This window comes from Netta rufina (assembly GCF_964035555.1).
Source record: "Netta rufina genome assembly, chromosome: 2".
NCBI lineage: Eukaryota > Metazoa > Chordata > Aves > Anseriformes > Anatidae > Netta > Netta rufina.
Window position 1 is genome coordinate 102,567,709 of NC_140124.1, and position 144,179 is coordinate 102,711,887.

The 144,179-nt window shown below is 35.9% G+C and overlaps 1 protein-coding gene across 1 annotated transcript; it reads right to left on the reverse strand.

The window, feature by feature from the left end:
* Positions 1 to 38,223: 38,223 nt before the first annotated feature.
* On the reverse strand, positions 38,224 to 116,921 carry CDH7 (cadherin 7; the record flags this gene model as incomplete). Its single annotated transcript, XM_084306876.1, has 11 exons — positions 38,224 to 38,717; positions 46,250 to 46,501; positions 49,003 to 49,120; positions 50,640 to 50,761; positions 56,702 to 56,838; positions 61,254 to 61,507; positions 71,587 to 71,774; positions 73,357 to 73,524; positions 77,129 to 77,248; positions 84,654 to 84,948; positions 116,712 to 116,921. 11 exons carry the CDS (start codon positions 116,919 to 116,921, stop codon positions 38,224 to 38,226), a joined length of 2,358 nt encoding a protein of 785 aa, XP_084163002.1.
* Between the last annotated feature and the right edge of the window lie 27,258 nt (positions 116,922 to 144,179).

Below are 144,179 nucleotides of genomic sequence, written 5' to 3' on the forward strand. Positions count from 1 at the left end.
AGGACTGGCCCTAAAACGGAGCCTTGGGGGACCCCACTGGTGACCATCCACCAGCCTGATGTGGCCCCATTTACCACAACCCTTTGAGCCCTGCCCATCAGTCATTTGCGCAGCCATTGTGTGATGTTTTTGTTTAGCTGTATGCTGGACATTTTGTCCCATAGGATCATATGGGAAACCATGTAAAAAACTTTACTGAAATCCAAAAAGATCACATCAGCTGGTTTCCCTTGATCAACTAGATGGGTGATCTTATCATAAAAGGAAATCAAATTTATTAATCAGGACCTACCCCTCGTGAACCCATGTTGACTGAGATCAGTGACTGCATTGTCCCCCAGGTGCGCTTCAATAACTTGAAGGATCACCTTCTCCATAATTTTACCCATCACTGATGTGAGACTGACAGGCCAGGGACTGAAATTGCCAGGGTCTTCTTTCTTGCCCTTGAACATTGGTACAGCATTTGCCAGCTTCCAGTCTACTGGGACCTCTCCAGATTTCCAAGACCATTGAAAAATAATTTAGAGAGGTCCCACAATGACATCAGCCAGCCCTTTAAGCACCCTGGGATGAATCCCATCCAGACCCATGGACTTGTTTGGATCCAGGTGGAGCAGCAAATCCCGCAAACATTCAGGGTCAGTTGGGCGTTTATCGTTCCTACTGTCATGGTCCTCCAGCTCAGAGCACCCTGGGTCCTGAAGCCCATCGTCAGTATTGAAGACAGAGGTGAAGAAGGCATTAAACGTCTCTGCTTTGCCTATGTCCTTGTCTGTGAGGTGACCTTCCCCATCAAGTAGTGGACCTAGGTTTTCTTTGGTCCTCCTTTTTCTGTTCACATATCTAAAAAACCCTTTCTATTGTCTCCAACAGACATGGCCAGCTTCAACTCTAATTGAGCTTTGGTCACATGAATTTTCTCCCTACAAATGCAAACAGTGTCCCTGTATTCCTTCCATGTTGCCTGACCCTGCTTCCAGCAGCAGTAGACTTTATTTTTTTACCTAAGCTCCAGTAGAAGATCCCTGGTCAGCCAGACCAGCCTTCTGCCCTGCCTGCTTGACTTCTGATATTTTGGAATTGCCTGATGCTGTGCTTTTAGGAGGCTGTGCGTAAAGACTGTGCTTAAAGACTGACCAGCACTGATGGATGCCAATGCCTTCAAAAGCAGTTTCCCAGAGGACCTCTCTAACTAGTTCCCTGAGCAGCCAGAAGTCTGCTTTCCCCATATCCAGGGCTGAAGTTTTGGTGGCACTTTTACTTCTATCACCAAAAATTTTAAACTCAACCACTTCATGGTCACTATGACTAAGATGGCCGCCAATTGCCACATCCCCCACAAGACCCTCTCAGTTCTCCAGCAACAGATCTAGGAGGGCACCTTTCCTAGTTGGCTCCCTTAGCACCTGCACCAAGAAGTCATCACCTAGGTGCTTTACGAAACTCCTGGACTTGCTCATGTCAGCCGTGTGGTGATCCCAGTTGATGTCTGGCAAGTTGAAGTCCCCCATAAGGAAAAGGGGAGTTGATCTCGAGGCATCTCTTAGTTCCACAAAGAATAATTCATCAGCATTGTCATCTTGTCCGGGTGGTCTGTAATAGATTCCCACAACGACGTCCCCTTTATTTGTTTGTCCCTTAATCCTTACTCAGAGGCTCTCAACTTTGCTACTGTCAACTTGAAGTTCCACACAGTCCAGCCCCTGCATCACATACATCGCCACGCCCCCATCTCGCCTACCCTGCCTGTCCCTCCTGAAGAGTCTGTAACCATCTACTGTGACACACCAGTCACAGGACTCATCCCACCAGGTTTCGCTTATGCTGATGATGTCGTAGCTGTGGGACTGGGCCAGCAATTCTAGCTCATCCATTTTATTCCTCATACTGTGTGCATTTGTGTAGAAGCACTTCAAATGTGCCTCCATACACACAGCACCTTGTAGAGCAGACCAAAGGACCTCACTAGCACACAGTCCCTCTGATTCTAGTATACCATCCCTTAGCTTATCATCGGTGGGCTTGTTTTTATCCCTTTCCCCCTTTGACTCTAGTTTAAAGCCTTATCTATCAGCCCTGCTAACTCCTGAGCAAAAATCCTTTTCCTCCTCTGAGAAAGGCACATCCCATCTGGTGCCAGCAGGCCTGGTGTCGCATAGACCTTCCCATGATCAACAAACCCAAAGTTCTACTGGTTGAACCAGTTCCAAAGCCACATATTAATATGACAAGTCTGCTTATCAGCATCAATCCCCCCAAACACAACCTGTGCCCCTGAACCTTTAACTAGTCACCCCAAAGCCCTAAAGTCCCTTTTGATTGCTCTCAGACTTGCTACTTCATCATTACCAGCCTGAAAAAAACAGTAACGGGTGGGCCGTACCAGGCAAGTGGCTTTCCTAGCAATGTCTTTCACCCGAGCCCCAGGAAGGCAACAGACTTCCCTATGGATTGGGTCCAGCAGACATATTGGGCCCTCTGTCCCTTTCAGAAGGGAGTCCACCATGACGATAAACTTTCTTTCTTGACAGAAGTTGTAGCAATGCAGGGAGTAGGTTGCCTTGCTTTAGGCACCCTCTCCAACTGGGATGGGCTTTCACCTGTGTCGTTATTTTGACTGTCATGTTCTAGAGAGTCATACCTGTTGTATAAGGGTAGATGGGAAGGTGAGGTAGGCAGGGACAGGGCTCACCTACCACCCTGAGCAGGAACCTTCCTCCATTCCCCCCCTTGGCCTAGGTGCCTACTAGGTGTACTGACTCCTACTGCCTGGCGGGATGAGGGAACTTTTGTCTTCTGTGTAGCAGGAGACACTTGTGCTGTGGCAGGATCATGAATCTCTCAGAGAGGGTAGAGCACATCTCCTCCAGTCAATTTCCCTCTCTAACTCCCTGATGTTCCTGAGCCTACTTGCCTTCTCCCAAAGCTCCACTACCTGGCTGAGCAACTCTTCAAACTAGGCACACCTCCCACAGGCATACCCACTGCTGTCGCATACCGACAAAAGACCCGGGCACACCCTGCAGCCCAAGACCTGGACAGCTGCATGTTTCCCCGAGACCTCTGTCTGAGTAGCCACATTGGTGACTGGCTGGAGAGGCCACAAGAGATGCAGAGGCCATGTTTTTCTGGCTGGTGGATACCATGGCTGGGCTCTTCACGAGCAGGTTACAAGTATTGATGGGAAAGACTGCTGCAAAAGAGCAGTGAGGATGCTCCACACACTGCTGCGCCACACCCTCTTTGCCTGTCCTGGTCACCCAGCTCCCTAGGGGCTGCCTTTGAACGGCAGGGGAGGGGGTGCTGTTGGCTCCACCCGCACCTTGTCAGCCTCCCTTGCAAGGTCTGCCGGGTCCTGGAGGCTCCCTTGATTGCCTCAAGTGGCCTCGATGCTGGAAAAAAAGCCCTGCCCACCTTGATCCCCCACTCCGCTGCAGAACGTGTCTGCCCTAGAGCCGATCACCTCAGCTGATTTGAAAAAGCACAATGTAGATATTTTAACTAACCCAAGTTTATGTGAGGCTATTTCAGTAGCTTTTACATGTTGGAATTCACAAAATCTTCCAAGAGTATTATGAGTAAAAAGCAACAATTTTGGATTACACATAACATGAAATCTGAAGATAAGATATAGTGATAAGATTTTTCATACCAAGCCTGAAAAAGTGATGTTGCCAGAATGGTGCTTCATTATATTGTTGCAAATATGGAAAATGTTTACATATTGGTAAGATTGTGAATACATATAGTAAAACATACGTAAAAATAAATAGAAGATGAAGTGTTAAAAAAAGGAAAAATGAACAAACAAAAAACTTTCCTTGAAATAACTTTGGGAAATACTTTCTTATTTATTTTTTTTCAGTAATATTTCAGTAATATTTAGTAGTAATATTTACAATATTTTCCTTAAATGAAAATAGATTTTAAGAGCTTTTTTGTTTTGTTTTGTTTGTTTGTTTGTTTGTTTTCTGGAACTTGCCAACTCCCTCTTTTTACATTCTACTAAGTCTGTTTACTTACTTTTTTCTGTTCCTCCCAAGGTCAGGCATTTATAGAAAAGACAAAAGAGTAAAGATCTATCATAAGACACCTGTGTATCCAGGTGTTGCTATAGCACCAATTTTTATACTTTTTCAGTGGAACTAAATATAAAGAAAATGAGAAAGACAATTAAAATAAAATAAATACTCAATCCTACATGTTATAAAGTAGTTCCTGTAAAAGATTTTAATTATTAAATAGATTATTTATTTTCCAAAAGGTGAACTGTGCTTTCTATCAATATTAAACATTATCTGTCTGAATGCTGAATATAAATATTTTGAAAATAAGTTTGACCATTTTTAATTTTCCTGTGATAGAAATCAATATCCTATTAGAACAAAGATGTCAAACCTGAAGGATAAAATGGCTCTGCCTGACCAGGGACTAGATTACTCACTCATAAACATTATAACATAGAACTACTTTTGCAATACAAGATCTACCATAAATAAATAAACAAAATATGTAAATAAAAATACAGATATCAATATTCAATATTGATTTTCTGAAATCATCCAGACCTACTGTGGTTTCTTCTAAGGATCTCTCTCCCATTTTTCTTTTTTTTTCATGTTCAGTACATTTTATTTTTTATCTTTTTGCAAATATAACAATACAAATAAACGATAGTGTGCAGGAGAGTTTATTCCCAAAGTAAATAATTAATCTTTCCTTCATACAAATATTTGTAAACCAAAGGGAATAAGAAATATCAGGAATATAAAAATGATAACAATGAGAATAGTTTATAATTTTGAATATAGAGATGTTATCATCTGAAAAAAAACATTATAGATTAATAGTCTTCTACAAATTAATATAGAAGTTTCCCACTAAAGAAAGTGGGAAGTTGAATGATTTGACAATTTTAAATTTGCTTTCTCTCTCTCTCTCTCTCTATATATATATATATATATTTTTTTTTTGAGAATTTAATCTGACCAATCTGACTGAGAATTTAATCAAGGCCATACTTTTGTGGGAATGATTTCAATTTTGACAATTCATTTATTGTCAGAAACATTTCAGAGGAAAAATTACAATCAATCACTTCATGGGTTCTCATTAAAATGCTAGCATCTAATTTCCCCATAAAGATTGTGTCCATCAAAAATGTGTCTGGTTTCTCTCTTTAGCTAAAAAAGCAATATTTTTCTTTTTATTTATTTATTTATTTATTTATTTATTTATTTATCTATTTATTTATTTATTTTTATGAAAGTTTCATTAGTAGACATGGTATCTCTAAAAGAAGATAGCTTACTTATTCTTCAAAGCTTACTGACTCCTTCCAAGATTTGCTTTGATGGTTTGCCTAAATGTCAGGAAGCAGCAAGAGCTGGTGACTCCATAAGGGAGGCAATCCAGAAACCAGGAGCAATTAAATGGCTGTCAGAGCAGGAACCTCACGGCTGTGCGATGTTGTCCCACAGATATTTTTTATTCACATAGATCCATTCCATGTCTCTTAGTTATTACTGGCTTTGCCAGAGAACGTATTTCAAAAACACCTTATAGAGAAGCCATAATGACAGCACAGTTATGGGTGACTAGCAATAAGTCTGGGATTTGTTACTGATAGCGTGCTATCTTACTAGTCCCTGTGACAGATTTCCCAAAATTCCCTCTTCAGAAAAATCTGATGTCATTCAATTTTTCCTTCTACATTTGAAAGGAAGTAAAATGTGCAAAAACTTTATGCAAAATTTAAATATTTTCTTTGTTCTGTAATCATTTGAGTAACAGCTAATATTATTATTATTATTTTTTTTTTAATGGATAAACAAATTCAGTGTGAATATTTCTATTCTTCTATAAGCTGATGAAACGGGTACTTGAGAAGGATCATAGCTTCCTTTGTAGCCCTCCTTTGGACACTCTCTAATAGTTTTTAGTCTTTCTAATGCCGTGACACCCCAAACTACACACTACTCAAGGTGAGGTCACACCAGCTCCAAGTAGAGCAGGCACTTCTGTCTGCTGGCTAACGATGACTGGTAACAGTAACTAACAATAACAAATGCTGGCTCCCACGAAGCTGCTCTCCACCCTCCTCATATATCCAGGGTTGCCCTGTCCCAGGTGCAGAGTCCATCATTTGCTGTTGTTCAACTACATGACGTTGGTGATTGCCCAGCCTGCTAATGTGTCGAGATCTCTCTGCAAAGCCTCTCTACCATTGATGGAGTCTCCCAGTTCAATGTTATCTGTAAACTTAATTTGTATTTGAGTCTTGCATTCAGATCATCTATAAAAAACAATCAAGAGAACTGACCCTGGGGAACACCACCAGTGACTGGTTGCTAGCTGAATATAACCACATTTATGATAACCTTTAGAGCCTAACTCATCAGCCAATTGTTCACCCATCGCATTATGTTTTTGTCTAGCTGTATGATGGACTTTTCGTTCAGAAGGATTCTGTGAGAAACAGTATTGAAAATTTTGCTAAAATCCAAAAAGATTACATCAGCTGGCATTCCTTGGTCAACTAGGTGGATGACCTTGTTATAATTGGAAATTAAGTTTGTTAAAGAGGACTTTCTGCTTTCCACATGAACCTGTGTTGATTCTGACCAAGGACTGCATTGTCTTTCAGATCTTTTTCAATAACTCCCAGAATAAGCTCCACAATTTTACAAGACACTGAAGTGAGGCCTGTAATTACCAGGGTCCTGGTTAAGGGGTTCTTACCCCTCTTGACACTTGGAACAACATTTGCCAGCTTCTGGTTGACTGGGACTTCAGATTCCCAAGACAACTGAAAAATAATTGAGATAGGTCTTGCAATGATATCAGCCAGCTCTCTAAGTACCGTGCCAACTCAGGGCACCTTGGGTCCCGGGGCTCATCATTGATGTTGAAGACAGAGGTGAAAACATTAAATATTTCTGCTTTGTCTACATCCTTATTTGTGAGGTGACCACCCTCACCAAGTAATGGACCAATGTTATCTCCTATTTTTGCTGTTAACATACTTAAAGCAGAACTTTTTATTGTCCCCCACAGTACTGTCCAGCTTCAACTCTCATTGAGCCTCACATTTTTTTCCCTACAATGGCAAGGACCAGTTCTGTAGCCCTCCTGAACTTGCTTCCAGAGGCCATACACTTTCTTTTTCTACCTAAGATCTAGAAGATCCCTGCTCAGCCTAACTGAACTTCTGTCACACCTGCTTGATTTCTGACGTTTTTAAATTACTTGTTCCTGTGTTCTTAAGTGGTTCTTAAAAATTGGCCAGCACTGGACCCCCAATGTCTTCAAAAGCAGTTTCTGAGGGTAGCTTACTAAATTGCCCCCTGACAGCCAGAAGTCTGCTCTCCCCATATCCAGGACTGAAGTTTTTCTGGAAGTTTCCATCCTATCACCAAAGATTTTTTTTTTTTTTTTTTTTTTTTCAGCCTAAAGAGGAGTCTACTAAAATATGAAAAGATTTCCTTTATGAGTGCATAAAGGAACAAGAAAGGTTGGTGGAGTTTGCTAATTTTACATGTATGACAGCCATTTTTTCTTTTTATGAAAATGTTTTTATTTCTCTTTTGAAAAACAATTTTCACATGGAGAACATAGGAATCATGGATGACATCTCTGCAGAGATGAAATATATAAATGCAGTTTGTAAGTGTAAATGAAAAAACAAACAAACAAACAAACAAACAAAAAACAGGAAATTATGATAAAGTATTATTATTTCTGGGGTGATTTTTCCTTTCCTAGTATAAGCCTAACTAATAGCAGAATCAGAACACAAAGGTTTACACATAGTCTCTCTTTTTCCCCCCTCTTTCTCTCACATTTTATCACTCATTTTATCTAGTCACTCTGTTTCTCACCATTTAAATGTCAGTGTTTGGTAATATGATACTAACTAGTAGGTAATAACAAACTATGGTATGTTTCCATGATAAGATCTGCTTGCATTTTATAGCTAAACATTATATGAATGTTTTCTGCAGTACAAACATATGATTTTATTTAGCATACTTAAAAATATGGTTTTTATCTCTTTATTTATTTATTAACATCCTCTTTAGCCTACAAGTGTCCCTCAGTCGAAAATACATTTCTTTTGATTGATCACTATTGCAAGGCTGAAATTTATGCTTCGTAATCTGTGTCTGTACTAATCTTTTTTTTATGTATATATATATTCCAGTGAAGTTAAAATTATTAACATGATGCTGGCAGAGATGCTGACATGAGGTGTTGAAAACAAAAGTTTTTGAATTATTAACGAAACTAGAAAGGCAAAATCAGATGATTCAATGGAAATTGAGATCTTGAAAATACCAATAACAGGTACTAAATGTTAATGAACTTCCAAAGTAACACTGAAATGCACCATTTCATTTGCTGTTAACCTCTTTGATATGTTGCTCTTTGGACTTTAACTTCTTTAAGACAGGATGCCTCTTAATGACAACGACAGGTGACCCTTACATTTAAGTTAACATGCTTAACAGGAACATCACAGGTACAGTCAACAGGGGCTAAACATGAAGCAATATAGCACATTGTTGTGGTTAGCTGTAGGCAGCTAAACAGACAGCTGTTTGCACACTCCCCCACAGTGGGATAGGGAATGGGTGAGAGAATGGGGGTAGGATAGACCTAGGGAGGGGGAGGAGAGGAGGGAGGGAGGTGGCTGAAGCAGAACTCGTGGGCTGGGATAAAGACAGTTTAATAGGACAGAAAATGGATGGAAATAATAACAACAACAACACTAATATTAATATATTAGTAATTAATATTAATATTAATATAGAAACCAAGTGTTGCACAATGCAAATGCTCAGCACCCACCAAATGATGCCCAGCCAGTCCTGAGCAGTGCCCTCTCCCCTCCATCCAACTCCTTCCAGATTTTATTGTTCTGTATGCTGCCATATGGTATGGAATATCCCTTTGGACAGTTTGTGTCAGCTGTCCTGGTTCTGTCCCAGCTTCTTGTGCACCCCCAGCCTCCTTGCTGGCAGGGAAGCAAGAGAAACTGAAAAGTCCTTGACTCCATTTAAGCACTTATTGCAACAATTAAAACATCAGTATTTTTCTCCTAAATCCAAAACATGGCACCATACCAGTCCCCATGAAGAAAATTATCTCAACTGAAACCAGGACACGGGTTTAGACAATATCACTAAAGACAGAAAGGTGAAGGAAGAGACATGTAGAAATAGGTAACACTGGCTTTCCTGAAAGAAAACAAATATATATATACATAACACAAGTGAAGTGCTCTCCTACAAACTTGGTTAATTTTTAACAAAGGTATAAGCGTCTTTATGAAGTTTATAATGGCAGTGAAATTACAAAGTTCTTTTCAACAATTGGCATGAAAACAGAGTCCTCACTTCCTGATTTTTTTTTTCTGAAAAACACAACAAAACAAAACAAACCCCTACAGTTTCTACTGCTCCTAAAGAGCTGTTTCATAGTGCACTAGTTTCTATCAGGAAATTTGTTGAGCCTGTGATTTCAGGAACCTTTGGGAAAGGCAATTTTCTTTATGGAAAAGGCAAGAAGGAATCATGACAGGCTAGTGAGATGAAAAGCTTTACCTGAGACTAACCTCTATCCTCCAAAATTTTACATGTTACAGGATAGTTACTGCTTTTCCTCTGAACTGTAGTCATGTATCTGTAATCAGCAGCCCCAGAGGCAGATGCTTTCACTGATTAATCACTGACTTCAAAAACTGCCATATCCTCATGTTGGATTATCTCCAGCCCTTCACAGATGATCATTTGTATTCATTCATGTTTTATCTGGGTCACCAGCTTCCAGACATTTTTATCTGGGGCCTTTGGGAGAAGATTCTAATGTTTACACCATTTTTTGTATTCCCTCTGACAATGTCCTAACAAATGTTATCATTTCTTCTTTATTCTTCATTTTTTTCTCTTGATTCTTCTTTTGTGCATAATTCCTTTCCCCCTTTCATTACTTTTTTTTTTTTTTTTTTTTTTTGCATAATCTGCTAAGGATTTGCGTTCAATTTTTATTATCTATTTATTTATTTATTTTCATTCAATAATTCCAGGTTTTCTGTCTTTGGAGAGTCATAAAGTCTTGATCTATACTGTGTATACACTTCCAAATCTACAGGTTTGGAAATCCTAATTCAAACTCTAACTCAATCTAACTCAAAAGGGACAAATTACATTTTCTACAGCAGATGTAATTAACAAGAATCTCCGTTTTTATGTGGGGATAATTTCTTATATAATATGAATGAGCAGCAATAAGAACAGCTAGTCAAAAAGTCTCTGCTGGAGCTGTGTGCAGTAACTGAAAGACAAATGACTATGAGATTCATTTGGAAACAGAAAGGAGTGAACAAAGTATTTATTTCCTATGGTCTTCTCTCCTTTGTGATTCCTTTTTTTAATAGTTATAGTGCACCTGGAAATGTGAAGTTTCCTGCTTTGTGTTACCATATGTATGGACTAGTTCAAAATTTCCATATAAAGTCAAATAATTATTTAACAAATTATTTTAAAAGTTACTTATCTTTCTAAGAACACAATCAGAACATTTGCACTTTCTGACCAGAAACTACTATAAGTGATACAGGAAGGAATAATGATAATTGAGGAGAGGTTATGAGTCTAGAGGAATAGAGGAGGGATTCAATCACAAATGTGGATTTAACTTGGCTTATAATTATGACCGACTAGGTTCAAAATACATCTTCAAAATGATTTTGAAAATTAATTGGAACAGTTGTTAAGTAGGGGAGATTTAATAGTAAATCTGTAAAATTCTCAGCTCAAGACCTACTTTTAACACTTACAGTATGTATTTTTAATCAATAGACACATACATATCCCTTGTTGGAATTTGTTACAGTACCCAGATAAAGGAAAATTAATTACTGTTTTAAAAGCTGATACTACCTGATAAGAACATTTATCTACTAATCATTTTTACAAGGCATCAATATTTAACTATTTGCATGGTGTTCTTTTTGCTCACGTAAGTCTTACCTAGAAATCCTCCAATTTTGTTCACTGACTATGAACACAGGAGCTGCAGGGAGCTGTTAAGAAAAAATGTAACATTTCTACACCTTTGGAAGAGAACAGTCTTCTAAGATTAGAAATCTAAACAAATGCAGCAATTTTCTCTCTAAAACATGTCTATAGTCAAACACAAGAACCACAAGAACTTATTTATTTATTTATTTATTTAATATTTACTAAAGGTATTTAATAACTTGTAGGCATACCAAATTAACATGAATAGTGAATTATCTACAGCAGCTAACACAAGGTCATAAGCAACAGTACATCAGGTGGGATTATACCTATTAAAAAGTCAGCAGGTGGTTCTCTCTCTCTCCATATGTACATACTGCATCTTGCACATGAACAGAAAAAAAAAAAAAAAAAAAAAAACAAAACCAAAACCAACTAAAGAACATGACTCACTGCACTAGCATTCAGAATCCTACATCATTTTATTGTTTGCACAAAAAAAAAAAAAAAAAAAAAATAGGTGGCCTTTCTTGCCAGCCTTAAGTTACTTTAACTACTATTTGGGCAAGGTTTGGGCAAGGTGCACTCTGCACCTGCAGATGTTGCCAACACAAATTACTACCTTAGTTCATGTAAGAGGATGGTTACTTGTTAAAGGCATAGATACCTGTAAAACTCATGCAGAAATAAATGTACAAATAAAAGAATTTGCAATGTTGCGGTCTTGTCTGTATTTACTGTCCCAAGTAACTTTTTATTTACAGTGTTTACTGTAGCCTTCTTTCCAGAAGTTTTGATCATTCATTGGATCCCAAAGATTTTACTGGGAAGTGAAAGAACCATCTGAATCATCTTAATATTCACTGAAGACCAGTATTCATTTTATACTTTTTACTGTAAATTAAACCCAACATTAATTTCTGCTTATTCTGTTCTCATTGAGTGCTTCTTCTAACCCAGACCACCTTACATATTATGAAGAGCACAGTGAAACATTCAATAGTTATGTGTTTTGTATGATAGAGGTAACTTAAAAATCTTGTTTGGGGAAAAAAAAAAAGTAATGAACTCTATTTGTCATTGTTTCCCCCTTAACCTAGTTCTGTAGCATATTTTATCTAATTTTCAAGAGCTTTCAATAGTATCTATGATTTCTAGGTGCATCCTAAAAGAAGACAGTAATGTTCTTTCAGTACTTCTGGAGCTTTTATGCTAATCCATTCAAAGAAGACTTGGTTGCTTGGCAAAGATAGTGTTAAAAAAAGAGCTGAAAGATGCAGAGAAACATAAAAATTGAATAGTAAAAGGAGAAATCTGGCATAAAAAATACCTACTGCGTATCTTACCTAGTCAAGATAAGTATTTTCAAAAGTGTGAAGCTATTATGTCTGATGTGGAGAGAAAAGCACAATAAAATCTATAGCTTGATAAGAAAATTGTTAAGTTGTAGATTAGTTCCCCAAAGGACAATTCTTTATGAAATGAAATATGTGAATGAAAGCTACTCCTGTCACCAGTAACAGACGAAACTGAGGTAACTGCATACAGTAATTGCACTGTGAGGGTCAAGGGAAGAAACATGACAAAATGCAGAAGTAATATAATGGAAATCATAAGAAAGAAGAAAAAAAAAAGTAAATATACTAATTACTGCTTCAGGTCTTCCTATGCTTTGGTTACTTTTAAAGAATAAATAAAATAATATCTCAGATGAAATATCAGATTAAAAATTCAGTAACTTTAAGGGAGTTGTTTAAAATTTGAGATACAAAATAAATTTAAAATAGCAACATCACAGGGCTTTGAGAATAAGCATTAAATTCACTACTGAACAGAGGCCTGTCCTAATCATGTTCATTATAATTCCCTGCCCTGTAATTCACAGAAGTATAGATGGGTTATGCTTAAAGTAAGCTCTGAAGCTTACTTAGTTCAGTCTTATGCTAAAGGAAGGTTAAAATTCAACCTGAGATGAAGTTGTCCAGCTGAGTTCTGAAAATTTGTCAATGATGAAAGCAGATATTGGGAAAACTGGAAACATAAATTTTAACAGTTTGAGCTAAAAGGCCAACATTTTAGCAACTCTTATGTACCTGTATATATTCATATTTTCCCTGAATTGAGAAAGGTTGTGTGCTTAACCCACGTTCACCAGTCTGCTACACTTGTAATTCATCTTTAAAAGAGATTAAGTTAGTTCCAGCCTGTACTATGTAATAAAAAATCTTGTGCCATACAACTAGGTCTTGTAATGCTGAGAGTTATGCTGACAAGGGCAACTTTATAAATGTCTGTACCTGGCATTAGTTAAAAAAGAAACATAAGCCCAGCAGCATACCATCTGATTGAAGGAAAAGACTCAAATTCAGAATGAAGTTTGGGAAATAAATTACAGGAATCAAAGGACAGTAGAAAGTAGTTTACATTTTTAAAGTGAGGAAGACCTGATGAGACAGCAAGTATCCAGTACAGAAAATTCATTGCATACACATCTAAAAAAGCAAGACATAAGGGATAAGCTACTGCCAAGTTGTGCTCCACATTTTGTTGCCAGCACAAGCATAACAGTAGCAATAGCAACTGGGGAAAGATATTGACTATAGAAGAAAACTGAGAAATCTGGAAAACAACAACAACAAGGAAACAAAGTGAAAAAAGAAGCCCTGACCCCTCCTCCCCCCCCTCCCCAATATTAAAAGTCAAAGACTCAACAAGATTATTCTTTTTATACTATATGCATTTCCCCCATCTTTTTTTTTTTTTTTTTTTTCCATTGTAGCTCTTTCTTTATTTTGTTATTATTATTTAATTTTATATTTATTTATTTCCTAGGTGACAATTACCCCTCCCTGTTTTGGCAGTATATAACACCTTTCTTATCCCCTCCCACACCTAACTTTTTTTTTATATCTTTTTCTTTTTTTTTTCTTTTGACGGGATGTATCTTCTGCTCCTCCAATTTTAATTTCTGAATACATATTTTGATTTTTGATTTTTGGTTGCTAACATCCTAACCAGAAAACAGAGCTGACTGGTGTTCAGTTGTTCAAAACAAGAAAACAAGGAAGACAGTTTTATCAGGCAGGTTATAATAAGTCTTGTTTTTGCTTTAATTCTGATAATTAATGGGATAAAGATATTTTATTTCAAGTCAAAATTTTCCAGAAATATAATTTAATTTCCAAGAAAGCTTCTGCTTTTCTGTATTCTGTATACTTTTTTTTTTTTTTTTTTTTAATGGAGATAGAGATCCCTGTGTTGAGATGAACACCACAATCTGCTGTCATTGTAGCTCCTGAGTGCTGGGACAGACTGCCTTTGAAGTCCAGGACCTCAACAGGGAGAAGAGAGAAAATGGGAAAAGGGGACTCCGAATCACACCTTCCTGAAAGAGGTCCTGAAAGAGCCCTTCTTAATGCTCTTAAAGATTTAAACTAAGGGGACACCCTGGATCAACCTTGTCCCACCCCAATCCCTACAGCCCTGCCTTTCCTGGCCTTGGGCCCTTGGGCCCACCCACAGGCCCGTGTCCTGTCCTGGCTTTGGCTCATCCCTGTCTCTGGGGGCAGTGCAGTGCTGGGGCTGCTTTACTATCCCCCGCTACCCTGTTCCTGGTGGAGTGGTGGGACTGGCCTAACTACAAGGGCCTGCTCTGATGGAGTAGGGGAGTCCCTGTGGTCCCTGGACCCTACAGCACCCTGACAGGCTGCTGCCAAGGATCATGAACAAAACAGCAGACCACCGGCCCTGACAGCTTTTCACCTGTTTTCATTCTGTGCTTTGGCTTGCTGTAGTAGCAATATCAAAATTAAATAAACACCAAAGAGGAACAAGAAGATAGGAGTTACTTAATTATTTTCACTTAAGTTTAATTGTCAACATTTTGAATGGTAATTTGGTTTTCTGAGTTAATTTAGTTTTTCATCCCTCTTTCTTGATAATGTTGGGACTCCTGCCAGATTTATTTTTTATTTTTTATTTTTATTGCTTTAGGTTCTCTCTGTGCTGTTTGGAAATGAAGAGTTTTAATATCTGAAAAGTTTAAAATCCATTTTAGTCAAGTGACTACATGGACGGAGGATACCATTTGAAAGCTTAGCACTTTATTTGGAGAAGGGAGGAGTGATAAAAGGACCCAGTTCATCTCAGTACACTGAAATCCACCTTGACAGATTTGCATATATATGCTACATAGAGCTACTGCAATAAACACATTGTGCAATGCACAAAAAAGAAAAAAAAAAAAAAAAAAAAAGCCTTCAGTGCAATGTACAAAAATAAATAAATAAATAAATAAATAAAAGCCTTCAGGGCCATTTGGACTAATAAAAGGAAAGATATTGGAAGGAAAACCATAAAAAGGGGTTGGTTGTTTTTCTTCTCTGCTGTTGCTGATCTTTTGTTAAAACTGGACCAAAGTAAATAAATAAATAAATAAATAAATAAATAAAGTAAATCTTATTAGACAAGATGGAAGAAAACCAGCAGACAGAACTGACAAGAAAGAGCATGTGGAGTTTTAGATACCATAATCCATTTATAGGTATAGTCATTTTCAGATGAATATTTCTTAAGAAGCCACCTGCAAACATTTGCAAAACTCCCTGCAGTTGTCAGCTGTATTGGTCTAAGGAAGTCTCTTACCTTTCACTGCATAAATGCTGACACCCTGCTTTTTTCTTAAATCCACAAGCCATTCGTTACTGATAACTTGCCTTCAGCCTCTGAGGTACTTTGGTGACTAGAAGATCTATTCTAAGTTCAAAGTTAACCATCTAATGTTGTTTTTGCTGCTGCTGTGTTTATTTGCAGGTTTTTGCTGCTGCTGTGTTTATTTGCAGAAAAATAATAATAAGAAGAAGAATTGAAATCTTCCAACTATCTCATTTGAATCAATGTCTCTATTTTATTCATCTGGTACAGCTCCATACCACTCATAGATTTCTTAGTGCCAGTGTTTTCAGCATTATAGCTAGCATAGTTAGTGACTTTGCATATCATCATGATCAAAAACTTGTGAATCTGCTCTTTTCCTGTTATATCATATCGCTGAATATAAACAACAACAACAAAAGACAACACACCAAAACACAAAAACACAACTCATGGTGAAAAACTGCTAAATGATTTGTGATGGTTTGAGTGAAAATGATTCATATTGATTTTCCTGGAAGGCAGCATTTTTCTGCATTAAAAATTAATGAACAAATTACTGGCCATTCCTATAACTTAATCCTGCATTTTAACAGTTAAAAACACTTCTACCAACTGCCCATATTAATAGAAAATGGTCACACATTTTACTTAGATAAAAGCACAGCTGGATATTTATGAGACACCATTTTTTATAAATGTAGAAATTCAGTAATTATCACTTTTGTGCAGTAGTAATAAGCACAGCTGGGGAATGCTTCTGCTGCTGCTGTTTCATTGGCTACAAACCTAAACTTCAGACTTATAGGTCCTTGCTTGTTCTCATCTGTTTCTTTATTCTACATAGAAAAACACATATACACATACAAAACTAAAAAACTAAAATGTCAGAACATCACAGTAAAGTCTGTGCCTGATCCATACAACTAGTGGTTGATGACATGTTCCAAGGCTAGTGGAGTCAGCATAACTGTCTTTCTGCCTTGGGATAAAACCATGAACATTTTTCAGAACTGAATCACTGAAAAGGCTAAGTAAAAAGCTGAAACTAAAAAAAAAAAATAAATAAAATATGTATTCTGTTCACACACACGCACATTTAATTTTTCTAGCTCTCATAATAAAAACCTGGAATTATCTCAGAGCTCTTAAGTACTGCTTGTATGCTCATTTCCTTCCTTCCTTCCTTCCTTCCTTCCTTCCTTCCTTCCTTCCTTCCTTCCTTCCTTCCTTCCTTCCTTCCTTCCTTCCTTCCTTCCTTCCTTCCTTCCTTCCTTCCTTCCTTCTCTGTCTTTCTTTTATCAAATACCAGCGCTGTTTAAAACAATGTGCAGTATAGCATGGAAGAACAGTATCTATCTAGTGATAAACAGCTATCCTGAACTACTATTCAGGAGTCTCTAATTACTTTGAAATTAGTTGGGTACATAAGCATCTGGTGGCTAACATTCCAAACTGTCACCTACAAATTAAATGTGAGATATACATGGTTAGAATTTATTTATAGCTGACAAAGCTTGGAACTACTTGACTAGATAGAAACTGTAGTATAGTTAAAAATAAATAAATAATATTTTTTAAAAATTGCCTGAGGTATTTCTTTCCTGTCATTTCCTGTCACTTTGGACTCCCTGAACTGATGTAGGGCTGGTGTCTTTTGTCTGCTCCCTTCAGCATGTTTGAATCCTTGAAAGGGTCAGATAGTCCTGTTTTTCCAGTACCTCCTTCATGATACAATTGTCCTTAAATTCAGAATTTACTTATGCATTTCCTCTTCAGAAACAAGATGTCTCCAAATACTGACTGGAAGAATTGCCCCTTTGCATTGGCCTTCCAAGCTGCCTGGCACAGGGGACAACTGAATATGACACTGTGAAAGTCATTACACATTTGTGTTTTTTTTTAAATAAATCCACTTCCTTTTCCCCTTTTATTACCAATAAACATTTTTTCTTTCCTTTTTAGACAATTATATGGGCTCTAGATTTATATCTTTTACCCATTTTAAATATTCTGTGAAATACATAGGTGGAAAAATCATGTAATCACCAAGGCAAACTAACCACTGGACTATACTGGACTCTACATAAATATTTTCAAGAGCCCTACAGGATCTATGAGGTACCAAAAACCAGACTAATTAGGATCCTCTTCAGGGAAGGCACCTTGTTTAATGGCTATTAAGGGAGATGTTTTTGGAATACATTCATAGTCTGGCTGTACCTCATGATTTCTTGTAAATCTCTGTGGCTAGAAAGTGTTATCTGAAACAAATATCTAGGGACCACATCTCAGCTGGTTATTGTAGGTGGTATTGCTGTTGGTAGTTTGTGGTTGGTTGTGTTTTCAGCTCCCATGCAGAAGGACTATATATATATATATATATATATATATATATATATATAAAAAAAAAAAAAAAAAAAAAAAAAACGGAAGGAGAGAATGGATAAAGTAGTGTCAGAACATAGCAGCATCAACTTAACAAAACTCAGTACAGACCTTCTGGGATGGACAGGTCATTTTATTAAAATAAACATACAAAGTAAAAAGCTAATTGCACTCAGTAATGCTCACACCCATACTCACATAATCATAGTGGCGTGGTTTAACCCCAGCAGGCAGCCACTCACAGCTCCTGGTACACCCCCAGCCTCCTTGCTGCCAGGGCAGCATGAGGAACAGAAAGATCCTTGTGCAAAGTGCAAAGACTTCTTCTGCAACAATGAAAACATTGTTGTGTTATCACCAGTATTTTCATCAAAAATCCCAAACATAGCATTGTGTGCACCTCTATGAAGAAAATTAACTCTATCCATGACACATAGTAACCAAGATCTGTGTGTGTTAGCAGTCTCTCCACTATGCTATTACCAAGGTGTTTGTACAATGGCAGTTGATTCAGAATGAAACAGAGTAAAAGGAACACCACATACTCATCAGTATCCTCAGTTTTTCTTAGATTGGTGACTGTGGACTAGTTTTGCATGTGTCTGTTGTACTCTTCAAAGGTTATTTTTTCCATCCTTTCCAACATTTATGATTACTCAAAATTTACTCACTTATTTGTCTGTTGATATGGATCGTCTGAGAATCAGCATAAAAGTGTGTGTGTAGGAGGGGTCTCGATGACCTGATAATCTAGGTACTATCAACACATGCTATTCTTACAAGCCTCTCTTTCTTCTCATTTTCCTTCTTTAATTTCTATAGCTGAAAAGTCCTAATGATTCTCCATTCACAGCAATCTTAATGATTTTACTGCATTTCCCAGAAAATGAATTTTGGAGAGCCATTTTCCTTTGTTTCTGATTGTTTCTCCTATATCAAAAAGCCATTAAGGCAACTCTTAAAATGGATTAAAGCTATTTCATTAAATGCAGTGGTTTTTATGTTTTTTACATGTTTTGTAAGCAAACCATGCAGATCAGTAATCATTATGTCTGGTCAGATCTGACAGCCAGGAATATGAGTGACCTTGTAATGGTTCACAGTTCTCTGACTAATATACTCATCAATACCAAAGAATAAAAAGTGTCTGATATGTATGATATGCAGAATATTGACAAGCAGATTGACCCAAATCAGCAGCTTCAAGGAAAAAACAAACAAACAAACAAATAAATAAAAGTATGTTAAAGGGCTAAAGGCAAGAAGAACGTATCTACCTAGAGATGTGAAAACATTTTTCACCCCCAACTTGTCTGGCTAGCACTGAAAAGGACAGATCAGCTGCTTTGGGTCCTGGAACTACAATTCCTATGTCAGGGCTGGGAAAGTCTTTTGACAACATTTCAGCACATCCTCTCCTTGCTAAGTTCCTTCTGTATTAATTTTTCACTTCTTCTTTCACATGTCCTTTAGTCTGAACTGTGGTCATTTTTATATTCTTATTGGTATTAGCATCTTGATCTCGTCCATATCCTGATACATATTTCAAAATATTCAAGGCTTCTTTTAGTGGCATCATATTTTTTTAATAATTAACATTCTAATGCAATATTAAAAATTATTCACATAAAAATATTTTAATTTCTCAAAAATACAGCAGAATGTGGGTATTTTCTATTCTATGCAGTTTTACCTAGACTACAATATTTAATAAAAGATTAGAGCAAAACTGTGTGAGGGGTAAAGAGAGCATAAATGACAGACAATTACTCTTGGTTATAGTGCTGAAAGGCAGTCAGTCATATCTCCCTTGTCTGAAGTGCTCTATATTCAATATGTGAATGAAAAATATAAGTATGAATGATAATAGAAATATAATACAAATGTGAAACAAATGGTTAATCACATCTTGTAAAAGCTTTTGTAGGACATCATACAACAAGAATCCTACAAAGTTTGTTAACATTTCAAACCTGTAATCCTGTACTGTAAACCACCCTTAAGGTATGCAACAAATTAACTACGATTCAGAAAGATATAATCAGATAAAAGATTAACAAATAAATGTTTCACATTGTGCATTGTTGTATATTTTAGACCACTAGCATTTTCAACAATTTACTAATAAGTACATTATAGCACCCAAAAGTAATACAAAAAGTCTCTAGTTTTCTAAATCTCTGCATAAATTTAAAATTTATTTTCTGCAGAGATGATTAAGTTTTTTATAGGTATGCTAAAAAATGTAATTTAAAGCGAGTTTGAATGCATTGGGAAACCACTGGAAAATTTTATACTTTTTGAATATTTTAACTCTTGTCTGAATTCATAATTAGAATTTGATTAATGCTATTGCAAACTCTGGATAAAAAGGTGAAAGCTCATACAAATGCATGTGCTTGTTTTTGTTACATATTTTCTTGCTTCAGTATCTATCATAAGAAAAAAATATTATATTTTTATTTCTTTCTTGGTCTGATATAACACTGCCCTAGGTAGTAACTATCTCATGCCTTAAGTGTGTATATGATCAAAATAGTGGTATTTTATAGGCACTCTGAAAAGCTGTGAGAATGTACTCAGGCTTTCAGCAGTAGAGAATTGGATTCCCTACATTGTACACTTCTGACTAGTGCCCAATTTTGCAAAAGTAAAAGATGCATAAAAGATGCATTGGTAGCTGTTCTAACAGGCAGTGAAATCTTAATCAAATGCTCCTTCTGACTTTTTTATCAACTTTTTTTTTTTATTCTTGTTTTTACCGACATGCACAGATCATTCTTCAGGAAGCTGAGACAGATTGCCAGAAGAGTGCAGCTATTTTCCTGGCAAACTTTTATTTAGTGGTTATATAAAAGTACATGACAAGCTAAAAATCAACTAAAATAACTAACTGCTGATGTTAGAAATGTTATGAGTCTAAATGTCTCTCTGTACTGACTCATCCCTTGAAAGTTATACCTGCTTTTGGGAATTACTGTTGAGAAAGGCGCATTGTGTTACCTCGGAAACAGCTGCGACTGCATGTGTATATTTAGATAGAAGGTATTTCACTTCCTTCGAATTTCTGTATGATATGCCATTTGCTTTTTCTTTAAGCTGTTAATGCAGTCAGTTCTTTGCTATCACATCTGCTCTCTTATACTCTTGAGTCTAGCCAGCTGCAGAAGATGGTGCTGTAAGGATGCATGTTTGGTGACACAGCCCTATTTCTCTTATATCCAAAAGTTCTCCAAGAGTAAGATAAAAAGAATATTATTAACATATTTAGGAGCAGAAAGAAAAATTCTATGCACCATCTTTAAAGGATGCAATATTTCATCAAGACAGGTCAGCTAATAAAATCACACAAGGTGACTTCATTTCCTTCTATTTCACTTCACAAATGAGAGCAAGGATATTTGTCTATAAGACAAGTACTTAGCAGGAATGAGGTCTAGCCAGGAAAAAAAAAAAGATACTGAAATTATGGGGTCTTATTTTTATTGCTGGAATTGAATTGCTGTGTGGCCTTGGGTAAGTTACTTAAACTGTCTGTGCCTTGTTTTTTACCTTCTCTGTAAATAAACCACTAATACTTATCTAGATGCTAAAAATATTGAAAAAATACTTTGAATTCTTCACACAGAACACATAATAAAAGTGTACTTTCATCACTGATTATTATTCTCATTCTACACTGACCTTTCCCTAATTAAGGGAAACAATCACATTACTGATTTAAAAGTAGCATGATTCAGCTGTCAGAAAAATGAAACTCATATTAGAAGACATTCTGCTTTCTAAGATCAGATATTTATTTCAAAAATATGTACTGTATCAAGTTATTATGCATAGATTACTAAATGCTGCTTCAAAACAGACAACAAAAGAATTGAGAAAATATCATCTACAATTTCCCATTAGAGAATCAACACAAGCCTGTTTTCATAATGTCTTACACTTTTTTATTTTATATGTTAAAAATAGAAAAAATGTTAATTGAAAACATGGAAACGTGTTTCCTCTTCAGTATTAAAAATATGAATTTCCCTTTGCTAAATCTCAATTAATCTTCTCTCTTTCTCTCTCTGAACCTTAGAATATTTTTTTGCCATTATTCTTTCCTTAAACACTGTACCAAAAAATAATGAAGATACTTTCTGAATAGTCATGATAACTGAGTGATAAAGACTCCTGTGCACAAATATTATGAGGTGAGAATCTGCCAGGGTGAGATGCTTTTTCCTAATTAAAGTGGTCTTGAGTGAAGTAGGGGAATTATAATAGGTAGTTTCAGCTGTTCAGCCAGAAATGACAGAAATTAGGAAAGGTTAGATGAGCACCAGTAAAGGAAAAAAAAAATGAAAACTTAAAAGCACCTCTCTAAAATCAGTGATTTGGTAAGTATGTACACATGCAGTGTTTAAGAACTCTAACAACTAGAATATTGTTCTTTCCAATATCAACCCCAAATTTTATAATATTACATGTATTTCATCTAACCCTAAATCAGATTTATACTTATTTAGTTAGTGAACCCAGAATGTTGTTTAATGTCTCAGAAAACAGGAAGTGTGGTATTACCTCTGTTATCAGGTTGGGAAAAGAATCAAGAATACAGTTTACACTCAGAAATTAACACAAATAAGTAAGGAAATAGAACTGCTAGGAAAACAAACAAACAAAAATGTAGCTATGGAGTCCAGTGCTCATCAGATATAGATTACTATTTAAACAACATTTAATTGAATAGGCACAAAAAATACTTAACAGAATGTATTATAAATCATAATACTTCGAACTTTCAACAAACCAAAGACTTCACTGATTCTACACAATATAAAAACCTAAATGTATGGGAAATATAGCTCAGGACATGATAGGAATTGATATTATCTTAGATTCCTGTAAGAATATGAGCATATATTGTATGACACCATCTAACTAAGGCCACTGAAAAGCAAATTATACCAGCTTTCTGCTGTTTTCTGCCACTCAGCCTTCAAAAGGACTTCTTGACCACTAGTTTAATGATGTGTGGTGATTGCCTGAGTGTCTGAGCAAGAAATGCTGAGAGGGTACATGAAAGATTTTCAGTATTGCTCCAAATGCTTTACAGGATGGAAAATAAATAAATAAAAATAAACAATGCAGCAATAAATAAATAAATAGATATTATTTATTTTTTATTATTAAATAAATGAATATATATTTATTAAAATAAATATAATAGGTAAATATAAATAAATATATATTCATCTAGGAGGCAATCTCAGACGTGTAACTTCTGTGTAGTGTCATGCATAGTTACATGCATAGTTACATCCATATGGTCATGTATATGGTGATCTTCTAAAACAAATCCTTCCTGTTCTTCTTATATTTGTAGGGAGTTTTCCATTCTCATGGTCATACATAGGCTTTCTCTGCACTTAATACAGGTCAATTTCATCATCAGATGATTAAGACTGTATAGAATATTTTGAGTAAGAATCTGCAAACGTTACACAATGGGAGGAATGTTTTTCTGTCTCTGTTAAGAATACTTTGATTCATCCCAGAATCTCATTAGCTTTTTCACAGACATGTCATCCTGTATTTAGATTTCTCCTTTTGTCACGTATAATTGATGTAGTTTCTATTTGTAGGCTTAAATTCTATTTAAAACTAAAGTGTAAATCTTTGTGTTATTTCATTTAATTTTATTTCCATAATTTTAATCCACAAGTTCATTTGAATCTTCCCCTTATTGATCTGATCTTCCAGATGTATTCATAATACTTTCAATTCAGTGCCACCTGTGCATATCAGAGCACACATTTAGTTCCTGCATTTAGTTCCCTGTGGTGGTTTTACCCAGCTGGGCAGCCAAACTCAACTACAACTGCTCTCTCACTCCCCCTCCTGAGAAGAAAGGGGGAGATGTAAGTATGCTGGAAAGAAAAAAAAATAATAATAATAAAAAAGGAAAAAATGAAAAAAAAAAAAAAAAGAAAGAAAGAAAAAAGAAAAACAAAGGCTTGCGGGTTGAGATGAGGATAAATTAAAAGGAAAAGGAAGAGAGAAAAAAAAAAAAAAAACTAGCAAAGGCCACATGGAGGCACAGAGAGAGCAAAAATAATCTTACCATCAACAAGTGATGTTTGGCCATTATTGATGAATATAAGAATATAAGAGCATTTGAAATATCACTTTCTATAGCAGATGTATCAAGTGCTTTCTTAAGACTACATAGGTAGGACTGACTTTACTATGATGATCTAATACATCAGAGATCTTCAAATATGCAAATATATATGTATTTACAAGCATATTTGAAGCTGTTCTGGTTTAAACAAAAAGGCAGCTAAGCACCATACAGACATTTGCTCACAGTTTGATCCCCCCCTAACCCTAGTGGAATGGTGTAAAGAGTCAGAAAATAAAATAAATTAAAAAAGGGGGGTGGGAAAAACTCCTGGGTTGTGATGAAGACAGTTTAATCGGACTGGAAGAGGAAGGGAATATGACAATGACAATAACAATAATAATAATGACAAAAGAATATAAAGAGTAAGTGATACACAATGCAATTGCTTGCCATTCACTGACTGATGACCAGCCAGACCCCGAACAGTGACCTTTCCCCTCAAGTCAACCCCCCTTCAGTCTTATTGTTCAGCATGATGTTATATGGTATAGAATGTCCCTTTGGCCAGTCTGGGTTCTGTCTCCTTCCACATTTTTGTGCACCCACAGCCTACTTGCTGGCTGGGCAGAATGAAAAGCTGAAAAGTCCTTGTCTAAGTGTAAGCACTGCTCAGCAACAACTAAAACATTGGTGTGTTATCAGCATTATTCTCATCCTAAATACAAAACACAGCACCACATCAACTATGAGGAAAAAAAATTATCCCAGATGAAACCAAGACAGAAGTAAATCAGATGTCATATCTCTTTAAAAGAATTTTGTTACCTGCTCAAGGGCCTGCAGATTTCCATGGATTTGGTATTTTTTTTCTCCAAAATATGTTCTAATGTGTTTTGCAACATTGGGACCTATTAGACATCTGCTCTTTGTAGAATGTTTTTACTTGCTCCTCTCCATTCTGAGAGCATTGCCACCATTAATTTGTAGTACTGGACTTCTAACCTCAAGTGATGAGTCTTTCAAGGCATAGATTTTTCAGAGGCAGAGATTAATGGATGTGGTGGTTTTACCCAGATGGAAAGCTGAACTCCACCACAACTGCTCTGTTATTCCCCCTCCCCAAAATGAAAGGAGGAGAAAATACAATGAAAGGGCTCAAGGGTAGAGATAAGGACAGGGAGATGACTCAACAATTATCGTCAAAGACTCAGCATAGGTAGATTAATCAAATTTATTGCCTATCACTAGGAGACAAGCACAGTAAGAGACTAAAAAGCAAACCTGAAATGTCTTCCACCCATCCACCCTTTTCCACATCCTCCCTATGAGTGGCACAGGGGAACGAGGAATGGGGGCTGCGGTCAGTCCCCAACATTTAGTCTCCTTCACAGTCACTCTGTGCCCCTGCTCCACGTGGGATCCCTCCCACAGGATGTTGTCCTTGCCAAACTGAGCCTGTGGGGGCTGCCGACAGGCAGCAGTCCTTCAAGAACTGCTCCAACATGGGTCTGTACCACAGGGTCCATCCGTCAGGAACAAACTGCTCCAGCACGGGTGCCCCCATGGGTGGCAGCTCCCCCCATGCTCCACAGGCTGCAGCTCTGGCCTGGGGCCTGCTCCTGTGGGGGCTCTCCATGGGCCGCAGCCTCCTCCAGGCCACATCCACCTGCGCCACTGGGGGCTCCTCCATGGGCTGCAGCGTGAAGATCTGCTCCATGTGGGACCCATGAGCTGCAGGGGGACAGCCTGCTCCACCAGGGGCCTCTCCACAGGCCGCAGGGGAACTGCTGCTGCATGCCTGGAGTACCTCCTGCCCTCCTTCTGCACTGACCTTGGTGTCTGCAAGGCAGTTTCTCACTTCTTAATCTCCCAGCTGCTGCTGACCAGTAGTTTTTATTTCCCTTTCTTAAATATGCTGTCACAGAGGCCCAAATAACATTGCTTATTGGCTTGGCTCTGGCCAGCAGCAGGTCTCTTTGGAAAGGGCTGAAACTGGCCCTTTTCTAACATGGGGCTCTTCTCACAGAGGCAACCCCTGCAGTCCCCTGCTACCAAAAACTATTCCAAAACCTTGCCATATAATCTCTATACAATGGAGTATCCTGACTTTGTTAATGTATGCAGTCTAAGCTTTGTCTTCAGATATCCTTATTTCTGTTACAGCATCTATTTTTATTTATTTTTTTTAATAGGTTACCAGTATTTTCCATTATTTTTCTCTTTAGCAGTCACGTTTTAAAAAATATGAGGCAAAATATCCCTTGGGCAACTAGAATAGATTAACCTTGATCTTTAATCCTTTTTTAGTACATTCTAGTTTCAATTTTCTTCTGTTTCCTATTTTTGCTCACCTTTTTCTATGACAGCTGTTGTTTAGCTTAACTAGATTGTAACTATTTTCACTATATTCCTGTTTTTTCTTGAAATCAATTCATAGTCACTCTTCTCACAGATTCTTTCTCCTTTCTTTGTGCTTTTCCTATTAATATTATTTTGGAAATGTTCATTCAGGCAATAAATCTCATATTTTTTCTATATCCATTATTTTGCCCTCCTGCTTTGAATACAAGATCCAGTTCAAAGTTGCTCTTTTAAGAGAAAATATTTCTTTTTTCCACATTCAGAGACTTTAAACCCTCCTTCAGTCTAGTCAACATCACCAATTAGAAGAAAGAAACTAAAACTTCAGAGGCTTATTTTTGTCTTGAACTTCAATGCATCAGTCACATATTACTTTATGTGGCTAATTCTGTTATAAAATACTTTATGCTTGCTGATCTAAAACAACTGATTTCACTCCCTCATTTCAGATTTGGTCTTCATTTCAGATATCTGCAAGCCCAATGCACTGGGTCTGCTATTTATTTCTTTCAGATATCTAATGAGGTTTTTACATACTGAACATTTACAATTTCATATAGTTTAAAGGAAAAAAAAAAAAAAAGAAGTAAGAGAAAAAAAAAAAAAAGACATCAGAATTTTGTTTGAAACTGAATCAAAGTTTTGTTTAAAGTAATCAAATGCATCCATAGCTTGAGGAGTACTTTTGACTTATTTTAACATAACTACTAGAAGTTTTGAAAGTTGAGTATGGCATCTGATTAACTATCAGTAAGGTTTTATGACTGATCTTAACTTGAATTGTATTTGCTTAGCTTACTATTTTAATTTCTAATGTTCTTATAAAAGTGCTGAATGAACAGTCCATTAACATCTGAGGCTTTCTTGATCTTGTTCTGTAATAGCTAATGCAGGCTTTCTCCACAGGTATGACTAAAAGAAAAATGACCTGAAGAGAACTTTTGAAATGAGATGGAAAGACATCCATAGTTTAGCGTCTGTGTTAGTTCAGTACTTTTTGTTCTTTAATGAGTCTGCCAACAAAGATGTTACTTTAATGGTCAGCAGTAATGTGAACACTTACCCTCTATGAACTTAATTTCAAACCACAAATCATTTGATGTAGGCTCCCTGGTAGCCAGCCAAGTATAATGATACTTCAAATATTGTTGACTATCATATCCTTTACACTCACAACTCAGTTTATATAGGCAGGGGGTCTTAATTCGTTATTAACTTCTGGAGCATCAAGTCCCTTTTCTCACTCTATTATTTTCTCTACACAGTACAATGTTATCTTGAAAAGTTTTTATTTTAGAATTCATAGACTACATGGCAGAAGAGGAAGACATTGGGTAATGTATTTGTTTTATATCTTTCATGAGAAACAAGGAAAATACTGAACACAGGTATAAACTGCTGGAGATTTTTTTTCTAAACAGACCTAGAAGGCAGCACTACCAGAAGCACTGTTTTAAAAAGCACAAAGATTTTGTTTCTGTGTAGTGAGAACACCTGGTATATCCTAACCTTTAAGAGACTGAGAGGTTGTATAATATAATAAATTTATAAAGCAGAGAAGTGAAGGGGAATGAGAAGACGGAAAAGACAGATGAGTGAAGGAATACAGGCTTAACAGAAGTCTATAGAATCATGTGACACATCATTTATTTTTCAAGCTGCCAACATGGCTAACCTATAAAATACTGATGAACTACCAATATGATTACTTCTAAATCCTCTTCTTACATTATACTTTATATTTAAAAGCATTTTAGATATAGGAGAAGGTTTAATTTATTTATTTGTTTGCAAACTGTAATTTTTATTTTTCGTCTCCCATATTCAGTTACATTATCTGAAGTGCACTAGGTTTAATAATTTGTACTTAACAGCCCTCTGATTAGCTCTCCATGGTAAACAAGTTTCTGAGCTGGTTAAAGTCATATTCTTTTAGTCTAGCATCATGTCATCTTGCATACGCTCAATCTTCTGCCTGTTGTCTGTAAATAAGATGTGTTGCTAGCTCCTAGGATAATATGTATAAAAACTATATAATTTTCCATCTGTCTTATAGGAAACAGGAAAAATATCAGAAAGAAAAATAAAAGAATGCTTCATGAGCAATTACAGCTGTATTCTAAGCCCAAATATCTTGCTATTCTAAACCATGTTAGATTCTACACCTCAGTTCATATTCAACCATCAAAAGACAAAATTATTAAAAAACAAATAAAACAAGCAGTTTTTACTTCTCTTTTTCTCTCTCTCTCTCTCTTTTTTTTTTTTTTTTTTTTTGTTTTGTTTTGTTTTGTTTTGTTTCCAGAAGCTTTATTATTGACCTACTGTATAGTTAAGAAAGGTCAGGGAGGCTTTCTAAAGAATCTAACTTATACAGTTTTAATGAGAATTGTTCAGCTGAAGTTTCATGCAATATTTTGGACATTTGTAGATAAAAGACTGGTATGATCTCTTTTTCTGTAATAACAATGGAAGTTACATATGACCTTTTTTTCTCTTGTAACTAGATTTCCTAAGGTAGGGAGTCTTGACATAGTTCATTGTTTAAAGAGAGTTGTGTTCAGATTTCTGGTTTCCAGGGAACTTAGACAATGAGGGAACAGCTCTGATACTGGCCTTTAGAGGTCTTTAGTTGCCACACACATTGCCAAACACCTTCGAAGAGCTGAACCACAGCCTGATTCATCCCATTCTCTTGGTCAATCTACTGCTGTACAAAGTTATTGCCAACATATTACACCGAATATGAGTTATTGGATGACAAAATATACTACTAATAGCTGCTGTAGTTATAAAAAGTCATGTTTGAGTTCTTTGAACTTATCTTCTATGTCCTCTGTTTCTTCTGACATGTCATTTAAACATGTCAAAAGCAAACAGTGAAACGCGTTCTGTGTGATCCTATTTAGATTAGAAAAGCACTTCAGTATCATGCCATGGGCATCCTTTTCAATTCACTTTTAGCAAAAAATGAACAGTCCAACTTCAGACCTGAAACTTGATAAATTATTTCACAGAAAACATTTTCAGAGAGTATCATCAACTTTAAATTACCAATGTATCAAATTTGTCTGTATCAACTTTCTTCTATCCACCATCAAATCACAAAGATAAAGTGACAGAGCAAATTTTGTTACTGGAGCTGATGATGGCTTACCTAAGCTGCTTCATTTGAATTTACAACAGAGCAGTGATTCCTGTTGCACATGGTAGATAAACTTCAGATATATTATGCAATGAAGTAGTCTGTTCAAGACCATAAGATTTTCCATACATTGCTTTGCCAATATGACGTGGGTGACATTAATTGCACGTTTCCAAAGGCAGGTTTAAAATTTACAAAACTATAGGTTTATTATTATTATTATTATCATTATTATCATTATTATTATTATTATTATTATTATTATTATTATTAAATGATAAATGGCAAACAGGATGAATGAACTTTCCCTCCTCTGATGAAGCTTCCATGTTGATAAAATTTATATTTATTAATCTCATTAGTTAAACCTTAGGCTTACAAAGATTCATTTTATATTAGGAATGGATTTTAGCAAGTTTCAGTTGTTGAAATAAATTAACTGAAGACAATCTGTATTCTCAAATCATTTCTTGATTACTTGCAAAGATGGCTCCTTCCACAGTAAAGCATCAATTAAGTCCTTGTATTATCTACCTTCATACACAACTTTCTTTGTAAAAGAAAGGTTTCTTCAATGCCACTGTTTCTTCATGGATTTGAGAGTACACTTACTTCAAAGACAGAATGAATAAACAAATCAGGTCAACCTCTCTTTCTTCATCTGAAACTCCATGGAACAAAAGTTGTATGAGATGATCTTGTAAAAAAAAAGCAGCCTTTTTGTTTGTTTATTTTGTTTGTTTGTTTGTTTTTGTTTCCTACAACATTCCTTCCCACTGGCATGTTTATCACATTGCATTCATGTGCTTTAGAAATGCCAAATAATTTTCAGGAATGCTTATTGTCTCTTGATGTTATTTTGTCATCCCATATGCAAAACTGAAATTACATTGCTGCTGACTTTGGCTCAGGATGTTTACTCCAGACTTAGAACCAGGACTGAATTTTATCCATAAGTATATCTCATAGTTTATATTAAACAAAACAAATAAACAAAAAAAAACCACCGAACTTATTATATAGATATTGCAATACCATTTTCATTCTAAAATATATTAGAAACATGCTGTTCCTCTTCAGGCCTCTATATCAACAGATAAAAAAGTTGGATGAATCAACCAACCAAAACAGATCTGTGATAAAGCTGGGCAGATAACTTGATATTCTGACTCCAAGGCCAACAATGTCACATTTACCCAGCATCATTGTTAGTAGTAGTTAAAGTAACCGTAGCATTGCTTTTCTTCTTAGAAGGTTTGATCAGAGTCTGGGACCAATTGTATGAAGTACAATACTAAAAGAATTCAAACACAAACAAACAAAAGCCCACTTTTCTCATGGAAATAGCAACTAAAGAAAGAGATAAGTAACAAGTGTATACAGGAAAGGATGAAAAATGAGACAGTAAGACATTGTCATTCGGTGTGGTCTCTGTATCATCAATCTTAACTATATTGCAGGTGAGACCAGACTAATAGCCACAGCTTTGTTACGTATTTGCTTTACCTCTTCATGAATGCAAACTTACCAGAAGACAACAGAAGTCTTTTCCATTTCTGAAGTTGTGGGTTTTGTAGAATATATAAAGGCCAAGCTAGAGCCAGGCAACTTTTAATATAAATAACAATTTATTTATATCAGGCCAAGTGAAGCTGATTAAAATGCATGTCATTGAAAGATGTCTTCTCTGCTTCTGTCGTGCTTTCAGTTGTAGTCATTTAGATTTAAATTCACATTCACTACAGATCTTAAGTGCTAACAGGAAGGGAAATCCCTTCCTATCATCTCTGTATATATCTACCTGTAAAGACAAGAAATTTGTATTTTTGGTCATGTGTTTATTTCCAAGAACCCTTGTCTTTTGAATAGTGAAATAACCTCAGATTTTTGCTGGAGCTGTTTGAAAATTTCTTCTTGAATGTTCTTTGTACGTAAGCCAAGAAGTCTATATTAATCTTGGAGTCCTAATAAAGTTTATTGACCTGTGTTAAGCCACAGTGAAAAAGAGATATTGATTTCATGCATAATATATTAATCAATTTCTCATGATCAGTTGTTCCTAGGTATCATTTTTTCATATTATTTTATTTTGCTATCATATAAGTTACACTGAAAGATAAAGGATAATTCTACCTTGAATCAAATTTGTCAAGGTCATATAGCAGTAAAGTGTAGGAAACTATTAAATCTTTTTCCTAATTCTCAGGTGTTGACTTTGATGCTAGTTTGTTCTCCATTCACCTTCTACATGTGACTACTACAAAACATAATGAATGTGTACCCAAAACAACAAAATGATATATTAGAGAAAGATTTAGAGTCATATGTTATCTTTGAAGGGACTGAGGACAAAAGAGGAAGGGGGAGACAGAATCTTTTTCTTTTTACTAAACTCTTTAAAGAAGTAATTATTTATTTATTTATTTATTTTTTACTGCGTGAATGTTCACAATGTACTAATGTCCTTGGTCGCAATTACACAGTACTTTTTTATCCCTGTAGTTGTTTCTATATATCACAGTCAAGCTCTACTAGAAATTGGGGGGAAGAAGAAAGTGAACAAATATCCAGCCATTCTTATGTAGGAATCGTAACCACATCAACAGATTATACATCCTATGAGAGCTCATTCACAGATTCATTACACACAAACTAGGAAAGCTTAATGTTTTGAGGAATAGCAAGTTTCATATTAAGCTTGCCACTGAGATATTTAATCTTTCTCCTTCATAGTTTTTTTGTTTGTTTGTTTGTTTGTTTTAATTTATATATTTGAATAAGATGAGACTAGGACAAATACCATAGACTGTTGGAAGATCTCATTCCACAGTATGGAAACATCACTAGTTCAGAGGAATTTTCATATTCCAGCAGCATCTGTTAAAACGTTATTTTTCACATCATTAGATCAGGTGTGAAGCAATAAAAAATATCAGGTGTTTTAAATTTCCTTTTTGTTTAGTTGCTGCTACCACTTTCTGTGTTAGTAAAATCTCAAGCAAGAGCAAGATAACAGACTCCAAAACAGGAAGATCATAATCTATTTAGGTTGTATGTCATGGATATGATAAAGCTACAGATGGTCACAAAGTCCTATTAAAAGTGAAGTGTCATAATTTGATTTTGATAGCATGAAAATTCTATATGTTCTTAATTATAGGGAGGAATAGCTTTATATACTTTCTATATTTGTCTATACTGTCTATAAATATCAGAAATGAACTTTGACAGAAAGGGTACTCACACAAAAATGTTGTATGTACTGTGCTGATAGCAAATAGCTTATTCTATTAAAAATTTCCTAATAATATATTTGTTTTACCATCAAAAAATGAGAATTGTGGCTTATTGAAAGTAAAAGATTGTGCAAAAAGAAAAAGTATCCAGTTCAAACTGACACTGTCATCTTGATGCTATCAGTGGTCATTTATCAGACTCCCCTAAAAAAGCATAAATTTGGTACATCTTGAAAGTCACCGTCAAGGTAATTCAACACGATCAGGATTTCACCTGGCCTCTTATAGGTGCATTGGTAAACACTTCCTCATATCATTTCAACAGTGTGATAATAATAAAGGATATTTTGGTCAATAAGTAAATAAGAGATTAAAACATAATGTCATGAAGACATCAAAATTCTGCCTGACTATTCTTTTCAGACTTGAATGGTCTAAAGTGACTTAAATACCTGGCTAGATATCATATGTCTAATAGATGAGTAGCTGGTTTCAATGAAAGGAAAAGAAATCAATGCATTGGGGAGCACTAAGGGAGAATGATGACTAAAATACTGTATTAAAAGCCAGTGCACACAGGGCCATTTTGTACTTGTACTGTTTTACTTTTTGTAACTTTCCTGTCTTTTTCCATGCATCAAGAATATGATATAAATAGTAATGGTGAAACTGCCAAGTGAAGAACCTCAACTATTCTAAATTCTTTGCTAAGCATGTAAATATTACTGATATTAATGCTAGAAAATGACATCATGTTTTAAGTTGTTAGATTAGACCCATATCATGATTTGAATGGTGTTAATGACAGCTTTGTTTTTGTGAGCTCACATTTAGATAAAGTGATGCATTTGTTTCACTGCAGTCTGCTGATGCTGTCTTTAGCTTTTTCTCCACAACTTCTTGAACATCTCCGGACTTTATTCTGTCCCATTAACAGAAGACAATAAGATGGGTTTCTAGTCAAGACTGCAGAAGAGTCAAGATACATTTTGGCTTGTATGGTTTTGACCAAAAGAAAAACAAAAACAAACAAAAATTAAAAAAAAAAAATCATCCAAGCATAAGCCTTTCACCAAGAAAACTAGATTTAACAGAAACAAACAAACTAACAAAAAACTTTACAGGTCCAGGTTAGTATGACCTGTGAGTCAAGACATCATCACACTGGAATAATTGAATTGCATGACCTAGCAAAGAGTCTATTAGCCTTTGTTCTCTCAGCTTTGGTCTCTTAGGAGACCAAGATCCAATTGTCTGCTCTGTCTAGCTTAGACTATTTTTGCTTTCATATACAATTAAAACAAATTCTGGATTTGGCAGAAAGGTTGGGAAGTAGGAGAAAACAAAACTTTTAACTTTTTTTCTAGTTTTGGTTCAACTTTAAGCTCATTGTTATGATGTACAATTGCTTTATGACCTCAATTAATCAAGCAGCCATTAAACTCCATTAATATTTACATCGCTTCTAGGAATAAGAATTTCTATCTGATTCTATAGTAAAATAATCCATGGCTTTACAGCATTGTAGAAATAGTAGTTCTTGACAAACTTCTAACAGATATTAAACTATTTTTGGTAACAATATTAAGAGGGGGAAAAAAAAAAAAAAAAGTAAAAAAATAAGGTTTTATTGCATGGGCAGTCTTAAAAGTTTTGCCTGAGTCCAGAAATAATTTTCTACTATACTCAATCAGATAATGACAGGAAAAGGGGGAATGGTTTTAAACGAAAAGAGTGGGGATTTAGATTAGAGATTAGGAGGAAATTCAGAGGCTGGTGAGGCACTGAAACAGGTTGCCCAGAGAGGTTGTGGATGCCCCATTCCTGGAGGTGTTTAAGACCAGGTTAGATGAGGCCCTGGGCAACCTGATTTAGTTGCATGCCTGCCTGTGGCAGAGGAGCTGGAACTAGATTATCTTTAGGGTCACTTCCAGCCCAAGCTATTCTATGATTCATTCTGTGACAATGTCAATCAAATATTCTGTGAATTAATGGGGATAAATTTGAGGGTAGGGTTAATTTGTTGGGATATTTAATGGTTTAATAAGGCATTTTAAAATAAACAGTAGGTGGGTGGAATTTTTAAATATATGTATGATTTTTCACCTCTTGGATTCAGAAGAGAAATATGTACATGTAAATTTAGTCTTAAAAAAAAACTCTTTAGTCTTAAAAGACTGTTTTAACTGTTGTTAAAAAAAAAAAAAAAAAAAGACATCCACTCTTTACAATAATGTAACTGCTGAATTGCTCAATTCAGTAGATTTTACACTGGTCAAAGCTGAGTCTTGCCTTAAATCTTTAGGGTATAATTCAGATGGTATAATTTATATTTTACTCTAAGATGGATGTTACTGCAAAGGTTGACATACTCTTTAAGGAGGATTTGAGGCCTGTAGGTGGATACCACAGCTCTTCAGAAAGTTTAGCAAATAAATAAAATAGGGATTCTTTTTTTTTTAAAGCTTTTCTAATTAATCTGATCAACACTTCCATAATTTTTCAGGGATAGAGAAAATATTTCTTATATTTGGATAGTAAACTATAGATTATGACATCAGATTATACAACATAAATAACACTAAAAGAAAGAATTTGAATCAGGACCTTAACCATGAAAACATATAGACAAATGGTAACTTACAGAGAGCATTATGTTATGCAAATGTATATACTATGGTAACATCTGTCACTGAATGTAAGGGATTTCCCTCTTTCTCTTTTGCTGAAATAATTGTTAATAGGTAAACATATGTAGTGTAACAAAAATTTACTAGATTATATCAGAACAGCAAACAAATATATGCAGGATTTTTTATGGCATTAGAATGAAACATACTTCTTTCCACAGAAAACAAACACTTACATAAAACTAATGCAGTCGAGCTATAGGAAGGGGGGTTTCTGTGTTTGTTTGCTTGTTTTTGGTTTTGTTTGTTTGTTTTTCCCAGAAATATACCATAGGAAAGCAAGAAAATTGTGTTTACTCTAAACCATGTTTAAATCTCCTTTAAGTGTTATGTGCTACAATCAGCATCTTTTGACACCTTAATCTTAGTCTTCCCACAAACAAAAAGTAGATTAATCAAAAACTGTTCTCCTGACACCTTGCTGATCTAATACCCAATTAACTCCTGCAGTATTTTTCACTCTCATTGAACTATAAACGTGGATCATTCTCTCTTTTTTTCTTTTTTTTTTAATTTTTATTGAAAATCTTACAGGTATGACTAAAAGTCATAGGCAATATCTTTCAGTTCCATTACAAAATCTGTCATATATATATATATATACATATATATATATATTTAGTACAACTAGAAGCAAATCTACTGAATTATGAATCAATGATTGTCTACCAAAGTGTAACTCAAAATTAAACATCCATGTTGCAGATGATTAAAATTATTTTGCTTTTCTCTGATGAGGCTGAAGGCCACTTTCACATAGTTAATTGATAATGCTGGGCTGCAAAAAAAAGCCTTAACGATAATTTTCGTTCTCCCAGCCTTGTGTCACCCATACATTTCAGTACAAGGATCGTTCTTTCAGAAATACGTACTTTTGGAGTGATCATTCTCTATGTAGTACCTTCTATTCACAGATAAAATCCTGCAAACAATTCTGAATGACTCTCAGTAATTGCTGGCAAGTCAAATCATTGCAAGTTAGGTACAAGCAAAAGAGTTCATAGGAGCATAATCTAATTTAGGAACTCATCTACAGATTATCTCAAACAAAATAATCTGAAATAATACTTAAAAACACTACTTTACTTGATTATATGCCTTATTGTCTAATAATAAATCATGAAAGATAAAGTATAAATAGAATAATAAAAAAGTTATCTTATTCTAAGAAATCCTACTTCAAAACCATACAGTATTTTAAGCAACAGCAGTTTTCTTTCTGTTTTGGCACTCCTGAACCAGTGTAGAAATTATGTATACTGAGTTAACACCTTTGGGGAAAATACATATGTGCAGAAAGATCTAAAGATGGTTTCTGGAATTAATACCATTACATTGCTTAACATAAGAAAGAAATTTAAGAGTCTTTTACTGTCATCAGCAGCAAAAGATAATGGGAGGGGGAAAAGCAGGGTGTTTAAAGTCTTTGAAGTATATAGGATATTTGACCTTGAAAATTATATCTTGCATTAAAGACACGCCCAGCTACTCTGTGGTCTTCTTTCCAGAACTGCAATGTACAAATATTTTATTTAAATGTCTCAGACATTGTAGTGGCTCAGAAGAACAACTGTGTGTCCTTGCGGCTGCTCTCATTTCTGAGAGATGAATGGTGGGCTCAATTGCTTTACTGTAATTTCTCAATTTCCACGCTTCATTTATCTGAGACTGGAGAAAAATCAGCATGTTCTGACAAGTCTAATACCATGAGGCAGTAAAATGGACCTGAATTTAGTGGAGATTAGAGCTCCAAAATAAATATAATGCTTTATGTCAAATAATAATAAAAAAGGATAAATTCTCCTGTACAAATCAGAAGAGATAATAAAAAATAACAAATAGATAGCAACATATTTTCTATACCTACATGGGCATCACGAAACTTTTCAACCTTGAGGATACCACTCCATATTTCTGATTTTATGTGGTCTGTAAATCACATCAGTAAGTTGATGACAAACATGGAGTTTCTTAGAACAAATAGTAATATGTATCTCTTCATATATATATTCATAAAACTACCCAGGAATTTACAGAGACTTTCAATTAACTAAATTTGAAAAAAGCAGGGACAAACAAAAAAATGATCTGGGTTTTTGTTTGTTTTCATTTCTGTACTTCTGTTTTTGGTTTAGCAAGCTGCATGCAGCATTGTAAAAAAAGTTTGCTAAAAGGCCTACATTTGCAAATACTATATATTGTCATATGGTACTGAATTATATTTGTTAATTTGTTTCTTACACTTATATCAAAGACTTTGTGTTCTAGATATAGCAATACTGTAAAGGCATCTACAGAGTGTAATTGACTCATTAAGGTTACAGTGCATAACACTCTTGAAAGTGAGTTGCCTCTGAAGGTATCTTATGATGCTATCTATTTGAACGTGTCTGAGCATTTCATTTTATCAAAAATGCCTCAAATGCTCATATGCTATGTGGTCAGTGCAATTCCTAGGACAAGTTTAATGAGGATATGTTCCACCAAGTCAAAAAGAAAAAAAGAAAAAAAATATTAAAAATGGAGAACTATTTACAACTTTCTTCTGTCTGTAAAGTTGAGTTTTTTATTTTAGTATTCTTCAGTGCATTTTCAGAGAAAGGTTCCAAGGCTATGAGTACAAGCAGTCTGGTCCAGTCCCATACATATCTGCAAGCCTTTTAAAACGAGGGCCCCAGTCACTGAGGTAATCGTAGTTCTGGTCAGAGTTTGAGCTGATCGAATCTAAGGAGCTGAGTGACTCTGCCACTGAGCCATTTCCCTCAAAGGCGTATGTCTGCAGGGAGTCATAGGGTGGTGCACAGGGGTCCACATCAGCTTCTTTTAGTCTCTCCCAGATAAATTCCCTAAAAATTACATTATCTGGGATGCTTTTAAAAGTTGGTCTGCTCAAGAACTGAATCTCAGGTGTCACGTCCCTCCTGGTCTTGGTGTCTCGGATGATGTTGAGGTTTCTCAAGGCAGCCATGTCAAAAGCCTCAGTGTCTTCTTCTCCACCACCCTCATCATCATACCTGACAATGTTCTCTCTGATATCTCTCTCTTCATCAAAAATGAGGGGCTCTTTTTTCCGTCGCCTCATGGTGACAATCAGCAAGACGAGAACTGGAATGCAAAAAGACTGAAGTTTTAGCAATGCTAAAATTTGCTCATATTTTGGTAGTGGTTGAAGCACTCATTAATTTATATGGATAACGACACAAGGAGTAGCAGGTAATTTATAGAGTTAGATTTCAAATCTAGCAGGTTATAAAATGGCTTTTAAACCACTTGCTTTTTAGATGTTAAAGAATCTATTTCAAAAGCCATTGTGAATTAATGTTTTCTTCTCTAACTCTATATCCTGTGCTATCTTTTAAATGCAAATTTTAGTACTGTTTCAGTATGAGTGTTACAATGTCATAGCTATGAAATAATAATAATTAAAAAAAATATATATTTTTTTTTAATTAAAAAAAAAAAAAGACCTTTTCCTGAACTCTTAATTGCCCAAGCGGTAAAAGCACATTTGCAAAGTAACTGAATAGAATTTAATGACCACAGTTTGGGAAGTCACTGAATTAAAGTATATGGCCAATCTCTGCTGGGAAACAAACAAACAAACAACAAACAAACAAACAAAAAATCTTCCTAGACTGGTGAAGACTTAATTATTAAGCAATGTGTAACATAAAACAGTCTTAGCTCGTGGATTAAAAGAATATATAAGAATGCACTTTCCTTTTAAGTGCAAAGCGCTGTTCTTCAGATTTATGAATTACTTCTAATGAGAAATTCTAGGACTGAAATTTGCTGGATCAGCCAGTTCTAGAAAAGGTAATCATTTTAGAATTATAATAGAAAAGGTAATCATTTTAGAATTAAAATAGAATTATAATCAAAATAGAATTATAATTTTTCATCAGACTGAAAGCTAATATTAAATGTCAGTGACAGCCAAAAGAACTGAGAAAAACAAACTCAAGATTCATCTTTTTCAAATACAGATTTGGTAGAGAAACACCATTACTGATACACAAAGTATGGAACCTGCAATATGAATATTGCGCCCATATGTGGGACATGATGAAATGTGAGTCATATTAATCACAAAGTGATTAATACTATCCTGTAGCATCTGGATAACATTTGCTGAGTTAATGATAATCCTAGAAAAGAGCAGGCATCTCTATGACTGTAAAAATAATGGTACATTGAAAAGTAAGTATCATTCCATATTCAATTTATCATTCCTTATAATATTATCTATATTTTTAATGTTAAGAATATACTATTTTTTATATTCAAATATCTAAGGTTTGCTATCGTTACTTACAGTACTTTGATATGCCTACTAAATTCCGTATACATTTCTGAAAAAAGGAACAACTGGTTGAGATAAAATTAAGATTGATATTCTCTAGGCTGTCTCAGAAATGCCCTCCATAAATTTAATAATATAGAATATTGTTGAAAGCCTTTCTTTTCAGGGAGGAACTTTTGAAAATCATTATCAATCTAGTCATTGTGAGACATGACTTAGTATGGGGATCACTTGGTTAGAATTAACCAGTCATTCAGAGATTGTACATGTAGAAAACTGCTATATTTCCACAGATATTGTCATAATTTCCTTTGGAGTGATGCTTGTTTAAAAGTAAAACTGGAACAAGTTCATTTTTTCCCTTTTAAAAATATATTAGTATATTAGGAAAATATTTTTAATTTATTTATATATATATATATTTATAGTAAATATGAGGTACAGGTTCAATGATCCATCTATTAACAGATGTCTTATGACTTTATAACACTTCAGTATCATCATCACTCTTCCACTTTTTTTTCCTCCTGGCATCTCACTGAATCATGTCTTGTGTATTAAATTCAGGAGCCACTGGTTTGGGGCACTTTGCTTTCAACAGTATTTACATAAGTAGTTTGATGATATAGGATTTTGACCTTTAAAGTGTTTTTTATGAAATTTCAAAACATTTTGATCATTGTATAATACAAATTAAGTTGTAAATTATAAAACAGATAACATAAAATTATCATCATTATATAGACAACAGTTGGATTCTACTCTTACTGTTTTTTCCTTATTATAAAAGGTATTTTTAAGTGAGAGACAAATTAGGTTGTTGACAGTACTAAAATACATTTAAGTCAAGATTGCTATTGATTTCTATTTTTTAAGCATTTTTAAAATTTACCGACACATTTTTTATTGCCAAGTAAGTAAGCAGATAATCATTTCCTTTAATCAAGTGCACATGTGTTTTCACACTACTGTCATTCTTAACAGACTTAATTTTCAAAGTTAAATACGTTTAATAAGTGAAAAATATGAAGCTCAGTAGGTAAGTCTGGCTGAAGGTGAAATAAAGTCATGATGCAATGAGTGTTTTATGTAGTATTCCTTGTACATCACATCCCTGTTTGAAGTCAAGAAAAATATGGAGTCTTTCTAAAGGTTAAACCTTTTAGCATGTAGATGGCTTTATGAGATTATTAATTTATCTCCATTCCAACAGCTATGAACAATAATGTTTAACCTCTAAATGAACAAAGCTTTAGCTGCATTTCAGCAACTGCACAGATGTATACAAGTGCAAACAAAATTATACTGGTAACTAAATCAAGTGAAAATGATTTGTAAAGCTTATCCATTTCTCATTGTCATTTTTCCCTCTACATTTATCACAAAAGCAGAGATCAAGTCAGTGACTGGCTGAACATCTAGAGAACACAGTATCTTAGAGAAGAAATAAAACACAGTGAAAAAGCTTTAGGAACACATGTATTGTACTTTTTGGCCATTGTCTCTATACCAGCACACCAAACTGATGCCAAGCTGATGAAATGTCAATACTGATTTTGTATGCGATTAAAATAAATAAATAAATAAATAAATGATATTGAAACTAATAATTATAAATGAATAACTAAAACTAATAGAGAAATATCTAAACTAACCTTTTGTTCTGGTTTACCAGAATTGTTGGAAATGTTTATTTTGTTTAATAGGTACAACAACTGACAGAACCTTGGCATTTGTATTTATATTACCTGTGATAAAATGTAATTTTATCTTTGTGTTGGTATAACTACAATCATAGTATCAGTAGTTTCTGTTCACCTAAATCAGTTTTTAAACTAATGCCCTTGAATATAAGAAAAATTTTTTTGTTTGCTACATTGCATTGTGCTTTGTGGAATTATTATCAAGTTTTCACTTTAGTGTGATCTTGCAAAAAGTTAGGTTTAGTTTACCTGTGCTTCTCTGTTTTAGCATTAAAATTTCTGTTTGTACTCAGGGCAACTACAGTGTCATTGTAAAGAAGCTATAATAGCCCTCAAAAAACCTAAAGGAGAAGCCTACACTCAGAAACAGGCAGAGCTGTAAAGGGACAGAGCTAAATCACAATCATTATCATACCCTGTATACTTCGCTCCTAAGCCTGGCATTTACTATAGCAGTAAGATATGTCAGCTGCAAATGAACATGCCATTGCTTTATGCCTTAGGTGTGTCATGAGTTATAAAGCTGAAGATTGGAGACCCTCAGCCATCCGAGAAGCACACTGATCTGTTTAGTTACACATTGCAGTTACTAGTACAGTCAGAAGAGATTTGAGAATACAGAGGCCAAGACTCAGGAAATGTATATTTAATTTCCAGTTAACAAGCTTCATGTATAACTGTTGCTTAATCAGTTTAGATTGCTTTTTGCAAAGTGTTGTAACCTTTGAATGCCTAGACTGAGCCTTCATTAGTAGGCTCTATAATTTTCAGAAAACAGGTTCTGCATTGCATAGTCAGCCACCTTTTAAATGACTCAATTTGAATTACCTCCAAACTGAAACAATTATTGATTTATCATTTTTCAACTATAAGATCCAGTCCATACATACTGCATTGTCCTATCCCATATCCATTTTACCCATTTAGTCATAAGATCCTTATTACTAGTACTGTTTCTTCCTGTTTAAGAGTCACAAAATTACATGGCTGATTGTATTAGGCTTTTGTAAGTAATACGTTAATAATTTACTTGTCCTTTAATTGAAAACAAGTAATACTTTAAATCTGTATTTTGAAAGGTAATCAACCTATCATTAACTTGTAAAATCTAAAGCCAGATTAAGAGGAGGTTTGCTACATTGTTTTGAGAAAAATACTGGGGCTAATAAATTTTATTCTGAAATATGGAAGATAAGAATAATGAATTTCTATTGCTTCAATACAAATAAAATATTTAACCTTTCAAATATGATTGGGTTATTTACAGGTGAATATTCTTTTTGTATGTATGATTTTATGTATACATTTTATGCTAAGCACTGGTTACAAAAGCAGTTATTTTGTCTGGAAGATGCTAACTGAAAAACAAATTACCTTGAATTAAATTATCATATAATTTTAAAAGGAGGTAAAATTCCTTTTTATTTCTCTAAAAATTATGTACAGTCTAAAATTAATACAAACTAGCTTTTCATATGCTTTTAATAGAATAATTTGCAAGTAGTTTTTTTTTGTTGTTTGTTTGTTTGTTTGTTTGTTTTTCTTTAAAACACAGCCTCACTGCAGAGTGAATAATTGTAGAGGTTTTGGGGTAATTAACAAAGTACTGGTGAAGCTTGAATGTGGAATAAAATTTAGAATTTAATCTCCATAAATCAATCTAAGAAGGAGAAAAAAGTGGTAAAATGTTTATAACTTTTAAAATTATTTAACTTTGAAAAAAAAAAAAAAACTATGCCACATTATATGTGATTATAATAAATTGGTATAATGTAGTAACTCTTTTTCTTCTTGCAATCACTGAAACCATTGTGCTTGTCTAAAATTGATCAGTTGTTTAAGTAAAAATAAGAACACTAAGAAATCCCACTGAGACAATCTGAGTCTTCTTTGAGACAAATGGTTATTAGGCAAAAGGATGTGTAGGGAGGAACGAATATCAAAGCATATAATTCTAACTTTAAGCAGATAAGAGTTTGTTGCAATTTCAAGATATTACAACCAGAATGCATTCATTCATGACAGTTATACAAATCTCTCCTCTGCTTTGCAACTGAAACTTACATTGAGATGACATTGATGAATGTGACTAGATTTGCAGTGTATTTTAAATTTTAATCAGAGGAAAAAAAAAAAAAAAAAAGTTTTGATCCAGTAACCTGGTTCCTCTGATAAACCCTTACATGAAAATGTACATTGCTTGGTCCCAGCCCTGGAACCACACAAGTTTAAACTTATTTTTTATGTAGTACTAGTTGATCTTCATTATTTTATTTCTTTATTTGTTTGGTGTTTTTTGTTTCCTCATTTTTGATTTTGTTTGTTTCTTTGCTTTCCTTGGGAATTAATGTAAAAAGAAAATTCCGAGCATTATTGCCATTCAGCTGAGCCAGCGACTGCCTTCTGGGAAGAAATAAGAGAAAAAGAAAGGCTCTGGAACAAGACAAGCAACACTTGATTAGTGTTTCACTGGTCATCAGTGATTCTTTGGTACCTCTTCTTTATTAAGACTGATACCAGGTATCTGAGTTGCAGGATCCAGCAACTCAGTGCAGGACTCAAAGCCAAGTTTAGCACAGAAACACAGACTAAACTGTGCCTTCAACTCTGAACTGTATCCAGAAGGAAAAGTGATGAGATTACATAGAAATATCTACTTGGATAAACAACAGTAACACATTCAGATAGCTAAATTTGAAGTCCAATTCTTTGACAACTAAAATCAATGGTGAGGTGGTTGTCTGTCAGATTCATTTTCGGTGCACAACCGAATTTAAACACTATGTTCGTATAGTTTATCCTCAGTTCTTTACCAAATGCTTGTTCAGCACAATCTAGAAGTGACTGGGATAAAACCTCAGGTTACCTGATTTATTGGTTGTGTTTGAGCTGTGCTACACTGAGTGGAATAAGCAGTCTCTGGCACAATGCTGTGTTTCCACCGAACAGTCTTCTTCAACACATATGGTTCATATTTCTGAGAAGCTCATGCCCAGGCCAACCTAACTTTTAGCTACAGTAGTTTCTAATGCATTATTCAGAAATTCCCTTGTTTATATATAACAGAAATGGTGACATTTCAGTTTGGGTTTAAGTTAATTGCTATCATTACAGAATTCTTAAATACATTGAACCAATGTTTTCAACAGGTGATTAATGTCAATTAATATCCATTAATGTCAATGCCAGTTGATACAAGAGAAAAGCCTAACATTATATATTTATTTGAACATATTTTTTCCTATTTGTTTCTATTTACCTGCATGTGCAAATAAAGTTCATTTGGGAATAGATATGGACTAGAAATATTGCTAGAAGAAAATGTATGAAAAATGTTGATTAGAATTGTTGATTATCATTCACTTGTATTTCTCCTTAAGCCTTGGTCTTTACACATGATGAGTGAGATTAAACAACTTTATGTTTTTAGCTTTTTTTTTTTCCTTTGGTCAAAAAGCTGAAAAACTTGGGAAATGTCTCCTATACACAGACATTGAGTAAGTTGTTTGGGTTCATTGTAGAAGTAGTGATTTTTCTTATTCTCTAACAACAGTACAAGAAGATTTCTTTTTCTGAGTCATTTGGAATTGTTTGTAGCAAAAGAAACATTTCCTTCTAATGGCTTACTGTGAGGTGAATCAGTCAATGAGAAATTTCCCATATGTGGTTAAAATACTGGCTTGAACAAAAATGCAGACAAAAATCTTTTGATTTGATTTATGATCATATAAATTTGAGGAGACTTCAGTCTTCTCCTTCCCCTTAGGCTGATATGTGCAGTAAAGGAATAGACGAATCTCTTCAGTGATAACACTCGTGAGAATTCTTGTGTGCTGATTCAGAACCTTTTTACAGTAGATCTCTCTGACAATAAGTAACATTGCACCTCTCCTTATCTGCATATCACAGTTGCAAGGATGATCCTTCATCTTTATTCCCTGATTTGTACCTGTGTAGTATCATCTAGGCATTTTGTTTCAGGACTTTTCATGAAATGAAAAATGCTAACCAAACTAAGCTCTTGACACTGTTCTGCTATTCACAAGCCGGTTTCTCCCCTTGTCTTCTATCTAGCAGTGGTTTCACTGCACAACATAAAATCCAAGAGAGACACCAGTTGCAGGAGTAACAAAAGATCATTCTGTAGAAGATGTTCAATTGAATAAGATGATTTTAATCAGTAAATTATATCTGTTGTATTTCCTGGGTATCTTTTGTTCTCTACAAATCAATTTTTGAAAAAAGTTGCATCTCTGAAAAGAACACACACTGATTACAAAGTAATTAATCTGGAAAAAAACAGCTTTTATACTAAACTAGAGAAATACATACATAAACTGCATTTTTTAAATATTAAATTTGTTGTAAATAATATTTTTTCTTCTAATATTATTTCATATGTACCTCTGGAGTCAGCTTAAATTAGAAAGTATCTGATCTTGAAAATCACAGAATTAAGGTTTTGTGTGGCTCGTGATACAAAATGTTGTTCTTCCTGGAATGTGATTAATTTAGTGATTAAAAATAAATAAATAAATAAAATAGTGTGTATCTATACATATTTTTTATTTTTTCTTTTGCTAATTACAATACATTGCATTGAAAAAAATTGTAACAGAAAGAAGACTTACCCAGCAGCGTTAATACACAAGCCAATATTGCTATCAGGGCTCCAGTGCTAAGTCCTGCAGGCAATATGTATGCCTCTGCATTGCATGTCTGAGCAATACCATCTGCATCACAGTCACAGACTCTGATGGTGAGTGTATTAGTGCTACTTAGTGAAGGTGACCCACTGTCCACAATGAATATTGGCAAATAAAAAACAGATTGTTCCTGTCTTCGGAAGCCATTTCTTCTGGTTAATACTGTTGCAGTGTTATCTATATAAAGGAATAAAAAGATAAATGTAAAATACTTGGCCTTTCAAGAATATAAGTCTATAAGAAATACAGCCTTTCTCTCAGAAGACTTTAGAAACACATTTTTATTATTTCAATGAGTTTATATTGATCGTATTTTCCTTAATCTGCAGAGGTAGGATTAGCTGAGAATTCATGTTCAACTAAACAAAAATATTCCTGTTGTCCATGAAAAACTATTTCAAAATCGCAGAGGTCTATTTGTTTTTAGTATGCTTACAGTTCCACAGTCTCAATATATAGCTGAAGATGAGAGTATTGTAAAAGAGAAGAAAAAAAAATCACACTTCAGTAATCAGTTTAAGTATTTATATTCATGTTTCAGGTCTAATTTCCATGGATCTATTTCAATTATTCACAGATATAGAGAGCATGGAATAAGATAATATATTCATAGGTGAGTAGGTTCTGAACACCAATTAATATATATTTTTTGAAATATAAAAATAACCTCTTGGAGCACAAATACATGTAATTGCATGTGTAACAAAGACGTGTTTGTTTTCAGTCTCAGCTGAGAGTCAGCAAGTTGGCTAATATAATCACATGTGCTTCGATGTTGCTGATTTGGGTGACTAAAATGTCCAGGTGTTCCAGAAAATATGTGCATAACTCACTGTGTTCAATACAGGTTGACCGCTCCTGAGAGGTAGGGAGATACATCTCCTAGAAATGTATAGAAAAGGTTGGTCGGTCGGTCTGTCTAGCTACATGTATCATCTATCTATCTGTCTATCTATAGTCAGATTCATTGATAATCTAGTATAGGTATCTTATTGTGTCATCTATTATGACCTATCTGGCAAAAAAATACAAACATTTCCTCATACAGAACCATGTGAAATATATCTAAAGCTAAAACATCAGAAGAGGCAACTGGTTCTGCCTCGTAACTCCATTGATTTTACTGGCATTGCAATGGTCTGTTATTACCCTTTGCAAATTGTAAGTTCTTTGGAAGATGGACTGTCTTTTTATTGAGTACTTTGCAGAACTTGTAACAGCATCAGACTTCTTAACAGTCTTATTCTAATGCATTTTTATTTTTTTGACCACTATTTTTATTATTTTGACCACTATAATATTTTTTATTATTTGACCACTATATGCTGCTACTATGAAGAAAGTTAAACATGTCAATACTACATGCAGAATAAGGCAATAAATGCCTGTGTGAGAGATCTTTATTAGGTCCCGTGGACTTAGTGACTGTTGTTCAAGGTCTTTCTGTACAAACAGTACACCTTAGTCCACCATATGCTTCTTTTTTCTTATTAATAATGATCGCTTTGTAACTCTGGATAATGCTGATACATAGAATCACAGAATCACAGAATCACAGAATTTCTAGGTTGGAAGAGACCTCAAGATCATCGAGTCCAACCTCTGACCTAACACTAACAGTCCCCACTAAACCATATCCCTAAGCTCTACATCTAAATGTCTTTTAAAGACTTCCAGGGATGGTGACTCCAACACTTCCCTGGGCAGCCTGTTTCAATGTCTAACAACCCTTTCGGTAAAGAAGTTCTTCCTAAGATCCAACCTAAAACTCCCCTGGCGCAACTTAAGCCCATTCCCCCTCGTCCTGTCACCAGGCACGCGGGAGAGCAGACCAACCCCCACCTCACTACAGCCTCCTTTAAGGTACGTGTAGAGAGCGATAAGGTCACCCCTGAGCCTCCTTTTCTCCAGGCTGGTGCATAGAAGAGCAATGCAAGACTAAGATGGCGTCTATTTAGTGCTACTTGCCTCAGCTAACAGCTAAACTGACTGATACATGCTCAGATGCTATACTGTGCAGTGCAACTAATGAGAACACTAATTAGAAGCATGTTCTCAGATATTTAACTAATAAAAACTTGATGTCAACAGGAGTCTTTTCATAAATGTCTGGGGAAATAATAGTAAGAACTCAGTGTAAATGCTTTTGTTTTCAAAATCATTCCTCAGTCGGTAGTAAACTTATTGAAAAGGTGCATAAAACAAAACAAAACAAAATAAAAACAACAAAAAATGAGCAAAACAAAAACAAAAACAAACAAACAAACAAAAAACTTGTGCACTCATTTTTTATGCCCTGAGTTGAATTAATAAAATATTGATTCATGGACATTTTTCAGTTATTGCCCCAAAGTATAATCTATTTTGGATTAAAACAAAACAAAACAAAAATATAAATACAAGGGAAAAATGTGAAAAGACTGCCTTCTGGAAAAAAAAATACAATAAAAAAGAAGCTACTCTGTTTGGCTCAAAACTTTAAATGATTCAGACAGCAGCTTTATTCCCTTGACGGACAATCTATAAAAATACTTTTGAAGCTGATTGCACTTTAATTTATGTCCTTACCAGTGTTTATGTAGGTCATTATCAGCATGATATATTCAAAATGAAAAGTGTTGGTTGTGAATATTTACCCCCCCCCCAAAAAAAAAAAAAAAAAAAAAAAAGTTATCTACCTTTGTTGTCCTGAAGTGTAAAATTGTGGTTATTTGCTGCCTCTGCTGTTAAACTGAAATAGAACTGATGGCCATTTGGTGGGTCATCTTTATCAATTGCACTGATTTTCTGTATGACCTGTAACGAAATACATTGAGGTTTCATTATATGAAATGTGAAGAAGCACAAATACATGCACATTACATAACTCCTCTGTTACATATCCAAGTTCCAATCCTTTCATGAGTCCTGCTTATATTGTGTTTTTTTTTTTTGGTTTTTTTTTTTTTTTTTAATTTTCTAAACTCCTACGCATGTAGAGATACTATTACATGTATAATGTGACTCTTTTCCTTACTTTCCCTGTATCTTTATTTACCTTTATTTACCAAAATTTACTTAATTTACTTAATTTACTTTATTTACCAAAAGCAATTCTTTGCAGTGCTTATGAGAGAGTTAGGTCCTGTCATGCACTGGTGTTTGAAGTATAAACTGCACAGCAGTGGAAGAATCATATATTCCAGATGCCTATAACATGGCCCTCTTATAGTTAGTTACCTGTTGCTGTGATCAGTGTTGAGCTGTAATCTTTTGCAAAGGATTATGTTTATGAGCACCCAGTTGAAAAGGAAAAAGCCAAGTCCTAAGTATATTAATATATTCCTTTTTTTTAAAAAAAAAAAGAAAAATATTTTGTAAAATTCAGTCAAAACGTCTCTAAAGGAAAGATTTCAAAATTGCTTACAATTCATAAAGAAATGAATAGTAGAGGTAACAGTTCTGACTGAATCACAGGGACAAGAAACAAGTATTCCAATAAGAACACTCTTATTCTATTCCTGTGCTTCTCATGAATGCAAGCTAACAATAGTGTTTTCTGTTGAAGAGTTCAGTTCTGCTGTACTTTTGAAATGTATAATAGACAACATCTCCCACAGAAAGGAAAATATTCTGGGAGAAGGCCCGAAAGTGCAGAGCCTCCCAGGGACTATGTGGGATCTATAAGTATGAGACATCTACTACTTTTCTGGGAGAGAGAAGAGAGAATTAGAAAACATATATTTCCTTAGGCCTTAAATACCAAATTGGAAAAGCTAAAATATGACAGACATCAAAGATAAACAATACCAGATGCTGTTAGTTAAGTCTAGGACTGTTTGTAAATCATGTTGGGAGTTAAAAACAGTTTGATAGGAATAGGTTTTGTGAAATTCTGACCTATACTTCCTAAGGGAAATAAAAGTATGTGCTCATTTTAGGAATGGTATAGTTTCAGAATAAACTCCATGTTAAGATTTCCCACTTCCCAGTAAAATTAGGAGGAAGTATATATTAATGTTACTCACATTTTGGTGAGCTTAAAAATGTGTCAGTTATGTTGTAAGGGAACATACTTGTGTAGGTTTTAAGTTAGTTTGAGAAAATTTGGAGCCTTTTAACCCTACCTCGAACACATTATTTTTATATTTGCATCTTTTTCTTCAAAAGTAGGGTGGATATGTTAGGAGTTGAGTAATATTTGCTTGTGCTGCACATCAAAACATTGTTTTTACTCTCATAAACAGATTATATTTTATCTTAAAGCTGTCAGGCTTCTGAATTGAATGACTACCTATCTGATAAAAGTAAACATTTAAAAAGTATAAAGCCGTACCTGTCCAGGTTGAGCATTTTCACAGACAGTTGTCTCATACTCCATGGCAAACTCAGGGGCATTGTCATTGATGTCAAGGATAGTGATGGCTACATATCCTCTCCCAATCTGTGCTGGATTCTCTGAGAAGAAGCCAACAATACAATGAAATAGAGCTCCTTGAGAGTTATGCTTTGGGTCAGTATGTTTTCCATTTGCAATTTTCTTTTGCATATGCTTGTCAAATCAATTACAATCCCTTCTAGAAAGACAAAGGAAGCTCTTGGCTTGATCTTTTGGACAAAATGAAAACAATGTTTGTGTTTTCCAACAGCATAAATGTAATTGAGGTTTTACTTTCAGGGATAAGCTGAAAATCTAACTCACTAATAAAAACATTAATTTACATCATATGGAAAGATAAGAGCACAGTGATGTAGAACCATCACCCAGGGTGCACAGTGAACCAAAACAACCCTACTCAAACTAGGAATAGCCCAGATATCATGGATGAAATAATATGTTGCAACTCTAACTGATCAGGCTATTATGAAGTTAAAAAAAAAAAAAGAGGTGTATTTCCAAGCAAAACTGAAGTGGAATCATATTCTTAAACTGATGTACATTTCTAGCTAAAATACGAGTCTGTGAAAGACCTAATGTCATAATTTAATCTCAAACAGTAGATATTTGGTGAACTAAACATAATGGACATCAGTGTCTACTACACTTATTTTGCAAGATAACACTTCTGGTTTGGAGCAAGGAACAGAAACATTGTAGGTGGTGACATGAGTGAGATTGCAGGGCAGACAGAAAAACTGCACAAACATTAAAAGATATATCTATTTCAAACAATGTATTGCAAACAAATTTTATAAAATATTTTATGTTTTATTAAATATTAGCAGTTTTTAAAGAAATACCCTGCTGAAGTGCCTCTACACCAACACATACTGCATGGAAATCAAATAAGAGGAATTGGAAACCATAGTTTAATTAGACAAATATTACCTGATTGCTGTCATGGAAATGTGGTGCAATGGATCACATAATTGGAAAACTGGAATGGAGGGATACAAACTCTTCAGAAGCCATAAACAGGGAAGGAAGGGAGGGGGTGTTCCCCTCTACATTAGGGAAGGGATTGATCATGAAGAGATGCCTCTGAGAAATAGCCACAGACAGGTTGAGAGCTTGCAGGTGAGAGTTAAGGACCATACCAATAAAGGACATCTTGTGGTTGGGGTCTACTACAGACCACCCTATCAAGGGAAGCCTGTGGATGAGGCATTCTTGCTTCAACTATAAAAAGTATCACGCTCGTGTACACTCATCCTGATGGGGGACTTCAACCACCCAAATGTCTACTGAGAAAACTACATGGCAGGCTGTGAGCAATACAAGAGATTCCTAGAGCATGTTGAGGATAACTTTCTGGTATTAAACAAATCAACCAGAGGAGAATCATTGCTGGACTTGGTGTTCAACAACGCAGAGGAGCTGGGTCCTGCACCTGGGACAGGGCAACCCAGTCTGTCATCACTCAGTCTGTACCTCTGTATACGTACAGACTGAGTGATAAGATGCTGGAGAGCAACCCCATGGAGAAGGATCTGGGGGTTGTGGTTGACAGCAAGTTGAATATGAGCCAGCAGTGTGCCCTGGCAGCCAGGAGGGCCAACCGTATCCTGGGGTGCATCAAGCACAGCATTGCTAGTTGGTCAAGAGAAGTGATTGTCTCACTCTGCACTGGAGCAGCCTCACCTCGAGTACTGTGTGCAGTTCTGGGCACCACATTACAAAAAGGATGAAAAACCGTTGGAGAGTGTCCAGAGAAGGCCTACGAAGATGGTGAAGGGCCTAGAGAGGAAGACGTAAGAGGTGCGGCTGAGGTCACCTGGCCTGTTCAGCCTGGAAAAGAGGAGGCTGAGGGGAGACCTCATTGCGGTCTACAGCTTCCTCATGAGGTGGAGTGGAGGGGCAGGCGCCTATGTATTCTCTTTAGTCACCAGTGATAGGACCCGCAGGAATGGTGTCAAGATGAGGCAGGGGAGGTTTAGGCTAGACATCAGGAAGAGGTTTTTCACTGAGAGGGTTGTCGCATACTGGAACAGGCTCCCCAGTGAGGCGGTCACTGCACCAAGCCTGTTGGAGTTTAAGAAGCGTTTGGACTGTGCACTTAGTCCCATGGTCTGAAATTTTGGGTAGACCTGTGTGGTGCCAGGAGTTGGACTCAATGATCCTTGTGAGTCCCTTCCAACTCGGGATATTCTACGATTCTGTGATTAAAGAGGTCAAGACTGGAGGCAGTCTGGGATGCACTGACAATACCCTAGTTGAGTTTGTGATCTCGAGGAGTACAGGCCTGGCAAGGAGCAAAGTCAGGACCCTGAACTTCTGAATCAGCAAATTTCAAGCTATTTAAAGACCTAATAGCTGTGATCCCCTGGAACACCATCCTTAGGGACAAAGGAGCTAAGCAGAGCTGGCAGCTTTTTAAGGATGTTTTCCTTAAAGTGCAACTCTCCATCCCTCTGCATAAAAGCAGGCAGGGAGGGCAGACAACTGGGATGGCTAAGCGAGGACCTGTTGGTCAAACTGAGGTCTAAGAAGGAAATGCACACGCAGTGGAAGCAGGGACACATGGCATGGAAATAGTATAGGGATGCAGTCTGGATATGCAGAGATGGGACAAGGAAAGCCAAGGCATAGATGGAACTGAGCTTGGCAAGGGGTGCAAAAAATAACAGGAAGAGATTCTAAAGTTACATTGCTCAGAAAAGAAAGGTCAAGGAATTTGTACCCCCTCTGATGAATGAGAAGGGTGAAATGATAGTAACAGACATGGAGAAGGCAGAGGTACTCAACAACTTCTTTGCCTCAGTCTTCACTGCCAGTCAGGCTTGCCAAGTATTTTGCTTCCCTGCACCCATAGATGGAGGCTGTGGGAGTAAAGTCTCACCCACTGTAAGTGAACAGCAAGTTCGAGACCACCTGATGAAACTGAACACCTACAAGTCTTTGGGGCCTGATGACATGTATTCCAGGGTCCTGGGGGAACTGGATGATGTAGTTGCCAAGACTCTCTCCATCATATTTGAAAAGTCCTGGCAGTTGGGCAAAGACCCAGTGACTGGGAAAAGAGAAACATCACTCCCATTTTTAAAAGGGTAGAATGGAATACCAGCTTCATCTCTGTGCCAGGCAAGATCATGGAAAATATCCTCCTGGAAGTAATGTCAAAGCACATGCAAGGCATGCAAGACAAACAGGTAATCCAAGACAGCCAACTTGGCTTCACCAAGGATGAATTGTGCCTGACCAATCTGATGGCCTACTATGATGGAGTGACTGCATCAATGAAAGACAAATGAAGAGCTACTGATGTCATCTACCTGGACTTCTGTAAGGCCTTTGACACAATCCCACGTGACATCCTTGCCTCCAAATTGGAAAGATATTGATTTGATGGGTGGAACATTCAGTGGATAAGGAGTTAGTTTGAAGGCTCCTCCCAGAGTGTTGGGAATTGGCACATGAGTCCGTGGAACAATTGCTCGACCTGAGCTTGCTTTAAGCAACCAGGAGTAGGCCTTAGCAAATCCCATGGCCTGCTGTAGCTGAGCAAAATGAGCTACCAAGGCAACTATGAGAAGTTCCCATGACAGTGTTCCCACGTCGCCCAATTGAGGAATTCAGAAAAATATTGCTACCAGCAGCTGGCTTCAAGGACAAGATCTACGTGACTGCTAATCACAGGGGGGTTGTTTTCTTGACTGCTAATCACAAGGGGGTTGTTTTCTTGCAGATGGGGTTGTTTTCTTGTAGTTGTTTGTCTGAGTGCTTTTGACCAATAACCTTGTGTGAAACACTGTCTGCCCCTGTTAAGTTCACTATAAAAGTCAGGCTATTAGGGCAATAAAATGGAGAAGCATGATCTGACTCTACTGGTGTCTGTCGTGCTTTCGGCCGTGCTTCCTGCTACGTGCTCCAACACCAGAGAGTGGTGGTCAATGGCTCTATGTCCAAGTGGAGGCTAGAGATGAGTCGTGTACCACTGGGGTCTATCCTAGAACTGGTACTGTTCAATATCTTTATCAGTGACATAGACAGTGAGATTGAGTGCACCCTCAGCAAGTTTGCAGATGACCCCAAACTGAGTGGTGCAGTTGATACAACAGAAGGAAGGGATGCCATCAAAAGGGACCTGGACGAGCTTGAGGATTAGGCCCACGTGAACCTAATGAGGTTCAGCAAGTCAAAGTGCAAGGTGCTGCTCTGGGTCTGGACAATCCTGGACATGCGTATAGAACTCACTTAGCGCAGCCCTGCAGAAAAGGACTTGGGGGTACTGGCAGATGCTCATCATGCTCATCATGGGCCACCAGCATGTGCTTGCAGCCCAGAAGGCCAACTGCATCCTGGGCTGCATCAACAGAGGAGGAGTAGCCAGCAGGTCGAGGGAGGTGATTGTTTCCCTCTACTCTGCCCTCATGAAGCCCCACTTGGAGTCTGGAGCCTCCAGCATGAGGAGGATGTTGATCTGTTAGAACAGGTCCAGAGGAGGGCCATGAGGATGATCAGAGGGCTGAAGCACCTCTCCTATGAAGAAAGGGTGAGAGAGCTGGGGCTGTTCTGCCTACAGAAGAGAAGGCTCTGGGGTGACTTCATTGCAGCTTTTCAGTACTTAAAAGAGTCTTACAAAAAAAGATGGAGAGTGACTTTGCTCAATCAGATAATGATAGAACAGGGGGGAATGGTTTTAAATTAAAAGAGTAGAGATTTAGATTAGAGATCTAGACTCAGAGGGTGATGAGGCACTGGAACAAGTTGGCCAGAGAAGTTGTGGATGCCCCATCCCTGAAGGTTTTTAAGACCAGGTTGGATGGGGCCCTGGGCAACCTGATTTAGTGAGTAACATCCTTGCCTATGGTAGTTCACAATGTCTTTTTTTTTTTTTTTTTTTAATTCCACATGTGAAATAGTGAAATAGAAAGGAATTTTGATACTAACTTTCTCCTCTATTGATCTAAAAGCACCCTCCCCACCCCCAGGAAAAAAAAAAAAAAATTAAAAAAAAAAAAGCCAATGAGTGACATTTTTTGCATCTCTGTTTTAATGTGTTTAAGAAAAAGTAAAAATTCTGTGCAGGAGTATCTGGAAAAGGTGTGAGAAGATGTGAGAGAAAGAACCCCTGCAGACACCAAGGTCAGTGAAGAAGGAGGAGGAGGAGATTCTCCAGGCTCTGGAGCAGATATTCCCCTGCAGACCATGGAGAAGACCATGATGAAGCATGATGTCCCCCTGCAGCCCATGGAGAACTCCACACTGCAGTAGGTGCCCTGGTGGAAGCTGTAACCTGTGGAGAGGAACTAACACAGGAGCAGTTTTTCTGGCAGGAACTGTGGCCCTTGGGGGACCTGTGGTGAAGCAGTCTACTCCTGATGGCCTGCACTCCATGGTATGAGCCCATGTTGGAGCAGTTCTTGAAGAACCACATTTCACAGAATGTATTCAGAGCTGAACAAGTTTAGGTTTAAATTTTCATACAGAATTATTGTACGTACCTGAAGAGTTTGATTCTTTATCATTTTTCAACTTACACCATAAAAAGATATTGTTTACTAAATATCCTTTACCATCTTACTTGAGATTCAGGAAAGTAAAATAACATAGGTATTGACATGTCCTTTACTTCATCCTTTTTAAGAGTGTTGTGATTAATGAACAGAAATCAACCTGGGTGTCATTACTAAGAGGAGTTAACTGCTGTCCTCTAGTTCATATCATTTTTGCTCTAATTATACTTAGTCTGAGACTCCTGACATTTTCAGCTTCTTTTGTGCTTGCTTTTCTAAAGTCAAAAAAATACATGAAGTGTGAGGCAAAAGAAAGTGTAAATGCTTAATCTGTTGTATTTCTGTATTTATATCACATACGTGTCTTTTACATTGAGTAAGAAGAATTGTTATCTGCCATGTTTTGAAACATTGTCATATTTTCACTTTGTGTAGCTTATCCCAACTAAACCTGAACTTTTATACATAAACAACTAATAAAATCTTTAAATTGTTACTTACGACTCTCCATAGCCAAGACTGTGATATTATGAACAGCATTCGTTTCCCTGTCCAAAGACTTGGCAGTTGTAATGACTCCACTGTTGGCATCAATATTGAAATACCTCTCAAGGTCTGTGTTTCGATCTATTGAGTACCTAGGTGAAGAATGAATGAAAACTTTTGATTTATGTTCAATTAAAGCTTGTAGAAATGTTTCATTGATTTCTCATTAGAGAGAAAGTGTTTCCATTGTTTCCCCATTTGGGGCTTGTTTTTGTCCAGTTTCTCTAGGTTATTAGCAGAAGGAAAGCTGTAAGCAAAGGCAAGACCACACAGGCAGTGACCTATGCTGACAGTGTCAGGCTCCATTACCACAGTGACCTGTTAAGCAAGATTATAGGCATTCCCCTCTCTTTTCTATCACCCTCTCCATTGTAAAGCAGCTATTCATTTACTTATGGAATAGCATCCTACTGAGCCCAAGCTAACAAGAAGAGTTGGAAGTTTGCTGCATGGCTGTACCAGTAAGGCATGGATCCCATGGGGGCTGACAGCCTGAGCACAGTTTTCTATCAACAGCAATAGAGCCCCTGAGTCACCCAGAGCTGCCAGGGCAGGGAAAAGAAAAGAAAGATAATGTAGAGTATGTCAAGGGATTGTGTGTCATCACCTTCAGCTCCCAGTGCTTAACTGTCATTTGACAAACACAGGCTTATGCCCTAGACTCTTTGTCTTAGCATATCTTTTGCCTCCAAACTTGTTTTAGGAAGGGGAAACTAGCTCCTTAGCAAATAGAAAATTGCATAAGTGAAAAGGTCAGACTTTCTGTGGGTATTTTGCTTATATCCCTTTTGAGAGAAAGGGATAGTTAATTAGGCAGTGTTAGATTTAAAACTATAGTATTCTTGATATTTGGCTTAATATTGGGTCAGATTCTTGCAGTGTCATTTAGATCATTTAGATCAAGTACTTCAGAGCACTTCCCTACACTCAAAATGAATTAAAATGTCTGAGACCAAGTTTGATCATTACAATTACTGTCACACTGATGATATATTAGATTATTGATATAGCGTTAATCAAAACCTTTGAACAATGTGGAAGGAAAGAATAATGGAAGATAGTGCAAAGACAGGACTTCCCAGACATAATGATATGACAGCATTATTTGCTTGTTCTGTGTTGTAATATACTAGCTTCTACTCTGCTGTATTGTGATTATATCTAACCCTCCTGGCTGCAAAATGTCTAGAGTAGAGACTTGTTATGCATTAAGAATTGCTTTACTGCATTATCTCACAGTAAGAGAAAGGCATAAGGAGTCATAAAAACAACAGTAATAGCAGTTTTCATGGATTGAAACTCTCTCTCTTTCACTTTTCTTCTTCTTTTCTAATTAAACAGTAGTTTTTGTTTGTTTGTTTGTTGTTTTTTGTTGTTGTTTGTTTGTTTGTTTGTTTGTTTGTTTTCCCCCTCCCTTGTTTTGTTTAGTTTTGATAAGCTTCCCCTGGGGAATATGCCTGTTTCCTCTGCTATGTAATCAATCATGTCAGGTTCAGTAGTTTTGATTCAATCTCTTGCCAGCCTTTACATTTCCTAATTATTAACACTGTTACTACATAACTTGAAAATTCAAAGGACTTTCTTAAAAACCTAGTAAGAAAGAGAGAAAAGGGGAAAGTAAAAGAACAGAGAGTGAGAGAGAAGCGAGAAAGAGGCTAACAATGAAAAAGAATGCACAAAAACAATAAAAGAAATCAATAAAAAGGAAGGAAGGAAGGAAGGAAGGAAGGAAGGAAGGAAGGAAGGAAGGAAGGAAGGAAGGAAGGAAGGAAGGAAGGAAGGAAGGAAGGAGGAAAGGAAGGAAGGAAGGAAGGAAGGAAGGAAGGAAGGAAGGAAGGAAGGAAGGAAGGAAGGAAGGAAGGAAGGAAGGAAGGAAGGAAGGAAGGAAGGAAGGAAGGAAGGAAGGAAGGAAGGAAGGAAGGAAGGAAGGAAGGAAGGAAGGAAGGAAGGGGTGAGAATGCAAGAGAACAAGCTATGTAAATTAGACAACATATTGTAGTGAAAGAAGAAAAAGTAGTTTTTATGCATAGGACCCAAGCAGTTATCTTTAACTTTTATTTACAACTACTGTATCCATGTTGAAATTCTGAAAAAATTATTTTAAGCACTCCTAATCCTTTAATTCCTTGTGGCCATTAATATTTGAAAATCTTTGAGCTTCAGGAGTTTTAAATCCTTTATTTAAGGTAGTTCAAACACCAATAGTTCTCAGGTCCATATAAAATAACTTCATTTTCTTTTTGTTTCTTTCTTTCTTTATTTTAATTATATTAGTATTTTAATTATTTTAGTATTGTCAAGACATGGTTTTAAGTTTGTCTGATCTTGCAATTGCAACACTTTCAGAATTGTAACAAACCAAAAATTTTAATCTATCAATATAATCCAATGTTTGGAATATGGAGTACTTATTTATAGATTAATAATTTAAAGTTCTTAAGTAGATCATGAAAATTATTATGCTTTAATCTTCCTTAACACGTTCAATTTTTATGCATCTGGTCTGTGATGTACATCGCAGCAGATGCAGGACATCTTTAAATTATATAGTTTGTCAGTACCCCTGACAACATATATAGTAGGTTCACAAGCATAGAGATAAACCTTCATTATTTCTTATTTTCATCTCCCTCAAATTCCAAACAACTTTGAAGCCGAAGAAATCTAGATGTCTGTTAAGCTTGTGATATAGTATTTTTTTGATGCTGAAATTCTAAAAAATAACCAAAACAAGGCCAATAAATTCATCCTTACACAAGAGTCAAAAGCATAGAGAGCATAGACTTAATTTATGGAACTGGATTTAATCCTACTCTAAATGGTTCTGCTAAAGCAGATATTATACACCAGATGCTAACATCAGTGCCAGAAAACACTGCCACTGTAAAGAAAGAGCTCAGCAAAGATAAATTTCACAAGTGAATCCCTGCCAACCAATCCATCTAGGACTTGTTTATACATGATAGGAAGCAGCTATTTTGAATCTGTTGAAAATATATAATGAAAAAGAGGGAGAGAACACTTGTATCACCTCTAGGAGTGAAACATATGCTTTATTTTTACAACTGAAATTGCTGCTTCAGAAATTACAGAGCTACAGTAGACTCATGAGTTCATATTCAATACATGAATGTAAAAAGTATCTCAAAAAAGGTGACATCTAAATGAGTTCTGTATCTGTGAAGTTTTTTTCTATGTATGCTCTAGATGAACAATAACAACTGAAACTTAGTACTAACATTTAACTGTATTATTGTCCTACTCCTGAAGATGTTTAAGTTCTCAGAATTCCCCTGAAGTCACGGGCTCCAGACCCTTCGCATTTTTTTTTAATTATTTTTTGGCTATTAGAATTACTATTCTGCATAACAAAACTAACAAATAATTCAGTGTTTAAATTAGTGTTTTAATTTAGGCGATGTGTCTTTTTCTCTGAACTTTTTCTCCCTAAAGACAGACAAACATAATATCAATATATATTCTTTTGTTGTTGTTTTCTACAGGTTCCCTACATTCCTGCGCATTATATTATGGAAGATTTTTTTTTTTTCACACAAGACAAAGGAAGAAGCCCTTGAGAATTTTTATGTTTCTCTAGTGTTCATATCTCTTCCCTTTCAAACGGAAGATATTTGGCTGCAGCAGAACTTACAACAGCCAAAAGAGCCTTTAACCATCCTGGCAAATACAGGAGGTCATGTCCTATCCATTTCTTTCACATAAAGAGTTTGTAGCAATACATTTTTTCTGTGGGACATCAATTCTGGTTTACCATGTAAAAGAGTCCTATTACTTGCTTGCACATACTGCACACACAAAATGGAGAGAGAAAGAGAAAGAGATTTTCATCCTGATTGATTAAACAGAACATAATTTGTTATAGAAATGTTATAAAAAGATATATAGATTTGTTATAGATATGGATTCTTTCTAAATTTACAAATAAATTAATATGTATAATAAGGATTATTTTTGCTTTGTAATTCTGAAATTCTAACTTTCCTTATTTATTTATTTATTTACTTACTTATTTTACAGATGTAAATACATTATTTTTTAAAGGTTCTGCAGTTTATGAGTATAAAATTTAAAATATGCAAAGTCTTAGAATATTTCATTCTCCCTCTGTAAGTGCAAAGAAACAAAACAAACAAACAAAAAAAAAATCTAGTTGCTTTCAGTGCAAACAATCTTCCATCACAAAACAAGCATTTAGAAAAAAAAAAAAAGTTATAAAAATAAACAATTAAGAAGTCTTATAAATTGTATCACAGGAGGTTTGGATTGGATATTGGGAAGAATTCCTTCATGGACAGGGTGATCAAACATTGGAGGGGGCTGCCCAGGGAAGTGGTGAAGTTCCCATCCCTAGAGGTATTTAAAAGACAGGTGGACATGGCCCTAAGGGACATGGTTTAGTGATGGGATTCAGTAGGTCAGGTTGATGGTTGGACTTGGAGATCTTGAAAGTCTATTCCAACCTAGATGATTCTATGACTCTAATTACCTGACAGGACTATTTGAGGCATCTGGATCATGGGCTGCTACAGTTCCAATGATAGTGCCAACCTTTGCTGCTTCAGACACCACCATGGAGTACAAACGTGAAGTAAACATAGGCGGCTCATCAACATCTTCTACAATTATCTTCACTGTTGTCATGTCATTGAAGGGTCCAAGACTCAGGAAGCGAGGGTCAACATGCATATTGGCTGCTTCTATCCTCAGGGTATAGCTTGTTTTAGCTTCAAAATCCAGCTCCTATACAGGTAAAATTATTTGGAAATTTTATTACCCAGTAATATTGCGGCAAAAATATACTCACTCACAACAATCAGTGAGTATAAAATGAGATTTTCCATTTGTATTCAAGCAATACTTTTGATTGGCAAAACATAGTTGATGTCTCTTTTTTCGGCTTTCTCAAAACACTGGCTTTGTAATGTCTTGCTCAGTCTGATCTGACATAGCTTGAATGACTACTGTAAAATGATGAGATAATAAAGTTATTTTTCATCAGTGTATTAGTATTTTTAAGAAAATCTATAATTGCCTAAACATGTTTGATTTTGTAGAAATACGAGTGGGATTTTCAAGAATACTCTTAATTCCACTATAATTATTCCTAACAAGTATTTCCCAATAATTTAATGGGAAGGACAGTTCTGAAAATTCTGCCCTGTGAATTAAATTATTAACTCAGAATTCTCTGGGTTAATACCAAAACTTTGTGTGACATCTTTGGGAACCAAATTCTCTTTCATTACTTCATTTCTGTGAATGAATTCTCTTTATTTGTATTTTTCTAAGGTAATATGCCTTATAACCCAGATACAATGTGCCATATAACCCAGACATGATAAATCTATATAATATTCACTAGTGAAAACACCTCTTTCAGGAAACTATGGTTTTGTTTTGCTTTGTTTTGTTTTTGCATAACATTGGCACTATAAACTATTACTCCCAAGTTCTTTATAAGTTTGTGGAGAAAATATGTCAATCAATTCCATGACATTGCTTATATGACAATATTTTGTATTTAGATACAGCCTGGAGATTCATTTGTTTTATCTGTTAAACGTTGTTTTTTTTTTTTTTTCCATCTTCATTCCAATTTAATTTTCTTTGATTAAAGTAGAATTCCCTTTAGAATTAATACTGCTTTAGAGTTAAAAAAATAGCCCCCAGAACTCACGGTATATCTGTGATCTGGATAACAGTAACATTAAAAAACATGTTTTGGAAGCAAAAAGTCTTTTTACCTCACAGGTAATTATTGAAGGAAAACATCATATTAATATTAGAACCATTTACCCCACTTCTACAGTCTTAGTCCGTCAGTTTGCACCAAATGCCTGGCTAATTATTTCTTTGCAATTCCAAGTTTAAACATTAAGAACAATAGACCCAACTATTTCTAAAACTGCAGTCTAATTACTCAACTGTCTTTTCAAACTATGTTTCCAAGTGTACAAAACAGATTTTAGAAGTGTTTCTGCAGTTTTGATCCTGAGCAAATCATAAGTATCCGAAATGAGCCTGCAAAATAATCTGAGAGTATCCACAAAACATTCCTGTATTCACTCAGAGGAGGAGCAGGGTGAAATACACATCTATTGACCTACAAATACAAGAATATAAGTTGTCCATTGAGTTACAGTAAAATAAATCCCAAATGAGCATCTTAAAGTCAGTGATTAAGCCGACATTACACTACATCTGTAAACAGCCTGGATTTAAAAATGAAAAATGATTTGCAACATATCACATTTGGAAAGGTACTGAACTTTTGTAATATCTATGTGGCAACAAAAGGCTTTTCTGAACAGGAATGCTTATGATCCTCAAGATATGCAAGCACTTACTTCCTGCATTGAATCAGAGATGAAGTACCCATAGTTCTCCAAAAAGGGTTATGCCATAAAAGACGGGTCTGGATACTGGTCAATACTCTATATACAACTGGTCAGTGTTTACTACTAAAGGATGTTGATATTGTTTTGAATCTTAATCTTTGTTTTACATTTCAATACAAAATATGTCCTATGGAACACACCTTAAAGGCATAATGCAAACGTACTGTGATATTAGAATGATAAAAAAATTCTCAGAAAGTATACTGTATGATGATAAAAATGAAGCAATGGATATAACCAGATAAGTGGCGAGGTTAAGGAGAAGAAAACCAAATGCAAATATGTTAATACTCTTCTCACTTTCAAGTGGAAACATCGTATGAACTAAACAAACGATAACCTGAAGAACTTCACAGACAAAACACTGAGATTTGATGAATAATAATAATAATAATTAAAAGCCTTAATCAAACTATATATTTTTTGTTACAATGATCTAAAATATATGTCCAACTTCTGTATGCCTCTTATGTTGCAGGCAAAAAAAATCTATGCTGACTTACTTTTTATTAGAAACTAGTGTTTTCAAATGAAATAGAACAGTATTATATATAATATAACAATATTATACAGTACTCCAGATTCTGCTTATTTTATTATTCAATTGAAATTGAAATGTGATATCACATGACATTTATTATTAATCTGCCCTAGATGCTTAAAATAACATTATATAACTGAATTACACTATAAAAAAAAGTTGAAGCTCTGGTCTGCTGCATGAATATTCTAAACTTGGATGTGTTTTCTATTGAATAAAAAGGATGAATTATTAGTGTTAATTTCTGTTAACACAAAACTAAGGAGTACCCAACACACGGTAAATTACGAGGCAAAATAAGTCAAATAGTGATGTTTCCATTTAATTCTTCTTACATATATTATGTCTTGTGACTCCAAGACAACAATTTAGTACTGCATAGCTAGACTGTGTTTCTTTTATTTTCTTTCCTTTTTTTTTTTTTTAATTTTATTTTATTTTCACATTTCCCTTCTAACTTTAAAATTGCATAGGGTGAAGAAAGGAAGGCCACTTTGTTTTCATTAATCAGTTATATCTGTTGAAATTGGATGATACAGAAATTTTTAATCAAACATGAAAATCATGGCAGATACAGACAAGATACTTTCTAATGACATGCAAACGTCAACACCAAAGTCATCCTAAGGAAAAAAAAAAAAAAAAGTTTGTGAAAATTTTGAATTAATGCAAAATGTGCATAGAGCAAATTATATAAAATTTATTTTTACAGTCTAAGACCAATAGTGAAGTAATTATTTAAATGAAAATTTTGCAGACCTCATATTTGAGGTCTCCATATTGATTTTAAAAAGACTAAATTAGAGCCTTTGTTTTTAATTAAAAGTCATAAAACCATTTGTTTTCCATGTGAATTCTTACCACAAAGCTTACATGCTCTGAGATCATCATATTTCATTCTTTAATATAGAAAGATATCATCTTTTATTTGACTAGAGTACAGGAGTGTTAGACTGGTAGGGAATACACATTCAGTAGAAAGGCTTTTCTTCATTGAGAAGGATGGAAAACTAATGATGGTGGAGATGCATATTTTTAACAGGTTTGTTTCACCTTCTCTAACTTAGCCACATACATCTGAGAAAATAGCGATATGCTGCTTCCTGTGAGTGAAGATTCTTTTAGGGAAGGAATCAGCTGGTCTACTTATGAATGTTTTTCACCAGCCAGTAAAAAGAGTGTCTCAAGAACTGGAAGATGTAAACATTTGCTTTCAATAATGAATCCTGCCCGAGGATTCCCTCAGATATTCTCTGGTACCCAAAGCTGCTAGTAGTTTACAAAAGCTCTAAGGTTCTCTGCTCATACAAGACAAACAAACAAAAAATATATAAATCTAATGTATGCATATATATGGTGGGGAACAGTTGGTGTTTAGAAGAGGAAGAGAATGGATGGGCAAGGCAGGGGTTGCATCATCAAATGGTGTAGAGTTATAAAAGGGCAGTACTGTTGTCTGTTTCTTAGTTCTTTGCAGCAGAGTCTGTTTGCTGTTGGGTTTGACAATGACTACAAAAGCTAAAGTCATCAATCTCAATCTCTTCCTATAAGATACACATCCTTAGATCCTATGGTGAGTAAACAGGTATCAAGATTTAATGAAGAATATAATCTGGGAAAATAAACAAAATCTCTAAAATATTGTTAGCATGCAAATGTTCTTGACCTACAGGAAATGTTTAGACATTCCGTATAAAATATAATGAAGATATTACGTACTACAGACACTAACAGAAGACTGAAAAAAGTAAATTGAAAAGATCTCCTTTTTTTCTCTCCTTATCTAATTATCACTGATACTTGTTATATAGTGAGCATTTTTTAACTGGCCTGTGAATCATATCTTCATTATTTCCTGCCATAACAAAAGCACAGATTCCAATAACAGAATAGCAAGTCAGCAGCTTACAAATCACTACATCAGCGTTGAAGGTTAAAAGGAAAATATATACTTCAGTTCTTCAGTACAGTGAATAGAGCTTGACAGCTTCATTAATATCTGTGTATTAGTGTTATCTGATTAGATCTTGTGCAGGATCATTCATCATTCTCTCCTTTTGGGGCTCTCATGTTTACTTTCTGTCTTTTTTTTTTTTTTTTTTTTTTTTTTAAGGGTGAGAATTTTGTCCTGTCTGAATGAAATTACAAAACAAGTCCCCTATATCACAGAGACTGGATATGAAGTTATCTTTCACAGGAAGCCTATTTTAGAAATGTTCATTTTTTACTGTATGGTAACTTTGTAATAATGTACCTTACAGAGGTGAAAATCCCATTTTTAAGCCCAATTGAGTTTTTTTTTTTTTTTTTTTTTTTTTTTTTTATTGAAAACTGCAGTACATCAAACAAATGAACATTATGTCTCAAAGGAACCATGGAAGGCTCAAGGTGTTACATTGTAAACTCTGATATGGAATTGAAAGCAAATTTTCTAGCTGAAAAAGAAATGTTAACACTAACAGAAAGATAGCTTTTCACTCAAAGGCTTACACATAAAACATCCGTATTTATAATTGCAAGTATTACTCTTAGAATGAGATCAGGTTTTTGAATAATATCGGTGTTTTTGTTGTTGTTGTTGTTGTTGTTGTTTTTATGCGTACATACTTTGCAACTTCTTTTCACACTTCTTCATATAACATTCGAAGTGTTTGATGATATTGGTGGTCGGGCTGTGTATTGGGGGGAGAAATTAAGACAATGTGAGCAATAACTGTGTAGCGGAAAATCTTGATGCTGGTCACTTGCTACAGTAAAACATGACAACCCTCTACAGAGTCTTCAGACATTATTTTTATTTTTATTTTTTAAAATCGAGTCTGCTAAAATTTCTCCCTAGGCTTCAAACAGCTTGAATCAGATCTCATAGCCTTTCAAAAAGTTACATATAATGCACATAATAAAAATATACCTTGCACACTTTTGTGTGCAATTTTTAAATACCACTACAACTTCAAACACCAAGTAACTAGGAGGATGCATATTATCTATCAGGTTTTATCCTACATTTTTTTGACACTCATCTATTATTATTACTGAGGTCTCACTGTAGCCTGCAACTTTATAAAGAAAGTGGAAGCCATACTTATACGATGCTTTTCTCAGTGCACTGTTTTTAGGAATAGTGTTTTGGAAACTCCAAACAATGGGGTCTCTGTATTCTTGTCCGTAGTAATTAAATCAAAAATTCCATTCATGGGTATTACGATCAGAATTCTGTGAACAGTAATCCTGAATTTACTTTGAAATTGTACACACATAGATTTGCAATACTACAAAATTTGTTCTATTATTTGATTAATCATTCACTTCCATAAATGTTACTTCAATTCTAAGTCTACTGCTGCAGAGAGACCAATCCAACAGGTTTTTTGTTGTTTTTGTGTTTTTTTTTTTTATAACTCCAATATCTGCAGAAAAATTGCACATTTTTTCTAAACACCCTCACTACTATCAAATGAGATACTGCTCGTATGTAAATGATTTGCGTCCTTTCTAACAGAGCATTGATAGCAGTATGTTAATTACAAATGAATTCACAGGAAGGAATTGATCCTACTCTACAGATGGAAAAACTGAGTCACAGCGTGAATGAGGATAAAATTTTCAAATACTTCTAAAGAATATAAATGCCTGATTCCATTTCAAAAGCTGTACAAGAAAATTTTTCCAAACATATCACCTAAGGTGGATGTTTTACTAATCCTCCTTAAATGTAACTTAGACATCTGACTGAGTTTTGCTTAGGAATTTACCAAAGAGAGTGTGCCTATGGGGTGAAGGCATAAAAATAAAGAAAAAATCTGGGGCTAGAGAACAGCCAAATTCTCCCACTGAACTTTGCTTATGGGTCCCATTTACTTCTTGTTTATTCTAGCTTATGAAAAACAAAGACTTTTTTTTTTTTTTTTTTCTGGAATATTTTTAGGTTGGAAACAGAGCATGACATCTTAAATACAGCTTACATACTTTTATATGCCTTCTAGATGCATATATTACTTGCATGCACTTTCAGTTAATGAATTTAGTTAATGTATTGTGGTAGAAGTTTAGTTTTCCTTGAATGAACTTAAGAAATTTGCTGCAACACATTTACATTAGCTTCACATCTTATTCATTTAATTCATATTCAAGCATGCTGACCAGGACATAGGAAAATCAGGTGTCTCAAGTGTAAGAAGAGCCATAGAGCAGCAAATTATAAAGTGCCACTGCATGCATGTTATTTAGTGATAATGAATGAGGTAGCACAATTCTCTTTACTGTTTGGAGGGGCAAAGACCAAGGGGAAGAAAATACAGAAAAAAGTATTCATTCTTTCTTTTATTTCATATTCTCAAGGGAATTATTATAAGAATATCAGCCTATTGTAAAATTATTACCTTGAACTAAGATTTAGGCCAGCAGCTTGTATATACTGACATTAGGCAATAAGCAGCAACAGCATCAGTGTGCTCAAGAACATTTATATTCTATTCTTGCTTTAGCTATAAAAATTATGAGCAACTTTTATTCTGTTTAGAGAAAAATCCATCCAGAATAAACCACAAAAGCCAAGCTGATATCTGAATTTAGGAATGCAAAATAGATAAATGAAACAGCATACAATTCATATATTGATTAATATCACTGAGTATCACTGTTAGGATAAAATAATGTTTGTTTCTTTGTTTTTCTGACTTCTGATTTTTTTTAAAGTCTCTGTGTTCTTCCAGTACAGAGAAGAAATGTGTTTAAATGTGCATGAATAAATAAATAAATAAGCCAATCCACATCTCATTCATCAGACTTTCATGCCAATAGCATGCATTAGTCAAGGACATTATAGACAAGTAAGCTTGGGAAATACATACAACATTATGTTTGCATAACATTGTATTCATTCTACTGTCTCTATCCTTATTACATCTCTTTTTCAAACTTGTTCAGTTTTCTGTATTTATATATATAAATGCATTGTTTGAATTTTTATTTTGCCAATCCTTGAGCATTTTTTTTCATATTTCATCCACTTGGAGAATACAAAAATTATACATTTTTCACCAAATGCTTAAATCTTGTTTCTTTCTTCTTTTTTTTTTTTTTTTTCTTTTTTTTTTTTTTTTCTTGTTATGAGTTAAAACATATTTTTTAACATAAGTTAACTAGTTTTGGGGTCAGCATTTCAAATTTTTTAAAAAAGGTTATCTAGGAACAGACCATATCCTCAGCTTGTGTGTGGAACTCTGTTAAGCAAGTGCCAACTTTTTCCACAAAACCTAGCACAAAAGTGGATGGAGTAGTGCCTCCAGCTGCCCACGTATACTGACAGTGATTTGGATGTTTGGTCTCTTGATTTGTATGTATTATTAGAGCAGAAGTACACAAAATTAAAGCATGTATTTACATTTAGAACGGAATCACACCTTTCCACAAGTCTTTGCAATGGCATTTTACTGCTTGATTTGGGTGCAGAAGTGTTATCTGGACATATATGTACACATGAGTTTAAATGAAAGGCACACATTTGGAGGCTGAGCTGTTTCTCAGTGTCTCAGCTGACTTTAGTGGCATGAAAAGAAAAGAGCTAATGGCACTCAGAGGTGTACATCATGTGCCAGGTAGTAAAATGTTTAGGCAGTTTCCATGCTACAGTTCTTCCCTCATTCCTTAATGAAAAGCACACATCATCATACAAGGATAAATTCTACCTGACTCCGTAGTTACAGAGCCTATAAGGTTAGGCTCTGTAACTGAAATTCATTTAACCTGTGTACACTTGTCAATGGCCTTCCATGTTCTTGTTCCATGTGCTTCAGAGAAGAACAAGATGTCTCATAGCTACTGTGCATGGGATCTTCATTTTATTTCTTCCCTCTAAGTCAATGATCTCTGCTATTTTATTTGCAGGTTTAGTAGGGAAAATATTTCAGCCTTGAGCAAGACATCAATTTCCCTGGAATTCAGTGGAGACCTAAGAGGACAAATAGGTTTGGGAGGTGCCCCTCAGTGTGGGAACTCACTTTCAGGTAAAACAGGGGGAAAGGTAGTTAGTAATCTTACAAAAATGAGAGAAAAATTGTAATGCTGCAGAGGAGAAAAAAAAAAAAAAAAAGCCTGAATTCTTGTATCTACAGCAGTGTCCACTAGATTTAAAAAAGATTAGCAAATGGTTATTTCATTGGGTCAAAATTTGTTAACTTCTTTAGTTCAGTCCAACAGCCATTTCATAGGGCATTTCTCAGAACAAATGTTCTTTACTGAAAAATCCAGTTCGGTTCCCTAATGGAAATGATGATAGAAATAATAAATGACAATTATTTGGCTCACTTGAATCAGGAGAGTCCCAGAACAAACACTGTGACTACCAAAACATAAAATTTAAAACATTCTTATAAGCTCCCAAATAAGACTGTTGAAGCCCCCAACTGATTCAGTGTTGCACACTGTGACACTTGATAAACACTCTCTCTCTCTAGAATGGGTATAATTCTTCCAGATCTTTCCTCAAAAGCTTTAAATGAGTGAGCTGAAGGAGCCACATTTAATTTGGCTGTTGAACAGTCAACTAGCTTTTCATCACTTGTATTTCAAACATTTTAAGCAGAAATTAGCACAGTATGCAAGAAGTGTCAGACAAATGCTTTTGCCTTGAAAAAAATGATTTACTTTACATGTTTTAGAGCCTGATCTTTCAAGGATGCTGAACATCCTACATTTGCTCTGACATCTATGGATGCTTACCAGCTCTCAGCAGGTGTTCAGGGCATAAGAGAATTAGCCCATTACTTTGCAACATCATGCAGTATTAACTTATTTCAAAAGAGAAGTGATACTGAAATTTGTATTGCTTTAGAAAGAAATCAGTGCACCAGGAGAAAAAATAATGAAAATTGGTACATGAAATTTGCAGAGATTAAAGAGTACCTAGGCAAGAGAAATCACTTAGAGGATTAATGTATTGTAACAATATGTCAGAATTCAGTAACATGGCTACACTTAAAATACTAAGTCCCACATTTTAGAGGATGATTAATAGCTTAGAACAGTTAGGACCATAGCTTCAGTGTAGTCATTGTCAAACATTCTCATATTAAGAGTATGAAACTTTAAGATATCATGTTCTTCTGTCTAAGTTTTTTTTTTGTTAGGTTTCCCGTTCTACTCAAAATTGAAAATTTATGCCAAAATATTTCAGCCCACTATTATTTTGGAAAAAAATATAGTTTTTAAAATGTGTTGCAATACGGCAAGAATGCTCAGTTTTAATATTTTATATAAACCTGATTGTTCTGTTTTAAAATGCTAGTTATTTAACTGCATATATGGAAAGCTGAAATAAAAATATTTCTTTAAATATTTCTTTTTTTTTTTTTTGAAATAATATTTTTATAGTAAATTATCTTGTAAAACAGCTAGTCTTACTGATACGTAATTTTAATATAAATTATGTGTACTTTCTGGACAGAACAAGGTTGTCTAAAGATAATTCGATCTTTATTTATTTATTTGTTAGGCTTGGGATATATTTCAGATTTGGAGCTTACATTTTTAATGTCTGATATATTTTTCACATTTTCTATTTAATTGAACAATGATAGTAAAATTGACATTCTCATTCAAGCTTGTATGTTCTGGGTCAGACATAAACTAACAAGCAAAACAATAAAACAAAATAACCCTTGCCAAAAAAAAAAAAAAAAAAAACACACAATAATTTTCACTGTAAGGCATTAGAAAGCTCAGAACCAGGTACACATACATGCATGGTGAAATTCAGCAATGTCAACTCTTACATCAGAAAAGGGTTTTAGAAACAAACAAACAAAAAATCACCTTCACAGTTCCTGCCCTTATCTTGCCCAGACCCAAGCAGAATCAGTGAGAAAAATTAGACCTACCTTCTGAATGGTGATGATTCCTTCCTGAGTGTCTTTGTCCACAGAAATTTTAAATACTCCCAAACCATCACCATCCACAATCTTATACTCCATTTCAGCATTGGGTCCCACATCTGCATCTGCAGCTTTTATTCTGGCCACCACAGAAGCCACAGGTAAAGACTCTGGGACATTATATTGATATGATCCTGTGAAATTTAGAAGTTTAATAAATTCATAGTTTCCTGAGACTGCAAGCTAATATATACATATATACAATATATATTGTATTATATATATTCTTCTGTATTCATGCATCTGAGTATTTATTCAAACTACCAGAAAATATTCTTCAGTTTAAATAGAAGGTTTGGACCTTCTATAGATGGACTCTACTTTGAGTACTATGGGTATTCATTTTTTTCTACAAAAATTACAAGACAAAGATGCATGAACATCTTTACACACTTAAATGTAAGTCATGAGGCAAATGTCTGCAACTTTCCAATGAAAAAGATGTTTTCCTTCTTTGTTTTCTACAAAAGAGGAAACAGAAGTAAATATATCAAATGAAATTAATATAGAGACATTACTTTATAAACCTATATCTGAGGGGAAGGAATTCATAGGTGGTCTTGCAATGTTTCACACATCCCTGAACTAGATATAATGAGGAAGTAAGCGGTAGAAACAAAGACTTGAGCAAAGTTGAGTTAAATAACTTGGCTGCAGCATTAAAGATTAGCTTTGTGCAGTGCTTCTGGCTGGCTTGAGGCGTGTGTCTGAGGGTCTCTAATTTGGGTGCATGGGCAGCACATGGGGCTATGGGAATATATATGTAGTGGAGAAAAATGGCAGTAAGGGTCTCCTGTTCAAGAGCCATTGGGAGTCCATGACTTTCATCCCTTCATATATCTTGGTAAGGCAGTTTACATTCTGAATATGACTAGAAACTGATATATATTCTTTGACAATAAATGCATCATCTGCACTCTTGAAAATTCCAGCTTTTTCGTTCAAGTAGAAAATTATATATATGCTGTCAAAAGAATATCTGAATGCAGTCAGTAGCCGATAATATCTTCAACTTCAAAAATAACTTCTTATTCTATGATTACTTGAAACAGTTAATGGTAGGAAGCCTGTTTTACATTGTTGTAGGTGAAGCTGGAGTGGATATATTCTTCACATTATTTTTGTGTTACTTTGCAAGGACATTATAAGATCATGTGATTTTTGTAAAATTATCCCAGACAGAATGTTATTAATAAACTGGTAAGAGAAAACAACTGTGTATTCCTTTCTCCGGCTGGGATGAGAGCCACCTTGGTGAAAGAAAGTAAACTGAGGGAAGATGAATGTCCAGCTCTTCTGTGATTAACTTCTTACAAAACACTATACACAAGAGAAATCCTGCTGAAGTTCCAAAGGAATATGAAAGATTAACAGTCAAGAAATTAAGTATCCTGAAGTCCAACTGGCAAGAGATAAGGATCTGTTAACTTGTATATTTTGTCTTTTTATTGGTAGTGAAGCAGTAAAATATTTTAATAAATGCACCTACTTCATTTCATATGCTCTAAAATATATTAGCTAAACAAACAAACAAAAATATTCCAATTTAGTAGTAGTAGCAATAATAACAATAATTATAGTAATATACATTGCTGTCAGTGGTTCTCAAAGTATTTGACATGGAAGTTGACTAATTTTATTCTTTGATTAGAAATAACAAAATATATAAAGAAAATAGCAATGTTTAGAAATAATTCCAAAATTCAAGTAACTTACGTCGTGGAAAGCGGGGTGGGTTGTCATTTACATCAGTCAGTGTGACAGTTACAGATGTTGTTCCTGATAATCCACCATTTTGCCCAACCATGTCCTTTGCTTGAATAACTAGTAGATATTGATCCTTGGCTTCTCTATCCATATTTGGAAGGGCAGTCTTGATAACACCTGCAGTAAGACAAGATATGTCAATGGCTGCAGAAGTAAATATATTGCCGTGAAAGCTGAGTTTGCCTTTAAAAGGTAGCAGCAAATCAATGACTGGAAAAAAAAAAAAAAAAAAAAAAAGATAAGAAAAAACACTAATAATATTTTACTAGGAACTGAACTGTCATACTACAAGCTTAATTGAAGAAGTAGTGAAACCACTGAAAACCACATTTTATTTATTTATTTTTTCAGTTTGTGTTACATTGTTTGGGTAAAACATGACCATGTTTTCAGAATATCTTCTCCCTGAACTGCAAAGTTACTCAGGTAACACCCCCTTCCTTGAAAGATATCATCTCCACTCTCTTACAGCTAGTAAGAATAGCATATTCTGTATTCACTTTCAAGATTCCAAGTTCAAGATTCATTTTACAATGCCCAACAGTCATTCAGCACATTAACTCTTACAAATATTGATATCATGACACATTCTGCATATATATGCAATTATCTTATTTCACCAAATATTTGTTTTAAAAATAACTACTTCTAAAGTATTAACATAATTAAGATACCTCTGTTAAAGAAAATATTGTTATATCTGAAATAAAGTTTTTGTTATAACCATTTGATTATCTGCATACAGTTTGTAATTATTTGATTTGAAAAAAAAAAAAAAAACACAAAAGAAAGCTCCATGCTTCCTTCTTTTAGTTCTGTTGATATAGATCAGAAAATAAATACTCTTTCTCAAAACCTGATGACTTTATGAATATTTCATGTTCAGCACACAGTACAGCTGCTAACTCTGATTTCCAGAGAGGCAGCCGCTTACTCCAGCAGCACTTAGCGTCAGCAGTAAAGGAAACATAAACAATCTAAATAAAGGAGAGGCACATTGGGGCACATATCTCTGCATGTGATGTTTGCCGAATGTTTAGTTACAGTTTTATTTCTTTCTTCCCTTCTGAATTCAGGACTTGCCATTAATCAACTCATGGCTGAAACATTTACTTCACAGACTGCCTGGCACTATTTCACCCCTTTTACAACATATTAAAAAATACAGTTAACATACAATTTCATAACTTTATTGTCTCTACAATACTTTTCCTGGACTGCTTGTTTTTCTATCATATTTAAATTGTCAAGCAGTGTTAAACAGTCATTTGGAAGCTAATTATCAGGCACACAGGAAATTTCAGTATCACATCAAAATCAAATAGAATGCAAACATTCCAGTCTCAATCTTTAAAGGTTCTGATTTAGCAGAAAATACCATATTATTGGTCAGGGACTGTTTGCAGTCATTGTGACAATATACATTGTACATACACATAGAAAGCCAAAAATAAAATACTATGTATCATATCTTTTTGTGGAAAAAAATACTATATTGAGGACAGATTTGTTGTAATATGAATATGTTTATACTGCTTATTTCTGCAAATTTAGATGCTGTTAAATGGAGTGTAACTTTTTGGTCACAACATTAGGATTCAGGTCTGTTTCCCAACACATTTTTTTAAATGAGAAATAGAGTAAATAGTTTGTTTCTCTTTTGCCTCAGCATGTCCATCTCTGAAATGGAGATTATAATTTCTCTCCATGCATGCTAAATAGCAAAATTTTTGCTATAATAGCAAAATCATTTAATTTGGAAAAGATTTTCAAGATCACCAAGTCCAACCATCAACCTGATCTACTGAGTCTCATCACAAAGCCAAACTTCCAAGGGTGGACACTCCACCACTCCTTGGGCAGCCCCTTCCAGTGCTTTGACCAACATCCCTCTGAAGAAATTCTTCCTAATGTCCAATTTAAACCTCCCCTGGTACAAGCTGGTACCACTTCCTCACATCCTATCACTTGTAACCTGAGAAAAGAGACCAACACGCTCCTTGCTGCAACCTCCTTTCAGGTAGTTACAGACAGTGTGAGGTTTCCCCTCAACCTCCTCTTCTCCAGACTTCGCAGCCTCAATTCACAGAATCACAGCCATAGAGTGGTTTGAGTTGGAAGGAACCTCAAAGATTCCAAGCCCTCTTCCATGAACACCTACCACTGAATCAGGTTGCTCAAAGCTCCATCACACCTGACCTTAAATACTTTCAAGGATTGAGCATCTACAACTTCTCCAGAACACAACATGTTCCAGTGCCTCATCACCCTCAGAGTAAAGAATATCTTCCTAATTCCTTATCTAAATCTACACTTTTTTAGTTTAAAGTGTACACTTTTTTAGTTTAAAGTGTGTTCTCGTATCACTACATTCCCTGATAGAGTCCTTCTGGTTTCCTGTAGGCCCCCTTTAGGTACTGGAAGGCAACTATAAGGTCTCCCTGGAACCCTGTCTTCTCCAGGCTGAAGAACCCCAGCTCTCTCAACCTGTCTTCATAGGAGAGGTGTTCCAGTCATCTTCATGGACCACCTCTGAACTCGTTCTAATACATCCATACTTTTCTTGTGCTAGGGGTCCCAGAGCCTAATGCAGTGCTCCAGGTGGGGTCTCACGAGAGCAGAGCAGGAGGGAAGAATCACTTTCCTTGACCTGCTGGCCACACAGTTTTTGATGCAGCCTAGGATATGGTTGTCTTTCCAACTTTTCCAACTCCTTTCTGAATTTCATGTCAACCAGGTCCTTCTCCTCAGGTCTGCTGTCAATCCATTGTACACCCAGCCTGTATTTGTGCTTAGGATTGCTCCGGCACAGATGGACCTTGCTCTTTGCAAGTTCATGAAGTTGAATGAACTTCATGAGGTTAAAATTCCCCAAGTCGCTTTTCATAAGTCTTGTTGTCTGGTTCCTTCACCAACTTTGTTGCTCTTCTTTGCACACAAAAGACCAACTCAATATCCTTCTTGTTGTGGAGGACCAAAAACTGAACAAAATATACAGTTAAAGGGGCAATTTTTATTAAAAAAAAAATATATATTAAAAAAGGAATAAAGGCTGTGTTTTCGTGTGCCTGAAAATACACAATATATTTTCACAAAATTTCAAGAAAATAGTCATTAAAAATATAATAATTTGTTTTGAAAGTGACAGAAGGATAGTGTATCAGATGAGGATGGGAAGTACAATGATTTCTGGTTCAAACTAGTGAATAAAGAATACATTTCCCACTAAAAAAAAAATAAAATAATCCAGTTTGAAAAGTGAAGGAGTGAGGTGGTCATGCCATAAATCTACACTTTAGGAAATCTGGTGAATAGGTGACATTTGGACATTTCCATAACAAATATCTGAAAACAAAACAAATAAAAACAAAACAAATAAAAACAAACAAACAAAGCAAATGTTCACAACATCTTGAAATTTTCATTGTTCAGAAATACTGAAACAGGCAGTAGACCAGGGAGCTGGTAGATTGACAAAGAGGTAAAATTTCAGTTTCAACACTATAAGCTTATCAAATTGCTCAGATGTGTTAATTTTGTGGTATATTCAGAAGAATAAGAGAGTAAAAGATCAACAAAATCATAAGGTCTTCAATTAATCAAGAGATCGCATTAATAAGTTCCTAGCAAATTTTAATGCACATGCTTTTTTTTTTTTGTTTGTTTGTTTGTTTTTTTTTTTTTCTCAGCCTTACTGTAGAGAGAGTTTGTGAAAAGTTACCTGTCTTTGGCTCCACAGAAAAGTAAGGTTGTCCTTGCAATATGCTGTAAACCACTCGGGCACTGTTGCCATAAGTAGGATCATCTGCATCAGTGGCTGTTACTTGAACCACAGAGGTACCTGCAAAATGTTTAAGGAACTATTTTACATAAAAGATCCATGCATCTAAACTACATGCAACATGCAGTTCCAATGGAACAGTGTGAGGTGGCTTTTTCACAGCTGTTCATCACTTCCATGATTCTGCCTAGAATATAAGGTCCTTTTTGTAAAGCAATAATATTAATCGTTATAGAATTTGTTCTTCCTAAATAGTCTCAGAGTTTAACTCACAGTAACAGAAACCACATCACTCAGTAGTTCCCCTTTCTATTTATAAATTTGGTTGGTGGAGGGTATATATAACAACAAACTTCCAATGAACAGTGTTTTAAACAATGATGAAGCCTGAAGTATGGTTGATAATTATGCCTGAAATATGTTATGAAATATCAAGTATGAAATATACTAACAATTTCCCTTTGAAGATAAGTCCACATATTAAAATTATTAATTATGGGTAATACAGATTAAAATATAAACATATTCACATAAATTACATATTTTGATATTTATAAATACACACATATATATACAAATTAATTTTAGTCTATAACATTACTTGCCCTTTTATATAAGAGAAGACTGAAAAGTTTCTATTTCAGCTCAGACAACAAACAAGTGAGAGATACCTCCAAATAAATAAATACCTCCAAATATAAAGCACTCATTTTCCTCTGTATCTACAACGTTTCAGTAACACTTGAGGTCATAATCTGCTAAATAGAAACAAATATTTCTTTAGGATAAATGTCTGTATGTTAACAGGAATAAGAAAGCAACATATTTAACTGGTTAGCAAGAAGGGTGTAATTTGTGAGAATCTCATTCAACATCCCTCTCCTATTTATTATGTTCTCTATGTAAGTTACCATTTGTTTTTGTTCTGTACATGATGTACACCCTGAGTTCAGAATAAGCCAACACATGGGAGCCAGGGTCTTGGCTGTGGTCACCACCTTTGATAGGTGGAAAGGATTATTATTTCTCACTGGCAGATTGTCTGGAACATTGAGACCTTCTACTCAACAGCCGAAGGACCCATTTGGAGGTTAGGTTGCAAATTAATATTGTAACAATTTGGCAGATGCCTAGTGCAGATCTTCAGCTGAGGATCATATTCCCTATTAAACTGGATTTAGAAACAAGATTAGAGAGAAACATTTGTTAAAAAGAGTGTTTGTTTTCCAACTGAACACATTTTTGTTCTGTGAAAATGAGAGCAGCAAATCCAGAAATCATTCTTTAAGAACAAACTGTTATAACAAGTGACCAGGATGAATTCAACATACATTGTACTCTGGTTAGTTTTATTTTGACTTACTCAGGAAAGGATGAGAGAAAGTTCTGAAATTATTCATGTTTAGTATAGTATGTGCACCATTCACTCTCTTTAGTTTTTCTATTCTCAGATAAGTAGAAGATCGTAAATGGGATCAGGTTGAAGGTTCAGAGAGAAAGAGGATAAAATGATGCCCTTTATAAAATGGTACAAATAAAAAAGGATGAGATTTACTTGAATGAATTCTGACCAGAAATCATCTTTCATAAGATAACTTTATTCATATATGACCTAACTAACCCACGTTCCTGACCTCTCTTCCTAAAGTATCAATGGCAAGGCATTATGTTTGCAATTCTGTTTCAAATGTATTTTCTCTCTCTCTCTCTTTCTAATATTTTTGTACAGAGAGAAGGTCCCTCTCAACCTGAAATTTCATGTGCAACTATTAAGTAGATGGGAAGTTTAAAAAGAAAATTGATAGTTAATCCATCAAGTCGTTTATCAGTTACTGGGCTTAAAATACATCAATTTTCTGTTCATCATTAAGAGCTTTGATTCAGTATGTCAAACTGATTTTACAGATTACTTTATAATGTTATCCATATGGAGACCTATTTTAAATTTTCCAGAGTCTCTTAAGCTTTTGAGTACAAGGGTGTCCTAATGACTATTTGACATCCTGTGTTTTTTTGTGAAAGCTTACCACATTTACACAGTCTCTAAGCCCTGACAGTGAAGCTTATGATGTCTGCAAATATTGGTGAAAGTTCTTATAAACCTCAAGGAGCTGTGCCTTTGCTCCTTGTTCTTGGTGCTTTCAAGGACTTCAGACCAATAAAAGATCAAAGAAATTACAAGCTCTGCAATCTCATCACAGAAATTCTGCAATCTTGGAAGGAATTGTTTGCTGTAAAATATCTACTGATGTGACAAGCAAGACTTCTACATTCTGTGAGATAAATAAAGCCAGTATCTGAATCTAATTGGTTCTCCCCTAAACTGATGGTTTTACCTTTCAAACACATATATCTACAAGAAACAAAACCAAACAAACTATCATACAAACAAAATTAGGCAGAAATTCTAACACCAAATATTTCTGCACTCATCCTGTTTGACTGTAATCAGCAACTAGAAAATGATGATACTTTCCTAGTCCCTTTACGTTTTTTTTTTTCCTCAAAGCTCATAGGAAAGGTATTTTTTAAACAGCTACTATTATCATTATTTCTTTGAGATTTGTGCTCAAAAAACTTTGAATTTCCAGAAATTCTATGTCCAGAGGGAGATTTTTGCACAATATATTTTTAAAAAAAAATAATATATGCAATCTAACATAAGGTGTTTTAACGATGTGAATAGACCTACTTTTAGGAGATCTGTTGCAAGGAAACATAATACACGGAAAGATCAGTAGAGATTTCCAGAGATATTTTCCCAGAGGAAGATTTCTCTTGAAGAATAAGGATTCCTTAAGAGGATCAACGTTGCAACACAGAGATGTGTTCCTTTACTGAAATTGATTTCCTTCCTGAACACTTTCCCTGACCTCACAACAGATGCAAGCAATTATCATGTAAGTGTCCAAGTAATGGTGGAATCAAAGGTAACATGGGACAGTCTACAAACAGAACCACACCTTCTTTTCATTTAATGAACTGGTTGGTGCTGTAAATCTTTGTTGCAGCATTGTTCAGAGCCCTAGACTGAGGTAGAAACAGGACACTAACCCTACCTCAAACCCATTAGCGTGCAGTTACAGCCTGTAGCTTCACAACTTCAACTTTAAATATTTCTCATAGTTTGTATATGATACAGGCTGAAAAGACAACGGACATTTACTGAAAAATCATGTATTTTCCTCTTGGATATGGATTTATCTACAATTATCTTTCTATACAATAGTCTAGGACTTTGTAGCAAAGCTACAATGTCAGTTCATCTAAATGAATTCTACATAAAGCGTCTTCATAAAGTTTTTAAGCAATTGCAGCAAATATTGAGGGAAAGTCTGTGCTGTTACATGGATGTTCTACATATTTTGTTATTGATGATTAGCTAATAACACTGGCTTCTGCGTGGATAGCACAGACTTCTGTTTTGTTGCTGTTATTGTTGATGGTGTTTGTTTGTTTGTTTGCTTTATTTATTTATCCAGAATGTTTAAGCTGTCATTTTTAACCTAACCCTTAACAGACACTAATAGATATCACAATATAACAGTTATTTCACAATATAATAGTTATCTAAGAACTTGATGTGTTTAAGTTCTGATATTAGGACAAAAAGAAGAGAAGAGGTTCTTCTGTTGAGGGCACCCAGAATTTAGAATTATATTTATACTTCATTTTATCAGTCAAGATTCACAGAGGTGTCGGATGTTGCAGAGATCAGCCTTTTCTGTGATAGGATCAAATAAAAGTGAGCTGAGCTGGTTGAGCTAGTTGTTGATGTTGTTTTGAGATGGAGACACTTCACAGGGATCATTTTTAAATCTCTAGGTTTATTGTTTTATTTTTTTAGAAACCTCTCTACAGTTTTTTTGTTTGTTTGTTTGTTTTTTTAAATTGTTATTGCAGTGTGTAGTACTTGATCAAAGTTTTAAAATAGATTTGTATGAGAAATGTGTGTTACTTCAGTTTTTAACACTGGTGAAATCATTTAAGGGAAAATTGGTTTCCAAAATTAGATGAATTTAACAAATGCAGATTTTTGAAACTACACAAGCCCTGAAAAATAGAATTTTAGCCATATTAAAAAAATAAATCTAGGCAGACAGTTACTAAAGATATGGACTATTATAAATTAATGATGTATAATATGCGAAACAATTCTATGATGGCTTCACATTTCTAAAGGATAGCAGTTTCTACCAGAAATACTAAACAACATTACTAACAAGGTATCCATAATACCTGCTTAATCTCTAAATGCAATTACCTAGCCTGGATTATCTAGTCTGCTCCACAGCTTCTGGTATTTCTGTGCTTCTGCCTTTGGGCTAGATCTGGTGTCATAATGCCTTGACAGTTTTTCCCCTCCAGGAGCACAAAGTAGGAGGCACAGTACCTGGAAGCAGGTTCTACACTCATCCCTCTTTAGTCTGCCTTCACTTGGGAAAAATCCCAAGATTGGGATCAAGGTTGGATGAAGCACTTTTTTTTTTTTTTTTTTTATAAATATGAAGTTTTTCCATCCATCTCAATCAGATATAACAAATGTAACAAGAAAGAAAGGCATTACTTGTGTTAGGTGATAAGTAAGGCTGTTCGTTCATATGTGCGGAGAGTCTAGAAAATGAAACAAAGCCAAAGCTATGTTGTTCATTGGATTTTTTATTGCCAGTTCTCTTGGTTATAAGCCAAATGGGTCTGTCTCACTTCAGCTGTTTTTGTGTACAACATCACACATCCCAGGAATGCTCTTTTAATACTCTTTTAAGTATGATTGACAAACTTTTTCTTTGAAATATAAAACTGCCAGATGTTTTTAAGTAAAATGACTACTTAAATATATATGATTTTCAGATAAGCCATATCTTTGAGGGTTTTGCTATGAATAGATTTATAAGCCATCAAGATTTTCCCTTTGGATTTTCCCTTCCATTTACCCTTTTCATCTTAATCAGTATAATTGGACCAGACCCAAATATAATTTGAACCTGACCCAAAGTCATTTAAAATAACAGAAAATATTGACTTCAATTAGCCTTAGATAATGCCCTAAAATATTTGCCAAATATAATACATAATCATTACATTTGCATAACCTTCCTTAAGGTTAAAGGTGATAGTTCTAGCTTTATAGTTAATTTGGGTTTATAATCCTTTGATCTCTTTCATTTTGCTAAATATCCAATTAAAAATCATTGTCATAGATATAATTTCATGCAAAATAGGAGAAAAAATTACTTTGTTTTGCCTGAATATTTCACAAATGCTCTGAGTGGTTAATTAAAAGTTGTGTTATATGAATAAACTATGGATCTATGTAACTATGTAAGACAAGTGCCACATAAGCACTTCATGGTAATCCTTAATTTAGTAATGTTTCAGTATTCAGTAGATGTGTGATACAAACACTGAAGATATTTTAAATGTACAGTTCCAGGAAGTTCATGAAGATGAAACTGCCCTGCCTCAACACAGATCTTAGAGACTGCACATGGTACAGTTAATGATAATTTTGTACAACATTCTACCTAAATTGAACATATATTTTGTGCTGCTGTCCATATGGGATAGAATTTCTTTCAAACACTCACGTGGTAAAGATTCATCAAAATATGCAAAATCATCTCATTTTGAAAAACAGTCCTTATGTCACCCATTGTTTAACATGCACTTCCCAAGAATTGATTCCCAATGTGTTTTTGGAACAAATGGAACGTCTGTGGGAGGTTGGGGCAAGGATCTGTGTGTATAGGCAAACCCCAGATATTTACAGAGTTGTTCATATGTCAATATATCAGTACAGGACAGGAAAGTGGTAACTCCTCGAAGAGGGAAATTAAGAGATATTAGAGATATTATTCTTAAAGAAGAAGGACAAAGGTGTAAAAATCTAGTTATTGCAGCATTCTACAGCTCACAATCAAATCCTAAAACAAAACATCAATTGCTCTCTCTCTCTCTATATATATAACAGAGCATGTTTCTACAGTGCTAACTATAGGTTTTAGTCTTATATTATCTGATTATTTTTGCCAAGTTCAGTAGGCAAAAGTTCTCATCAGTGTATCACAATATCATATCCACCCTAATGCTGCTCAAAAGCTATGATGTCCATCCTTTTTTCCATGGATGCTACTGCTTCTTCAGCTATTCACATAGTGTTTGAGTGATAATGAATAAGATATCTATGTATTTGTGCTCACTGGTTAGTAAAATAAATAAATAGAAAACTCATTAACATTGTTTTACTAATATTCTATTGGCTCCTAAATTGAGATTCAAATGTAAAAGCAGTGTTGACGAATGATTGCTGCAGGGCACACAGGCAGGGAAGACTCTATTTATTTATTTATTTATTTATTTATTTATTTATTTATTTATTTATTTATTTATTTATTTATTCCTCTCTCTAGCTCTAATTTAGAGACATTGTTCAATGTCCAAAAATAAAAATAGAAATAAAAATAAAAAAATATTTTAAAAAGTATTGACAACACTATATCAAATTATATATTGGCAGCTTACTTAAGAAGTCACTTAAGTACTTAAGTGCCAAATTTTGCTATGGTCTAAAATCAGTCAAACAAAGACATTCTTACTTTCAGTCACCATAAAACTTTCTTAACCTGAGGTAGGAGTTCCCATACATGTATTTCCACTGACATAGATGAAGTTCTTATGCTTTTTAACGTCACGCTTGTATTTAGAACTTGAAGATATACTAAAATTCAACAAAATGTCTCTGGGCAAAATTCTTATCTGTCTTGAATCAGACAGGTTTTGAAGGAACACAAGCACCTGACAACAGATAAACATTTGTTCTCTCTAAAATGAAAAGATGGCGTATTTGATATTGAAATTCTTTTATAATTCAAAGTCAGGTATAGAAGTTTCACTCCTTTTCTAACAAAGAAAAGAGGTCTGAAGCCTCTAATAGCTATTCTTCCCTGATTCTACTGGAATTTTATCAACTACCCCCAGCTGTACCCCAATATCTGCTACTTGCATTTATTTCCCAGAGAGCTGGATTTGAGTATTAGAAAAGATACACAATAAACTGTTACAAATATATGCAACACTTACCAAAATGTTATGCATTGGTAGGAATATGAAGAATTTGTTAAGAACAGACTTTATCTGAACAAAATGATATATTATCACTTCTGAGTACCATAGCATAGGTGTGAAACTTATTATTGTTAATGAGAATTACAAGACAAAGCCTCTGGGCACTGGAATGAGAAATACATCATAAAATGCTTATCTGAGTCCCTGAATAGCTATTTGAGTTTCACAGCATTTTTGAGGGGTAAATCTATTTTCAGTTCAGCCTTGAAATATCTAACTGTTGCAGGTGGCTCATAGATAATTAAGTAACTTATTGTGATACAGTAAAAAAATTAATTTGTTTTAAAAAAGGCAATAGGAAAAAAATTCCCACAACATCAACAGTGTATTTTGCACTTACCCACAGGAGACATCTCAGGAACTCCAGCAGTGTAAGGACCATCCAGAAATTTTGGCTCATTGTCATTGATGTCCTGAATCTTAATGACGAACTCAGATTCTGGTTCCACAGGTTTATTAGTCAGCCTATCTAGTGCTTGTGCTCGGAGTGTGTAGTAGGCCTGCTCTTCTCGATCCAGCCTCTTTGTAGCATGAATATCCCCTGTGTTCTCATCAATAATGAAAATGGAACTTGCCCCTTCGCCTGACAAGATGTATTTGATGGAACCATCTCCTTTATCAACATCAGAGTGAAGCTGGTGAAAAATTGATGAGAGATGAGATTAACTTACAAGAGAGTCAGTGGCATGGAGATATGTAAAAATAATTCTTATGTTGAACAGTAGTACATGAAATTTTATTGTTCTTGGAAAGATAAGCTGAATGTTTATCAGGCACAGCACATAAGGGACTGTTAGAATCTGTCAGTTTACTCTTCTGAGCAAGACAATTTCATTCCTTTCTGCAAAGGAATGAAAATGCATTTTCAAATACATTTTATATCATCCAATAGTCTTCCTCATCATGAAGACTCTTTTAAATCATGGAACAAGATTCCATAGTTTTTGTAGCTCTTTTATGTCTACTGAGTCCCACGTTCCTGTTACAGAATACAGACTCAAACACCACTGATATACCTTTAAAACTTGTATCAACAATTAATTGATCTAGATATCATGTCAAAGTAATACACACACACCATAATGGATCACTATTTTTAAATAGATGAGGAGAATATTAAAGATGATAAGATTCTTTCTCTCTTGTCTACTTTGTACCTGCTCTTAACTCCGTATCACACTGGGTTTGGAGGTAACTCTACTGTCATCATTATTACAATGTCCTCCACTGAGGAGGTCTCTTTTTTTTTTTTTTTTTTTTTTTTTTTTTTCTTCTCAGCTGGGATTATCTTTGAGATACTAATCACTTCCAGAATGCATTTGCAGTATATTGCTGTCTCAGGCACAACTTTGTACAGCTGCAAAGCCTTCTCCTATTTCATCAGGGAAGAACTAGTGATCAGTTTTGAATGTTTCACATGGGTGAAAACCTGCCTATTTCTTACACATTAGTTCATTTACACTGTTTCACACAGTCAGGTTATCTCATGCAATTGCAGTGCACTTTCTCTCTCTTTTAAGGCAAGAATGGAATCTGAGCTTCAGAGTGGATTGAAAAACAGAAGAGGGGTATCTAAAGCAGATTAGATACATTGTTTCAAAATATAGCTTATCCTAATTCGACTGCTTCCTAACTCCTGAAATACCTAAACAATTCTGAGATTTCTTTGGTGGAGTTTCTTAATCCTTTAAAGTCCTACTTCTTAGCACACTAAGATATAGTCAATGCTGACACTGTGAGCAGATCAAGGGAAAATGTATTTCACACCAAGTCTCTTTGAATATCCACAGAACTGCCTATTCCTCAGCCACAATGCATTCACTCAATAAACTATACAGCTGTTCTTCTCACAAATCTGGAAGCGGTGGCTCTTGCTGTTTTTTCAAACTTGACTGGAAGGAGTACTCATCCTTCTTAAAAAGGAACAGTGGTGTATGCAAGTAAGAATTTGGTTTGTTGTTTGTTGTTGATTTGTTATTTGTTTCGTTGTTTGGATTTTGTTTGTTTGCTTGTTTGTTTTCCTAAGACACATTTTCTGGGTTCTCTTGTGTGCTGCAGAGGCACTGTGTAGTTTCCCCTACATAGCCAGATTACTGCAGTGTAGACAGAAATATTGATCATCACATTAGCTAAGAACTGAAACTATAGGGTACAAAGATTCAATGCATTTTTCTGCTTGAAGAAAATCAGTTTTTTCCATATATCATATTCTAGTAGAGAATTAGTCTTTCTGTGGTGGCTGTAATGCTCCCATTATCTCCGTAAAAATTACTCCACTTTCTTACGCACATACTTAAGGATGTGCTGTTTATCAGGTAGAGCAATTATCTGAAAGTTAGAGATGTAAAAGTAGATCTCTTCAGGCAGTTAAGGGAACTGAGTCCACACTTGAAATTGCTGAGAACAACCTCGCTCTACCTCATGGAAATGAAGCCTCACCTGTCAGTCCATCATACTGTAACACTCACGCCTGGGTCTCACACTGCAGGGCTGCACAACCTCCTTTTCACATTGGATTTGTATCAAGATCAATCCTGAGTAACTTTCTAGCAGTGTTTCAAAAGAAAAGAGACCTTCAGGGGAGAGACCAGAAGCGTAAATCCTCAAAGATGCACTGACTAAGGCTTTCACATCCCAGAGAAAAAAGGAAATCTGTAGCTTCAGCATTTCCCATTTGCTCACACAGTAGATTTCTGATTAATACATTGTTTTTAAGGTGTACCACTCTGAGGTCCATAAATCTCCACACGGATTGCACTACAGTGATTGGTGCCCTGCAGTGAAATACTGAACAGAAGTTACTTTTTGGAACTATGCCTTGGTAGAAAACTGCAAACAGATTAGTAAATTGATTAGCAATGGCCTTTGTTACTCCAAGGTTGAAGTTCTGGGTAAGAAAACTTATTTGAATTTTTTGCTATTTTTTTTTCTACTTAGCCTTTATAAAATAACTCTGGCCCATGTTCAAGTTACTAAAGCACCATTCTCTACCTACTTAACCCCAGGGAAGGTGACGTAGATAAACAATTAGTTAATTTCTTGCACTATGGTATAATCAATTCTATGTAAAACACTCTCAAGGATTTGTCTCAACAAATATATTTTATGTATATTTTAGAGTCAGTGTGAGGTCATTTAAACTACAACACAAGAAAACAACACAAAAATAAGCTATTCTTACAGAATCCAGACATATATTTGGTGCAGTTTTGAGATCACCTCTATTTGTCCAGCTATTTATATTAAGAGTCTATGAAGTGAGTTTATATTTTCCTTGTAAAGTTGTCTTCAGAAAATACACTTTTTCCTTTTATTTTTATTTTATTTTTAATGAAGAAGCACGTTTAAGAATGAGACCTCTGATTAAGTACATATTGTTATTTTCTCCCGTGATTGATTTGACAGTATTTATCCAAAATAGTATTAGTCCCCAGAACAGTTGTACTTTACTGGAAGATTCCAGAAGAATCTGTAGGCTTCAGAAATATATCTGTGCCATCTACTAGATTGTCTATTGCTCCTGAGACTTTCTACAGAGAGATTCATATGGGAGCTGGAATTGCAGCTCAGCTGAACACAATGACAATAATATCAGAGGAGCAAGACAAACTCAACTTCAAATTCTTGTTTCAAGAGACATGGAAGATTCAAAGATTCACTGGGTAAATCTCATCTGATCTCATTCTGGAATATCACAGAAAGATTTTATTTCAGAAGCAGTTTGCAAAAAAAAAAAATAATATTTAAAATAAAATAATTTCTCATCCTTGTACAGCTCTTTTGAAAAGATGGAAATCTAAGCCATGGTGTAAGGCCTCTTCATTTCTCCTGCTGCTCCATTCTGAAGGGGGAGGAATGCTATAGAATGTTTTCATGCTTCCAGTTCACTCCACCCATTGCCACCTCCATGAAATATCCATCATGGTCCACATCTTATTGCTTCTTTGCTAGATTCCACATAAATACAACATGAAGATATTGGGCATTTTGGTGTTGGGTGTTTTCTGCAATACACTGCACAGAAAACAGAGAAAGAAAGCAGCAGGCTTTTGCAGAAAGAGAAGATGCTTTTTAACTCCTGAAGTTCTGCAAAGGTTAACAGAGAGCAAAGAGATATAATAAGGAAAGCTACACAAGATTTGTGGAGTCAGAATGTCAGTGCTTACTAGAAGTGAGCTTTTTTATTTATTTATTTATTTATTTATTTTGTTGTTGTTGTGGTTGTTTTTAGAAGAGAACTTACTATCTTCTACTGTCTATGAAATCAAACTAAAAAGAGAGCACTTAAATCTTCTAAACCAAGCTCTAAATCTCCCCTCAGATTTAGAAAATGCTTGTTTAGATATGTGCGATAGAAGAGAGCAGTCAGTTTGACTCAGTAGCAAAGGCATGTCTACCCTAACTCCTGTGATGAATAAAATTTTGTCTTCACATACATTTTTAATTCTGCAGCAGTAAATGCTTAGTATACTGTCTCACCCAATGATTTATGCTTATTTGGACTCTTAGAATCATGATTATTCTAGGGAATACTCAAACCTAAATATTTCCTTCAAGATTCTTAATACTCAATAGCTTTTTGGGTTTAGTGCATTTGTAGGTGCAGATCTGTAGTTCGCATCTCTTGCCATTAAAGTATGCTAATGCAGTATTTTCAGTAGAGAAGGACATTTATTTTTATCAGCAAGCAGAGGTACTGCAATGCATTAAAAACAATTTATCTGGCCACCACTGATCTGTCTGAGTTCTGAATTAGAGGTTTTCTCTTGCTCTGATTTTCAGTTCAGGCTCCCTTAAAGTAGATACAACATTCATATTCTCTTTTCCTTTTTTCTTCTTCAAATATCTCACTTTATAGAAGTTCCTCACTATGGTAGCATGGATGATGTTTCACTGCAGACACTACAGATTTAGGGCTGAATCTGGGTGAAGAAGAAAAGCAGAGAGAATATTAAGAGGTTTGCAGCAGCAGCAGGATCACACAGTAATGATGGCAAAGGGACAGACATAGCAAACATGAGATACTTCAGTGAAACCCAGCTCCATATCTCCTTGATGCCAGAAGAAAAAATCACTTGTTTGCAGAATAACTGAAGTTTTCTCAAGAAGGAGAGCCTGCCTGCCTGCACCCTTTCATTTCTTGATGTGGAAGTAGCTAGAAAGGGAGGAAAGAAATAAAAATATGACTCATGATTTTGCAGGCACCTGTACTTCTTGGTGATGTGGAAGTGGCTAAACTGTAGCTTTATTTCTGCCTTGTCTCTAAAAGCACAGAGCAAAGCCGTGAGTAATCTTGCCTATTTTATAACCAAAACTTTCTATCATAAAACTACACAGAACTGACTGTGGGAGAAAAGCACTCTTGTCTTCATATACAGTATGCCCCAACTGCTTTTTGGGAAGATATAGAAAGGGAACTTGTCAGCTATATACAGATTAAACATGTAATTGCTAGATGAAAGAAAGTAGGCGATTACAAGCAAAGACTTCATTTGGTTGTTTCTTTTAAATTATTCTCATCACAACAGAAAAGTTCTTAAAACTTCTGTTCAGAGGTTTTAAAATGTCTTTTCCACTCAGATTATAACTGTCAAAAAATGTTTTGAATTGTGATAAGTCATAAATTAATAGACATATGTATTTTATTTTATTTTATTTTACTTTTAATGATGTTCCATTTATTAACTATCAGGATAACTAAGGGTTCAGTACTGATGATTTGGAACGACTTCATGTTATTGACTAAATAACTAATATTTAAAGTGCAGCATAGACAATGGAGTCAGCATTTAAATTCAGTTTGTGCACATATCACCATGTGTAAGAGCCCTACAAACATATTATTGATATTGTTTCAGCTTTCAGAGAAAGCTATGAAAGTCTCACGTTTGTAAACTATAACCGTATTTCATTATCAACAGCTTGAGACATCTTTCTGAATTTCTTTTTTTTTTTTTTTTTGGTCTTGTTACAAAAGTAATGTGGGACAGAAACAGATTCTTCAACATTTTGTTGATGTCAGCAAAGCCTTGTTATTCACGTGAATCATTTCATACCTAGGTAGTGAAAGTATTATTCAGCAGGTGATGAGTTTTTCCTTCCCTCTCTCCCTCCCTTCCTTCCTTCTTTCCTTCCTTTCTTCCTCCAAGAAACACTGAGAAAATGATTTTAAAAAATAATAAAAAATGTTTTGTTTGCTTTTGGTTTTATTAATTTATATAAAACTATAGTATAAGCTTGGCTTCAGAATGGAATACTCTGTTCTAAGTTCTGTGCTTCCAGCATAACAGATGATTATCAAGGACAAGAGGTCAAGTAAACATAAATGGTTTTACCCCAAACCCCTAGTATTTTTAATAAAAGGGAGATTGAATAGAAGAAATTTGAGAGTACATACTTATGCTGCCAGTTTCCTCATTGCAACAATGTTATCAGGATGATAGGGAACCAGTACAGAAAACAGTGCCACATTGGCAAAATTTGCCACTTTGAAATACTAGCAATTTCATGCACTGTTTTGTTGCCTCTGGACTTCCTCCTTGTCAGGAAAGAGCAAAGACACATGGGAATGCAGCGAGGTCCCATACTGCAAACCACAGTATAACCACATTATATTTGTCTAATACAAGGAGCTTGTGACAGCCTTGTTCAAAACCCAGTCAACCTAGAAAAAAATTCTACTCTGTGTTGAACTAAACCCCTGAAAATTGCATCTAGAGTGCCCAGAGCTGACAGAAGACCTAAGAGCTACTGTAATGACTGAGGTCCTGAGATTTCTTCATTCCCAGCATCATCCTTATAGTCTGTCTGAACTCAGGCTGTCTCCAAATCCTCTTTTATATTGCATCTGGTAACACTGCTGTCCTACAAATGACCACAAACTAATATATCTATCCAAGAACATCCCAAAGTCACATGCATAATGAGAGGTTACATATCACATGAGTGCATTTCATTTTCAAGGTAAAACCAGAGAACATCCCTTTGGGAGTACCAGCTGTGTCACCCCACAGCTGTGGTTAATAGCTCTCTTGCGGGCAAATTATACGCTGTTTGTGTATCTTGGGCTTAGAGATCTTCATATTCAACAGTGTATATATAGCCAGTAAGAATAACACTCTGTCTAAAGTCAAAGTATTCATTTAGATGCATGATAATAAATAAAATAAATAAATAAATACATGAATAAGTTAAAGAAGGAGAGAAGAACTAGAGATTAAAAACAAACAAGCAAACAACAACAACAAAAACATGAATGAGAACATAGCCAGTTCTGTGGGACCAGCAGAGAAGCTGAATGGGAAACAAACTGATGAAAGAACTCCAGGGGATAGGATGGGGTAGAGGAGATGGAACATGAAAAGGAGGACAAAAGGACACAAAGAAAAAGAAAAACAAGTTGAAATGAGAAGAAACATTCTGAAAAAAATTTGGGAAAAAAAAACAAAAAAACAAAAAAAAACAACAACAACTAATGAAACAAAATCATAAAATAGTAATTGAGCTGTTGTTTTCAGTGACTGAATATTGTTAGGCAGTCACAGTATTTGAGAGTAATGTTGTATAGAGTTACCAATATTTTTCAACGTCTTTTCATGTTGTGTGTTACACAACAATGATAAAAAAGGCAGATAACATAAATCTGATCAGGTGTCTTTTTTTTTTTTTTTTTTTACTCTGAAGTAAAAAGAAAATAGGGCGTGAGACTTAAATTGTCAACAGAATTAAAATTCTGGAATCAGGGGAGCAAATAAAGAAAACTGGCTGAGGGGCAGGGAGAGTAACTTAAGTATCAGCCTCCTCTAAATGAATTAGGTATGATTCTTGAAAAAATAATCATTATTTCCCCTATTAATTTACTTTCTGAACCATTTCTTGCTGCTACAGAATGCATGGTTCTATGCCTAAGAAATTAAAATAATAAATTAAAATATTTTTAAATTTCTTTAATATTTTAATTTCAATTATTTTGGTCTTGTTACAAAAGTAATGTGGGACAGAAACAGATTCTTCAACATTTTGTTGTTTAAAGAAATTAAAATAATTTTATTAATTTCCTCAGACATTTCTCCCATCATCAAACTTGGAATAAGCAGTTAGGCTTCACTGTCTTGTTCTCCCTCCATGCAGGTTCCCCAGTCAAAAGTTCAGACATGTCTGTGGGAGAGTTCAGAAAAAAGTATATCGCCCTTACACTCTCTAGTGACTAATCAGTGCTCTAGGAGGATAATAACCTTAACAACTCAACGACAGGAAGCAAAGTGAATGTTTGATTTTGCCAACTTTTTTAAAAAGGGGGGTGAAACAGAAAAGAGAACAATGAAATTTTTTAACTCCTTGATGATTATTATTCAAACAAAATTCAAAATAGAAGTACCAAAATTCTAAGACTTATACTTCATAACATTCCAATTAGTATCTAAGTAAGCCCCCAAGGCTTCTAAGTGAATAAAAAAGTTCAAATGAAAGGATCCCCTAGGAATAAAAGAAACTGTCATCTAAAGGCTAGTGAGCTGAATAATTATTAGGAAATACTGAAAACTGGATATGATAATAGCAACCATATCATATTTTTGACATTTTTATTTTAATAATACTCAGTTATTTCTATAGTGTCTTCTATTTCTGTATACATGTATAACAATTCTTTATATAGACCAATAGTGATCATGTACATATAGAAACACAATGCCTGTATATGCATGTGTATACAAATACACTCATACACATATATTTGGATATGTGTATGCATATACACTCATATACTTATATTTCCTTATTGTACCTTCTTTTCCTACTTCTGCAGATGATGTACACATAAATCTGTGCCTCTCTCCCTACAGTTTTAATAAGAGTATGAAATGCCCTGTGGCAACAGGGACTTGTGCAGTCAGCCCATTAAGATCCGTGCAGCTACAGGAGGAACTCAGAAGCAGCTGCTTCTGTAGATGGGGCTGAGTGGGCATATGTATCTGGCTGAGTATTCTTGAAGAGTTTTAATGGGCCATCATCATGGCATGTCACTCTCCAAAATGACTATTTGTCATTCGCACTCTTAAAAGACAGTTTGGCAGCTTTGGGAGGTAAAAGCCATCTGTATACTCTGCATCACCATGTACTAATTGCATAATATCTACCAGGGGGAGAGGGCCAACAATACTGTATTGTAGCACCACCAAGAGCCTGCAGGCAACATAACATGGTTGGAATGGAAAACAGGAATGACTTTCCCTCACATACACACTTCAAGTTTTTCCAGTGTTCCAAGTTTTTCCTATGTAAATAATATGCATATCACATTTTTTTTCAAAACACTCTCAGTACACCAGTAGTTATGCCTTGGAGTTCTTATACTGAGTTTTTCATCAAAATTATCACTGACAAACCAAGCCATAGAGTAGTGGATTTGCTCTCTGAATTACAAAACAAAAACTACTTGTGCTTCAATATAAATAGATTTTTTTTTTTTTTGATTAAATCACATGAAAATACCACTGGAGTGAAATTCTATTTATGAATTCCTGAGTTCTAGTAAATGTACTAGCTGTATGGGGGTCTCTGCATTTATTTATAATCAGAAGAGAGAGACTAAGTTCTCTTTTATACATACCACTAGTATTTTTACATGATCCAAATACTTGCTGCTCTATACTAAAACAATGCATTTCCTGATCCAATGATTTGATTTATTTTGTTGCCGAGAATCACTGAAGCTACAAGAGAAAATTCTCCTAAAGTCACTGCTCTTTATTTCAGCAGTATAATAAAGGATGTTCTCTTCCTGCATTCCCAACATGTAGCTTTTATGAAAGTGAACAGGCTTAAAAAATGCAACATGGCAAATAAAATGCAACACAACAAAGGCCTGAGCATACTCCATATAAGAACATCTCTGGGCTTGCAGATGTTCATGGACATAGGTGTCCAAAGGTTTATGCATGTGTAACATCTTACAGAAACAGTTTTCAACTAACTTCGCTTACTATTCTTCTCAGATTACTTCACCACTATGCATCTAACAATCCTTACTGATATAAGTTGAATATACTTAAGGAACTATTTCTAATATACATAATTTCCTTAAATGAAAGATATATATTTACACAAGTGTATATGCATGTTTTTTCTAGTTCTTATAGTATTCTATATTAACACATTAATATTTTTTATTAATTATTTATGGTATTAAAGTTTTGGATTTTATTTATTTATTTGTGTTTTGTTTGTTTGTTTGTTTTAAAGTCCAGAAAATGCATAAATGCACTATACCTTGTAGTACACGAAAGAAGAGGAGACAGAAGGAGAAACGATGTTGATTGCAGAATCTATACACCTGACATAATGCAAAATGAATACTTCTGGATTTTTCCAGTTCTTGGAAACAGAAATAACAAAAAAAATACCAAGTTGTTTCTCCCCTATCACTTTTTCTACTTATCCATAATTCAGGTCTGGCATTTCAACCATAAAAGATGAGAGCATATAAAATATATATTTTTTTCATCTCTAACTCTATGACCTAAAGAATTAGCTGTAATAGCACTGAGTGGGAAAATAATCACACACTTTTTTGTTGAACTATTCATGTCAATAATACCAAATTTACAAACAAAAACTCATTTGGTATTAAAGTATTTTATGAGATAGGTATGTACTTATACTAAATGACTTCATTTTCGAGTAGAAATTATACCTTCATATTGTGTCTTTATCAAACTACTGATCTATAGTTTACTGTGATTATCCTGTTTCTGCTTCAACTATCCAAAATAGCTTGCAGCACTGCTTGGTTGATAATGATTTTCTCATAGGAGCCTGATTCCAAAGAAGATTAGTACCAAGTACTAAGAAACAGATTCCTGGAGGGTGTAGAGGTTTTCTCTTTGTCTTTTTTCCTTTTTCTTTTATTCTTTTATTATTATTATTATTATTTTATGTTTATTTTCATTTTCTGTTTCCTTTTTCTTTGTGTGTGTATGTCTATTTTTGTGCTGTATCCATTCCTGAAATTTTATTTGCTCTTGAAAGTTAATGCTACTAAAAATCCACTTGTGTGCTAATAGGGAGTGCTGAAACCCTAACTTCTAACAGTCTAGAAGACAACTATAAAATGTTTAACTGTAAACTGTGACAAATTTTGACTATAGAAGCTTATAGAATACTGGACTATGGCAGACAGCACAATCTGATCATTTTAATTACAAAAAAAAAATACCAAAAAAAAAAAAAAAAGAAGTAATTAACAGCATCTATAGACACATTAACTTTTAATTCTCTGCAAACAGTTAAGGACTTAAATAAAATTTATGAAACTATTAAAACAAAGAAGAATTAATATGTCAGTTGACATCTGGATTATATTTTTTATTTTCTTTTTACTTACAGAAATGATAATATATATGTCAAAGTATTGACATTTTTATTGTATTTTGCTTTGTAAATATTAAATTAATATTGACTTTTGTGAAAACAGTCATAAAATCTTGTAAGTTCACTTAAAGAGAGCAAAAGAATCCCTTGGTTAACTTCTTATCTCAAAACATATTACTGTTAGCAGTGTGTTTGTATTTCATTTAGAATCTCTTTTCAGTCTGGCTTGATTAAGTTCTCTAACATTTCTATTAACTGTTATGACTGATTAATAGCACTGAAGTTCAGAGTTTGTAAGGTGAAACTGAATAACAAATAAGTTATTATTTTTTCAGAAGCTTATAAGACTAGTTCCTTTAATTTTTATCTTTCCCTTACACTTATGTATTTCACTTAAGGTAGTTTATCACATTCATTTTTACCCTGAAGTGTTTGTGTGTAATATCCATATCCATCCATCCATCTATGTTGACTAGTTAATTAACAGCTTGATTTTCAAAGTTTACTCAGAAGAGTAAGGAAATTTAACACTATGTTACATCAAAGTAAATCTGTATTTTATAATTCTCTGGGTTAAAAAAGCATCCTCATTTCTGTCATCCTCAAACATTTCAGGACTTGCTTATGGAATCTTGTGCTGACCATATGCATAAGCACCGTTCTGAACCTGAGACTTAATCCCTGAGCAAAGAAAGGGTTCTTTAATAAATGGCATCACATTGACTAATTGTAAGAAGTAGCATTGAAAGCTTAAGTGATTCCATTAGCTAAGTTCTCAATGTAGCTGTTCAGTATTCAGAACAAGAAGTAGGATATGCACAGTAAATATGGATGTTTGAAAGTCTGTTTTAAATTGTTCTGATAATTTAAGTTGATCCCTTGTGAATAAATACTTTAAAAGGTTTGATTTTATTATTATTATTATTAAAATTTGCAGGTCTGCCAGGGCTGATCTCAAGATAGTATTTCATATTTTGATGGACATTTTCACTCCATAGGATGAGAAAAAAAAAAAAAAAAAAAAAAGCTTTTAATGCCTGTGTTTTATGCTGTTTTTCAGAAAACATTTGAGGGGGAGGATAATGCATTAGTATTTCAAAACCATAATAAACTGCCTTAACATGAACAATGCTAGGTTAATTGTATATAAAGCCTTCCTGCTTAGAGGGATTTTAACAGCTGTACAAAAAGGACAATGATCTCCTGATGCCTTTTTCTTTTTTGGTGAGTATGAGGAGTGCTTAATAGACAATCTCAGAAAATTCTTATGCAGTCATTACACCTTGATTCCTTAAACCATATTTTGACATTTAAAATTATGACAGAAGGTAGTTATGGATTAAAACTGAATTTCACTTGTTTTTCAGTAAAAAAAAAAAAAAAAAGGCCCACCCAGGATTTTTTATGTGTTCTTTGTATTTTCACCATAAGACATTCTTACTATGTTTCTTAGTCATTACCATTAAATGCTGGCAACACAATCAATGTATTTGCCATTGATGAACAAATGATGATTAAGAGGCAGATATTATTTTATGTTGGTCATGTGTACCTGTTTAATTTACATTAAAATTCAAATTGTGCAGACCTGTTTCTAATTCTGAAAACCATCTGGATTCTACTGAATCTTCAAAGTATTTCTTAAAAAAAAAAAAAAAAAAAAAAAAAAAACAAAAAACATTTACGAAGGCTACAGTACTTCACATATATTGTTAGTTTCTCATTTACATAAAGACCCCTCTGATTATCTAAGGCTATATGTCCTTTTAGCGGTATACAAGATTTTGCATAAGGTACATAATTCAAATTAATAGGTAGTCCCTGATAAAATTAGAACACCTCTGTCTAATAACCATTTCTACTTTGTTTCCATTCTGAGTATAGTCTGGTTCAATGAAAATGGAACAGACAATGATTTTCTTACAAGAACAATCCCTGCTTCTGAAGCACTGTGGTCATTACAGAATCATTAAGGTTGGAAAAGACCTTCAAGATCATCTAGTACAACCATCATCCTACCACCATTGTCACCCACTACACCATGTCTGTAAGCATCAAGTCCAACCTTTCCTTAAACACCCCCAGGGATGGTGATGCCATCACCTTCCTGGGCAACCCGTTCCAATGCCTGACTACTGTTTCTGAGAAGAAATACCTCCTATTTCCAACCTAAACTCCTCTGGTGCAACTAGAGGCCATTCCCTCCAGTCCTATCACTAGTTATTTGTGAGAAAAGGACAACCCCCAGCTCCCCACAACTTCCTTTTGGGTAGTTATAGAGTGCAATAAGGTCTCCCCTGAACCTCATCTTCTCCAGATGAAACAACCGCAGTGCCTTCAGCTGCTCTTCATAGGACTTGTGTTCCAGGCCCTTCACCAGCTTTGTAGCCCTTCTCTGGACATGGGCCTCGGTGTCTTTCTTGCAGTGAGGAGCCTAAAGCTGAACACTGCACTCAAGGTGTGGCCTCACCAGAGAAGAGTACAAGGGGACCCTGGTCATGATGGCTACACTATTCCTGATACAAGCCAGGATGCCATCAGCCAATTTTTAACCCAGCAGACTGTACCTGTCCAAGCCATGGGCTGTCAGCTTCTCCAGGAGAATACTATGGGAGACTGTGTCAAAGGCTTTGCTGATATCTAGGTAGACTATATTAACAGACTTTCCCTAATCCGCCAGGCAGGTCACTCAGAAGGAGATGAGGTTGGTCAAGTACAACTTGCCTTTCACGAACCCATGCTGACTAGGCCTGATTCCCCAGCTGTCCTGCATATGCTGTGTGATTGCATTCAAGATGACCTTTTCCATCACCTTTCCTGGCACCAAGGCCAGGCTGACAGGCCTGTAGTTCCGTGGGTTCTCCTTATGATCCTTCTTATAGATGGGTGTCATATTAGCAAGTCTCCAGTCATCTGGGATCTCTCTGGATGACCATGACTGCTGATAGGTGATGAAAGGCAGCCCAGCAATCACATCTGCCAACTCCCTCAGCACCCTTGGATGGATCCCATATGGCCCCATGGACTTGTGACAGTCCAGGTGGAGCAGCAGGTCTCTAACTGTTTCCACCTGAACTGTGTGGGGTTTCTTCTGCTCCTTGTCCCAGACTTCCAGATCAGAAGGCTGAGTATCCCAGTTTTTCCCACATATCCCACGACGTCTTTCTTGAAGTTAGGGGCTCATAACTGAACACAGAACTTGAAATGTGGCCTCACCAGAGCAGAGTACAGGGGTACAACCACCTCCCTGGTCCTGCTGGTTACACTATTCCTGATACAAGCCAGGATGATGTTGGCCCTCTTGGCCACCTGGGCAAACTGCCAGCTCATGTTCAGATGAGCATCAATCAGCACCCCCATTTCCTTTTCTTCTGCACAGCTTTCCAGCCACTTTGTCCCAACTCTGTAGCATTGCATGGGGTTGTAAAGTATCGTGAAGGTATATAAGATGTTAGTATTATATATTCCATTAACTGCAAACAAGATCAGCCATCTGAATTTATTCTCATCTACTTTAAACTGTTGACATTAGTTGACTGTTACTAATTTTTCTGTCATACTTCTTGTATATACATACCATCAAGAATGTCCTAAAGGGGTCTTTTATTAAGCTATCTGACCATTTTCTTTCTATAAAGAAATCTTAAAACAATGGATTACCTTTGGAGATTAGAGTTTAAACCACTGTCATGCTTGCCCCCAGCATTCAAGACTGATCTTTGCTAAGTTTCACTGGACACAGCATGTAAACTTCTCTACCAGATTGTCTAAGCACTCTCAAAGCTTAATTGATCCAATTTGCATGTCTCATCCGGGCAGAATTTTGCATCATTTCTGTCCTCTTGGACTAAGTGATCACAATCTAATCACTTTGTATACAAAGCAGATGGAAACTTTCCAGCTCCTTTGCTATCCCCTTGCATACATCCATATTAAAGCTATTCTAATTCTACAAGCAATCTGATCTTTCTGTATTTTTACAGGATTATTGTCTCATTGATTGGCCTTCTGTCACTAATTGTAATGTTCAGAAATTCATACTCAAAGCATTTTCAACTTTTGTCTTATACCTTCTGTGTGGTCCATTAAAACAAACAAGCTGTGCCAAATAACCCCCCTCAGGGAAGTTCTGTAAGGTGCTTCACTTGGTGTGAATCAGCACAGCTTAGTGGTCTGCAAGGAGAGAACAATTTCCAATCATTGAGAAGCTGCTCCTATATTTTTAAGGAAAAATATATAACCTTATTCATAAAATTTTGAGCTTTGTACATTACTAGATACTGATAAAATTTAATAACTTTCAAAAAGAAAGTATTATTTTTAATTCAATAATAATTTTCCAAATAATAATTTTCTGCACATGAAAAAAAATATCTCTTATTTATGGTTGGGTTTTGCATACTTTTTCCCTTCAAAGATGTGCAGACTGTAGTTTAAATACAAATGCAGTTTACTAAGTTATATTACTTATGAATGAAGGAGATATAGCTTTTGAAAATAACACAAATAAATGTTTCCACACATTCACAAAAAAAAAAAAAAATCAGAAGCAGATCAGAATGAAGATAAAGGACATATCAACTTCAAATACACTTAAAATGAAGCATTCTAAAGTAAACAAAGGTCTGCTTAATCACTTCACTTGTAGTTCACAGCTGGAATTTATATTCCTCTCCTTTGTCTAATTTATATACGTTTTCAAATGCAATTGTGTTTCCTCAGCCTCACTCTGTTCCTCACATTGCTAACTGGCAAACTGTTTGTCCTCTTAATGGTCCCACAGATCCCATAGTCTTATGGGAGTTTGTGGTTGGCTAGTTGCCTGATTAGCTCTTTTGTTTCTTTGTTTGTTTGTTTGTTTTCCAAAATATGTTTTATTGCTTCTTTCTATTTTGTTTCTCCATCAATCTCTATTCATATTTTATAGATAAAATGAGACGAAGCAAAAAGATATTTTTTCTGTTTTCAAATAAGAGTACATGAGAAACTTTGAAGTGTGTTATCTACAAAAGTGAACAAACATTGGTGGTCAGTGTTCATGACAGCACTGGATATGGAATATCCTTAAGTTTGCTCTGCAGCTACTTTTAGAACAGGTGGAAGACTAGAAGACAAAAACAATGACTATACAACAGGAACTAGAATGCTCTATTTACTGCTCTTTTTTTCTCAAGGAGAAAGCGTACCAGTTGAGTAAGAGAGCCAAGTTCTGTTCATATACATTCAAAAATTGTGGTAATAGCGACAGGAGTGGAAGGAGAATAGTTGTTCAGTATCTAATCTAGTGAGTTAAATATTAAGAGGCAAAGAACAAACTGAATTAACACAGTAAACCGATTTTATCATAAAAAGGCATTAAGACAGTGAACAGGCTTTCTTTTAATGTTCTACTTGCTGAAAAGTGGTAGTACAAAAACAGCAATGCCTTTCTGCAATTCACATTGCAAACATGGATAAAGTCATACATTGGATAAGTCATAAAAATGGATATCCATAAAAATGGATAAGTCATACATTGGCTTCCTGTGTTGCAACCTTGGTACAGTCTTGTAAAGACAAACTCCCATTCCACAAGATGAATTATGCCTCTGGTTACATAAGTAAAACCCCTGCTGTCTTGAGACTCTGTTCTCATTGTGAAAATGTATGGTCCCTTAGCTTACAATGGGATTGTGCAGGTGTAACTTAGTGGAACATAACAAACAAGTCCATGGATGGCACTCAAGAAATAATAGAATGCAGTTTGCTGTCTCTCAGCTGTGTTAGCTCAGCAGGACTAATAGCAGTAATAAGTAGGAAAAATTATCTGCAGAATGGGCAGGTGTGACTCACATATGGAATTCATCTACTGAGAAACTAAGTATAATTTTATCCAGTCACTTTTAAAAGCAAATTTTCTGCTACTCTGCAAACAATCAGACACATATTTGACTGTTGTACTTCGTGAAGACACCTAAGGTGTGGAGATTCATGTTTCTGAGCTGCATTTTCCATGCTGCTGCTTCTGACAGTCTCACACTCCACCATGAAGGTATCCAAACCTTCATTTGAAGTAAAAATAAAAATAATAATAATAAAGTATTAAAAAAAAAAAAAAAGTATGTAACATTACAGCAAAACTTCAGGAAGGGTAATGGTACACACAACTTTGGGAGTATGTTACTTTGCCTTCCAAGTCATCACTCAGAAAAAAAGATGTCTTCTACCAAACACTATTAAATAGAATCTTAATGCTTTAGTGTTAAAAAATAATTTAAAAAAAAAAAATACAAAAATAAAAAAGCTTATTTAATTGCATTATTTATGTTGCCATCAACAAAATCAAAGGTGCACTTTGATATCAAGAAAAAAATAAGAAAGTATCATGCCATTCATCATTACTGTATTTTTATTTCCAACAAGTCAGATTAGTTATCAGGGAAAAAGTTCTGGTTTCATCCCAGTACTCTCTATGATGGCACTTCTGAGTTTGCATCAGTTCTGTCAGAGTTCTGTTAGAAAAGATAATTTACATATGCAAGAATGCTAGACTCCAGAAAAAATCTGTAATATTGCTGACAAATTTCTTCACTGTAATAAACTTAACTCTTCTGACCTTGATGGTTAAGCTGCAGCATGTTTCTCCTGTATCTTGCTACCTCACAAAGTGATTTTCTGGTGAGTTGAATCTGATCCACAACCTCTTAGCTCTCTCTGCTACAGTCCAAACTGTATTCCAAATTGTTCTTTGCAGCCTAAGGATTGTAATAAAGAAAGCATGAAATGATCAGAGGTGAAAGGTGAACTGCTGTGTCTAATACACAGAAGGTAAAATTATTCCTGATTCAAAGGTAAATATCTTGTATTTTTAGTGTAGTTTGCAGACAGACCCTTATATCTTTAAAGGTCTCAGAAGGTTCTGTCATCAGGATGCACCTCTTATCGTTGTCTTCCTCACAGTCTCATTGCCTACTTGGTAATAATTTTGGAAGCAAGACAAAGCACCTGGGCTCTCATTCTGCAACATCCCTTATGAAAAGCATTCATTGATTTCACTTTGTGCTTCTGGAAGTAAAATTTGCAAAAACTGTCTGGAAAATACGATTTTTCAGCATAAGATCAATCCAGCATAATGGACCTTCTACCCTCCTTCCACTTATAAATTAATAGATAAAAGGGAAGTTCTGAGTGTGACACTGTGGCTTACAAAACATGAAAAAAAATCTAATTTTGACAAGACATTAAAATTAGTCTGAAGGAAATGTTCTCATGTAGCCTGCAAACAGGTTGAAGGAAATACAGTGACATGAAATTATGAATGTTAAAATATCAGTCTAGAAGGGAAGGTATCTACAGAGAAACTGAAAGCCCTTGAAGACCCAGAGGTATCATTATTTCATCCCCTTGACTCCAACAAGAAGTTTACTTCATAAGGTGCAGGCAGCTTTCCTTAGTGGTGAACCACAGTATTAATCCTTTTCATTTTTAGCTTTTAATTTGGAAACAGGCTGGACAAGGACCAGATGCTGCCCTGATGGCTATACATACTTGCATCCTTCTCCCCATTTTCTAATAGCTTAGTCTTGCTTGGACTTCTTGAGATCTGCCTCTCCTTCATTAATCCACACTCCGTCTTGCTTGACTCAGCAATTCTTGGAAATCATACTGATAGGAGGCTTTTCTGTCTTGTCCTATGTTGTTTGGCATGATGATACTTGTGTTTAAGACTTCTTCAGGTCAAATGCTGAGTTTCCTGGTTTACTGTAGAAATGTTTTATAAGAAATAATTAAATTTTTCCTTTTATGTCATCTGCTTCCCTGTTACCAGAAGAGAAACATCAAATCACCTTTGCGTTACTTTTTGTCTTGATTGTATTTGTTTTTGCTGCTCCCAAGTATCATACATGTAGATTACCTTGTCGTACATAGTATCTTCCTCCTTCCATTACAAATGATCTTTTCTTACCTTTTTGTCCCTTTCAGCCTTCTATTTAGCAGACCTAGTCATCTGCATAATTCTCAAACCAGAATATGTCTGGATCTATGGCTAGATCCTCTTTTTTTCCCCATCTGAACTAACAATGCCTAAGTCAGCTAACATTAGCAGTTACAAATAAATAAATAAATAAACAAAACAGCACAATTATTCTCTACTCCCTATCATTGAGCAAGGTTCAATGTTTGGTCACGTCCTGGGAAGCAGGGTGCCTCAATACATATAGCAGTTCTTTGGGAGAACAGACATGCTCGTAACAAGAGCCCCCTCTTCTCCTTCCCAGCTTCTGTTGTTGAGTGTGGCATGGGACCTGGTGCTCGCCAATGCAGAAGAGCCCATTAAAGAGTTTAATATTGGAGGAAGCCTACATTGCAGTGCCCACACTCTGGTTGAGTTTGTGATCTTGAGGGATATGGGCCTGGCTAAGAACAAAGGCAGGAAAATGAAGAGCCAACTTCCAGCTGTTCAAAGAATTAGTAGGTGAGACCCCATGGGACATGGTCTTTAGGGATAGAGGATCTAATAAGAGCTGGCAACCCTTTAAGGATATTTTCCTTGGAGTGCAAGAGCTCTCTATTCCCATGTGTAATAAATCAAGAAGGGAAGGTAGGAAACCAGTATGGTTGACTAAGGATCTGCTGGTCAAAGTTAGGCAAAAGAAGGAAATGCACAGATGGTGGAAACAGGACCATGTGCCCTGGGAAGAGCACAAAAATGTTGTCTAGATGTGCAGGGATGGGATCAGGAAAGCCAAGGCATTGACAGAAGTAAACTTGGCAAGGGATGCAAAGAATAACAAGAAGGGGTTCTACTGGTACGGTGGCTGCAAAATAAATGCTAGGGAGAGCATACCACCTCTGACAAATGAAGACAGAAAACAGGTAACAACAGATGAGGAAAAGACAGAAGTACTTAAAAAATTCTTTGCTTTGGTCTTCACTGGTGATCAGGCATCCCACATCTATCATGCCCCTGAACCTCTAGGCAGGGGCTGGGGGAGCAGAGTCCTACTCACTGTAAGCAAAGAGCAAATTCAGGACCTCCTGATGCAACTTAACAACTACAAGTCTAGTTGTAACTAGTCTACTAGTTGTACTAGTCTAGGCCCTGATGACATGCATTCCAGGGTTCTGAGGGAATTAGCTGATGTAGTCACCAAGCCACTCTCTGTCATATTTGAAAAATTATGGCATTCAGGCAACATCCCTGGTGACTGGAAAAAAGGAAACATCACTCCCATTTTTTAAAAAAGTAGAAAGGAAGATCTGGGGAACTACAGACTGGTGGGTCTCACTTCTGTGCCTGGCAAGATCATGGAATGAATCCTCCTGGAGGCAATGTTAAGGCAAATGCAGGTGATCCAAGACAGCCAGCATGGCTTCATCAAGGGTAAATTGTGCATGACCCATCTGGTGGCCTTCCATGATGGAGTAACTACATCAGTCAACAAGGGAAGACCTGCTGATGTCATCTACTTGGACTTCTGTAAGGCCTTTGACACAGTCCCACATGACATCACAATCTCTAAATTGGAAACATGGATTTGATGGGTGGACCATCTGGTGGATGGTCCCCTCCCCCCTCCAAGGGCAAGAACTAAGAGTGGGGAGAGTCAGCGAGGGCAGCTGACTTAGACACCAAAGGGATATTCCATACCATATCACAGAATTACAGAATGATTCAGGTTGGAAGGGACCTTAAAGATCATCTAACTCAACCCCCCCTGCCACAGGCAGAAAAGCTACCCACTAGTTCAGGTTGGCCAAGGCCCTTTCCTGCCTGGCCTTGATGTCAAGAAGACAGTGAAAAAATAGACCTAGTGAATAGACGAGTCATGAAGATGAACAAAAGATTACAAAGCTGACTAGGAAAGCTTTTAAAATAGCGAAATATATATTGCTTGGTAAGGAATGGTTATGTGGTAAAATGGAAGAGGTGGGTGTGAAGGATGACAGCTTACATACATATAAAAATTAAGAACATCCAGAAACACGAGGGATTATTTTAAAGTTTTCCATATAAACGCTATGCAGTATTAAATCCCTGAAAGTTTGTTGTATTTTTTTTTGTTTGTTTGTTTTTAAACATAGAAATGTGCCAAGCACTTTCACAAATGCTTACTCTATCCATATGATATATGCAAATTGTATAAGAAAGACAAGTGTTTGGCTACTTTATAGTATTGTTATTATACCCTGATTATGGAAACTTAAGAAATGACCATCTGCTTTTCACAGCTGTGTCTGAAAACTTTCAATTGTTATGGAATAACAAGCTAAACCTTACCTAATGCAGCACCTGTCTATTTTGTAAGAAATTTAAAAAAAAAAAAAAAAAAAAAGTGAATTGTTTGATTTCCTAGTCAGGAGGGTTACAATTTGATACTTTGGTATGAAATGTTTAAGCAGCTTATCATCCTTATGCATGTATCCAAGTACCAAGTTCTTATGCATTTTGGAAACGTTTCAAATGGAAAATAACATTATGGGCTTAATTTTTCTCACACGCACTCCACAGCAACGAAATTTCATGTCTCTCTGGTCCTCAATGCAATTTCTCATGATTTACTTAAATAGGAAGAGTAAATGGGACGGTATGACTATGGCAACAGTTCATGGAATTCATGCAATAAAATCTTCTTGTACTACCTGGAAAATACTGTTAGGTATATTTCTTTCTACTCGGAAAGGACCAAAGAATCCTTAGTGATTTAGGTAGAACATTATGTTGGACTGCTTTTAGCTGTTTGCAACATATATCCTATTCACCCATATGAAACACCATAAAGCAGACCTTCAGAGCTCAAAGAACACTATGTGACTGTACAAAAGGCAGGTAATTTTTTCACTGTCAAAAATGCGAAATATGTTGCTATCTCTTGTCAATCAATCCTCAGTATTCTTCTTTAAATAAACAGTGAAATAAAATATCAGTTAAAAAATCAATTAAAATGGACAAATAGTTTTATTCCAAAAAATAATATAGTCAGATGGCTTTCTAGGGTAAATAAAAGTGATCTTCTCAAGATTCTGGTTTAAATCTTCAATTATTCCATGAAATACACAAAGCCGCATATATTAAAAATAATAATAATAATAAAAATAAAAAAATAAAAAATAAAATAAAATAAAGACTTTTTCTCAGCTGTTTACAACTACCTTGTCCCAGGGGAGCATTCTGAAAAACAGCCTGAGACAGCAAGGTATATTTTGTATTTTCTCACATTTTCATGTGCAAAAGTGCTGTATTTGTCTTGGCATTTCTATTTATCTGAAAGATAAAATAATAAAAAAAAATGATTCTTTGTTATATTATTTGTGATATGTGATTTGTGTAGTAGTGCTACTACAGTACTGTGTGTTTTAAACCAACGTAAAGGACAAAATTCCACATTTTGCACAGGCATGCACAGGCATGTAACACCAGCAAATACTGTACCAAATGAAAGGCACTATTAATGTTAGCAAGTTGTAAGCTGAGTCACAAACATTTGCAAGAACGAATCCTAAATATATATAGTATAACTTTATGAGCATATTTACTGATTTTGATGATCAGCACCCTTTTATTATGTTTCTTTTGTCATTAACAGAGTTCCTTCATTGGCTATGTCAGCAAGTAGTACAATACAATGGGTTGGGATACTCAGGGAGAAACAGTCGGTGCTGAGGAACCAGTGTCCGCACTATGTGTTCTGGGGTTTTCCTTTGGACTAGCAATGAGACCAGTCTGGTCCCATTAGGAGTTTAATCAGTGCATTTATGGATCTTACTTTTCTAATTTAGTCTCGACTAACTGGAATCTAGCTTGTCCACTCAAATCCCACTCCACAACTGGAATATACTAAATGACAACAGACGTTAACTTCAGAAATGCACATCTGATCCAAGCAAAAATGCTAATGCAGATATATCACTGTCCTCTTTTACTTAACCCAACTGAGTTAACACAGTAATACATAGGAGAAACACACAGTAGCAAAATTTGTGCTGGTTTTCTTTTTTTTTTTTTTTTATGCAAATAGAACACATAAATAAACAAGATAAATATTTTCTCTTCCATTTAAATTATAAAGTTGAATGTATGGAATGTAATGATTAAGAAAATGCAGTTGATACCATGAAAATATTTAAATTTGGATTTCAATATTATAATTAGGATGAAGGTGAAATGGTTATTTTCTATATTTCCAACAGTATTTGAATATATATATATATTTAAAATCATAATTTACTTTGATTAGTTTAATTTCTTTTACTTTTATCAGTGTCTTGGGTAAAATGAAATGTGAGCTTACTTCTATCATACCCGCCCAGCTCTCTTAGAATATAACTTAGCAGCAACATATTTATGTATTATATTTTTGTTCAAAATGGAATGCTCAGGAAAAATATCATTGTTAATTTATCTCTATGATTTTTTCTTTCAAATGAAGCCACTGCAAAATATAAAAAATGTAATAATATGCTACTATAATAAAATTTTTTCTTATAAGTTTGTAAAAGTTTAGGTAGATTTTCAATTGCTGATAATCCAAATGCAACACTATGATGAACTATCCACCAAACATAATATGTAGCAAAGATTGCATTTATAGTATCTGGAGGGATATAAGCCACTGATTTTCCTGAACTCAAACATGACTTCTTGTACCAAAAATTGTGAGGGTGTTCCTTTTCTCTTCAACTACCTTTTTCTCCTGAAATACTGAATGAAACAAAAATAATTGTTATACTGCACTGCTTTTAATACATATCAATCAAAAAAATATATATTAGAAAGCTCTGGAAGTAAAATCTATTTAAGTCAATATTTAAAATACCAAAAAGAGAAATATAGTCTCTCTCTTGGACTGACAAAATTCTACCGTAATGAACCTGGAACTAAGTTAGTTAAGGTTTTGGAGCTGAACTAACATGTGTCAATATACTCGCTTATTCCTGGGTTTTGGGAAGGGCATGTGATCTATAATTAAGTGTTGACATTATTATTTTTTGTTATCTTTTTATTTTTATACCATGGAAACTCACAACCCTACCTTTAAAAATAAAAATAAAAATAAAAGATACTTTTTCTTACAGCCTTAAAGCTATGACAGTAAGCATTAGGACCTCCTCAAACTTCTGCTCACAGTGTGTGCTGGTAATCATATTTGGATATATAATTTGAACAGCTAGGATTCACCTAGCAGCATAACTTACACCGATTTTTCTAAGAGTAACTTGTCTCTAATTTACGTGACAAAACTGTCTCTTCTAGCACAAAAAGCACTGAGAAGATATAAGAAGATATACATTGGTAGTACAAGGTAGCTAACAGGTACTCTGACAGAAGTGGGCAACGTAGTGTATTCACGTCTTTCTTCTTTCAGCCATTCCAACCTCAACACACGGTTAAGCCACTTCTTCCAGAGAACTTCATGATGTTGTGACAAAGATTTATAATGCAGAGATTTTCCAGCATTAATTACCACTTATGTTAAAGATGGTTTACTGGACACAAAAGCACCATTGCCTGACTTTTCAGGATCTCTAATATATTGTCCCAGATACTCACCTCAACTGGTAAAAGTTAACATCAAAATCTGACATACGTACATGGTATAATTTTACTGAGTACTCAAAAACCAAAACACACACATACATACACACAAAAGGAACTTAAGTTGTGAAGCGTGAGATTGAAAAACAACAACAACAAAGATGCCATGGAGCAAAGAAGAAATTTGGCAGAAAAAAAATATGTGACAGAGCAGCAATAGTGCTATTAGACTGTGAGGTGAAAAGTGCTAAATACATGGAATGAACATCCAATGGACCTGTAGACAGATACTTGTGCTGAACAGTATAGGTATAAGAAAAAAGACAACATGGAAAATATAGAGTGATAGCAGGTTACAAGATATAAAACTTTGAAGCGTGTGCAGTTTCAACTTTTGAAAGCAATAGAAAAACTTCCTTTATCTTCACTGTCCTGAAACAAGATTTTTAGACAAGTAGCCTCATACTAACATAGATCCGCCCTTAGGAATTTCAACCAAATTGTCACCTATAAAGGTTAGAACATAAAGGCAGGAAAAGACTTTCTGTTATCTATTCATGTTGTTTAAAACATAGTTTTGATTCTCATGTTTAGAATAAGCAATATTTTATCTTATTGGAAAAGGATGTGAGCGAGTTATTGTTCTCGAGTTATTTTGGGGATGTTGATTGATATCTCCATATTTCACTGGATTGTATTCTTACCTCTTAATCTGTTACTGCCTCTTGTTTTACAAGACCTCTGTCTCAGGGCAGAGGGTTGTCTTAGCCTGCACTGCACCTAGCTCATGGTGGGGATTTGATTCCTGACTGGACTTCCCTAACAATAATGGAATTCACATAATAACGTGAATACTGGCACTTCTTGGTAGCCCCGGTCTTACAGCCCTGCATTTCCAACACCATCAGTAAGACAGAAGTAAAACTGGATAACAAGTGACAGCCAATAAAGAGAGCCAATAGGACAGAAAACAATTTTAGCATATGCAAATGTTAGAATAAAAGATTAAAAAAAAAAAAAAGTCAGCTGAGGCAACAAGAGCTTCAAACACCAAACTCACATCAAAACTGTAAAACTCCTCAAGCTCTCATGAAAATAAAGCATTTCCTGATAACCAGCCAAGCATACAGGAGACTTACATCTATATATGGTATGAAAATTAGCTTTTACTTTTGTTTTTCTGATTTGTCAGAGAGACCCATAAAATATAGTTTAAAATAACATCCCAAAGAAATTTAGAGCAGAGCACTGCAGGTAGAGCCTATTAGTCTACTGAAGTACAGCACTGGTATTACACGATTATACAAATAGCATAGCTGTGCCACCGAATAAAAAGCTGTGATGAGGGCTACTTAATTTACAAATGTTGTCATCACCTTCACTAACCTTCCTCTTCTGTAATGCCACATGTTAAGCATCAATGTTCTATATTATACTAAAAGATCATAAAGCTTCATGTTCTGGTTCAGTATTCAACCATAAGTCTCTCAACTATTATCGCTTTTAATAATGAAATTACATATAAATTGTCTTTTAGAGCTTGAGCATGCGGAATTGTCATCACTTTAAATCCCCTGCATAAAACCCATTTCTGTATCCATTCAGCTATGTGAGTAAGACAATGACTTCCTACAAATAGGGAAAGAGGAAATTACACTATAGCTGTGCAGGCTAATGAAATAAACCAAGAAAAAAACAGTAGATTTTGGGTTATCCCTTCAGATAATTCTTCCTGTGTGCCTTAATCTCATTGTTCTCCCCAGAGATACTTTAGCCCTACACGCTAAGTAGGAAACATTCAGGTTGTCAACATTGTTATTTGGGGTAATCCAAACAAAATAAAGCATGGAATAACACAAAGCCCATAGTGACTCCCCAGTGATGAAAAGTCTGTGCTACTAGCAACTTATGAATAACAAGTTGAGCTGGTAAATTCATACCTCTTCTGTATGGCTGGGGTACCCCTTTACCAAGACCTATTCCTTCTACAAAGCAGATATGCAGTACTTGAGTATTTTGGTTAGTCATTTGTTTCATTTGCAGAACTTGTGGTAGAATAATTTTGACAAGAGTGGTATGTCCGATTTTACTTAAAAGGTCAACTGTTATCAATTTTCACAGCACAGAACAACAAAGAGTCGCTGCGATGGATAAATAGAAACAGAGCAGATTCGCATTTTCAGTTTCAGAAGTTGACTTTTGGGAGTATATAAAACAATACTGATTCAAAGATTATCTTAAAATGAAGATAACAAATAGAAAAAGAATAAAAATATATGTAACAATGAGGAAGGAAGTTTCTCTGATTCATTATGCTATCTTTGTTTTCCACATAGTGTACACAAATAAAGAAAAGGAACTTTTTTTTTCCTCTCAAAAGGACTTGGGGAAAAAAAAAAGAAAAAAAAAAAACATAAATTATTTCTGTGCAGAGCTGTAGCTACTCTCAGCTGGGTGCTCACTTGCAGTTTTTCAGAGTAGACTTGAACATTTATCTTATGCAGGCTATTTGGAGAGGCAAAAGCCCAAGGCTGAGACTGGGCTCAGGTCTCCATGGGTTACCTCCACAGACAACAAGAGGAAAAAGAATCACAACCAACCTGCCTCCTGCTCCCTTATCTATAAATGTGGCAGCCTAGCCCCTTTTGCCTAAATTTAGCCCTTATAACTTCCTTTCTTCTCCTCTCCATTTCCCAAAGTGACAGTAAAGTTGTAGTGGGTTTCTAGAGAGACGAAAAGCTACTGGACTTATTTCTATTCAGAGGTTCTCAGCTTTCTCATTCACAGATGAAGTTCCCTCTGTTTCTCAGTGACTGGTATTTGGTACATTGCTATGAGTTTGACAGTGTGGCCAATGCTTTCACAGTGCTTACTGATTTAAAGTATTTTACCAAGAACGCTTATCATCCAACACAGTCCAAAAGTTACCATGCACATTTGAAAATGGCAGGCAATGAGCCAGGAAAAGAGATGCATTTCTCACTGTGTCTGTATGGTTTGTTACATATTGTAAACATATTGCAATAGGTAAATATCAAATGTGAATAATTGTCATACCAAAAACAAAAAACAAAAAAAAAAAAAAAAAAACAAAAAAAAAAAAAAAAAAAACAAAAAACAAAAAAAAAAAAAACAGCCTTCTTCCCTCCAAACTGATGAGTCTGGAAGAAGCATTCTACAGTCTATACCAACAAATAATATACATTTCTGGTTATTCTGCTATTCTGCTGCTTAGAAAGCCCTTTCTCCACCTTGCTTCAGTGCATAACTGCAAATTCTGCTTGATATATCACTGTATCAATGATTTTCTTTGTTACCCTTTATTATCAGCCCTTCACATCTTAGAAAGGTCTCAAGAAAATAATAATAATAATAATAATAATAATAATAATAATAATAATTTTAAAGTTTATCTCAGTAGCCATTGTGCTTATGTGCTTGAAACTGTCTCTGTCTCTAACTATCCATAAATCTAGAGCCATTGGAAAAGGAGCTTTGGTCTGGGTTCAAAAGAAAATAATAAAGTCAGCCATCAATTTTCACACTCAATCACATGGAGTTCACAGCCTTGTTTCACTTCAAGTTTATTTGTGGGCTGCTTTTGATTCAGTTGTTGTTTTTTGCTTGTTTACTTATAAAAGACAAATAAAAGAATTACTGTCTGTGGCTTTGTGTCATTCCAATGCTTTTGAGGAGACCAACATTCTTGCAGGCAAACACTGGTGAAACTAAATAAAAGAAAACCAGGAACAAAACAAAACAAAACAAAACAAAAAAAAGCACAACTCCTACAAACAAACAAAAAGGACACACACACAAAGTCCTTCAAACTAAAAACAAAAACACACACACACACAGAGGATGTTTGCATAATTATGTAACAAAAACATGGGAAAACAACAACAAAAGAATATCAGACATAAAATTAGACTGTGCATTAAACTGCATCCTTTTTTTTTTTTTTGCCTCTGCATACCTATCCAGATTTTAACTATGTGACTGTAAACAGATTTTAAAATATTCAGCATTATAGCACATACTATATACATATATACTATATATACTATATACATTTGTGATTTTAGGTATTTTTATATCAAATCATTTTAAACTGTTCTATATTATTATTTTTATGCCCAAGTATATTCAATTAAATTCATTTATATGGAAAATGCAGAGTAAGACATTTTACAGAGAAATAGTAAACTGTTTCTGGAAAACAGAAGCCACCTAAGCTTCCAGCTAAATTATTATCATAGTTAACTGCTTCAATTCCTACATGGAATGTCTGGAAAATAACAGGGACTATCTGGATGGGTAAATGGGCTAAATAGTGAATTTCTTCAACCCTTTTATTAAAAATAAAATAAAAAAAAAAAAATATGCTGTGCTGACTGATAGAAAGAAATTGTATATGTTTCAGTCCACAATCTGGACTGTTAAGCACCTCCCAAGAGGCACTCAGAATTACTCAGGATTGAATCCAAGATGATTAAAATTCATACCACAGAGAGGAAAGACCTGCATATAAAAGCAAACAAAAAACAAAAACAAACTACCAGTAACAGCAACAAACTTCAATCACCTCTGATTCCTCTTATTGTAAAACTATTGGTGTTTCTCCAAAGGTTTCTCCAGAGTGCTGGGAGAAACAGGACCCTGCTACCTCAAAAAAATAAATAAATTTAAAAACAAACAAACACCACTGAAAATAAACAACATTTCAAGAATTCAATACACTTACAATATGGATCTGAAATCTAAATATGAAAACATTGAAAAAAATATTTTAAGTGAAAGACTCATCTTAACGAAGTGAATAGGAATCCTATTATATAATTTCCAAGGAATTGGATTTTACCTTGCATGATCATGTAATTAAAATGTTAAATTGCATGCAGCCAGAAGGACAGAATTAATGCCAAACATGGAATTAACATTGGTATTTCATGACTTTTAACTAATTTGCCATGTAACCCTAACATTGTCCAAATACTGCCTCATCCAAACAGAACTGCCTAGGGCGTTTTAAAATTGGATAGTGGCAGAGAGAAAATATTCCCTAGCACAGCTCCATTTGCCTGCTTGTTTCTGAAGCATTTTCTCTCACAGCCATTAAAATCTGAAGGCAGGTTCCTCCTTCCTGGGTGTCCACATTCAGACTGGCACCCTGCAAAGCATCCTGAACTTCTGTTCAGGTAGCACAGGACTGACCTCCCCAGGAGCAGAATGCTCTGCAGAATATGAAGCAGAGTCTGGTTGCTGTTTCCACTTCACTTGATGAGAGAAGTGAGTTATGCCAGCTCTTCACTTTCCTCACCAAGAGGAAGGAAAAAAAAACACCCTTCCATCCAAATCTCGATCTCCTCAGTCTCTACCTGCCTACAGAGGCTTTGAAACAGGCACAGCAATATTTTTAGGGGGAAGAAAGGGGGAGGAAGGTGACTGCTGCTCACTTCAGAGTGGTACTCCATATAATATGTTAACACACAGAACGAAAATCACTTCTTCACCTCTTTTCTCCCCTGCATGGGAATGCAGCTTTGGTCATGATTGCACCTCAGGAACCACACAGTAAAAAGCCTCTCCAGAGTGAAGGTTAGGAACTGGGCACATCTTATCTTATAAGATGCTCAGCAAGGGCTCTGTTTCCAGGAAAATGTGCTTCCTTTTGAAAGTGCAAATTTATGTCTGCTTTTCCTACAAAATGCTGGTACAAATGTGAATTCTTGAGCCAACAATTCATACTGCTGATACAAAGGCAGGCTGGGCACAGACTGTTACTAGTAAAAAATAAATAAAAATAGATGTGGAGGGATTGCTTTTCAGAATATATATATATATATATGAATGTTAGGACTCCTGTAAAGGACTGGAAAAAGCAGACTGTGAAGATAAAAATAATCATGTCGTGTACTCCAGTATTACCACAGCATATTTGGCCAAAACACAATAATCTAGTGAATATGAGAATTGCTACAGATCAAAACCAGACTTCTGTCAAGTATTTAAAGACATTTATTTTCCAGGAGAGAAATTCTAAATTGTAAGCCACACATCCTTTTATATCAGCAGGTAAGAATGCCAAATATACTATTTTCCTTTCCAAATATATTATTCTCCCTTTCCCCTTCACTCCTCTTCACCCCACCCCCCCCCTCAAAAAAAAAAAAAAAAAAAACACCTTACAAAGCCAAGTAGTTTCCAAGTTGAAACTGCTACCTAACCTCCAACTTAACAAAAACTTTCATGATGCTTGCAATGAAATATACATATGTTTGTTTATTCTAGTTCTCCTTTAGTGCTCAGTTGTGCATAATACTAGCTCCAGTTCAGAAAAACACATAAACGCAACCATAGCCTTAGTCACAAGAACAGATCGCCATTCAACTTGATTATTTGATGGCATGATTAAATTCTAAGTACTTAGCTGTGTTAACACAAACATTAAGGTTTTTGTCTCGGTAGGGCAAATCAAGTAAGCTGAAATTCCCTGCACTCGTACATTTGAAGTGGTGGATTTCAGATTACTTTTTTTTTTTTTCTGTAAGCATACCATTTTGCAAAAATTTGTCACTCCCTTGTTTTCTATGCATTTGCTATATCTTAATGAGAAACTGCATTTATTGATTCTCATATTACATAGAAAAATGAGTTTTTCTTTCAATAAGATGATTACACATAAATGTTACATAGAAGTACAAGAAGGCTGGTTTTTTTTTTTGTTTTGTTTTGTGTGGTGGTTTTTTTTGCTCAATACTTGCTGAAGCATATTACTCACCAGCACAACGCAGTGAATGAGCTAAGGCACAGATTCACAGCTGTGCTCAGTGTGTTCCACATGCAGCTATGGGCGCGCTGACAATAAGCCATTTGGGATGCCCTGATGCAAGGGCTTGTTCTGTGCTGGCCTGGTGCCCATCAGAGGGTGGGTAAAGCCAAAAGGCTATGCCATGCTCAGAGGGCAGTGAGGCCCCCAAGGTGCCGCTCTGCCAGCCAAGCAACATCAAAGCATACCAGCAATGTAGACGTGCCCTCCTTTCCACTTGTCACACCCCTAGATGCTTGAATCTTTCTCTCTTGACCATAATAGTGCCAGTCTTTAGGGAACAAACAGGATAATATAGAAATGTTGTTTTCTGGGACTAGTTTTTTGTTCTTAGGAAAGAATATGCATTATTATACTTCTGTATTCCCATGTAACAAAACAACTAATATTAGTAATAATATATTGTCTTTGTATAATTAATGGTAAAGCACTTTCATTATTGTACTCCCTTAAAGAAGCATAGACAATAGATTAAACTCTTAAAGAAAATTGTGAGATTGAGAGAAATATGATGCATTGCTGTTTTGAAATGCTAAAGGTTTTTCTTTTTCAATCTGCATAACTTTTGTCCCATCCTGGTTTATGTCAGACACACTGACAGCGTTTCAATTTTCAGGTTACACCAGATAAACACATCAAAAAGCAGGCATCTGTACTTTCCAATATTTGGTTAAATCCCCTACCTTTCCTACATAGAGTGGGTCTGTGCCCATGTATTCTTCCAGCACAAAGAATTGATTCCACACCCAGCTGCGTTTGGTTCTTGTCCTCCCTGATTGAAAGTAGGGCTTTGACCTGGACCTTGAGGGCTCTGCTTGATTCATCCCAGAAAGACACAGGAAAAGAGCTATTATCTGCAACAAATGGCAGAACTCCACTTTGCCCAACTTCATCTTTTTTTTTCTCCTTTTGACAAGAGCAGGCACAATTCCAGTTGTCTCTGCAGCTCTAGCTTCCAGCAGGGTGTCAGCTGGGAGTCCAGAGATAATAATTTGTGGAGTGGTCGATTGGGAGAGGTCACCACTGCTGAGTAGCCTTCACCAAAGAAATGGCATAACAGGTACCTATCTGGAAAAAAAAAAAAAAAAAAGCAAGAACTGTTGTCAGAATTTCATTTATTTATTTATTTTACTAATGTAAATTCTTTGCAACATTTACATAATGCAGAAATGGTTTTTTAAGATTTTTCTAATCATCAACACAGTTGAGTTTACTAATTAGTCTGTGAGTTTAGACTTCATTCCTTGGATTTTGCTACTAGTGATCAATATGTATTTTTTATTTATAAAGTTTTCTTGTGACTGTTCTCTTAATATACCCATTTCCCCAGTACAAAGACTGAATTTTCTTCTCTTTAAAATAAGCAAAACAAGTGTAATTATTTTACAGTTATTATCTTCAATTTTTCCTCCTCTGCCTGTAATAGTCAGCTTTACTTGACATTACTATGACATAATTATAAAACAGTTACAGACGGGAAGCAATATTAATGGAAAGGACATATGTTAGCTTCTCTTTTCCATATAACTGAAGAGTAAAATAACAGAGTATAAGATGAATCAGAAAAATTTGATTGATTCTTAGTCACATTCTTAGACCAGATGTTATGATTTGTTCTTATCTGAATCTGACCGGCTAAAAAGCCCTCCGAGTGTCCCCACTCATTTTTTCTACATTTCTAAAGCAAGTATCAGGCATGATAAGAAGCATGTTAGACTAGCTTATGTACTTGCTTATACACATATATGTTCAGCAAGATCAGAAAATTATTTGATTTTGCGTTTTCAGTGAAACCTTACATTAATGATGAATGATTTTTCAACAAAAATACACATAAGTTTTATTTTTCTGTGCATATTGTCTGCTTCCTTTTCAAAACCTTGATCATTTAATAATTGGTGGAACTTGCCAAGAATAAAAAATCATTTACAAAAACCATAAAAACTTTGAACAACATTTAAATCAATCCTTTTTTAAAGTGCATCTTACAGTTACAAACCTTCTCTGGCCAAGTAAAAATATATATATAATATAATGATTATACAAGTTCTGTTAGCCAGAACCAAATGCAGCTTTGTATTTCAAGGGAATCATCTGCATTAAGCCCAAGTAAGCAATGCTGTCTCTGAAACAGGCATTCTCCTTGTCTGAGTGAGCAATAAGGCAGACAAGAAGTATTTAAGAAGTGCCAAATACAAGGTGAAAATGAGGATGAAATTAAAACGGATAACAAGGCTTTCAATTAGAGTGAGCTGTTGCTACTTAGGAAGCCATGGAAGAAAGAAGATTGCATCCTTTATACATTATATTAAATCACATTATGCAGTAGACATTAAATCACGTATGCATTAAATGCTCTAGATAAACTCATATTCCTATCCACTACTATTAAAAGTGATTGGAAAGTGATCTCTGATTTCACTATGTCAAGCTCTTTTAGCTACAATACTATGTACCGTGCAGCCAAAGGTACCTAGAGGGCACAAACACGAAACAAATAAAAAGCTCTTCTGATTATAGACTGTATTTAAAGCCTTTTTATAGTAATCCCTTCTGTGGTACTGCCCTGCACCAGAAAGGCTTTGCTTAGAGAATGGTGGGATAAACCACAAAGCCACTGAGCATGTATGCTAAGCAGCAGCTATTTGAAAGCTTCCATATGTGAAAATTTAGTGTCTCTATACATGCAAAACAATGGGAATAGGTGTTGTCTTACCTAAACATTCTAAATTTCAAAATGTGATGCACAGTTATAAAACACATCCCTCCAACCTGCACCAAGATTTTTTTTTTTTTTTTTTTTTGGCAGCAGGATTAACATGCAGGTGCCATCATCACTAGCAGAGCGTAATTTAAAATGATTAATCACAACTAGTCATAGCTAGGTTTTGATGTGGGCCATTGGGTAAATCATGACCAGGTGACATTGTAATAACCAAAAGGGCTACCATAGGTGTTAAGGAGAGTAGTTGGGCTTCCCAAGTGGCACATTCACTTCCTACCACTCCTTTCAAGTATGAAAAATATTGTCTGTATTACAGGCTGTTTGCACACCCTTTAGCTTCCTTCTCTGTATCTAAGTTACATTAGGTTAAATACATATGATATTGATAAACTGTCAGTTTATTTCAAAGAAGCAGCAGATTGTTACTTAACAGAGATAAAAATATGAAATGGATTTTCTTAAGAAATGTCAGTTAAACATTTACAATATGTTAGAGTCTTTCCACTAAGCAGTTTGAAATGTCTTGTTCTTGCTCTGAACAGACATTTCAAATCTAGAATTGCTCTAACCTTTATCTCGAACAGTGTTCTCTTATATCCTTTCTTTTACACCTGCAGGGAAGTATGAAAGCCACCATATGGAGCTCCATGGTCCCCAGCCACACACCACAGCACAGAACTGAAAAACGCACCCAAAATACCAACTGAAAAACAGTCCATATGCTAGACAGCACAATCTGATGAAAAACAGAATACTCACACCCCCTGGAAAAAAAAAAAAAAAAATGTTGTCGTTTACTCATTCTCAAATCTTTTCAGCACACAGTCTCCAGAATTCCAATTATTTTTGTTCAGCTGTGTGGCAGCACTTTGTACTGAAACACTCTTCCCTCCCTTCCTCCCCTTCAGGAGGAATCTTCCAATTCTTCTAAGAGTGCACCCTCCCCCCCTTTTTTTTTTTAAGGTTTTTATTTATAGTCTTTTCAACACATCGTTTTTTTGAGTGTGATACTTCCCAAAGCAGAAGTAAAAGTGTCTGGTGTTTAAATTTTTTTCCTGTTTTGGGAATAATTACTTCTTAAATTGTATTAAACTGTATCTTTTGTTCTGATATAGACATATATATTTATATGAAATTTGTATGGTTATGTGTAAAATATATATATATTATGTTTTTGTTCAAGCATAAATAGCATTTTAACATCATCTGCTCTGTGAAATGCCTAGGTATGAAGTCAATATGTAAAACAAAAGCAACATCATGGCATTCAGAAAACTAAAAAGTAAACTAAAAGGTTGCTTTTTTTCTCTTCATCAAGGCATAAACTTAATGTTCTGAGAACACTTGCAGCTACAGATATGAAGAACAATGACAGCAATAGATGGAATGAAGCTCTCTGATTTAGGTGCCTTCTCTGTCATTGGCATTTATGCACTTGAGTGAGAAACGAAGGCAAAATTGACCTGCACTGTTTTGTGTTTAAGCATTCTCATTTATGAAATAGTAACCTGTTCTGTACAAACAGACTATACGGAACTGAGAAATATTTGTACTTGTAATTAATATCTTTATTTACTCTAGGACATTAGTACATCTTCATATAATATTTCTAAATCCATGAAATGCTACTTCCCTCCTCAAACAGGGTCTCAGGTACAATAATATCTCTTCAAGCTTTTCCTTCATGAAAAGTAATTTAGCTTTTAAAAATAAAATGAATTTGAATGCTCATGTATTTTAAGCAAGATGCTCTACCTTCTACATCTAAGCTCGTATTCCTTATTTACTTTACATATAGTACCAAAATTCACAAATATAAAAAAAAGTAAACCCAAACAACCAGTATGCAATTCAAAGAGTATGTTATGTGATTTGGACTGTGCTTGTAGCGTGTCTTACCATATCAGTAACATGCTGTCTAAGTGAACAACTGCAAGAAATCCCATCCTCCCCCCCCCCCCCCCCAAAATTCACATATATATATACACATACTCCCCCCAAAAATATATATGTGAATATACACACATACTCCCCCCAAAAATATATATGTGAATATATATGTGAATTTTGGGGGAGGAGGATGGGATTTCTTGCAGTTGTTCACTTAGACAGCATGTTACTGATATGGTAAGACACGCTACAAGCACAGTCCAAATCACATAACATACTCTTTGAATATATATATATATATATATATACACACACAAACACACACTGAATATCAACTATCTCACGGTGTGTTCTTAAATACTTGGTTCATCTATAAAACATCAGAATGAAAAATACACATCTGAAAAAATAATAACCTCCTTATTCAATATATACCATAAAATTTAAATTTTCTCCCATCTGCTATAGAGAAGTTGGGCTATATTTAAGCCATAGCCTAGTAGCAGAAGTGTTCTCGTGAACACTGCTAATCTGAAAAATGTTACTACTCTACTTCACCAAAACAATCTGCTAGTGTCAAAAAGACACCATTATGCACTGTCTCCAAGGGGCAATCTTGATTTGATGAAAACATTCAGATCATGAATAAGATCCTCACCTTTAAGGAATAGTTCCCTTCACTGCAAGCAATTAAGGGCAATTTACACCCACTGAAAATCTCTCTGAATATTTTGCTTCACTCCATAATTTCTAAAACAACACATCAAGAGTAGTCCTGGCTATACTCATGTACCCCTGAGCCCCACTAGATATGGACAAAACATGTATTCAGTCCCCTAGATGTCCTCATGAAAGGCCTCCTTCCCCACCTCTGAATTTTCTGTGGTCTCATTGGGCCTTTGGTGAAAGCCCTTGAGGTCTTCTTGGTGCCACCTAAACTTTTCAGCCAAAGCACAGATTTCTACAGATTTCCACTCACACATTGCTGCTGGTATCACAGTGCCAGCTTAATATATGAACCATATTATTTCCCTATCAACCTTGTCCGCCTAACATAGAATTTTGTCCATCAGCATCTATTGTCCTAAAGTCTTTGCAACATATAAAATACTTCAGGAAGAAGAGGTGGAAATCCAATACCTTTTCCTAGACTCCACCTGACTGGATTACATTTCTCTGTTTTGAAAACTCAGTGTCAGTTCAGAGCATCCATTTAAGGTTTAAGTGAAGAGTTTTTCATTTCTATTGCCTCCCCCACCCCTTATTCTCCTCTCCTAAGATTGCTTCAATTTTTGATACTATAGCAAAAATTTACTGTTTAAACTCAGATCTCACTGTCTCTGGAATGGCAGCCCTGAAAACACCTGTGAGTAAATTTTATTTTAGCTTGATCAATAGCACACAGTTATCCTTCCTTCCCAGCCTCCCTCTCACTCCCCTTCCAACCTCCCCTCTCACCCCTTCCCCATACACACTTTAGCCTTTCAATAAAACAAGACCCTCTGTGTTGAAATAATTCTGAGGGTGACTATTGCCACTGGATCTTGAACCAGGATACCATAAGCACAGAAGAATCAGCAGGTGAGCCCCATGACAGCTGAACTAATCTTGCTGAAATATTTATGTTTTGACATTCAGTTTTACAATGCCCATTGGAAAAGGTATCACTTTCTGTGGAAGAGAAAATTCCCCTTGGAGGAGCTGTAAGCTCACAACAATGTCACATATCTGAAATATCACAGGGACTCTTTTTGCGGGTACAGAAACTCTGTGATCCTTGAGACAAAAGGGTTAGAGAAGAGAACATGTTTAATTACATTGCAGATTGCAACATCTGGTTGCAACATTTTTTCATGGAAATAAACAAATAAATAAAATAAAAAGGAGGGTGCCTTAGAGCAAGTGAGGTGGGGACCCTTCCATGAAATGAAGGTCTATGAGTCAAGGCAGTATGATCAAACCTGTTAACTCCCTGTGCCAGATGACATTACATCTACAGACCACAACCTCCTGCAGCTAAATGGCCTAAATATTCACATGGGAGATCTGTAAATGGAGTGCAAATCCTGAAGTCTGCATCTGGTTATCAAGCAAGAAACTATCACTGCTCCAAACATATGGCACTGTTACACTAAGCTGGCTCCAATACCCTCTCACTCAGGTGAAAGGACCTGACGACACAACAGAAAAACACTAGGCACACTTCAATAAATGATATGGCTTCACAAAATGCAGAAAGAAAACCAAGCGACTGTTTTTGTTGTTTCACAATATTCTGCAGTTGATTGTAAGACTTGATCTCACTGAAGAGTTCATACTTTTTTTTTTTTCCCCTCCCTCTAGAAAAAAATGACAAAAGAAAGAAATTTTATATCGTTTTCTCTATATGAAAGTGCTTTGTTGGTTTTTCACCTTGCTATGGTACATTGGTACATTTTATAGATCTAGAGTTGCTGGAAAGGAAAATGCTAATTAGATCAGTTATTGAAAAGAAACGCTAGCAGTACTTGTATATGTGAGACCAATCAAGTCAAATATTTAAACTTCCACAAGCTCAATTTCTGCAGCCTCATTTAAATTGAGGAATTTCACATAATACCTAAGGGAAGAAATGACTTCGTGGCATTTTCTTGCAGAACCACTGAATTCCCAGAGGAGGCACTCCTGCATTACTGCTTAGAGTTAAACCTAGTTTGACAGGCAGGACTGAAGTAACCGTCATATATTTTATACACCCTTCCTCAGCTAGAATTTAATGATTTTTATTCCTACAAGAAAACAATACCCAGTAGTAGCATGAAAGCATATATATATATATATAAAAAAAAAAAAAAAAAAAAAAGAGAGAGAGAAAAAGAGAGAGAGAGAAGTGTATGTTAAACTAAAATAAATTGGATGGCTCAGGAAAAGCATTCATTGAAGAAACATTGAGCAGATCAGATTTTACGTCAATATCCAAAAAAAAAAAAAAAATAGTCAATCTGCCACTAAATCTGCCTTCTGAGTAGTATATTCATATGAAAAGCATTTTTAGTTGGAAATACCTTCTATTTTCATTGCACGTTGGAGTCAGTTTTTGTGTTGACTACCTTTGAGAAAAGGCTTAGCCAGGTTTACAGCAAAGTAGGACTTTAATTTAGAGTAAAACAACCAAGGTTTTACATTAATAATGATTTTCTTGAGCCAAGCATCTGACAACTGAAGAAACATAGAAAAACATGGACAGAACACACTGAGGATCCATGAGAAGGATCCATTCTGCTTATCAGATAGGTCATGGGTAATCTGCAGTTAAACAAATGATTCACAATTACCTCTTTATATGTGTAGTCTAATGGAAGGTGTCCCTTACCATGGCAGCGGAGTTGGAATTAGACGATCTTTAAGTCCCTTCCAACCCAAACCATTCTATGGTAAGATTTTTATGTTAAGATTTCTTTGCTATTAAATCAATAGCAAATAACCAAGAGTGCTTTGCAATTATATCAATAAAAGTAGACTTAAAAGAACTCTGAAGCTGTCATGTGGTACATTATTAACAAACACATTTCTAATGACCTACAGCAGCCTTTAATTACAATAAAGTCTTCCATTATAAGGGTGAAATGCCCTCTGACTAAAACTCCAGTATTCAATGATTTTTTTGTCTGTTTCAAGAAAATACTCTAACTTACCAGAGATTGTTTTTTTCTTCACATTCACTCACATTTCTAAAATGCAGTGGTAGCTCAGATTATTAACTTGGATACTTAGTTAATTATCCAGGCAGTTTTTAATCTATTAAATTCTCAAACCCAGAATATTCCACATAACATAAAAAATTGTCAGAGTCAGCTTTCAGCGTTTTTGCTCTGCTCTGCTTCCTGTGGATTTTACTGTAATTATTTCTTAATCTTATTTAGGCTTTCTTCATGTCCCCCCAAAAGAAGCATGTCTAGATTAGATCCTCTGGTATTTGCAGGCTGTGAGAGCTAGAAAAGTGTGTACAAGGAATTTAAACAGGATGTCACATTTGGTCCCAAAAGTTGGTTTGGACTTTTTTGGTATCTCCCCCTCCCCCCTCCAAAGATGATAATGCCACAGTCACACTGAACTAGTTTCAAATGAGGCATGCTTATTGTTTCTATACATTCTCACTTCACTTTTGCATTTTTAAAACTGTTAGGATATTACTAAGAGCAAACCAGCACCATTTCCCAACTAATCTTTATCTTCTGACCTGTTGTACATTCAAAAGCAAAATTCTAAACAAACTTATTTATACAACTTGCATGCTGTTAATTTAACTTGCTCGTCTGAATAGCTCTTCACCTGAGATTAGATAGATCTATCTTTTCCAGAAACAGAATAACATCTACCTTTTACCAGTAACAATCTCCTACAGACTTTACAACATGTAACAGAGGAGCAATTAGTAGATATGATAAAGGTAAAAAAGTAAAGTCACACATCACTGTCACAGAGAGACCATTACAGAAAATGACATGCAAGAGTTTGGCTCCTTTATCTATTTATTTACTTATTTGTCCTGGAAAGCAATTTATTTTCTGCAAAGCTTTACAATCACCTATGTTTTAGCTGAGAAAATGGCAAGGCACTTTGTCTTGTTAGAGAGACTATAAAGTATACACTGCCCTTTCAAGTCTTTGCTTTGACTTGAGAAGTTATCTATCAGAACATGAGACTTTTTTTAATCTTGCAATGGGAAAAAGATTAAAGTATCAGCATTTCAGTTCCCAGAATCAGAGTGCTTCACTAGTCTCAGTCTCCCCTCCCTCCCTAAATCCTCTGCTTTGCTGGGAAAGCTATCGTTGTTTGCAGAATCCTGGCTCACCTGAACTACCTCACCTTTGGAAAGCATGGGGTACGAAGGCTAAATCCTATATCAAAATGGGATATTTCCCTCTGTTTACCGACTAGAAGTTGGATCCAGATCACAAAATACTTCCTACCAGTGCACACAGTCTATTAGAGGAAAGCAGGACCTGTCTGTGTGTGGATATGTGGATAAATGAGTGAACGGGGCAGGGGGGAAGGGTCAGTATCAAACTGCCAAGCACTGCAGAGCCTGCCTTACCAGCTGAATGCTAATCAAAGAAATAAGCTCCCATCATTTTCACATTTGCAAACTCCAGAACATCCTTGACATAAAAGGAAGAAAGCTCTGGGAAATAACTCTCGGGAAATTTCCTGGCCTCCGCAGTATTGCTCTGTAGCATGAAAGCTGGAGTCAGCCAGCAAGGCAACCGCTTTGCTTTAGCGGAAAGGACAGAGGCAGTCGGGACTTGGTGCTGCCTACATTTTGCAGAAGTCTGTAGCCCTCCCTTCCCCCACTCCATCTCCCCCCTTGTCTGCGAGACTTCTCCGAAGAGTCAGAGGGTTGCTATTGTTCTTTTTTTTTTTCTTCTTCTTTTTTATTTTTTTCCCTTCTTATTGCGGTAGGTGCACACAAGCGTAGAGCATCCGTGCTCCGTCTCACTTCCCACCACTCCCCGGCCACAGCCGGCGCTTGGCCGGCCTCTGCCAGCCGCGCTGCCCCGGGCAGCCCCTTCCCTTCCCTTCTCTTCCCTTCCCCGCCGCCCCCGGCACGGCAGAGAGGAGACCACGGCGGAGAGACACGGAGGAAAGTTGCCGCTGCTGCCGCGGCCGCTGCCGAGCAGGAGCGGTGCGGGGCCGGGGGAGAGGAGCCGCGCTCAGCCCCCTGCCCGCAGCTGCTCCCACCGCCCCCTGCCCGCACGGGAAGGCGGCGGGGGCAGGTGCAGCCGGCACTCACTCACCTGCCGTCCCTCGGCTGCCCAGCGCAGTGAGTATTTTAATCCCAAGGGCCGGCGGTGCCTCGGCGAAGTGCTGGTGGGATGCTCCCAGGCGGCGGCCGGGCACCCGCCTGGCATCGGGGCTGCGCGCCCGCCCGCGCCCTCGCCCGCACCCGCGGAGGCAGGAGTGCCGCCGCTGCCCCGCTCCTCCTCCTCCTCCTCCTCCTCCTCTTCCTCCGCGGCGCGGCGCGGCGCGGCGCGGCGCGGCGCGGCACGGCACGGCACGGCCAGCAGCTGGGCGCACGCAGGGAGAAGTGGGCGCCGGTGCCAAGCCCAGCTCCGACTGGGTGCGGATCCTGGCTGCGGGAGGAGGAGGAGGAAGAGGAGAAAGAGGAGGGAGGGAGGGATGGATGGATGGAAGGAGGGGGGAGGGAGGGAAGAAGACGGAGGAGGTGGGGATGCTGCTCTGGGCAGGGGATGTCACCGCTCAGCGGCCGGTGCCGGCTGCCAGCTCGGTCCGCGGGCGCGGAGCAGGCAGGGTGACTTTTTGTACCTCCAGCGGTGCCTATTGAGCAGGGACCCGGAGAGCAAGCAGCCTGCCCGGCCCCGCGCCCCCCGCCTCTCCTCCTCGACAGGATATACAGATGGAGTCCTTTGGATAAAAATCAGGAGCAGGGCTAGGGGGTGGGGCGCGAGCCAATCTATCTCCCGATTTGCATTTGAAAACACGGAGCTGAAGGAAAGAGTTTAAGATTATTTTTTTTTTTTAATACTCCCCTCCTCTCCCCTCCCCCAGCTCTCCCCCTTCCTCCCCCCTCCCTCCCCGCTCATACACAAGCTTGTCCTAGGAGCCGTGATCAACTCAGCACCCGAGGCGTGAAGGGAAAGTCGCAAAACTAACGCAAAGTACCTGGGGTCCCTCCTTCAAAATTCTGCCCTTTCAGCCCCCTAAACCTGCCGTGTTTCCAGCCTGCAGCACCCCACCCCCAAAATGGCCTGGGCGGCCCTAGGGGAGCCGGGGGTCGCGGGGCCGCTGGGCACGGAGCTGGCACCGACCGCAGCGACCGCAACCCCCTCAACCCTGGTGCCCTCAGCCTCCCCAGTGCCGCTGTCCCTCCTCTCTCCCCAGCTCTGTTTGCAAGGGGGGAGGGGGAATAATAATAACAATAAAATAAAGTGTGTGTAAATAGCTGGAATAAATAAACCATAAACCAGGTGCTCTCGTAGAATACACGGTGAAAGAGGCGCCTGTGCCAGGGGCAGTGTGCCCGTGCTGGAGCTCTGCGCACCGGTAGGAGGAGGAGGAGGAGGCTGCGCACAGCCCCGCATCCCCAGAGCTGCCCGGGGAAGCAGCTCTGGGCAGTGAATATCTGCTTTGTCTGGACTTGGTTCGGCTGGGAAAGCGGCAGCACAAACTTTCTGCCTCGTTTCAGCACTACTGAAGCCTTTTGGGTCTGCAGCATGCACGAGGTCTGACAGTGAAATGCGATCACCCAGGACTCAGGACGCCTCCTGCTAAAAAAAAAAAAAAAAAAGGGGGGGGGGGGGGGCAGAGGTTCCAAATGCTAGCGGAGCTGCTGAACTGACATTTTCCACGGACAAAAATATTTTTAACTTACTGTTTTTAGAACAATGGATCAAACCAAGGGCAATAGCAAGAAATGAGCCTTGGCCAATGTCTTTTGATTTATTGCTCTATGAGGAAAGCATTCTCAACCTACTATGAACAGACTAATAATCTGTGTTTGTAATTAATTTTAATTCCTCATATATATATACAATAAAGTGTGGTGTCAAAAATAATGAAGTAATGTGAAGGCAAAGTCACTTCTTAAAAAATAAAATAATTGATTTATATCACAGGATTTTTCTTTTTTCCTTTTTTTTTTTTAATATAATTTTAGTTTCTGGATGTGGTTGTAGCCTTTGAATTCAAAAGTACAAAGAAGTATATATATTTTTATAAATGTAATAGTTAATCTCTATGTGTTTCTTGTCTTGTAGCTTCATTTTCAGAGATGTAATTTCTGATGTGTCGCCCTTCTAACCAGAGAGTGGCAATTCAGCAACATGGCATTTGAGGACAGGAGAAGTGGTTTAAAGAGGGCAACTAGAAGCAATCTTCGTTATGGATGTTCAGCAGCATCCGAGTGTGTGGTTACAATGCAATAGGATGTATTCAGGCAAGAAAATCCTGAAACATGATTGCATGCAATTGCTTAAGATTGCAATTAAGGATTCTTCTTTCCTTTGTCCTCCTTCCCCCAATCCCTAATGCATCTTTCACAAATTAATTGAAATAAGACTCTTTGCACTGATCCTTAAAGAGCAAAGTTCAAGGACAATTTGTCTATTCACTCACAAAATATCACAAACACCTTTGCTCTATCTTCTTTCAAACTCATTCTGTAATGAAACCAGTACTTGGGAAAATTATCTTTTCATACTTAATTCGAAAGCTGTAACTTCAATGATGAAAAATGAAGGTTTATTTATTTATTTAAGAATATTTCATTGTTTGGGGATGGGATAAAATGAAAGAAGAATCTACAGAGGGTAGTGATCTTCATAAATTGTACTTACCACCTTCAAGCTCTTTCTTTGTTCCTGAGAATGAAAATATGGACTAAATAATTTTACCATCATTTTAAATCTTTAGAATAGAAGGATTATTTCTCCTTAATTTTGATTCTGATCCTGATATTCCTAATCAAGAATTGGAATAGCCAAATATCACCCAGTTAAGAAGCTTTCATGTGTAGACTTTTACAGCATATTTCATGACATTCCTACTGACTTAACAGACCACTTTCAAGGATGTGGTTTATGTTCCAAAAATCTATATTCTCTCAAGCAAAACCTTTAATTAAACTGTATGTCTGTGAAAATGCTTTAACTTATTTTTATTGTGTTGAAAATAGGATAGATATTTTGGTCTGATTATTTTTTTCTAACTGCTTACACAGTCACATCAAAATAAAATGTATTGTACCCTTTGACTTTCACAGGAGCAAAACAGCTCGGTGACTCCAAGCAAAAAGTATGACTAAGCAGACCAATTTAATTTCATTGCCCTGGCAGAAGAAAATATAAAGAAGCAATTATTCTTAGTCAGTTTTGGCAATTCACCATTTTTAGTAACACAACCAAATGTATATTTTTTTGATACAATTTGTTCTTGACTGTCTTATTGGTGTATTTTTGCCAGTGAGTCAGTCCGTTCCAGTACATTGACCGAAAGATTTTGGCTGTAGTCCATACTTAAAGTGCTGTTGCATTTCTTTCTAATATGGTTTGTAGTGTATTTACTCATCCTGAGAGGTACGTATGTACCACTTCCATTGGACAGTCTACCGTTTAGTCAAAACAAATATTAGACCTGCATCTTAGGCCCTGTAAAGACAGCTGCAGGCATCAAAGAGCCTATTGGTTCTGGCACCTTTCCTTTGACTTCTCAAAGTGTCATGTATGCCAACGAACAATTTGAGTTGTGATCCCATACTATATAGCAGAACCATAGGCAGATCTAGGACCAGAAAACATGCTCTCACATACTCTCAAATACTTCTTATACAATGAGGGCTTTGGCTGGCACTGCTTAGAGAGCATTTTCACCTAAGGCAGAAAATAGAAAACTTTTATAGTTCTCTTCAGTTCCCTGAACCACTGAGAGTCTCTCAATATTAATATTTCTATCTTTAAAAAGTATGCATTCAGAAACAAACAAACAAACAACATCTGGTACCTGCTACCTGGATGCTGGTAAATCATTGACTATGTAGGTAGAAATAACTTCTATAATGCACTCAGCAACAGCTTGCAGAGTTCCTTTGATATGCTTAGAGGCAAATGCTAACTTTTCATTATGTTTCCTGAAATCTAATACAGATATTAGGTTTTCATGAGGCAAATAAGAGAGCTTGCAGTTTAAGATCATTTTTAAATGAAAACATTACTAACCAACATTAGAACATTAGTATGAGTACTAATGCAATTATAAATGACTTTTAAATTCGGGCTTCTGCTGTCCAGAGATATTATTTACAGGTGGCTATAATTCTGATGTACATTTCTCACCTCTCATATCATCATCCATTTCTGTGGTTACATTAGTTCAGATTCAGATCTAAAATGAAGTATTGCTTGTCTGATGTTTAGTTTTCTTTTATTCTAAATTCTATAAATTGCAGAAGGAAAAACAAAAATCCTATTGTAATTTAAGACACTTACTGTCTTTAACAAGATACTCAATACAGGAATGTCTCAGCCATTCTCTGTCCACCCTGTTATGACTTAATTCCACACTTAAACTGAGTTTTTTAGTTAATTGCATTGTTGCCTAGGTTCCAGGAGTTTCCCATATTCCAGAAACCTCCCATCAAGCCACAGTAACTATGGGGACTTACTTAATCATCCCCCAAAGTTCATCAACCTGCTTTATAGAAGACTTTATGCAGAATACCCTTTAAAGACTTGGCAACCCAACTGAGATAATAATATGAACTAAATTGTAGAAAAGAAAAGTAAAGGTGATTCAAGTGGTCAAAATATTAAGCCTCCACAACCACCCATTCCACTTTGGAATTGGTACTTTATCAATTCAGTATTAGCATCACAGCTCTACCTGTCCTTCTCTCATTTCTCTGTATCTTCTCTTGTGTTTCTGCAGTCTTTTGATGACATGGTGGGCCCACATATGCTGGCATATGTGGTGATACATTCTCAAGAATGTTATTCCTCTTCAGAAATAAATCGGATTAATATAAGGGAATATAACTGTAAAACTAATAAGAATTTATTATTGCCTAAGGTAATAAATGTGAATGCAGATAAAAATGAAGTTCATATTGTAAGGAAGTGTAATTTTAAGAAAGTGTAGATAGAAAATTGGATTGTTTAATCCTAAAAAGGGTCCAAAATTAAAAGATTCTACCAATTAGAGTAACTTATAATTCACATAGTAATAAGAATAGCACAAGTAGAAATCAACTGAAAAAAAAAAAAAAAAAAAAACAAACCAAAAAAAACAACAACAAGAATTTCAAAAATCTCACGAGAAGATTGTGGCAAATGTTAAGCAGGCTGTCAGAAGACTGAAAAGAGAAATGAAGAATTTCATTATGGCCACACAGGAATGAGCAATTTGTACAAGCAAGGATAGATGGCTTAAAAAACCCTAATGCTAGAATGTAGGATGTGTGGCCAGGCGCCAGATACTATTCATCATATTATAAGTGGATGTACCAAGTTGGCCAGCACTGAGGTAGAGTATGGCAGGACAAAGCTGGCAGTGTTGTGCTCTAAGCACTCTGCAAGAAGTATGGATTACCAATAAGGAAAAAAAGAATCATCAGGCAAAGAATGATACTGAGAATAAAAACATTAAAATAGTTTTTAAAACATTTGAATTTATAAAATGGGAGCTAGGACTAAGGGATAGGAAATAAGATATTATGATAAGAAAATTAAAAGAGAGGAAGAATGCTTCAAAGCAGACTTTTTTTTTCTCTTTCATTTGATGAGGTCATTCAAATAACAATGCTAGGAAAGGCACAATCAGGATAGGAGCAACAGAAGAAAACCTAGTTCCTGAGAAGTGTAAACAAAGTGCTAACTACTTGTGTATCCTTGGACCTCATGATGTGTCACTCATGTCAAAAAGTAGCTTTCCAACAGATCTCTCACATAGCGACATTTATGACCATCTCTAAAATACTGTTGAACATAATAGCTCAAACTGCAAACACATACATCCACAAACACTTGGGTCTCAAATTAATGCTTCATACCAGCAAGATCCTGGTGGTGGAGGAGAGGCATCACCATTTTTATAATCAACACTTCTCTCTTTTCTGATGTATGCAGAAAAAAATTAGGTTAGATAAGTTTCTGCTGGGTATTAAGCTCAGTTCTTCAGGGCATTCACACTGTGGCAAAACTAAGGTCAATTTTTCAGAGGAATTGCACTGCAGACTGAGAGCATTTGTCTGATCCTATGAAAAGTTATGCATAGGAAGTCCAATTGACTTCAGGGATTTTTACATGCTCCAGGGGGCTACTACTGTGTAACAGCCTTCTGAAAATCTGCAGCTAAGTTATATGTGAAAAATCCCTATTTTATATTAGAAAGAAAGAAAGAAAGAAAGAAAGAAAGAAAGAAAGAAAGAAAGAAAGAAAGAAAGAAAGAAAGAAAGAAAGAAAGAAAGAAAGAAAGAAAGAAAGAAAGAAAGAAAGAAAGAAAGAACAACAGTAAAAGCTCATACACTTCAAGTTAGAGCCTGGATTCTGCGTTTCTGTATGAAACTAATGTGAATAACCTCTAAGTCCATAGCTTGTCAATACAAACTCAAATATTTTCATAAACAAAATCAGAGATTACAGCTGCAATTTTAGAAAGATTTTCTGAATAATTAGCTAAAACTACATTATTGCATCATGACTGATATTCAAGATCTCATAACCTTCCCTGTGTGAACACATTAGCAGAGTAAACAGATTTTATTTGTATATTTTTCCCCGACCACAGCAATAATTGGACAAGCTCTCTCTTTCCTTCAAAATATAAAAATAAAATGCAACAACACTAACATTTACAAAATGTACAGTCTAAGCATTATATGCACTAGAAACACTATACGCAAGGATCTTGCTGGTGACCCTAGTTTTTCACCTGCAGGCAATCAAACTTTTCATGTCTGAATGTTAAGCTAAATGCTAAACTCCTATACCTGAATATTTATGGAGAGAGAATTCTAAAATGACATGTAAGCAGTTGTACAGGAAGCAGATAGAAATTATTTTGTAAGTGAAATATAAAAAAAAAATGTGACTATCTCCACCATATTGAACTGCTCATTCTAACAATTATTTGTTGTGAAGGCCAAAGGAGACATCATTATATATATCAATTTTCAACAAAGTTAATAAAATCAACTTCCAACTTCCCCACACACACACGCTCCCCCCTTAGGAATCAACTGAAACATTACTTTTATGTTAAAAATATTAAAAGCATTACAAATCTCTTTACAAATCTCTTAATCCTATCTAAGTTCTACCTGTTTTGGGATGGATTCTATGTTCATTAAAACTGGGGGGGGGGGGGGGGAGGGGAAGGAACAACAAAACAGAACAAAAATCACTGGATTTGATAAGAGAATAATATGTTCTATGAAACATCTAAGTCCTTGTCAGTTTGAAAATTAACTCAGGGTATGGAAATTAACTCAGGGTATGGAGCACAGCACTTTGCTCAAGTCCTAATGAATGTGGTGAAAATCTCTTCTCATTGCTCTGAAGATGCATATCCCAAGACAGTATATACACGATAGTGTTGCAGGAATCAATATCGAGGTTTATCGGTTCCTATTTTCTCCTCTTACTTCTTGTGCCTGTAGGTGTAAGGAGAAAGAAAAAGGCTGAGGGCAGTTGAAAGAACATAACAGTCCTCTGGAATGTTCTTCTTGCCACATTTAGGAGGTTAATGGTGTAGTGCCCTGGCACCAGAATTAAGAACAATTCAATCCCCTTCACACTTTCAGTGTATTTCCTCCAGTCTGGCCTTTAGAAACACTAGATGCTGGTCACTAGGATGCTGTGTCTGATCATTCAGCAACATTGACCTTAGTGTTACCAGTCCTACATGCCTTGGTTTTTCAACAGAAGCACTGGTTTTGTTCTTCTTTTAGTCACTAAAGTTTGTGTCATATTTCTGTTGTGAACTTTCCAAGACAAGACTTTTTTAGGTCACATATTTCTACAAATCACAGGACAGACAGAACTCCTAGTGGGAACTACCACTGTACACATAAATATTAATAATTTACTACCCACATCCAGACAATACACACTTAAGCCAGCTACTTTAAGTCATCTCATGTCATGGAGTTAGTGTTCATCCATACATTTTCATGTTACTTAATGACCATGGCCAGACAACCCAAACAAAATTCAGTAAAACTGGAGGCACTGCAGAATTTCTTCTTGAGCACTATCTTCATCTAAAATTTTGTACTTACACAAAGCTTTGTTGCTAAATTATATAATTGAATAACTCAACTTCTTTTGAATAGCTTTTATTTAATTTACTGTGATTATCTTCAAAATATTGGAAAGCTGATAAGAATGGCTTCATGTATGAGAATGTATATACATTCTCAGTCCCAAGGCCAACAAAAAAATAGGTACCTTTTCAGCAGCAGATGCCTTCCGGAGGATAATATACCCACCAGTTACTCAGCTGCTTCATCTGTCATTTTTATGAAGGCATGTCATGGTTGGACAGAGCAAAATTGCCTGTGAAAAGCTATGTGAGGAAAAAAAGGAGACAGAAACAGGTAATTGCCTCTTCCTAAGTGCTGGATAGAATTAGTGTTTGGGGGGAGTGAGGTGATGGGGAAGAGAGAAGAGTATACAGGAAAACAAACATAACAAATAACATCAAAGTGCTGCAGTTGCTCCAGCTCTATTAGTAGCTGTTTTAAAAGATAAAAGAAATTAGAAAATAACAGATGTGAAACAATCTTAAGCATAAATTCCTTCACTCTTCTTATTAAGCATGGTTAAGATTTCAGTTGTCAAATGTTCTTTAGTTCAGAGAATGAAAGCAAACAAGGGAAAATTTAACCGTTCTTCAGCATTGTAAGTACACTGAGCTCTATAATTTTCTGAAGATTTGTTTTCTGACACTTTCACCAGAAAAGGGAGAGAGAAGAGAGGAAAAAAAGTGTTTCACCAAAAGCATTCTGACCCATAAAAAGACCCAACTGTGTGTGTTGGGAAACATGTCCAAATGCTTCTCTATTTAAGGCTTTTTTCTCTTTCAATAAAATGTCAGTACCTCTTTGAATAGATATTGTCCTTGGCCAAGACCCTAGTGAAAGGCAACAGATGTTGCTAAGATTGTACCCAGGCTATCCTCTATCCTGTTTCATTTCTGAAAGGGAAAAGAGAGAAAGAGAGAAGAAAACTTGCTTTAAATCACTGGACCATTTTGTACTTCAGCAAATCTGTTTGCACATGCTCGACTGGCCTTGCAAAAAGGGCTCAGCCTTTTGCATTCAGCCTGAGGTCAGTCCTAATGCTCTGTTCAGTGGCCCTCACTCCTTTCACATGGAGCAGCTGCCTCTGATTGCTAGAACAAATTGAGGTGATTCAGGCCACCAGCAGGGCCATGGTACAAGTGCTTTTCACCAGAAAGGGAGGGAAAGCCTTAGAACAGGACCAACTGGGGTTGCCCACAATAAACCGTAGGATTAGATTTGATACACTCAATATTAAGACATGCTCTTGCTGAAAAGTAGGCCATAGTGACATAAACTACAAGACAGTTGGACTGAGAGAAGGGGAGAGAAAATGATGTTCAAACATTTATTAAGTTACACCTAATTATTTAATTGGCAAACATTTAAAACAGTAACACGGACAGTTCAGGCTGGGGAACTATTTGCTGTTTTAACCCTTGATGGAATATTATTGATGTAAGTGTGATTACAGACCAGTTTCTCCCCCGCTATAATATTGTTAGAAACATTACCAACAAGTTCTCTAAACTATTCCTGCTGTCAATTTCTAGAGAAGAATAATCATCATTTCCTACCATCTTATCAACCATTTCAGTAGCTCGAAACTGCCACACAGCTGTTAACTTAAGGGGTCAGGGGAGATGAAAAAAAATACAAATGATGTAGATTTGGTATTTACCTCTTTTTAAATTCTTTCTAATCTACCAAGTGAGGTAAGAGCATACAGCATATTAGCAGGGAAAGATGAAGGCATAACCCTCCCCCTTTCCCTGGCACAGCCAATCTCCTGCAATTACTTGGTTCAGTCCCAGATATCAGATCACAGTATTTTCTACTGTGTGAAGGATCAGACCAACAGCTCTCTGAGGCTGAGGTCAAACAAAACAATACAGTACTGCATTAAGCCATAGCACCAAGCACTTACCACTTCAAAAGGATTCATTATTTGATCCCTCTGACAGGAAGCAAAATCTCTGTGTGTATGTGAGAAATTCCACCAGACTGCCCCTCTCCCCCTCAGAAAAAAAAAAAAAAAAAAAAAAAAAAAAAAAAAAAAAAAAAAAAAAGTTTATGTTAATTCATAAAACCATGGATTTAAGATTGGGGAAATTAGCAATTACAGCATTTACTCTGGGTGTGCATTCAAATGGAAGTCTAACACATGACCTTTGAAGTACACTCATTCATGAGGCAGTTTAATATGCTGAAGAAAAAAGGAAAAAGATCTTTGTATGTGTTTAGTTAACAGGTGTAGAAATGGAAGCTAGGGGAAAAGATGTGTAAAAACCCTCCTGTTGACTCAAAAAAGTTGAGCTGTAGAAAAGAACGTACCAAGCGGTATGCTAGTCTCTGCTACTTGACTTAACAAGAACACAAAACAAAACAGGTTTTAACTCATTGAATAACAGATAAAAATTTGAGATATATCTCAATCTTTCTTTACTATTTCATCCTATTGCTTGTTACACAGATATTAGGAAAAACAAAATAAAAGCTGTATACTGAAATAAGAGTTTTAAAATAAAAGACTCAAATAAGTCTGTATCTTCAAGATAAAAGTTCAGTTATTTTCCTGGTTAAAAACAGTAATAGTTTGTATCATGAAATTTTCCTCATAGAACTTGTTAAACCTTTGTTTTCTCTAAGGCACAGGACATAATATGTGTATGAATTTTGAAGAGCTGCATCTGAAAACTCACTTCTATTTGTAATATACAAGACAAAATAAACAGTGGCCAATGCCTATTAAATAAGGGATGTTTTTCAGCTATGTGAAGTGTGGAATTGTGTGCTTTGGTGACACTGACAACAAAGACAGCTGAAACATTCCTCTTCTCCTTCCTACTCCTGTGCTACTGCTCATCATCTCCTGTCAGCTGGGGTGACATCGTGTGTGAGGCTACATAGTAAAACGCATTGCTCGATGATTCAGATTGAATTAGACAATGAAAAAAAAAAAAAAAAAGTGATCTTTCCCATTTGTTTTCTTCTTCCAGGATCAACTTTTAAGCAGAAGTCTGTATCAGCACAATTGGATGGAACAAATAACAGGGATGAGAGAGCAAGAACAAGCAATAAGGAAATCTTCACTGTAAATTTCCTTCAGAAACCACATAACCTGGGGAACCTCAACATAAACAGTCTTTGGGTACATCTGCTGGTATATTATCTTCTTTTTATCTCATTCTATTAGTGGGTTATATGTTCTTCTTGTTGGTCTTTTTCCAAACCTTTGCAGTCATAATTTCGTCAAGTATAGACATTGAATGAGAAAGAGGAAGGAATTGAATCTTACTGATTATCTTACTAATGAATCTTACTTCAAAGGTAAGTTCTGGATATAGAAATGGGGACTTCTGCGATTAATCTGACAGAAAATATCAGTCACTTGCATGCTTCTGCCTACACTTGCCAGATTTGTACAGCATGGAAGCAGCAATGTATGACTGACAGTGTCAAATACTGCTGAGGAGACAGGCAGGAAGGGTACAGGTATTTGCCAGTTGTCAGTCCAAGGTGATACACTCTTTAATAAGATAGGCACAAGCAAACAGAAAGGGACTTGATTAATGCTTTGAAGGAAAAAAGTTCTCATCTGGGATTCTGCTAGCAAAAAAAAAACACATGCCACAATTGAGCGTGAAAAAGCTTGTGCCAGCCCCTTCTGGGTAGCAAATCATATTGAAAAAAAAACAATAATAACATCAGGTCATTTTGATGGTTCAAATATTAATATTCAGGTATACAAAATTATTTGATGATATCTAAATTATTTGGTGATATCTGGTCTTACATAAATAGACCTCAGAAGACCATAGGCTGAAACCCAAATACTCTAACCCTTAAAATTTAAGCAGAGAAGCTACCAGAGAAAAGAATCTTTAAACCCTCACTGTTACAGAGAATTAATGGATGGCTATTGTTATGGCATATTTTAGTAGATGCGTTATCCATATCATATGTATTACATTCCAGGCAATTTCAGTACTGATAGGAACAGGAAAGACCACTATGTAACTAAGTCTGAATGTCTATGGTTTTAATTGGTATAACTCACTCAAGGTTCATAAGAAACTCTGATGAGTAAAACATGAAAAGGAAAACAAACAAACAAACAAACAACAAAGATTATTATAGAGAGTTTTACATTATTAAAGGACTATCACTACTTGGGATAGTTAACAAAATACATAAAGAAGTAGACAATGTAACTTATTTAGAATTTCAAGAGTCTTTTGAAAAAATCATTCTTCTGAGGATATTAAGTGATGAGAGGGGATGATGCACAGTCATGTTATGGATTAAAAACTAATTAGGAGACAGAAAACAGAGTAAGAATGTATTCCTGCTCACAACTTAGAAGTGAGTTTCTTTCCCCAGCAGTGCCAGAACTAGCCTTATCTGCACCAAACCACATTCATTATTATCTACTATCCTTACAGATTAAAGGAAAAACAAATAAAAACAATTTCAAATCTTTAATTTTTTGTATTACACTAGGACTGGGTATACCACAGAGATGTGCTAGTCTGAAGGATACAATATGTTATAGTTTTGTTCTTGACTATTTACCTGGAAGAAAGAATTTATAAGGAAATGAAAACATCCACATGGTCTTTCTTTTTCTACCTGAAACAAGCTGATGGAAACCAAAAGGGTTTTCATTCATCTCTGAAGTGGCTTCATTCTCTATAGAGGCCATGACTTTTGTTGTCTGTAGTTAGCATACAGGTCGATCACCTGGTTGATTTAGTGCTTATATTACATGCCTACACGTAGTTGGTTGGCAATCTCAGGGCAATCAAGGACCTTCAAGAAGACTGGACAGCAGTTCAGAGATTTAGGCCGCAATGGATCCATGGGAACCCTTCAGGTTAAACTGTGCTCATTCTATCCATTCATGGACATTCATAGGTCTCCCTTCAGTTATAAGCGGTTCTCAGTAACAAGAACCTCTGGCATCCATTTGCATATGGCTGTGCTGAAAGGCCAGGTGATACTCATAACACTATGGTGACTACAGAGTATAGCCCTATGAGAACTCATTATCTCAGTTTAGTTCACAAGTCTTACTCTGTCAGGCCCTTGAGGCTACCAACTACAGTTACTCTTTTCCTATTGAAATTAGGAGCCTATGGTAGGCAACTTCTCTACAAAGTAATAAGTCTTCTATTGCAAAAAGCTATCTACTCTCCTCTCTTGTTTAAATTAAATAGAGGCTCATAGGAGGTACAATGAATATGGACTGAAATGCCAATAAATTAAAAATGTAATTCAGGTTTTAGTATAAACTCCAGTCATGTTTTCATGACTGGAGTTTTGGGCCCCTCGCTACAAGAAGGACATCGAGGTGCTTGAGCGGGTGCAGAGAAGGGCGACGAAGCTGGTGAGGGGCCTGGAGAACAAGTCCTACGAGGAGCGGCTGAGGGAGCTGGGCTTGTTCAGCCTGGAGAAGAGGAGGCTCAGGGGTGACCTTATCGCTCTTTTTAGGTACCTCAAGGGAGGCTGTAGCGAGGTGGGGGTTGGCCTGTTCTCCCACGTGCCTGGTGACAGGACGAGGGGGAATGGGCTTAAGTTGAGCCAGGGGAGTTTTAGGTTAGATGTTAGGAAGAACTTCTTCACTGAAAGGGTTGTTAGACATTGGAACAGGCTGCCCAGGGAAGTGGTGGAGTCACCATCCCTGGAAGTCTTCAAAAGACGTTTAGATGTAGAGCTTAGGGATATGGTTTAGTGGAGGGCTGTTAGCGTTAGGTTGGAGGTTGGACTCGATGACCTTGAGGTCTCTTCCAACCTAGAAATTCTGTGATTCTGTGTGATTCTGTGATTCTGTGATTTCATGGTAAAGGAGCTTCACTCTTTCCCACTTGTGCAGTATCCTTTTTCTCTATGGACAGTAAGATTTATCAACAAAATAATCTGAACCAAACACAAACTGAATGATTATGAAGGTTTTTGATCTTGGCTTAGTTTAAACCCAGAATAAGGAAAAGATTATAAATGAGAGGATTAGCATATACAGAAATTTACACTGCACTTTCATCTCCAGGCAGTACAATAATACCTCAGAGAAATAAAATCAGAACATGGATCCAATTTAGTTGACTGAAAATGATATGATGGAGGTAAAGATGTTTTTAGGGAATGAAAATCAGACAAGAGTTGGAGTTTGTGCACACCATTATTCCTTGAGTATCCCTCATGATGATTATAATTATGACAGCTATGGTAGCCCACTGGTTCAGTCTGTGTACAAATGCAAAAACTTCCCAAAGGAAATAGCAAGAATTATATTTTTGTATATTGAAACATATTGAAACATTTTGTGCTTGGGGTTCCAATGAATCATTGCTTGCAACCAAAAAACTTTCAAAACTCAGGGCAGACTATATGATATGGAGTGACTGGGGAATGGGCTCCAGGTCTTTAAAGAATCCAATCCCAAACACTCTCTCAGAGAGGGGGCTCTGCTCACGATAGGCTATGGATCTTGTGCTGGTTTCACATTGTTGTTTAGCTAAACTGCACCAGCACTGCCCTCTTACTACCCCACCTCAAAGCAACTATGGGAGAAAACACAATGAAAAAGGGCTCAAGACTTGAAGAACCACTTACTGTCACAGGCAAATCAGACTCAGAGTAGGGAGATTAATATCATTTATTGCCTATCATTAGCAGATTAGAGCAGTGACAAACTAAAAGCAAATTGAAAATGCCTTCCCCTTCCTCCCTTTCCTCCTTATCCCCCCCCCCAACCACCTAACCCCCCCCATCCCATCCACCCTCTCCGACACCCTTCCCTTGAGTGGTGCAGGGGAATGGGGACTTCAGCCAGTCCATAACACTTCTTCTATGCCATTCCTTCGTGTTAACAACCTTCCCAATCTCCAACATGGGGTCTTTCCCATAAGATTCCATCCTTCCTGAAATTATCAGGACAGGTTTTGAAATGACAGGTTTCCCACAAACTGCAGCTCTTCATGAAGCTACAGGCCTATATCATGGGGTGCAGTTCTTCAGGGAAGGACTGCTCCAGCACGGGTCCCCCATGGGCAGCAGCTCCCCCCAGAACCCCCCTGCTTCTGCATGTGCTCCTCTCCAGCTCCAGCCCAGGGCCTGCTCCTGCGGGGGCTCTCCATGGGCCGCGGCCTCCTCCAGGCCACATCCACCTGCTCTGCCGGTGACTCCTCCATGGGCTGCAGCATGGAGATCTGCTCCATGTGGGACCCATGGGCTTCAGGGGGACAGCCTGCTCCACCAGGGGCCTCTCCACAGGCTGCAGGGGAACTTGTGCTCTGGTGCCTGGAGCACCTCCTGCTCTCCTGCTGCACTGACTGCAGAGCTGGTTCTCTTATCATTTTCTCACTCCTCTTTCCTAGTTGTTGCATAGCAGTTTGTTCCTTTCTTAAATCTCCTGTTACAAAGGCGCAACCTGTGTCACTAATTGGCTTGCCTCTGGACAGTGGCGGATCCCTTTTGGAGCTAGCTGGGACTGTCTCATAATTAACTTGGGACAGTTTCTGAAACCTACTCACAGAGGCCACCTCTGTAGCCTCCCCTCTAACAAAACCTTGCCACATGAGCCCAATACAGATCTGAATGAGTACTGCAAATCCTACGTAATAATTGAATAATGCAGTCACAGAACTAGTAACTTTGCAGGAACTTGTCTAAGTATATGTTGTGTCACCTTTTTACCTTACTAGAACCAATCCAATGATAAGCTCTTTCACTCAGCTTTTGTCCAGGAAGGAATTCTGTATCAATTACTGAGCAGTTAAAAATTATAAAATGTCATAATGTGTGAACGGGATATAGCCAGAGGAGTTGTGCAGTATATCTCCTTCTATGTACAGTGCTTCCTCAAAGCACTTTATAAACATGAACTACTTGTTCCAAAGAGCATATATTAACACTTATTTTCCTATATGAATCACCCTGAACTCTTTTACCTTAGGAAAAGTAACAGACAAAAATCAATGCTAAAAATTCCTTATAATACAGAATTTAATGCCATCAGCTTTCTTTTTGAAATAGAAACACTTTACGTTTAAATTTAAATGTACTTGGCAGTTGAAATGGTACTTTTACCATTTCTAAAACCTGACACTCATTTTTTACTGTTATCCTTCTTATTCTTTTTCATTTATCCTATTTTGAAATTTGCCTATTCCATATTTATATATGTATGTCTATGCATCTATGTGTGTATATAAATATCTATAGGTCCTTCACTATTTATTTAGATAAAACTGTCACTGAAGACAAGGAAAATTGTACTAGCCATAAAGTGAAGATTTAGGATACAGATGTCTTTCCAAGATAAAGTGTTCCATAACATAATATTCCCTGACTCTTTCAGGCTACTTAAGCCTGAAGAAATGCCACTGGGTAGCATATCATGAAGAAGAACAAGCTCCCTTCCAGACCAGAGGCTTTCATTAATATCTTCATTTTCATGCAGTATGTTTTCCCTCTATACATTTTCTGGTACTTCTTTGGATGCTATTTAAGTTAAGAATAAATAAGGGGGTGGGGAGGGAACACAACCTGTGGGATAATTTGAGACTAAGCCATACTGATAACATCTACTTCATAAAATATTTGAAGTGCAATTTTAGACTACTTTTGATACTTCCAGTTCAGAATAAACACTGTTCTCAGTTTGACTAGACTTCAAGTATAACCGTTATGCTTTTCCATTAGGAGACAGTTATAAAGGTGTTCTAACTACTTACCTGACTTCAAAACCTTCAATCCATGGTCTTAGAACATGTATTTGAATACTGTTTAAACTCAGAGATTTAAATAGATAAATTCCAGTTTCATAGGCAGTTCCCACAAATAGCTACAGTGTAGTATACAGTGGAATAATGAGGTATATAATGTTATTTAAAGTATCAGGTACTCTGATATAACACGACACTTTTGATAAAGTTTTTGTCTTTGTAGGATACCTAGGGGATATACAGGTTATCTCACCTTACAATCAGAAACAGTAAGAACACTCGCACAATTTCTTCACAAGAACTCTGCTATAGATTTACACCCAAAATTACTTGGTCCAGTTAGACCAATTATTTGTTCCAAACAGACTTTTTTTTTTTTTTTTTTTTTTTTCCTAAAAGCAGTTCTTATCCTTTGGTACAGAACTTAAGTGAAGAATACATGATAAGGTAGCAGGATAAACTTATCAAAAACAGACAGGAATAAGCTACAGTTTAGACTTTAGATTTTTATTAGCATCATTTTATGTGGACAGAGATTAAGATTTCTTTGCATGAATCAGAGGAGTCTTTTTTTTTTTTTTTTTTTTTTGTTTTTAATTCAGTGCTTATTTTTCATTGGTAGAAAAATCATCTTGAAGAGCCTAAACAGTACTTTTTCTAGTATAAGATATTTTACATTCAGTAAATACAACAATGTTAACACAGAAAAGTTCCCAAATAGCACACAAACTAAATTTCTTCTTCAGAAGTATCATGAATACATAGGGTCACTTTGTCCCAGGCCTGATCTCTAATTACAGAGATTATGGCAAAGGTCATTCCACCACTGCTTCCTACAAGACCTTTCAAAAGAAAATGCATTTTAAAAGAACATTTCTTCTCAAATGAAAAGAAGAATCAGCCTACAAAGCTGGTGTCTGATGAGGTTACTACTTTCCTAGAGACATGAAGGAACTGAACTGGATATCAAATGCCCTCTATACTTTTGAAAATTGTAGTCATTAGACACTGAAACCTATAAAAAGCAATTCAA